Raw genomic sequence first — 144,179 nt, forward strand, 5'->3', positions numbered from 1 at the left:
TTAAAAATTTATTTTTATTTATTATTTTTTTAATACTTATTTATTTTTTGAGAGAGAGACAGAGACAGAGACAGAGAGCAGAGGAGGTGCAGAGAGAGAGGGAGACACAGAATCTGAAGCAGGCTCCAGGCTCTGAGCTGTCAGCACAGAGCCCACCGCGGGACTTGAACTCACCGACCACAAGATCATGATCTGAGCCAAAGTCAGATGCTTAACTGACTGAGCCACCCCTAAAAATTTTTTATTTTAATTACCCAGTGCTCATCATGACAAGTGCACTCCTTAATCCCCATCACCTATTTAACCTATCCCCTACCCACCTTCTTTCTGTTAACTATCAGTTTGTTCTCTCTAGTTAAGAATCTGTTTCTTGGTTTGTCTCTCCGTGCACCTCCCTCCACCCCCCCTCACCCCCCGCCTTGGTTGTTTGTTTTGTTTCTTGAATCCACATCTGAGTGAAATCATATGGCATTTGTCTTTCCCTGACTTACTTCATTTAGCGTTTACTCTCTAGCTCCATCCATGCTATTGCAAATGTCAAGATTTCATTCTTTTTTGTGGCTGAGTAATATTTTATTGAATTTATATACCACCTCTTCTCTCTCCATTCATCAGGCGATGGGCACTTGGACTGCTTCCACAATTTGGCGATTGTAAATAAAGCTGCTATAAACATAGCAGTGCATGTATCCCTTTGAATTAGTGTTTATGTATTCTTTGGGTAAATACTCAGCAATGCAATTGCTGGTTCACAGGGAGGCTCTATTTTTAGCTTTTTGAAGCACCTCTGTACTGTTTTCCAGAGTGGCTGCATCAGTTTTCATTCCCACCAACAGTGCAAGAGGGGTCATTTTTCTCCACATCCTCTCCAGCACCTGTTGTTTCTTGTGTTTTTGATCTTAGCTATCCTGACAGGTGTGAGATAATATCTTATTGTAATTTTGATTTGCATTTCCCTGATGATCAGTGATGTTGAACATCTTTTGCATGTGTCTGTTAACCATTTGTATGTCTTTAGAGAAATGTTTGTTAATTTCTTCCACCCATTTTAAAATTGGATTATTTGTTTTATGGGTGTTGATTTGTATAGGTTCTTTATATATTTTGGATACTAACCCTTTAACAGATGTATTATTTGCAAATACCTTTTCCCATTCAGTAGTTGTCTTTTAGTTTTGTTGATTGTTTCCTTCACTGTGAAGAAGCTTTTGATGTAGTCCCAATAGTTTATTTTTGCTTTTGTTTCCCTTGCCTCAGGGGACCTATCTAGAAAGTTGCTATGGCCCATGTCAGAGAAATTACTGCCTGTGCTCTTTTTAAAAAATTTTCTGGTATCAGGTCTCGTATTTAGGTCTTTAACCCATTTTGAATTTATTTTTGTGTATGGCATTAAAAAGTGATTAAGTTTCATTATTTTGCATGTTCCTGTCCAGTTTTCACAACACTGTTTGTTGAAGAGACTGCCTTTTTTCCCATTGGATATTCTTTCCTATTTTGAAAAAGATTAATTTACCATATAATTATGAGTGTATTTCTGGGTTTTCCATTCTGTTATATTGATATATGTGTCTTTTTTTTTTTTTTTTGGTGCCAGTTCCATACTGTTTTGATTACTACAGCTTTGTAATATAACTTGAAGTCTGGAATTGTGATACCTTCAGCTTTACTTATCTTTTTCAGGATTTCTTTGGCTATTCGGGGTCTTTTTGGTTCCATACAAATTTTAGGATTGTTTGTTCTGGTTCTGTGAAAAGTGCTGTTGGTATTTTGATAGTAATTGCATTAAATGTGTAGATTGCTTTGGGTAGTATAGATATTTTAACAGTATTTGTTCTTCCAATCCATGAGCATGGAACATCTTTCCACTTCTTTTTGTCATCTTCAATATCTTTCATCAGTGTTTTATAGTTTTGAGAACAGAGGTCTTTCACCTCTTCGAGTTCATTCCAAGGTATATTATTATTATTATTATTATTATTTAGTGCAATTGTAAATGAGATTGTTTTCTTAATTTCTCTTTCTACTGCTTCATTATTGGCGTATAGAAATGCAACATATTTCTGTACATTGATTTTATATCCTGTGACTTCACTGATTTGTTTATCAGTTCTAGCAGTTTTTGGTGGAGTCTTTTGGGTTCTCCCTATATAAAATCATGTCATCTTCAAATAATGAAAGTTTTACTTCTTTACCAGTTTGGATGCCTTTTATTTCTTTCTGTTGCCTGATTGCTGTGGCTAGGACTTCCAGTACTATGTTGAATAAAAGTGGTGAGAGTGGACATCCTTGTCTTGTTCTTGACATTGGGGGAAAGACTTTCAGGTTTTTTTTCCAATTGAAGATGATATTAGATATGAGTTTTTCATATATGGGCTTTATTATGTTGAAGTATGTTCCCTCTAAACCTACTTTGTTAAGGTGTTTTTTTTTTTTTAATCATGAATAGATGTTGTACTTTGTGAAATGCTTTTTTTGTGTCTATTGAAATGATCATATGGTTCTTATCCTATTTTTATTGATGTGATATATCACACTGATTGATTTATAAATATTGAACTACCTTTGAAACCCAGGAATAAATACCACTTGATTGTGGTGAATGATTTTTAAAAAATGTATTGTTGTATTTGGTTTGCTAGTATTTTGTTAAAGATTTTTGCATTTAGTCCCCCCCTTTCCTTTGTGGTGTCTTTATCTGTTTTTTTTTTTTTTCAATGTTTATTTATTTTTGGGACAGAGAGAGACAGAGCATGAACGGGGGAGGGGCAGAGAGAGAGGGAGACACAGAATCGGAAACAGGCTCCAGGCTCTGAGCCATCAGCCCAGAGTCTGACGCGGGGCTCGAACTCACGGACCGCGAGATCGTGACCTGGCTGAAGTCGGACGCTTAACCGACTGCGCCACCCAGGCGCCCCTTTATCTGGTTTTGATATCAGGGTAATGCTGGCTTCATAGAATGAATCTGGAAGTTTTCCTTCCTCTTCTATTTTTTTTTGGAATAGTTTGAGAAGAATAGATATTAACTCTTCTTCAAATGTTTGGTAGAATTTGCCTATGAAACCATCTTGTCCTGGACTTTTGTTTGTTGGGAGTTTTTTGATTGCTGATTCAATTTCTTTGCTGGTAATCAGCTGCCCAAGTTTCATATTTCTTTCTATTTTACTTTTGTAGTTTAAATGTTTCTGGGGATTTATCCACTTCTTTCAGGTTGTCCAATTTGTTGTCATATGGTTTTCATAATATTCTCTTACAATTGTTTGTATTTCTGTGGTGTTGGTTGTTAGTTTTACTCTCTAATTTTTTATTTTATTTATTTGGGTCCTTTCTCTTTTCGTTTTGATAAATCTGGCTAGGAGTTTATCAATTTTGTTAACTTTTTCAAATACCCATCTTCTGGTTTCATTGATATGTTCTTTTTGTTGTTGTTGTTGTTTGTTTCTATATCATTTATTTCTGCTCTAATCTTTATTATTCCTTCCTTCTTCTGGTTTTAGGATTTGTTTGTTTTCTTTTTCTAGTGTAAAGTTAAGTTGTTTATTTGAGATTTTTCTTGCTTCTTGAGGCAGGACTGTATTGCTATAAACTTCCCTGTTAGAACTGCTTTTGCTGCATCCCAAAGGTTTTGAATCATTGTGTTTTAATTTGCATTTGTTTCCATGTACTTTTTAATTTCTTCTTTTATTTCTTGGTTGACCCATTTATTGTTTAGTAGCATGTTTTTTAACCTCCATTTATTTGTGGTCTTTCCATATTTTGTTCTTGTAGCTGATTTCTAGTTTCATAGCATTGTGATAAAAAAAGAAGCATGGTATGATTTTGATCTTTTTTTTTTATTTTCTGAGGCTTGTTTTGTGGCCTAAAATGTGATCTATTCTGGAGAATGTTCCATGTGCACTTGAAAAGAATGTGCATTCTGCTGTTTTAGGGTAGAATGTTCTTAATATATCTGTTCTGTCCATCTGGTCCAGTGTGTCATTCACAGCCATTGTTTCCTTGTTGATTTTATGTTTAGAAGATCTGTCCATTGCTATAAGTGGGATGTTAAAGTCCCCTACTATTATTGTATTATTATCGATTTGTTCCTTTATGTTTGTTATTAACTGTTTTATGTATTTGGGTGCTTCATGTTGGATGAATAAATATTTACAACTGTTATATCTTCTTGTTGGATTGATGTCTTTACTATTATATTGTGTCTTTCTTTGTCTTTTGTTATAGTCTTTGTTTTAAAATGTATTTTGTCCAATATAAGTATTGCTACTCCAGCTTTCTTTTGACATTGATTTGTATGATACTTGTTTCTCCATGCCCTCATTTTCAATCTGCAGGTGATTTTAGGTCTAAAATGAGTCTCTTGTAGGCAGCATCTAGATGGGTCTTGTTTTTTTATCCAGCCTGTCACCCTATGTCTTTTGAATGGAGTATTTAGTCCATTTACATTCAAAGTAATTATCAATAGATATGTATTTACTGCCATTTCATGACCTGTTTTGTGGATGTTTCTGAAGGCTTTCTCTGAGCTTTTCTTGTCATCCTCTCTTTCATGGTTTGCTGTTTTTTTAGTGATCTATTTGGAATTATTTCTCTTTTTTCTTTGCATATTTATTAGTGGTTTTTTGATTTGTGGTTATCATTAGGTTTGTATATAACCTCTTGTGCATATAACAGCTATATTAAGTTGATGGTCATTTAAGTTTGAACCCATTCTTAACTCCTCTCCTCTCCACATTTATGTATATGGTGTCATATTTTATTTACATCCCTTTTTGTGTGTGTCAGTTTCTTGACTGTTTTTTTTTACAGAAATATTCATTTTTCCTGATTTTGTGATTTTCCTACTTCATACTGTCATTTTTAGTCTTCTGTTCCACTCAAAGAGTCCCCTTTAATATTTCTTGTAGGGTTGATGAATGGTCATGAAGTCGTTTAGTTTTTGTTTGTCTGGGAAACTCTTTATCTCTTCTTCTATTCTGAATGATAGCCTTGCTGTGTACAATATTCTTGGCTACAGATATTTCCCATTTAGCACTTTGAATATAACATGCCCCTCTTTTCTGGAATGGAAAGTTTCTGCTGAAAAATTCCCTGATAGCCCTATGGTTTTTCCTTTGTATGTTACTGTCTTCTTTTATTGCTTTTAATATTTTTATTTATTACTATATTTTGCCATTTTAATTACAATATACCTTGGTGTTGATCTCCTTTTGTTGATTTTATTGGGGGTTCTCTGTGCCTCCTGGATCTGGGTATCTGTTTCCTTCCCCTGATTAGGAAAATTTTCAGCTATTATTTCCTCAAAAAATTCTCTGCCCTTGTTTCTCTCTCTTCTCTTCTGGGCTCCTATGATCTAAATATTATTACATTTGATGGAGTCACTGAGTTCCCTAAATCTATTCTTATTTTACATAGTTCTTTTTTCTCTCTTTTGTTCAGCTTGATTACTTTCCATTACTCTGTTTTCTAGGTCATTCATTTGTTCCTCTGCTTCTTCCAGTCTGCTGTTCATTACATCAAGTGTCTTTCTCATTTTGTTTACTGAGTCTTTTATCTCTGCTATGTTATTCCTAATCTCTGTGTTAATGGTCTCATTGATGTCTTCCACTCTTTTTTCAAATCCAGTGAGTATCCTTATGATCATTGCTTTAAATTCTTCATCAGACATGTTACTTAGATCTTTTTTGCTTAGGTTTCTGGCCATGGTCTTGCCCTGTTCATCCTTTTGGGACAAATCCTCTGTCTTCTTATTTTGTCTAATTATCTGTGCCTGTTTCTCTGTGTTAGAAAAGTCAGCTACATCTCCTGTTCTCAAGGGTAACGGCTTTATGAAGAAGAGGTCCTGTAGTATCTTACTGTGTAGTGTCCCCTGTTCCCCAGGGCCTGGTGACTCTGGGAGTGTATCCAATATCTGCTGTTGTGTCCTGGATACTTTGTCCTTTAGGCCAGTCTTCTGTAGAGGCTCTCTTTGCCTGTTGTGGGTAGTGTTTGGTCTCTGGCCCGAATGTGGCATGTTTTAACTAGATATGGTCTGATCTGCTTGTGAAATGAGACCTTGTGTCTGATCTGCTTGTGAAATGCTGCACACTGAAACTGAGGCTGGTTTGGGAGACACAGTGTTGGCAGGGGTTTGGGCAGGTCCTCTGGGGGAAGGGGCCCACCACAATGGGACTGAGGCAAACATGACTGAGAAGAGTGGTTCCACTGGAGTGTGGGAGTGCAAGGCTTCATGTTGTCAAGTTAGGTAGTGAGTGTTGGTGTTGTGCTGGTTCCCACAGGTGGCCCAGTACTTATACTGAAGGCTGGGGGAGGGAAATGGCACCTCCCTCTTCTTTTTTTGCCAGAGGGGTCTCTCTGTGACTGCTGCCTTTTTGAGCCATGCTCTGAGATGAACAACTACCTTCTCCACTGTGTGCCCCACGTGCTCTTCACGTTGCTGTTTCCACATTTTATGTCTCAGGGGTGTCTCCCTGCTTTTTCTCCAAGAGCAGCCCCAATGTCCTCCAAGTTCTCCCAGAGCCAAGCATGCTGACCTTTTAAACTCTAGGCTTAAACTCTGCTAGTTGCAAGAACTCATGAAATTTAGGCATTCTCTTTTTCCAAGCCAATTGCCATGGAGATTCATTTTCTCTGTGTGCTCCCAGGTGTTAGTCTGTCTCTGACCCTTCTACACAACTGCATCTCCCTCACTGCTACAGCAGCCATCATCCATTTCTCTCCAAGCCCTCTCTCTGTACTTCCTACCTTCTTCAGGGCATCCTCTTCTCTACCTTTAGTTGTGGAGTTTGTTCTGCCAGTCTTCAGATTGATTTCTGGGGTCTTTAGGATAATTTGATAGTTATCTACTTATGTTCATGGGAAAGGCAAGCCTAGGGTTCTCCTACTCTGCTACCATCTTCCCCTCTCGCTATGCAATAACAAATACCAAATCTGATACCAGTCTTTATCATTATTTCATAGTGGTTTTATTATTAGGATCTTACTCTCTAGAAATTTAAGTTCTGTGTTAGGTAAAGGCTTATCATAGCACACACAATACGTATATATTGTCAAAGGTAGAAATAATTTTTTCTGGTTATTTAAATTTTATTTTGGGGAGGGGGGAGGTTGTATTTTACCTTTAACATAGTTTGTCCTGAGGTCCACAGGTCCATAAATACATTAAGTATGCTGGAAGAGACTTCTCATAATCTATTCTCCCCTTCTTCCTCAACAACAGGAACAGCAGAATCTTATCTGGCTCATGGCCACTCTGTTATTCTGGGTGTTTTGAGAAGCAGATGCCAAGAGGGGATTTATTAAGGGGAATATCTGTTAGAGAAGATGGGAAGGGAGCTAGAGGAAGTCTGGAAGGACCACCGGACTGCAATGCAGGTCTGACCCGAAGTGCAGGAGAGATGGAAAGGAGGAAGGGGAAGGAAGGAAGCAGTCTGGATGGAAGCATATTAGACTACAGTGCAATTCTAAGGAAAGTTAGGCAAAACTGTAGGGGATCCTTGTGATAGGCAGATTCCAGAAATGATTCCAGAACCCCAATGACCTCTGTCTCCTGGTACATATGCCCTTGTGAAATCCTTTCCCTTTGAGGGTGGACTGAACCTAGTGACTAGTTTCTAATGAAGAAAATATGGCAAAGTGATGGGATGTCACTTCCATGATGCTGTTACAAAAGACTTTGATTTCCATCCTACTGGACTCTCTTGCTGATTTTGATGAAGCAAATTGCCATGTTGGAAAGTCCCATGTAACAGGTAACAGCTAGGAAAGAGCTGAGGCCCTCAGTCCAACAACCCATGAGATGCTGAATTCTGACCACAACTGCTAAGTGAGTTTGGGAGCAGATCTTCTTCAGCCAGGCCTTAGATGAGACCACAGCCCTGGCTGACACTTGGACTTCATTCTTGTGAGACTTCTTGAAGCAGAGGGTCTAGCTGAACTACATTTGAATTCCTGGCTCACAGAAGCTGTGAGATAAATATGTGTTGTTTGGATCCACTATGTTTTGGAGTAATTTGTTGTGCAGCAACAGATAATCAATACAGTTCTCAAGCCACTGTTGCCAATAGAGAATCTTAACGACTCCTACATATAAGCCTGCCTTGGTATCTCTGATGCACTCAGTCATTGGCTTGGAGCAACCTGTGGGAAGCACGGCCTCACTGCAAATGTGGTGATGGATTTCAGAGTGCAGGAGCTGGGGCCCTCGGAAAATTATGCTTCCTGCCATTACAGATCCAAGAGGCACATTCTCATTGCTGCTGTGGACACCCAGAGCAAAGATTACACTTCTTGTCCTCTCTTGAAATTTGGATGGTCTTGTGTTGAATTCTGGTTCATATGGTATATGTATAAGATGCATAAACAACTTTCAGAAATGGCTCTTAAATGAAGGGGACTGTGCACTCTTTCTCTGCCCTTTCTCCTTTCTTGCTGGCTGGATTATGATGAGATGACTGGCCCTAAACAGCCATTTTGGACCATGAGTCAGAAGCCCTTTGTGGAGGGTATGAAGCCACACAATAAAACAAACCCAAACACCACTGATTTTAGACAGCCTAGGTTCATGGGAGAGAAAAATAAACTTCCAACTTGTGTAACTCACTGCTTGATTTTCTGTTCCTCAAAACAGAACTTAATCCTGATTGAAAAAGATATACATTTTGTATATAAATCCTGAAGGTTAAAGGAGTAAATAATTCCCATGGAATGAATGATGGCAAAAAGAAAAGCTTAATCACCCAGGACTATTACTGGGAGATTATATTTATTCCATAGGCTGAGAGTACTAGTAGATCTCACGTTCCTGTTTCTAGGACAGCGTCCCTCTTAGTTAGCAAGGACAAGAGAAGGAAACCACTGATGTTCATCATGGAGAGGTCTTTGAAAACAGCATGTGAGAAAGCAGCTTAAACCACCCCACTGTGTACCAGGCTAAAAACATTGGCCCCAGAGGCTAACAGTTTGTTGCATGAGGGGACCAAGAAGAAAACCAGCTTGATTTTAATTGTCTGTCAAATCTGATGAAAATTAACTTTTTCTAAACTAATTCCTTTTGAAGCTTTCAAAGCTTTAGAACATAATAAACACTACCTTTCACTGGACTTGCCATTGATTCAACTATTCTTTGACCAGGCACATGAGCTATTTTCTGGAAGTATAAGACTGTTGTCTCTGATGACTTTCAAAACATGAATTTACCCATCTAAACTTTCTGGCTATGCTATCCATAGAATTTTTAACCCTTATGTGTATTTTCAATGAATGACATCTGAGGGTTAGCAAATTCCATGTTTATTAAGTGCCCCACAGGTTAGAAGGCAGTAGAAGAGGAGTAAGTACATGAGCCTGGAGATACTCCAGTCTGGTTCTAGCTTTGGCTCTGTCACTGAACCACTTGTGTCAAGAACTTAATTTCTGAGATTGTTCCTCATTTGTGACAGTCCCTAGCTTGTGGGATTGCTGTGGGAATTAAATTTGATAATGCATAAAAAAAAATCTTAGAGGCTCAGTATGGAGTGCTGGTCATGTTGTAAGTACACATTCTTGTGGGTAAGTAACATTAGCTATTGCTAACAATTTAATACCCAGTCTCCAGTCACAGGTTGTTCAATATAGCATCCATTGGTCACATGTAGCCTTTGAGCACTTGAAATGAGGCTAGCCCAAATTGAGAAGTGTGTGAATATAAAATACAAACTGGATTTTGAAGTCTTGGTATGAACACAGGAATGTAAAATATTTCTTGGATAATTTTTAAAGTATTGTTTTGTTGAAATGATACATTTTGGATATATTGTGTTAAATAAAATATATTATTAAAGGTAATTTCACCTGTTTCTTTTTCTTGTTTTAAAAATGTGACTACTAGAAAATTTTAAATTATACCTATGGCTTGCACATCGGATTTCTTTTGTACTCTGCAGGTCTAGGCAGGCAGATGGGGAAGGATGGTAAAGTGAACCCCCAAATCATGTTCCATGTGATTACTATCTGGTGGTTACCAGGGGCTTGGACAAAGGTATGGGGGAGGAAATCTTCTTCCTAGGGCATGGTGAATACTTACTTATATTATTCAATTCTACAGATAGTGACTGAGGTCAAGGGGTGGACATCTGAGGGAGCAGCACTCAGTCACCTGAGTCTAAAGATGGGACCAAAAATCTGGGGGTTCTGACAATGGAAGTTTGGAGAGGTGCAGACCAGGATCTGGGGTGGAGTCTAAGATCCAGGGTAGGGCATATTGTTGACACAGAACCAAATGGCAAGGGAGGCAGCAGCTCAAGGGTGGAAAATCAATTTCTCAGGGGCACTGTTGATATGCATACAATTCAATTCCACAGGTATTGATTAGAACATACTATTCTCCAGATCCTTTATTAGAAACTCATGAAAGCACTGTGCCTGCCTTCAAGGTGCTCACACTCTAGCACAGAGTGATGAAGTGCTATGATAAACTACAATGGGAGCTCATTATAGGGAAAACTAATCCATTTTGTAGGTAAGGAACATTTTTTCTAGAGAAAGCAATATCTCAACTAAGATCTCTGAGGAAGTAGCCAAGAAAGAAAGGGTAAGCACATTCTAGGTAAGGGAGCAGCATGGGCAAAAGCTTAGGTGGTCAAGAGAGTACTGTGTACTCCAGGAGCTTCAAGTGCTCAGTGTTGCTTCAGTGTAGATTGAAAGGTGGGAGTCGCTGGAAGCTGGAGAGAGGAGGAAAACCCAGATTATAGAGTGGATGGTATCACAGATGGAGGGCTTTGAGGGAACTTTACAGAACATTCAGCACAGGAGGGACCTGGGTATATTTGTGCTTTAGAAAGATTTCTCTGACTACATTGTGATGGTTCCAGTTCTAGATAAGATGAATTAAACACAGCTCATCCAGTCTCTCCCACTTAAATCAGTATAAAACTTGAACAGCTATTTAAGGACTCTGGAGGTAAATAGTAGCAAGTGAATCAGGGAAGAAGACTAGCATTTGAATTGGCACTAAGCCAGTTGTGAGTTTTTTTCCCTTCCAATGTTTCCTGGACTCAGCACAACCTGCAACCTGGAAAGTGGCACCAGCACAGAGAAAGATCTAGGAGAAGCTCTCTGGGTCTGACTTGAGGAGTGGATAAGGGATCTCCTAATGCTAATAGAAAGTGGGAAATTCCCCATATTTCCCCCCATTTCTCCATTCTCTTGCATCTCAGCCCTTAAGCAATTCTTTGGTGGCAGCAGGAATAGTGGCAGCAATGGGGGCCCCAAAACTCTGAGGGAGGAAGAACTCCATCAGAAGAGCTGTGGTCCAAGAAGGTGCACTGAACACTTGTTAATGTTTTTTAAACTTTTTTTCATTGCTTTGTCCCAAGCATGGACTCAGTTGCACCAAGTGTGTGTCATAGTGAGTAAATAAGCTCCAACATTTTGGCTGGAGACTGAAAAGACCAGGAAGTATTGGGGAGATCACAGAGAAAAAGGAACTCAGAAAAGCAATCTTGTAAAATTGTTTATGAACTGCTGGGCTCACCACTGGGCTGCAAATGCATGGATCTGACCCTAAACAGAACTGACTTTGAGACTTTGAGACACCGACTTTGAGCACTGACCCATTAGATAGACCACAGCCCAGCACCCAGACTGCCCACTGGGTGACACACATGGGAGACACATCTGAATAACTCTGCAAAAGCTTTGAAAATGGTATTGATATTTTTTTTTTATTTTTTTTTCAACTTTTATTTATTTTTGGGACAGAGAGAGACAGAGCATGAACGGGGGAGGGGCAGAGAGAGAGGGAGACACAGAATCGGAAACAGGCTCCAGGCTCTGAGCCATCAGCCCAGAGCCCGACGCGGGGCTCGAACTCACGGACCGCGAGATCGTGACCTGGCTGAAGTCGGACGCTTAACCGACTGCGCCACCCAGGCGCCCCATGGTATTGATATTTAAACCACACAGACAGAAGGCTGTTCACAACTTGCAGCTGAACCCAACAGAGTCTGTTAAACAAAACAGTTTCCCTGACTAAACAAAACCATCAGCATTCCCCATAGGTTTGAAATAAGACCTGGAGTATTACAACATAATATCCAAAATATCCTGGAAATAATCCAAAATTACTTAGCATTCTAAGAACCAGGAAAATTTTAATTTGCATGGAAGAATAACCAACAGATGCCAAAGTCATGATGTCACAGATGTTGGAATTATCTGGCAGACTTTAAAGCAGTAATTATAACAATGCTTCAAGAAGTAATGGCAAACCCTCTTGAAAACAGTGGGAGGACAGAAAGTCTGAGTGAACAAACAAAAGATACTAAATGGTGAAAAGAACCAAACAGGAACTTTAGAAATGAAACATACAGTAACCAACATTTTAAAACCTGAGTGGGCTTCATGGAAATGATAGAGAAAAGAATCAGTGAACTTGATGATTGATAGAAACAATCTAATATGAATAACTGGACGTTCAGCTTCTGACATTCAAAATTGATCCAGCCTGACAATATGTTTTGGTAAAGGAAACCATTTTATAATATTTTTATCTCTTATTTAGTATCTTGGGTGGAGGGGTTCTATTCATTCCATAGCATAGAGAAGATGCTTTAGTTGTGCAGCTTGCTGCTCTGGGTAGGAGAAAGAGGGAAAATCTATCCCTTTCCATCCTAGGCGATGATGAGAGAAAAAAATAGTGAAAAAGAGGTAGGGGAGGTTGGTTGGAAGTGTGTTTCAATTTTCTGTTTTTATGCTGAGAAGGATTGAGAGTGTCTGAGCATCAGAAGTGTGTTGGAGCTGGCTTGTACAAACTCTTAAAATTTGACATGGTGGGGATATTTGCACCATGATAATTGGCAAACATTTCAAACTCTTGGAGAGTCTATTGCTAAATTATCAGCACAGTACTGGTGACAGATGGATCAAAGGGAACATGGGGAACAGAGGGAGGGATATGCTTCCCCTCTTTGCCATTTGACACCCTGAAGGACAATACTATGCAGGGACCACACTAGCATGGTGTGATCCAGCATGGTGGTATGACATAGTTGGACAGAGAGCAAATTTGGTTAACATTCTCAACCTTACCTAGTTTCTCACATAGTGTAAATGTTGGGCTGAAAGCTATGGTCTGCTGTGGTAAGGTGGGGAACCCCACAACAGAGCCTGGTCCTGGAACTCAGACTCAGCTGTCAACCAGTAAGAGCTGAAAGAAGGCTAAGTCAGTGGGAGGATCCACCGGAAAGGAACGGGCCTCAGGGTCATGAGGCACAAATGTCATCAGCAGACTGGCAGATCCAACAGACAAAATCAGGCCACCTTAGTGCCAGATTGACCAGGACAAAATGGGGCTGAGGATAGTTCCTGGATCCCCAGACGCCTTTATTGCACCACCATGAGGTCATAGGAGGCCTCTACTCCCATATACCCAGTACATCTTGGAAGGGATGGACATGGAAGTGAGGGCACTGAGATATAATTTTCCCAAGAATGAGTATCAAAGGGATTGTTTAAGTTACTGCATCTAACTAAGGTCAGAAATCAGTCTATAATTAATTATCTTTCCTCTGCTACCTGATAGGTGGGAGATCAAGAGGAAAACAGAATCAGGTACAGGTCCAAACAAAACAGACCACATTCTTTCTTCCTATCTGGCTGGTAGTGTAAATTTGTCACCCAGCAACACTTGCAAAGTAAATGAAGAGCATAACTTGTGTTTATTTAAATGTACAATTCATAATTTAAGAGTTTTTAAATTTTTTTAATTTTTATTTTTAAATATAGGTTATTTTATTTTATTTTATTATTTATTTATTATTATTTTTTAATATCTTGAGACTTTATTTCAGAATACACTGTATTTCCAAAGTAATTTTCTAGGTAGTCTTTTCTTTGGTTACATTTTATTTATTTATTTATTTATTTATTTATTTATTTATTTATTTTACATCCAAATTAGTTAGCATATAGTGCAACAATGATTTCAGGAGTAGATTCCTTAATGCACCTTACACATTTAGCCCATCCCCCCCTCCCACGAACCCTCCAGTAACCCTCAGTTGGTTCTCCATATTTAAGAATCTCTTATGTTTTGTCCCCCTCTCTGTTTTTATATTATTTTTGTTTCCCTTCCCTTATGTTCATCTGTTTTGTCTCCCAAAGTCCTCATATGAGTGAAGTCACATGATATTTGTCTTTCTCTGACTGACTAATTTTGCTTAGCATAATACCCTCCAGTTCCAGCCATGTAGTTGCAAATGGCAAGATTTCATTCTTTTTGATTGCTGAGTAATACTCCTTTGAATATATATATCACATCTTCTTTATCCATTCATCCATCGATGGATATTTGGGCTCTTTCCATACTTTGGCTATTGTTGATAGTGCTGCTATAAAAATTGGGGTGAATGTGCCCCTTTGAAACAGCACACCTGTATCCCTTGGATAAATACCTAGTAGTGCAATTGCTAGTACAATTCCTAATTAATCGTAGGGTAGTTCTATTTTTAATTTTTTGAGGAACCTCCATACTGTTTTCCAGAGTGGCTGCACCAGCTTGAATTCCCTAGAGTTTTTTTTTTTTTAAAGCTCAATCATACTTTGCAAATCAAGGTTTGACCTCACCTTTATTTTGCAGATGGAAAAGAAGCTGGGGCTATTGCAGTGGAAGACAGAAAGACTACATCTTGGGTGCCTATCCTTGATTAAGGCTTTGCTGTCAGACTGGTAATTCCAGAAACTAAATTTTTATCATTTATCCCTGGAATAACCAGGATCAGAGGAAGTGGTTCATTTTGAACTCAGAAGAGGTGACTTGATAAAGAATCCTGAGTTTATTTAGTTGCTATGAAAAATATAATTGCCAGTGGCCTAGAATGCTCAAAGATGTAGGATGTTAGGGCCAAAAAGATAGCTGAGATAATTTAGCCCATTGACTGAGACCTGAGGAGGCAAAAACACATACTCAAAGTTAGGCAACTCATTGTCCATGGCAGGATTGGAACTCAAACTCTGGCCCCACTCCCATTTTAGTGAGAACTCTAGGATTCTACCCCACTGCTACATTTGCAGAAGAGTCCATGTGAGGAACCATGTCACAGTTGGAAGGCAGCTTAACAATCATGCAGTTAGAACAAGAACTTCATTCCACTTGCCAAACACATGGGAATCTCCCATGGACCCATATTTCAGATACACAGTTGCTGATTCTCTGCTTCTTTTTTCTTTTTTTTTCTAAATTCCATGAAGAAAGACCACTGGGTCTCTCCTGAGGCCATAAATGCTTAGGGCATATTATCTCTGAGTGACATGATAAGCCCAACACAGTTTTTTTATTTTTTATTTTTTATTTAAAAAAATTTTTTTAACGTTTATTTTATTTATTTTTGAGACAGAGAGACAGAGCATAAACGGGGGAGGGGCAGAGAGAGAGGGAGACACAGAATCCGAAGCAGGCTCCAGGCTGTGAGCCATCAGCCCAGAGCCCAACGTGGGGCTCGAACTCACGGACCATGAGATCGTGACCTGAGCCGAAGTCAGACACTTAACCGACTGAGCCACCCAGGCGCCCCTAGCCCAACACGGTTTTGATTGGATCAAAATGTGTCCCAAGTCATGTAGTAATAGCTAGTAGTGATAGGTCCCCATATTGGGCATTTGTTGTATATATGTCAGGTATTAGTGTTGAGCACTTTACATATATTACTTTTTTATTGACAGACTTACAAAATATCCCTAAGGGTCTACTAGTTTCTACCTCAGAACGTGTTTTTTTTCTCCACACCTGTGGGCCTCCATGGCCTGTGTGGAAGAGTGTGGCTTATGGGTCACATCAGCAGCCATGTTTCGTGTAGCTTTCTCAATATGCCAACTCTTCTCTCTCACCCCACAGGGATCCCACATGCCTGTGTCTTGGAGGGCTCTGAGAGCCCTGGGAATTATTGGGGCCAACCCAGGCTCTGTCAGGCACACACTTTCTCTCTTACATGGGTTCGAATCTCCGTGTTGGCTTATGTGCAAAGCTGGTGAGCTTCTTGAGACAAACTTGTGTTATGTTTTCAACAAGAAAGGAAGAATAAAGGTACTGAATGAAAATTGGAAACATTTAAGAGAAACGTAATCTCCCAGAGAAACAAACATAATATAGAGAAGTGCACATAAATAGCTGAGATTTATGGTCTACACCTCAAGATTTGGAGCTCTATGGGTCCCTTTGCAAGGATAAATGGTAGGCAAATCCCCTCGTGTTCCCCTGGACTCTGAGGCAGGCAGGTGGGTGGTGTGGAAAAGCTATTACTTCTCAGGTACTTGTGGAATAGCTGGCTGTCAAAGAGTTCCTGACAAACTAACTGAAATGGGGGATGTGGGGTGGGGGTGTGACAAAATAAAAAAGAAGGACATCCTAGGTTGGACTCCAAGGCAGAGGACAGCATTCTGGGTACAGCCTGGCCCCTTTGCCGTCTCTACCTGGTCTGACCCTTTAGATCAATGTAAACTTTGGGAGTAGAAGGTCTGATAAATACAAAGAATTGAGCAAAAGGCTGTATGTACACTTCATCAAAGCTTCTCTGTCTCATATTTCTTTCTTTCTCTCTCTCTTTTCTTAAGTAGGCTTCACACCCAGTGTGGAGTTGAATGCAGGGCTAGAACTCACCACCCTGAGATCAAGACCTGGGCTGAGATAAAAAGTTGGATGCTTAACTGACTGAGCCACCCAGGTTCCCCTCTGTTTGGTATTTCTATTTCATTTTTTAATGATCAAAACTCTATTAAAAATCCACAAAGACCTTTGTTTTATATTGTGGTAAAATATACATAACATAAAATTTATCATCTTAACCACTTGTTCAATGTACATTTATACTGTTGTGCAACAATCACCACAATCTGTCCCCAAAACTTTTTCATCTTCCCAAACTGAAACTGTCCCCATTAGACACTAACTCCCCATTTCACCCACTGCCAGCCCATGGCAACCCCCACTCCACTTTCTTTCTCTATGAATTTGATGACTCTAAGTACTGGATAGAAGTGGAATCATACAGTATTCATCCCTTTTATGACTGGCTTATTTCAATTAGCACACCTTCAAGGTTCATCAGTGTTGTAACTCGTGTCAGAATTTCCTTCTTTTTAAGGCTGAATAATATTCCATTGTATGTACAGACCACATTTTAAATCCATTCATCCATCAATAAACACTTAAATTTTTTCCACCTTTTGGCTATTGTGAATACTGCTGCTATGAACATGACTATACAAGTATCTGTTCTAGTCCCTTCTTTCAATTTTTTTCCAGTTATTTAGGAAGGAAATTGCTTGATCATGTGGTAGTTCTGTTTTTAATTTTTTGAGAAACTGCTCTACCATGCACAAATAGTTTTACATTGATTCTGGCAGTTCAGACAAACCCATTATCTCTCCATAACTATGAATGATTCAAGATTATCAGGGTTTTGCTGTTACTTGGTAGCACTGGGTTTGAATATTTTAATTTAACAAGGGGTTTATTTCATTTGTTAAAAAAAATGGAAAGGGTCTTTCTGAAATCATCCTCTGCTTTCGGAGCCTAGGTATGTCCCTCAGTCTGGTTTGTTGACAGAATATGAGCCCCCAAAGGTGTCTCTGTCTTTTTTTTTTTTAATATATGAAATTTATTGTCAAATTGGTTTCCATACAACACCCAGTGCTCATCCCAAAAGGTGCCCTCCTCAATACCCATCACCCACCCTCCCCTCCCTCCCACCCCCCATCAACCCTCAGTTTGTTCTCAGTTTTTAACAGTCTCTTATACTTTGGCTCTCTCCCACTCTAACCTCTTTTTTTCTTTTTTTCCTTCCCCTCCCCCATGGGTTTCTGTTAAGTTTCTCAGGATCCACATAAGAGTGAGACCATATGGTATCTGTCTTTCTCTGTATGGCTTATTTCACTTAGCATCACACTCTCCAGTTCCATCCACGTTGCTACAAAAGGCCATATTTCATTTTTTCTCATTGCCACGTAGTATTCCATTGTGTATATAAACCACAATTTCTTTATCCATTCATCAGTTGATGGACATTTAGGCTCTTTCCATAATTTGGCTATTGTTGAGAGTGCTGCTATAAACATTGGGGTACAAGTGCCCCTATGCATCAGTACTCCTGTATCCCTTGGATAAATTCCTAGCAGTGCTATTGCTGGGTCATAGGGTAGGTCTATTTTTAATTTTCTGAGGAACCTCCACACTGCTTTCCAGAGTGGCTGCACCAGTTTGTATTCCCACCAACAGTGCAAGAGGGTTCCCGTTTCTCCACATCCTCTCCAGCATCTATAGTTTCCTGATTTGTTCATTTTGGCCACTCTGACTGGCATGAGGTGATATCTGAGTGTGGTTTTGATTTGTATTTCCCTGATAAGGAGCGACGCTGAACATCTTTTCATGTGCCTGTTGGCCATCCGGATGTCTTCTTTAGAGAAGTGTCTATTCATGTTTTCTGCCCATTTCTTCACTGGGTTATTTGTTTCTCGGGTGTGGAGTTTGGTGAGCTCTTTATAGATTTTGGATACTAGCCCTTTGTCCAATATGTCATTTGCAAGTATCTTTTCCCATTCCGTTGGTTGCCTTTTAGTTTTGTTGGTTGTTTCCTTGTCTTTTTTTTTTAAGTTTATTTATTTATTTTTGAGAGACACAGAGAGAGAGCAGGGGAGGGGCAGAGAGGGAGAGAGAGAGTGAGAGAATCCCAAGCAGGCTTTGGACTGTAAGCACAGAGCCAGATGCAGGGCTCGAGCTCACGAACTGTGAGATCATGACCTGAGCCAAAATCAAGAATCGGATGCTCAACCGACTGAGCCACCCAGGCTCTCCAAGACGTCTCTGTCTCAATCCCTAGAACCTGTTATGTTATATGGAAAAAATAAAAACTTTGCAGGTGTGATTAGGGACCTTGAGATGTAGAAAGCCTCCTGGATTATCCAGGTGGGTCCAATGTAATCACAAGGGTCTCTAAGGTGGTCAGGGGAAGACACTCCAGGAAGGTGTGACTCTGGAAGAAAGACACAGAGGCAACATTTTGAAGACAGGGAAAGAGATCGTGAGTCAGGAAATGTGGGTGGCTGAAAAGCAAGGGAAAAGATTTTTCCCCAGGACCTGAAGAAGGAACACAGTCCTGTCTTCACCTTGGTATTAGACCTAGAGGCCTATTTCAGGCCTCAGACCTCCAGGCTGAAAGATAATACACTTGTGCAAACTGCCAAGTTAGTGGTGATTTAACACAGCAATGGCAGGAGATTCACACAGGTGGGGACCGTAGGGTCCTGTGTTCACAGTTTGTACTTCCCCTGTTGCTATTGCCCATCAAATAAGAAGTGCCCTAAGAGCAAATGCTGTGTCCACCTCGTTCACATGGTGACCTGGCCTCTATCCCAGGGCCTGGTGGGATAGACACGATGAACACTCTGTGAAGAGACATGGGTGACTAGGTTGCAAGTATGTCAGCAAAATGATGAGGAAGGGCAAGCCAGGACCAGGCAGGGCTCCGTGCTGCCCCAAAGCAGGAGGCTCTACCCTCGCATAGCTTCAAGAGTTTGGACAACAGTCTTGGTTGGGGGCTGATACTCTGCACAACTCCATATGCTTGGTTTCCATACTTTATCAAAAATGTAGTTCTGCTAAGAATAGTTCTACTTTAATTACTGACCGTACTAGTTTCAGTCATGATAATTGGATAATTGATTTTAACCTCTTTGAACCTCATTAAAAAATCTTTTAAATGGAGATATTTGTTTACAGGATAGTGGTGACTTTTAAACTACCTCACTTGTGAGAAAGTATCTAGCACAGTGCTCTTCAAAGCAAGCCCATAATAAGGACTGAAAAAAACATTGCAGGTAAATCCAAGGTCAAAGTGCTCAAGGCAACTGATTCTCAATGAAGTTTTCTCCCTTTTTCACTCTTTCTGGGATATTTAAACAGAATTGTTTGCTTTGCATCAGAGACCTTCCTTTCTTTTCTTTCCTTTGGAAAAAGAGGGGGGGAGAGCATGGGGGTGGGGGAGAAGCTTCTTGGGAATATGGAACTCAATAGGGCCAAGATCTTCCCTCTCTGCACTTCCCTGATAAGAGATATTTTCCTGTTCCATTAAAAGAGTTTGAATCTGTTCCCAGCTTCAGTTGAAGGGATTACTACCCTTACAAAGAACAAAGCATTTTAAGAAAAATCTAAACAATGCCTTTGAACACGTTTTTATTATAGCGTTAATGTCTGCCAAAACTTCAGGATCAAAGAAATCTGAAAAGATTTATACAATAGTCAACACTTTGTGAAAAATGTTAGATTAATGGGGAGGCCATGTCAAGTATTAAACACTCATGGTTCCATTTTCTTTTTCTGGCCCAGTAAGGAATAGACTCAGAATGAACTCATTTTAATTTTTGCCAAATTAAAAAAAAAAATTTGGTAAACTATACATAATGTGCACTTTTAGCCATTTTTTAAGTTTGCAGTGGCATTAAGTACATTCACTTGGTTGTTTAACCATCACTGCTATCTTCAAATTTTTTCACCAAACTAACCTTTGTATTTTAAGATACAAGTTGCATCAGTAGATTTAGAGTCTATATTATCTTCCAGTCAGTATTTAGAATTGTTCTGATGTTCTATATAAATATCATGTGTTTGCATATGAGCAATTATAGATGGCTCAAAGGAGGAAGGAAAGAGAAGAGAAAATATGTATTGAGTGCCCACTAAGCCCTACATATTACATATTCCACACAAGGATCTGTGAAGCAGAAACTGTTATCCCATTTTACAGAAACCGAGGCATAGAAAACTTAAGTAGCTTGCCCAAGGTCACATAACCCGGAAGTGATGTAGCTCATGCTCACCCCTGATCTGTTTTCAATGGCACCACGCTCTCAAGTTTAGACCACATTAAGCGCAAAGAAAAGAAGGAAAGGAATTTGGGTGAGATGAAGACTTTAGGACTGTTAAGCTGCTGGTTAATGAAAAAACCTTCTAGAAAAGTATAGGTTTTGCTTTGTTGGAGATTTTTAAGGACTCAGGACTCAGGACTCAGGTCTTCTCCTGCCTCCTGTATCCTTTGACTGAAAGATTCTCTGGAGGATCCCCGTGGTTGCATTAAAGTACCCCATTGTTACAAGTCATTGTGAAACGGTGACAATAGGGACAAAGATAAGCAAGGAGCAGATTAGAAGGCTAGTGGCACAGCAAGCTGTGTCAGAGGGGAGGATGTCTGGGCTGGGCTGCTGTTCCTGGACATTCCTGTTTTGCTCAGAATACCATATCTGAGCTGGAGGAGGAGGTGCTGGAAAGGAAACAGATGGCTTCTCCGTGAATACAGGATGGGTGGACTTTGCTAGAAAAGTCTCACCCTTTACAGATGAACCGGAGACTCATACTTCATTTCTAACTGAAATCTGGTGCTGTCTCTGAGGCTGCTTTTCCGGAAGATGCAGTTAGAGTGACATCATGATACAATATTAGCTAATTTTTTTGTCAATTTCTGTGCTAGACAATATATGGTGATTGTTTTACTTGCCCTGCATCTCCAAATGACGTGAACACTTTGGGTCTATCAGTGCCTCTATTTAACAAGTGAGGACATGGAGGCCACATGGCCCAGAGGTCCAGGGGCAGAATTTCCGCTAAAGACCATCTGTACCCCAAGTCCATGCTCGTCTTCACCATGACATTCTGTCCAGTGTTAAGGCCACATACACATGGGCACAAAACCTGGCTGCACTAATTACTACCCTGTGCTCTCCCATGGAGTCTCAGTTTGCAATATTATGAATAGTGGGAATTATACTACCTACTACATGGGATTGCTATGAGTGTTAAGTAAAATTACCCACATGTTAAAGTTGGCCAAATAATAGGCACATGTTACAGATTGAATTGTATCCTCCCAAACGATATGTTGAAATCCTAACCACAGAAGCTTAGGATAACCTTATTTGGAAATAAGGTGTTTACATGGACAACCAAATTAAAATGAGATCATTAGAGGGGGCCCAAATCCAATATGATTTGTGTCCTTATAAGAAGGGGAATTTGGGGCGCCTGGGTGGCTCAGTCGGTTAGGCGGCCGACTTCGGCTCAGGTCATGATCTCATGGTCCGTGAGTTTGAGCCCCGCGTAGGGCTCTGTGCTGACAGCTCAGAGCCTGGAGCCTGTTTCGGATTCTGTGTCTCCCTCTCTCTGACCCTCCCCCATTCATGCTCTGTCTCTCTCTGTCTCAAAAATAAATAAACGTTAAAAAAAAATTAAAAAAAAAAAGAAGGGGAATTTGGGCATAGAGACAGACATGTATGGAGGGAAGGTGATGGAAAGATACACAGGGAGAGGGCCATGTGAAGATAGGATTGCGGAGGTGTTAATAAGCCAAAGAATGCCTGGGGCTACCAGACTACCAGAAGCTAGGAGAAGCACAGAATGGTTCTTCCTTAGCACCTTCAGAGGGAGTATGGCCCTGCTGATACCTTGATTTGACTTCTGGCCTCCAGAACTGTGAGACAATAAATTTCTGTTGCTCTAAGTCACTCAATTTGTGGTACTTCTGTTACAGCAAGCCTGGCAAACTAATACAGTGTGCAATCCAGATTATTTTTCTTCCTTAGACCATTCATTGATCAGACATTTTAAGCCAAGTGCGAGAGATTTGTTCAAAGGTGAATAAGTCCTTATTTCTACTCTCAGGTTGCTTATGCCTCAGTATGGCAGACAGAAAGTAAACACGTAATTACAGGAGAATGTGGTTAGTGCAACCCCATGGTCAAGGCAAGGGGAGGGCACTACAGGAGCCCCTGTAACCCAGCCTGGGTATCAGAGATGGAAAGCTTCTTGGAGGGAGTGATACTCTAAAAATGGTGAAGTAGCAGTATTTTCGATAAGGACAAGGCTGTCATGGAACAAGGATGTTAACAACATTTTTGTTGTTATAATAGAACATGCTCAGTTCTGAGTTGGAATGAAAAATGACAGGAACAAGCAAGATTAGAGGGAAGCCTATGTATTTGTTTCATTTAGCAGTTTTACCTCCAGAATAACTTTTTAGCTAGGGTGGCTCATTATTAAGGTTGGTTATTGGGGACTAGGGTAGGGTGGGGACTAGGGTAGGGTGGAGTAATTGATGATATCAGGGACCTTTAATCAATAGGCACAAAATGATGTCCCTTTGAGTCAGAATATTCCCTTTATTTGGCTCTTTTTCTTGAACATGAGCTATGTGGTGGGAGACAATTCCAAAGCTAGATTTGGACAACTGTGTTAGGTTGTATAGGTTGTGGACTGCACGAACAGAGACAGAGGACTGAAATCCAGTGTGTGCCTACTTACAAAGCTATGTATCTGGGCATAGGCCCATGTCTGTCTACAAGACAAGTACTCTTCTTCTTGGCACAAAAGTGTCATCTTCTTGCCAAGTCATATGACACTGATTCTGGCTTCACCAGGGGTACCTTTTTATAATCACATATAATGTTTTATAATCACATATAATTGATGTTATCTATCCCAGTGGTAGTCCCAAGCATGGAATTTGATCTTGCTACATGACAAGGCAGCTGCTCCTTTGAAACAAAGCCTATTTTACATGGTGGAAGTCTGCCCAAGGAGTCCTTGTGACACAGAGACTGGATCCACGACAACTAACTGTATTCCCTTCTCATTAGCTAAATTAGCTGAAGTCTGAACCTTTATTATATGGATTCTGGCTCATGTTCCTGACTTTGAGACCATATCTGGTTTTTGTGGAGTCTAGAGGGGAAGGGACATAATAAAGCCCTAAGCCGTTGGCTAATAAATGTTCATTATAAGTATTATCTGTGCAATTAGGACAATGTTCTCCACAAATTCCATTCTTGTCATGCACATATCTGTCTAGTACTTTGCAAATTTCCCTGACTTCGGAGTTTATTCTCCTGCAGACCCTACCACGTATTTTCTTTAGAAGTAAAGTAAATGAGTGCTGTGGGGGTTGAGGGGTGTGCTCCAGGCCAGAATATAAACAGCCTATAGGTTCTGATGCTATTTTCAGGAGGATGCTGAAGAAGGAACTCTACTCACAATAGAAACAATACACCTGTCTTTCTTCCAGCAGAGGGAAAAACAATAGTATGGGGATGGTGCAAAGGTTATAAGTAGGTCCACATGCAGTTCCCGATGTAAGTGGGGAAACAGAAGGAGCTGGGGTGGGATCACACGATAAGGTAATGGGATTCCCTATTCCCATGTGGCTCTGGGGAAGGGAAATCCTGCCCACTAGTAAAATTGGAATTTCTGTGTTAATCTGTGGATTCATATGAAGATGCTCTAACAATCACAACTTAAATAAATATCACTGACTTATCATTCCACATGCATGTTACAGAATCTTTCCAGACTCTCTTCTTATCTGAGGCTGGTTACTTCTGGGCACCTCGTGTCAGCTCAAGAGCAGCTCTTTCCTGTTTCATTCTTCACCACCCTCCCCTGGTGCCGTTGTCCAAGCTCTTAAAGCTACCGTTGTGTGTTTTGGAGAAGCATGGAGCCTGTGCCAGGCCTGATTCTCTCCTCCCCCACTTTGTGCTGGGTTCTTCCAAGTGTGTGGAACAAGCCATGCTGTGTTCTACCCGCTTGCCCAGGTGCCACATGGTTATTGGACCCTACAAAATGCCACGGGATCCCTGACATTATAAAGTCAGCTTCTGGCTCAGCTTCTCTCTTCTTGAGGCTTTGCCACAAATCCAAGGGGCTGGGTGGGGAGATGGGATGCCTTTTGACTCTACCTTTGCGCTCATGAGCTCAGCTACAACATGATGCCAACCCCATGGTTTCCACCCTGAAGATATCCAGCAGAGATGACATGGTGTCCTTTGCTAAGGTGAGAATTTATTTCTTTCCAAAGTTGTGTTGATTTTTAATTACTTTAAAAAATTTTAAATGTTTATTTATTTTTGAGAGACGGGGGGTGAGGGGCAGAGAGAGAGAGAGAGAGACCCAGAATCTGAAGTAGGCTCCAGGCTCTGAGCTGTCAGCACAGAGCCCAATGAAGGGCCCAAGCATACGAACTGCGAGATCATGACCTGAGCCGAAGCTGGACCTTTAAACAAGTGAGCCACCCAGGGGCCCCACTATTATTTTATTTTATTTTATTTTATTTTATTTTATTTTATTTTATTTTATTTTTTTTAGAGTTGCTTCCCCAGCCTTGAAAGTCCTCTGGGAACAACTCCTCGAGGGCAAAAACAGGTGTGATGCAGCTCTCAGTGGATGGCTTTAGTGGCTTGTTTCTGATTCTAAGATTCTGAGTGCACTGAACATGGCTATGAGATTATGATTATGGTGGAAGTTAAGAAGGAAGTCATCGAGAAGTATGAACAAGGTATGTGTGTGGTGGAAATTGCAAGATTTTATAAGAAGTCTACATCTGCATCTCATCTGCAGAGGAGGAGGAGGAAAAAAGCAGAGGAATCCCTCACTTTAAATGAGATGAGGAAGATATGTCAAATATGGGAAACTGCAAAATTTTGTAGAAAAGCACCACCCAAATAAGGCTATAGCAGTGTGAGTGATGAATATGTTTAATGAGAATGCAGTGTTGCATTTCCATGAAATCCTCAGAAGGCAAAAAGCAAGTGTCAATGGATAGGTTCCTTGTTAAAGTTGCTCAAAAAGAAAAAGATTCCATTAAGCCAATAGATAACAGTGATTCTGTTAGTGATGGTGAAAGTTGTCCTACACAATAACCCTTCCTTTCTTGACTGCTTCACACCAGCCATGAAGTTTTTCAAAAGGTAAGTGCAATTTAATTTGTTTTTCTTTATTTTTTGTATTTTCTTTGTGACTTTGTATTATATTACAGTATTATAATTATTTTTATATGTATATTTTTGGGTTGTGGAACAAATCATCTAAGTTTCCATTATTTCTTATGGGAAAATTCGCTTTGATAGACAAGTGCTTTGGATTATAAGCATGTTTCCGGAACGATTTATGCTCGCAAACCAAGGTTTTACTGTACTTCCGTTTTGTTACCAAAAATGAGATGAGGAAAGGAAAGAAGTGCTGTGGTCTGAGTGTCTGTGCCCTGCCCCCCAAATTCATATGTTGAAATCTACCCCCCAAGATGATGGTATTTGGAGGTGGGCACTTGGGAGATAATTAGGTCATGAAGGTGTAAGTCTCAGGAGTGGGATTAGTGCCCTTAAAAAAGAGACCCCAGAGAATGCCCTCACCCGCTCCTGCCACCACGTGAGGATACACTGAGAAGACAGCTACCAACGATCTAGGAAGCAGGTTCTCAGCAGACACTGAATATGCCAGCACCTTGATCTTGGAATTCCCAGCCTCCAGAACTATGAGCGATACATTTCTGTTGTGTATACGCTCCTTATTCTATGGTATTTTTGTTACAGCAGTCCAAAGGGATGGAACCCAGGGCAGAACTTACAAAGACCATGATCTTGGCTCCAGTGAATATTGTGGTACATGAGTATGACTACGTGGGCTCTGGAAAACAAATGTGGGAAGAAGGTTGACGGGCACAGGGCCAGGCGCTATGGGTCTGCCCATCCAGGCCTCCTGGCTTCTATGGGTACCACGTCTGCCCTGAATTTCCTCACACCTGCTGCTTATTACTCTCAAAACAGCTGCTCTCTGCTCCCTGCCCCCTGCATCTCCAGTCTCTGGTCCCCTCTCACTGCATTTGTTCAGGTTACCATGCGGTTTTCCAGGCGCTTCTCAGGCTGGCAACCCCTCTCTCTCCTTCATCCATCCCATCCTCAGGGAACCTACACAGGACCCTCACTTACTGGGTCAGACCCACACCTCTCAACACTCAGGGATGAAGACAACATGAGTTAAACATGACAGGGGTGAGGGTACACTTGGTGAAGAGAATACCTTCTCACCAGGGAGGGATGGAAAGGAGTTCCTCGAGAGGGAGGCAAGGGCACCCTTTGATGGGGAGATGGGCTCAGACTGAGATGTGGGTTCACAATAAGCTTCAAGAAACGCTTGCTGATTCTTTCAGTTCTGGGGATTGTAACTAAGCATTAACAGAAAAGCCTGTGCTTGGGTGAGAGTGTTTTATTATATACTTCATTTCATCTAAAATCAAATTCATTGCCTAATGATAGCAGAAATACAGTTTGCGCCAGTCACTGGGAATGAAACACCAGATTGATAGCCAGGAAGCCAGAGCAGGGACTGCTTCCATCATGGGCACCAGGGTCTCTAATGTCATCCATCCTTCAAGGGCCAGCTCATGGCTCCTTCCACCATGAAGCCAACCCTGTACACCCTCCCCATGAAGCCAGAGTGTTCTGTTCCTCTTTCTTGCTACCTACCATGGACTACCCATCCTATAAGATTTTTGATACTTTGCTTCTTTCCTTTGCCTAAAATATAAGACAGGAATTATATATTATTCGTTTCTACATTCTATGTACTATCTTTAATACAGTGGTCAGCAAGTAGGTGGTGCTGGATAAAAAATTTACTGAAGAAAAGAAGGGAAGAAAGAAAACAAGAAGGAAGGAAGGGAAGGGAGGCAGGAAGGGAGGGATGGAGGGAGGAAGGGAGAAAGTGAAAAAGCAAGGCTCTCCTGGACTATTCATCAAATTCATCCAGGCAGGTTTGACATGAATGACCAAGAGATTTTTGTTTTGTTTTGTGTTTTGGTTGTTGTTGAAGAGTTGTAGCTCTTTCAAATCATGAAACTGAGTAGTTCAGTATATTCCTTAAACATTCATGGTCTTTTTTTTTTCTTTTCTTTTTTTCTTTTCTGCTCTCATCAATGGGTTAATAGAACTCTTTATTAGCCCACCTTTGTTTATAGCCTGGTTGCTTCTTGACTTAAATTCTGCAAGCCCACAGCTAAACCCATAAAGTGCTCCCTACTATATGACCTCCAGCCAAGCAACCAGGGGCAGCATCAGCCAGCAAGAGCCTGGGTTTGCAGTCAGACCGATTTAAATCCCAGCCTGCTGGGCTCATGGGAAGGTGGGGGGGAGGGGGGCAGGTGGTTACCTCCCTTCTATAACACCAGCTTTCTCTTCTACAACTTGAATTACCTTATCACCTGCGCACCGGCTGTTATTGAGATAGGAAAAATATGCGTATATGTATCAATGTCTGGCACATAGCAAATGCTCGAATAATGGTTAGCTTTCAAGCCATGGTATTATTATTTTTATTATTGTTGTTGTTCTGACTTCTCAGATGCTATCTTTCTAAGCCCGCTCATTTAAAATCCTTTTAATTTCTCTTTATGCTGAAGCCTGGTTGTATCCCTTTGATCATTTCTATAATATTCTCTGGCCCCTTCTCAAATTCTCTTCCATTTCTGAATAGAAGGGAAAGCCACAAAATGGTACAGCCTTCTGCCGCATGGATGTTTTCTTTTTTTCTAGACCTTGCTTGGGTTTCAGGGAATCCATAAAAATATCAGCTAAGGGAAGAAATCATTGTTTTCAGCTGAAATAACATCCATGCATAAATTCTTTTCCACAGGAGTGAGGAGACCAAGATACTGGGGGAAAGAATTTGGTTTTGTCACACATTTTAAAGGAAAGCTGGGTGAGAGGAGGCGGGGGTGGGGGTGGGGTGGGGGTGGGGAAGAAAGTTCGGTTTGGTGCATCTGAAGGTAGCTGAAGCCTTCAGTTCCAAATGGAGCCACTGAAGTTATTTACAAACTGGAAGTAAACTAGCTCTTTCCCAATTCTCCTGGAGCCCCTGCCTGCCAGAGAAAATGATCAGGAAATTAGAGGAACTTGTTTTGCTGACTGACAAAAAATGCAGCTGATCCAAATCTGGACTTGAACTGCCGAGACCCGATGAACTGCCTCCCTCACAATTCGGGTTAAAATCAGGATGTGGCCCTTTCCCTTCTCTTGCTAGCTATTTTGGGTTATTTTCGCTGAAGGCAGATGTAATTGTTAAACGTGCAGATGTTACATTTAGTTCCTCCTTTTTGCATGTGTATCTTTTCTTTGCTTTTTTCCTTTTGCAAGAAACAAATTTAATTAAGAATTATGCACATTTTCTTTCCTGGGCCTGTTTGGCCTGGTTAGAATGTTTCTGTTTAGGGAAGGGGCGCCTGGGTGGCCCAGTCCTTTAAACTTCGATTTAGATTCAGGTCACCATCTCACAATTTGTGGGTTCAAGCCCCACATCAGGCTCTGTGCTGACAGCTTGGAGCCTGGAACCTGCTTCAGATTCTGGATTCTGTGTCTCCCTCTCTCTCTGCCCCTCCCCCACTTATGCTCTGTCTCTCTCTGTCTCTCAAAAGTAAATAAATGTAAAAAAAAAAAAAAAAAAAAAAGAATGTTTTTGTTTGGGGGAAATTTGGACCTGGATATTTCTCTTCAATCCTCTTTGGAGTTCATGGTTCCAGGACGAGGCTCAGTGGACATGCCCCATCCCAGGTCTGATAAAACTAGCTGCACTTAGAAGAAAGAAATCTAGATGCCAAGGAATCATCTGAATACTTGAAAAGGAATGTGGGCTTATGGGCAAGGGCAGGGCTGGAAGACTGCCTCAATCACGTAGGAGGGACAGGAGAAGTAAATTAGGGAAAGGGGCTTTAGCTCCTTCTTACCTCTTATTGACAAATGGTTTGTGTCCTTCCTAAGTCACATGTTGAAATCCTAACTCCCAAGGAGATGGTATCTGGAGGTGGGGCCTTTGGGAGGAGATTAGGTGATGAGGGTCTAGCCCTCATGAATAGGCTTAGTGCCCTTAAGAAAAAAGTCCCAGAGAGCTGCCTTGCACTTCCTCCATGTTCAAGAACACAGCTCCTATAAACCGGGAAACAGCATCTCATCACACACTGAATCTTCCAGCACCTTGATCTTGGGCTTCCCAATCTCCAAAATTCTGTAAGAAATAAATGTCTATTGTTTACAAAACATTCGGGTTAAGGGACTCTTGTCCCAGCAGCCTAAAGGGACTAGGCACCACCTTGGCATAATAACTCCCTTTTATTGAGTCACCTGCCAAGCTCTGTTCTAAGTGTCTGCCATGCATTCTTAACTCTCAGTACTTCTATAAGGCAGGTGTCACCGCTGACACTTGCAGGTGAGCAAGCCAAGGTTAGAGAATTAAGTCACTCACTCGGTTAGCAGCTAGGGGAGGGTTAGGACTGCAGTGCTGATCTAATTCCAGACATGCTAGGGCCTCCTGGCATCTTTCCCCCCTTTCTCCTTTTACCCCTCTCCAACTCCCCCAGTTTACACTTAGGGACAAGTGTGGTTCCAGCCGCGTTAAGGCTGATCCCGCGCAGTACCGGGTCACATGACCTAGGTTAAGCCAATCAGTGCAGGGCCAAAGCAAAGGGCCCAGAGAGGTCATGTGACCCAAGCCTTTGCACGTAGAAGGAATGCAGGGCTTTGGGAGAAGGGTGTCTCTCTCCTTTTGTACACTGGACAGGGTGTGAAACTATTTGCTGTTATAGGAAAGACTGAGAGTGAAAGCAGTATTCAGAGGGCCAGAGGTGCAAGAACCATGGAGAAATAGAGGTGAAGCACCATGAGAAGTGTTAGTGTCTGCGGCAAACCAAAGCTTGTGCCAGAAACACGTGGGGGCTCAGCAATCAAGGGGCCAAGGAGGCCCCTGTATGTCTAAGACTGAGTTGAGTCTCTGTTCCTTATGCTGAAACATTCTAAGTGACCTGGTCACACTGCCCAAATGGATCTTCAGCTTTGTGCTTGAGTGCTGGCCTTGGGCCCTTCCCACCAAATATATAGATACACACCCTGGAACAGCATGCATATGTGTAATTGAAAATGGAACATGGGTTTGAACTGCCAGTGCCCATGTCTTTGCTGATTTTTTTTCAATAGAGTGCAGTATTGTAAGTGTATTTTCTTTTCCTTATGTTTTCTTAACATTTTCTTTTCTCTAGCTTACTCTGTTGTATGAATACAACATTTAATACATATAACATACAAAATATGTATTAACTTATTGTGTGATTGGTAAGGCTTCCTATCAACAGTAGGCTTTTCGTAGTTGAGTTTTTGGAGAGTCAAAAGTTATATGTGGGTTTTTACTTGCATGAGGGGTTGGTGCCTCTAATCCCCATGTTGTTCAAGGGTTAACTGTATATGTAAATACAGAGATTTAAAATATAAGGAGAGGCCTGTGGGCACCAAAATGCCTGGAACTGTCTTGTTTCCACAAGAGTTCTTTGGAAACATAGCATCATCTTGAATCAAACTGATTTTTTTTTTTCAGGGAATTTTATTGAGAAGTTTATTTAGGATGTTTTATAGTGATTTTGAAACAGCAGCAAACTCTGTGAGAAGATGAGACACAACTTAAGTTCTTTGTCAGTGTACTCCCCTCCCCACACGTGGGGGGGGTTACCCCAAGAGAGCTTGCCTTGGCATTGCCCAGCTCCCTCCCTGAATAACTCTTGCTTCCTACAGGGGCAGTTCCAAACTTCATCTTAGTTATTAATTTTCTGCCAGAGTGTTCAATAGTGATAATTATTCTGGCATTTCTCTGACCAAGATGGTTTGTGTTTTATTTTACTATTTTTTTAAATGTTCATTTACTTATTTATTTTTGAGAGAGAGAGAGGGCGGGGAGGGGCAGAGAGAGAAGGAAGGACAGAGAATCCCAAGCGGGTTCCACTCTGTCAGCACAGAGCCCAACGTGGCGCTCAAATTCACAAACTGCGAGATCATGACCTGAGCCGAAGTTGGATGCTTAACTGATTTGAGCCACCCAGGCAGCCCCAGTTTGTGTTTTAATAGGAGACGCGGAACCAGTGAAAAACTTTCTCAGCTTGCAGGAATGAAACTCACGGTGAAATTTAAGGCCCGTGACAGGACACAGAAACATTTTGGTTTCCTCTCAAGTCAATCCTTTAGTGCAGCCTCTGTGTATTCATGAGTACTCAGTCATGGCTAGGGCCAGCCCCGTACACGGAAACCCCTGTTTAAGCCAAACCCAGAGATCTGAACCTCTCTCTCTTTCTCTCTCTCTCTGTCTCATGCTCACATGCAGGTGCGCGCGTGTACGTACACACGCATTGTCAATGAATTTTAAGAGGACAAAAGAATAGGAAGGGAAATTGCAGAAAAATAAGAAGTGAGATTATTTCTACTTGTCCCTGCCTCTGGAAGGCTGTGACCACTGTCCTGAGCTGTTGGAACGTGTGAGTGCCCAGAATCTCCACACGACTTTTACTGGGTGTTATGGGAAAGGAAACAGGGGCATGTCTCTCTTGAGGGAATGCCATCTGTGTACATAACAGGATCACCCCCGTGTGTGGATTCAGAGGTTTGCTCCCCAGCGGGGCATAACCACAGTATGTCTTTTCTCCCGAGCATTTATGGGTGTAGGTGAGGACACTGCTATAATTTTGTTTCTCCATAGCCAAAAAAACCTCAGATCCTGGTTTTAAAGTTTTAATTCCCCAGGCATTTACAGCCTGCTATTCTGGGTAGTTTAATTATGTGCGGATGGTAATTAATAGCAATGAACATTTTTAAACTCTGTAGTTTTCCTGTCTTAATCTCTAACATAGTGGCATTTGTGTGGATATCAAAGACCTACAAAGTCAACCCAGTCACCCTATGCCAGTTCCCCAGTAGGAGCAAGAGGGCCAGATGCTGGGCTGAGGGACACTGGAAGGATTGGGGTAGGGGAGGAGGGCACAGGATGGTGTCAGGGATGTGGAGCCCACCGTGCAATTCTGCACATCCTGGGACAGAAAAAGACAGGGCTGCCAAAATGGCTCTAACAGCAGACAGCAACCGGCTCCTTTGCAGGGGGCATTGAAGGAGATGTTTCTGTGCGTGAATGGATGTGTCCACACCGATCAACATGACTTTTTAATATTTCAAAGGACCGCACACTTGACGAGGCAGGGACAGTGTTTTGCTCCCTGGAGAATCCTAAGTGCTGAGCACAGGGCCTGGTACTTAAGTGTTCAGTAGTTACACATGGAGAATGAATGAATGCATTACTGAGAGCCATGGTGTGCTGAGGCCAGGGGTAGCCAAGGCTTTTGGGGTGAAGATGTAATGAGGTTTGGTAGGTGGGACTTTGATGTCACTCTGTAGGGTTTCATCGGCTCCTCGGCCCTCGCAGCCAAAGGGCCTGGGACTTGCCTGGGAGAAGGAGGAGGAGAAGGGGCATATTTTCCCAATATCCTCAGGACGTCAGCTTCCTGAATCTCAGAACTACTTACGCTGCGCCAGCACCTGGCACCCTGTCTGGAGGAAATTACATTGTAACTCAAGTATGGCACTAAGATCCTTTGAACAGACCATCAGGAGCGACTGTGGGCCAGATTTCTTTATTCTGGGTAACTGAAGAAGTGCTCCCGAGGAGCTGAGAAGCAGGAGAGCCTGGCCGTTTGGAGGAGGGTGGACCCACGGGCTGGCGACCATCAGGAGGCTCCTTTAGAAGCACGTACACCTGTGGAGTCTGGGGACGTCTGGCCCCCGGGGCTAAAATCTGCACCTGCGCCTCTGATGAGCCTCTCTGTTGTTGACTGGTGTTTCTTCCAGAGCAGGTTCAGTGTGGGCAGCCTGCAGTTCCCACGAGACAGAGCGTGCTCTGTGTCTTAGCTTCTCAGGAGCAAATGACCGTAGCATTGGCGCAGGCCACGGTGGAGCGCTTCTCATTATACAGTTCCAGCAAGACCTGGTATTCTCCCTGGAAGGGACACAGGGAAAGCATGACGTGTGTGACTCCCAGAGCAGTCAATCATTCGACAGGTAGTCACTGAGCACCTTCTATGTGCAGGCAGTGTGTTAGACGCTGGGGATGAAGGAGAACCAAGGAAACCGAACTCACGTTGTGGAGCTTATGGGCCTCACCAGGGAGGCAGACAATGCATGAGATACTTCACTGTGCGTGCATTGTGTGTGCTGATGCCACAGAGAGAATGCAGGCGGGGAAGGGGATGGACAGCAGGGCCGGGCCGGGCCAGGTGGGGCTGGGCTTGTGCCGTTGGCACAACTGCCGTTGGCAGTTTTAAGTAGGGTGGTCAAGGCAGGCCTTGCTGCAAAGGTGACCTTTGGGCAAAGACCTGAAGTAGATGGGGAGCTGCTTTGAGGGCTGGGCCCCACATTCGAGAAACTGCAAGGAAGCCCAAGGGGCTGTAGGGAGACAGAACCACAGGAAGTGGGGGAAGGACATGAATCGGGGATGGCCTCACAGGCCATGGTGGGGAGACACTGGCTTCCACTTGGAAAGGGTCGCAGGTCATGAGAGCCTCCTCCCCAGAGGAGTGGCCTGATCATGTATACATGTTAAGAAGATCCTTCCGGCCGCCCTCTGAAAAAAGACTGTAGGGACAGAGAGTATAAGCAGTTAAGACCAGGTAGGAGACCACTCGGGCCTGTAGTGGATGGGGGAGGTGAGAAGAGAGATTGGATTCTGCATAGATTTTGAAAGAAGAGCTCATATGATTTACTGAGGAAACCCATGTGGGTGGCAGAGAAAGAGAGGAGCTATGGGTGATTCTGAAGACTCTGGCCCGAGCAATTGGAAGATCCAGGGAAGACAGAGAAGACCTCCAGGCACAAGATTCACCCGCACGAAACCACAGTGCTCTATCAGAAAAAGTACTACCACCTTTTAGGGTTCCTTTCTGGCAACCACACTCCACAGAGGACTCCCTTCGTCTGTGGTTAGCAGCTGGGCTATATATGGAATCGCAGAAAAACCCATGTGTTTGCTCAGCGGCTAAGCCCCGCCCCAAGCCCCCAGAGGCCACATGGTGGTGGCAGGTCTGCAGACTCACCCATCTGGAGAAGAGACACTCTGGGTGGCACGACTTAGTGGGAAGCAGGGCAAAGGGCCCAAGAGGGAAGGATCTCAAGAGATTCCTGGCACATCTTTGAAGTGCCTGTCATCCAGAGAAGGAAAGGGGTTTAATCTGTAGAAGCCAGAGGGAAGGAAGAAATCAGAACACTGGATGGAGTTTGCATGAGAGGTAGTTTTTGTTAGAAAAGAACAACTTTTGGGGCGCCTGGGTAGCTCATTCAGTTAAACGTCTGACTTCGGCTCAGTTCATGATATCAGGGTTCGTGAGTTCCAGCTCCAGGTTAGGCTGTCAGAGCACAGCCTGCTTCAGATGTTCTTGTCTCCTTCTGTCTCTGCCCCTCCCCCACTCGTTCTCTCTCTCTCTCTCTCTCTCTCTCTGTCTCTGTCTCTCTCAAAAATAAATAAACATTAAAAAAATAAAAAGAAAAGAAAAGAAAAGAAAAGAACAACTCTCTAGCAAGGAGCAAAGGTCCAGGAGCGAGCGGGTTCCCCAACAATGAAAAGTGCGTTGGGCAGAGCCAGGCTGTGCACTGGATGGTGGCTGAGGGGGGACGGCTGCTTACAGCCGTCCCCCAGGGCACCATTCAGCTGGAGGATCCTGCGACAGCGACAGCGGGGCTCCCTGAGGCTGATCACCCAAACAGGAGCAGCTGTGATTTCAGAAGCAGTTTAGGAATTTCACCAAAGCAGTGTAAAAGTTAGAGAACTAATTCTGAGTAAAGAGCAATGGGAACCTCATCTGTTTGTGCCACCATCATTGCCATCATTCCTGTCCACTTTTCTTTTAGAGTCCCTGTGCCTTCAGGTACACACCCTACATAATTATTGAAAACCAAATGAATTTTTCATTATTGCTTTATAAGCCTAAGAAAAGATGTAGTATTTGCAGGAAGGTTCTAGACGATGAATTACTGCTTACATTACATACGTGCATACATACCTCCAGGATATGCATACTCTGGTTTAGGAGTAAGGGTATTTAGGCAACTGTGCTCATCCTCAGGCAGGTGGAGGGACATGCTAGGAGGACAGGAGGGGCAGAGTAGGGAGGGACAAGGGACAGAGAGCAGCAGCCTCTGTGCTGTTGAGGAGAGCACTAAATTTGCGAGTCAGGAATTTATAGTTATATCCTTAGCACTTACGCAAATTAGACCATCCCTGTAAGCTGTCCACGTACTTTGGAACTCCAAAAGGCCTCTAAATTCTAATTCAGAAAACAGCAGTCCTGGAGATGCAGGGTTCCAGGCAGGACCTCAGTCTGGGCCAAGGGACTGGCTGTGTTGAAAAGCAAATAATACCAAGACACTGCAGATTGACTGCTGAGTGGAAAAGTTTTCAGCCGAACAGGGATAGAATTAGCACAGAGGCCCATCTCTGGGGGATTTGGTGGGAGGAGGGGATCCGGGGCAGGTCTTTTAAAACCAGAAGGCTTCACACTGTCTCTGTCCCATATTAGGAAGCAAAGTCTCTGAGCCTTGCTGGCTGGCTGGCTGCCAAGGAAGCCTGGGCTGGCTGCAGCTGGTCCCCCGCCAGCGTGGGAGCTCATGTTGAGATTAAGGCCTCCAGCTGCCTCTGCTGCATACGTGACAGGTTGCATGTGTCCCACTTGGGTGATGTCCCCTGTTGATTCTGGCCAGGTGTCAGCAGGCTGGGGCACAGTCAGGGCTGGCCAGGCTTCTGCTTCCTAGGCCCCAAAGACGAGGAAGAGGTGGGAGGACCAGCCAAAGAGGACCAGTAGATGCTTAAGCAGCCATGCCCATGGCCAGGACACCTGAGCCTGGCTTTGTCCTCACACCGGGTGACATGCCTGAGCACCGCTTATTGGTTGAGGAATGCAGATCCTGAGCTCACCCAAGTGTCCTAGGGGAATGCAGTAAAGCTTTTTTACATCTCTGCCAGATTTTTCTTTCAAAAGGATTCTGTGTCTCTAGGAAGTTCTTTTCCCCTCCTCCAGGTCATAGCAACTCCCGAGGGGAGCTGCTTTTTTTTTTTTTTTCTTTAAAGTCAATAATGCAGGGCACCTGGATGGCTCAGTCGATTACGTGTCCCAGTCTTGATTTCGGCTCAGGTTTCGTGAATTCAAGCCCCGCATCGGGTTTTGTGCTGACAATGCAGAGCCTGCTTGGGATTCTGTCTCGCCCTCTCTCTCTGCCCCTCCCCTGCTCACGCTCTTTCTCTCAAAATAAATAAATAAATTGAAATAATATAAAATTAAAAAGCCAGTAATGCCAGATGAAAATCTATTGTTTGCAAATTTTAAGCCAATTGCCAGGGGAAGGGGGAAGGGAGGGGTTGAGGAGGAAATCGGGGAAGAAAAAAGAATTCAAGTAGCAAAGACTTAAAGAAAAAACTAACTGGGAGAATTTTGGTTCCACATCCTAGAAGTGAAGAGAGTTTGCAAGACTCTAATATTTCAATGAAAGGCCAGCAGAGAAGACTCTGGAGAACCCCAGAGGGGAAGGTGAAGCCGCAAACTTCCCATCTGTGGGAGCAACAGCTAGAGAATGTTCTAGAGACAGTACGGCTTGCACCTTAGGAACCCAGAGCCTGGGACAGAAAAGAAACACACACAAGATAAATGAAAAGTTAAACAGATTCTTTATGCAGAAGGAAACCCTTTCCCAGAGCCATAGATGGGTTTTGGGATCTAGAAAGCAGAGAGGTTAAAGTTGAAACAAACAAACAAACAAAGTTATTACAACCTTGTGATTCCTTTTATGATGTCCCGTAAGATTCTCTCAGGAGTAGCATATTGAAAATGTATTGCTCATGTCAGAGCTGCTTGAGTTCAGCCATTTAAGAAGGTCACATTATTTTGCGGAAAGGAATTTGTGGAAAACTGGACCCTTAGCTGTGAGCCCTGCCGGTGAATGCTCAGGGTGGGGGCATTTTATTCACCTGGTGACAGCCCACTAATAATAGTGTAAGGCTGGTACCTGAGGGCCTTTACCCTTCACGCTTGTGTGTGTGTGTGTGTGTGTCTTCCTCTCTCTGAACAGCCAGCCTCACAGACAGCTCACGCCCCAGCAGCTCTAGCCCATGCAGTACCCTCAGATACCAACCATCCTGAAGGACAGGATGAGGGCCTCCCTCTCCGTGGGAGCTGTCTGCCCAGGGGATCCCAGAGGGTCCAACAGACATAAAATGTTATAATGAAAAAGGTAAAACCAGTGTGTTAAGCGTTTGTGAGTACCCATCATGAGGTATCAGCTTTACTGAAGAACGGTTTTCTTGGTAGGGGTCAGTGGAAAATGTTTAAACTGTTGAAGTTTAAACTCAAGAAACTGCTCGATACAATAATTAAGTAACAGAACAGAGCAGAAAACCAAAACCTTACCTCGAGAATTTCAAATCCAGGATTATTGATGGGGCCAGCATAATAAATCTGCTCTGAAACATATACAAAACAGACAAATGTTACTCAGTCCTATTAAACAAAAATGATTTGCTCCTATTATCTGTGCTCGCTATTCAATAGGGATCTAAGATTGGGAAAGAAGGTCTCTGTTCACACAGTTGCTCATATTCTAGGGAGAACATCGACAACATGTAAATAACTAAACAAGGCAGTGTCTGGATTGTTGAAAGTGCTAGAAGGAGACATGTAGGTGGTGTAAGAGAGGCAGATGGTGAGATGGTTAGGAGGCCAGGCTGGAGCTGGGCTGCCTGGGGTTAAATCCTGAGACCACCTGTGATAACTGTTTCATCTTGGACAGTCATTATCTCTTTGGGCTCAGTTTCCTTGTTTTCAGAATGGGTATAATAATGATAATAACAGCGTCCACTTCCCTGAGCTCTGAGGAATCAAAAGATTAATCAATGTAAAGCTCTAATACCGGTGTCTGGAAAGCACTCAATAAGTAATTTGCTAAAATAACAAACTAGGAGACGCCAAGTTTGGTTGGATGGCTGGTTATCTCTAAGGAGATGATATTTGAGCTAAGCCCTGGGGGAAGGGAATGAGACAACATTCAGTAGCTCTGATGCAATAATGGAGAGGGTAGATGGTTGGGTAGTTTTACTGAGCAAGAATGGTAAGGAGAGAAAGTCAACACTGTTGGGAATAGATTGGGGAAAGCTTATAATAACAAACCATGGAATCTAAGGAAGGTAAGGAAGAAAATGGAGGTGGGGGTGGGGGTTGATAGTAGAAACAGTGGTAGAGTTGGTTGAATGGAGTTTCCATCATGGCTGTCAAGGTCCTAGAATGGGTGAGCTGGAAGGACATGGTGAAGGCAGATGGCAGAAGGCTTCACAATGAGATTTCGGAAGTGGTGCATTTTCTGATGATGACAACACACAGCATTGACGTGGGAGTCAGGGGTTGAGGTGGAATGATGGAAACGGTAGTTGGAAAATGGTAGTGGAGGTGAATCAGCTGAGACATTATGGTGGTGATGGGCTGTGACTGCCTCCTCTGTGACTCCCCAGCCCCATGCACTTAACACATTGTAAGCGGTGCCTAAGAGCACAGGCTCTGGGGTCAGATTGTCTGTGCTGGGTTTGAATTTTGTCTTTTCTTATTACTAATTGGCCAAGTCACCTAATCTTTCTGGGCCTCAGTGTCCTCAGCAGGAAACATGGGCAGGTTATAATAATATTCACCTCAGAGTTGTTGTGAGAATCAAATGAGTTAATACAAGTAAAACTCTTTTAATAGCATCTGGCACATGGGGAGCAGTCAGTAGGTATTTGCCATTAATATACTCACTCACCAATCCACTCTACAGGGCATCCGCCCAATACAGGCCAGGCACTGTGCCAGGTGCTAGATACAACAGGAGACAAGAATATTATGTGAAACATTTGAATCATTGGCCACCCAGAATTGTAATCATTTGTTTACAGGCTGTTTCCTGCAGTAGCCCGTGCCTTCTTGTTTGCATAGCTCCCAGTGCATTGCAGAATCTAACACACAGCAGGGTGCAATATAGGGTTGTTGTAGAGGTTGTTGAATGAGCAGATACAGAGCCAGGACATGGGTTTGTCAAGCAACTTCATTTTTGCTCCTGCTGTTGTAATCCTCTCCCTGCTGGAAGGCTCTGGACCTGGGCTGTTTACACGAGAGACCGGATTAGGGAATGAGCCAGCAGAGCAGCCAATATGGTGGTGAGGGTGGAGGGATGGTAGAGGAGAATGGAGGAGAAAAAAAATGCTTATTAGTTTATTGATGGCATTATGTGTTTTTTAAATATATTCTTTAAAAGTTTACTTATTGATTTTGAGAGAGAGAGAGAGAATGTGTGGGGGACGGGAGAGAGAAAGGGGGACAGAGGATCTGAAACTGGCTCAGTGCTGACAGCAGAGAGCCCCATGCAGGGTTTGAACTCATGAACCATGAGATCATGATAGAAGTCAAAGTCAGACGCTTAACTGACTGAGCCACCCAGGTGACCCTTATTGATGGCATTAGGTATTCAGCTCTTTTAATGGCACAGTGACTTCTGTCTCACATATCCCCTGGTGCCTAACCACTGCTCAGTAAATATTTGGAGACAGAACAAAATCTCCATGAAATGAGGTTTTGGGTCAAGGGCAGCATGGTTGGTGTGTGAACAGCTGCCCACACAGAATACTATCAAGGGCATGAGGGTAATCCTTTTTGAAAAAGGCCTCTCCAGGCAATCTGAACCTCAACTTCTACCAGGAGACCCATTCTTTGCATAGACTTTGGCTTCTGTTAAATGCTCGTGCCCCCAACACATCCATTCTTCCTTCCCTTGGTCAATTTCTTGTACCTCACAAGGAGAACGCACAAACATGGTGGTTGCCAGATGGACAGCCTTCCTATTTCATTGCACTAAATGAAGTGATCCATTTATTTTTGAAAGGAAATTGATATTTGGTTGTGGATATAAGCAAAACTTTAATTGGAAACTACTTTTCCGTACAAGATGATTTTGGAAATAGAGATATTGAACTTCTGGATCTTATCCTTGAGAATCTTCCGGTGCAACTGAGAAAGATACAATGACTAGCTACACTGAATGTTAACTGTGTGAGGAGTGAGTGATATATGTGGGTGGTGTATCTCACAAGTGCAGAGAGCTCAGAGGGGGCTGCCTAGGATTGGATTGTAGTGCTGGCATACTGTACAACCTGAGGGCATACCATTCACATTATAATTTATGTGAGTGGTGCCCCCTGGAGTTGTGCAATGCAGTGGCCCAACTACCAGTACACTGTTCCTTTTTAGGAAATTCTCTCTTCCCCAGGGGGTGTTATTTTACCCAAGCCAGAATAATCTGAGCAAGAAGACAATGAGACCCAGGACCAATCTATTCTGTCAAGAGATGGTTGATTTCGACTCACTGGTATCTAGAGCTGTTCACTGTCTGCCTGGGGTTGCAGCCTTCTTACTGCGTCTGTGACTCCTAGATAGCCTTTCAGAAAATCCCTTTGCTTTTGTTGTCTGCTTTTGTTTCTGCTACCCACAATTCAAGGACTGTGAATGCTGTGGGCATGAACCAGTCAAAATCATTCATGCTGGCCATCAAGGTATGGGAATGCAGTGCAGCCCAGGAGCAGAGCCCAAGAATGGAGAGAGGGAGTGTGCCTGTTTGTGTCTGGTCTGGTTGGGTTCCCCTGGAAACATTTTACCCCTGCTTTGTGCTTCTACTGATTGTTCTAAGGTGGCATAGTGCAAATTACTTGACCTTGGAAGCAGACAGACCTGGGTTTAGGACCCAGCTCTCCCATTCCTCAGCTGAACATCCATTCTGGAACTCAATTTCTGCACTTGCAAGATAGAAATGGGACTGACTCTCCCGCAGGGCATTGAGAGGACCAGAGAACTTGTGTATAAACTTGATGAGAAGAGTAGGGTTCCCAGTAAGGGCAGAATCACTATTTATTATTATTGTTACTGTTATTAGTTGTATTATTATTCACTGGATGTGAAGAAGGGTGACGTAATGAAAACTCACTTGGATGCTGAGGAACACACCAGGCCTAGGTTTTGGAACCTTTGGCAGAGCTAACAACCAGTAAATTCTGTGGGTGCCTTTGTTTTAAAGAAATGCATGAGGACAACTCTTTGAAGACTAACATTAGAATGACATCTAACATTCTATTATGCTCATTTAATGCTCCAAGATTTGCGAATTTATGTTTCAAATAAAGGGGTTCTTTACTGGACCAAGGGGGTTTTCATTAAATCTGTCTCTTACACTTTACGGTTTCAGTTGGAGCTTTTTGGGGTGTCCATGAAGTTCTGGAGCATGGCTGCAGGTAGCTCATGAAACTGTCTTCTTTTTTTAACCTAATGAAACAACACCTAAAATTAAATTCTCGCCCCTTCCATTCTCAGATCCTCCCTGATTCTGAGATTCCTTTAATTAACATTCTCACACTCCCGTTCTATAAAAAGAGCCCCAGTATATCTGTACCCACTCCTTCCTTTCCTCCATTTGAAATCTTTATCAGTTTTTAGTGTGCTGTGGATTAAAGAAATCCACCTCCCCGGTTCTGAGCCCATGAAGTCATTTCTGCGAATTGGCTTTGTTTTTGACCCAAATCTTTGTGTGGTTGGCACAGAGTGTCTTTTTCAGAAAGGAAATTGATTTTTAAATTGTGGAAATAAAAGGTCCCAAAGGGTTTTGGATCAGATGGACGAGGGGCTCAGGGCTGCCTCCCACTCTATAGCCTTTTGTCCTCAGCCACCAGTGCGGGTGCTGGCCTGGAAGTGTTCCCTGCAGGCGTGGGTTCTGTGGGAGGAGTCCTCCCCGTTTCCTGGCCCTTGCTAGTGCCTTCTTGCAATTGCCTCCAGTCTTCCAAATTTATTACAAAAATGTCATCAATATTTCAGCATTATTAGGGTGCTCGACAGTGTAAAACTGCTTAGAGTTATAATTTATGATAAGTCGGTCCATTAGTATATTCTGACAAAGACTTAAAAAATGATCATTTATTTATTTGCTCAGCTTTGAGCCTTTTCTCACCTGCCTGGCCCAGTCGGGGGAATCTTTGGGGGGTTGTGTTGAACTAGGAGGGCACAACCCTCACCCTGTCCTCCAGGAGTGGGAGCACCTCAGGACCTGGGAAGGCCCCATACAAGGGCTCCTGTGGGCAGTGGTCCCACAGTGAAGAGAACATTCCAACCAGACCAAAAGCCTCGTCTCAGGAGCGAGAGGGAGCGAGTGTATTACTTCATTTTGGTGAGCTCTAAATATATTGTTCTTTCCTCTCTCTGCCTCTGGGCATTTCTTTAAAGAGGCCCAAGTCTGTAGGTGGCACAGGCCCAGGCACCAGTCCTCATCTCTTCCCTGGTTTTAGCTCTGCTTTTTTCAGTCTCTGACCTTGCAGGGTGTGGAACGTGTTTCTTGGTCCCACAGGGCACTAGCTGCTGGTTAGGGCACTCATTTAAATCGATAATGAGCCTGCCTGCGTGGGGACCTGGAACAGGGTCCCCTGCCTCCAGGTTGAGTGTGGCTGCAGATAGACTCCCTGAGGGCCTGAAAGCCTGGAGGTTTCATCCAGGTTTCAAGGGATGGATTCCAGACAGTTTGGGCAGATAGCCCCAGGCTAGGCCCAGGCCCAGGCCCAATTTTTATTTACTGTCATCATCATCATCATTATTATTATTAATTTATTTATTTAGTGTGTGTGTGTGTGTGTGTGTGTGTGTGTGTGTGTGTGTTGTGTGTGGTACTTTGTCAGCTTCTCCATCTCCTGGGCCATTTCACCTATTAGTCTCTAGAGCCTCTGCAGTTCTTATGTCCCTCCTGAGGGCTTGCCACCAGGTAAGCATGCCTGTATCACCTCACAAGTGATCTCAGTCTCTGAGTACAGTTGCACAGGCAGCCCTGGCCGAGGGGGTAGGTGATTGGAAGCAGAAACACAGCTCCTGCCCCACGGGGCCAGACTGTGCAGGCTGGGGCTGGGCTGAGCCCCACCTGCAGATACTTCTGGTGTCCCGGCCACATCCCCTAACCAGTTTTGAAATCATGGCAGCCTTGGTGGCATCAGCCATGCCTCTGACATTATCCCAGGTCAAGAGCTCACACCTCTCTACACTTTCCCACTGCACAGCAGCCCGTGTAGGACAACCAGGAAGTGCAGGGACATTATCCTCTGCAGGCCTTCAACCCACAAGGACTGGAATCTGGGGATGTATTCCACAGCCTCCTGACTTTCAGAGGGGCAATTCTGAGATGCACACCGCGGTTCCCGAAGGATCCCAGTGGGAGTGAGCCCCAGTTCTCACACTGGAAATCAGCTTCCCATTTATCCCTTCCTGGCTTTTCCTCCTCTCTGGCATAACTACTCACCCCCAAGTCCTTGTCTCTGACTTTGCGGGGGGACCCCAAACTAGGAACGCTTCCTGGCAGAAGGTGAACCTTTTATTGAGGCCCCATAAAAGCTAGTCCTAGAAAGCTGGCTGCTGATATATTTGGGTCTGAGTCTAATGTTGGAGCCACCCAGCCTAGGAACAATGTGAACACCCTGAAAGCTGCTTTCTGACTGGCTTCTACGCCAAAGAGCAGGAAGAAGAATGAATGCCTTGGTTGTCCCTGAGACGGCTCGGAGCCTCGTGCTTTGGAGAGGACGGGAGTTGGGAGAAAGGGACAAGGAGGTGAAGACCTCCCTGGGTGTGTGGAGGTGAGGGAGCCGACAAGCTCAGGGAAGAGGGAGCAGAGAAGGAGAGGGAGAGGTGCACAGCTAGCCTCTCGGCTTCTGGTTTCTTCATTCAGTCACATGGACACTTCTTGTCGCTGAGCAATGGAGCATTGTAATAAACAAAGTGTCTTCCATTCACTGGTTCAAACTTTTGGGATTCCCTGGCATATCACATGACCCTTTTATTGGGAGAATTTTTTCTGTTGCTACTAGGAGCTCAGTAGTTAGAACATGTTCAATTTTATTTCCAAACATATCTTGAGATGTCCAGCATGTCATTTGGCCCCTTTGGCCCATTATTGTCACTCTGTCTGAGACCCCATAAAGCTCTGGGCATCATAACTGTGTGTGTGTGTTTTTTTTTTTCAGAATTAACAGCTGTACGTTGGAGCTCATAAGTATCTGATTAGAGTTTGGATTACTACATCTTAGCTTTGCTTATGCTACTTTGATATCTTTACCTGTTCCTTCAAATGGGCTTATGAGAACTTCCTTTTGGCCTTTTCCACTAGAGAAACTTAATATTATTTACAACTTAAAAACATTCACTGTGTACTTGCAATGGATCACTTATAAAACTATGAAGTGAGAAGCCTTCCAAGGTTTACTTGTTCATGGTCCTGTGATTTACACTTCTCTGGTGATTCAGAGATGTGCCTGTTGTTATCCCTATTCTTTTTTTTTTTTCCTAATAGCACACTGGCTTCCTCTTAATAATACATTTTTATAAATGTCTCATTGCCATCTTATCTTCTTCCTCTGCCAGAATGATTCCAGCAAATGGGTCATGGAATTGACTTCTAGCCAAATAGCTTCTGTTGTGAGTAGGGTCCAATGACAGGTGGGGGCTTTATGGGGTCTTGGATAGGGTGACAATAATGGCCCAACAAGGCAAACCTTTTCTTAGCAATGATATGGTCCCCTAACAGAAAAACTCGTTATCTCTCCTCAGGTAAATCAGTGTCTGTATCATCTGTGAAGTTCCAAACTGTTTGACTTCTGTGAGGGTATTTTCATTGAAAACATATAGAGTTTGAGTTTTCCTTGGATTATACACAATTATTTGGCTTTTTTTAAAAAATAAAAAGTAAAGTTTTCTTTTAAATGTTTACTTATTTTTGAGAGAGAGAGAGAGAGAGAGAGAGAGAGAGAGAGAGAGAGAGAATGAGCAGGGGAGGGGCAGAGAGAGAGAGGGAGGCAGAGGATCCAAAGTAGGCTCTGTGGTGACAGCAGTGAGTCCAGGGCAGGGCTCCAACTCACAAACCGTGAGATCAAAACCTGAGCCAAGCCGGACACTCAACCACCTGAGCCTCCCAGGAACCCCAATTATTTGACCTTTTCACATGGTATGCAGAGGTCAGACAGGATGGATTGGTTTTCCACTTGGGAGTTGTGCAGGCTAGGAGTGCCTACTCTCAAGATGTCCCTATCCTAATCCCCAGAATATGTATGTTACCTTCCAGGGCAAAAGGGACTTTCTAGATGCAATTACATTAAGGATTTTGAAATGGGGAGATTAACCTGGATTACCTGGATGAGTTCAGTGAGATCACAAGGATGGATAAATGCCAAGGAATGCCAGCATCCTCTAGAAACTGAAAAAGTCAAGGAAATGAATTCTCCCCTAAAGCCTCCAGAAGAAACATGGCCCTACTGACACTTTGAGTTTAGGCTTCTGACATCCAGTAGTGTAAGAGAATAAATTTGTGTTGTAAGTTACTAAATTTGTGGTCATTTGTTACAGTAGTAGGAAACTTACACAGTGGTCTTGGATAAAGAAAAGAGGCTCCAGGTGATCAACTTGAGAAGGGGTCAAGAGTGATGGCTTGTTTGGATTTGGGTCCCTGACAAAGGGCCCTTCAGAACCATGACACCAGCATAACCCAAGATTTCAGCAAAAGAGAAGGTACTTGGTTGGGCTTACGTCTTGGGCTAGAGAGTGAAATTTCCAACACAAATTCACACACTTGAATTCAGGATAGACTGTTAAAAAAAATTAAAGCAATGTAGAAACTACTAGATCAGTGATGTCTAATGATGTTCTGCAAAGATAGGAATGTTCTACATATGCATCATCAAATATGGTGGCCTCTAGCTAAATGTGGCTAGTGTGACTGATGACCTGAATTTTTAATTTAATTTAAATGTAAATGATTTAAATACAGACATGTGACAATGGTGATCATATTGGATAGCTTTAGGTCAGCACCGTCTAATAGAAATATAACGTGAGCCACATACATAATTCAAAATTTTCTAGTAGCCACATTTGACAAAAAGGAAAAAGAAGCAAATGAAACTAATTTAGTAATGTATATATATTTTAACCCACATCTTAAACATGTAATTTCAATATGTAACCAATATAAAAAGTATTAATGAGATATTTAGAATTCCGTTTTTCATACTTTTTTTTTTTTTTTTTTTTACAAAGTCTTCAAATTTAGTGTGTATTCCACACATAAAACAGATCTCATTCCAGGGGTGCTTTGGTGGCTCAGTTGATTAAGTGTCCGACTTTGGCTCAGGTCATGACCTCATGGTTCGTGGGTTCAAGCCCCACATTGGGCTCTGTGCTGACAGCTCAGAGCCTGAAGCCTCCTTCAGATTCTGTGTCTCCCTCTCTGTCTGCCACTCCCCTGCTCATTCTCTGTCTCTTTGTCTCTCAAAAATAAACAAAAGTTAAAAACAAAGCCCACATCTCACTCTGGACTGGCCACATTTCTGGTGTTCAATAGCCACATGTGGCTAGTGGCTACTGCAGCAAACAATGCCAATATTAAGTCACTGATGAAGAATTGGGGCCTAAAAGGTGAAATGATTTGCTTCCAAGTTTATTTCTCCTGTAAGACCTTTTGGTCTTGGCTGCTCAGCTTCCCTCCAAGAGATACATAACTTCTGACAATCAGAAAGGAAAGAAAGTTTAAGTTTTTGTCCCTACCAACTTATTTCTGAATTCCTGCAGATAAATACTTAATGTAACTCTCAAAATATAGCCTGTGAATTGGCGGGCTGATTGGATTTCCAGAAATGGAAATGAAGAAGACGGTGCTGGGGAGAAAGAGAAGAAATTGAATTGATCTCCAGGAACCTGGGGCAGACTCAGGAAACAGCAGTGTGATGGGAAATAATGAAATAGACATTACAGAGGGTGGCCTCTCTCAGACTGGGGGTCTCCGGGGTCCACACAGATTGGAGCTCTCAGGATGTTTGCTAATATGCAAATACCAGCCACCCGTGGGATCAGAGTTTTGGAGCAGTCCGGGGAGCTGGGAGAAGGCCTTCTTAATTGGGTTCTTAAATGATTATTACATGAAAGTGTGGGAGTCATTGAGCCAGGTTTATGCAAAATCTGCAACAGGCTGAGAATTTGTAAAGGAGCTTGTATTGCCTTAGAAAATTAAAAATGCTTTGGTCCTGGGTCATCATTAGTCTAAATATGCTGGGCTCAACTAAAGGGAAAATGTGATGTCATAGGAGAGTTTCAAAACATTCTTGGCTCTTACAAATGGGCTTGAATTTGTGGATAGAGGGAAATCTCCCAGGCCTATGGGATTCCTTAATAGGCCGTAGGTTTCCTTTCTTTTCTTTTTTTTTTTTCTTTTTTTTCTTTTTTTCTTTTCTTTTCTTTCTTTTTTCTTTTCTTTTCTTTCTTTTCTTTTCTTTTCTTTCCTTTCCTTTCTTTTCTTTTCTTTTCTTCTTTTCTTTTCTTTTCTTTTTTTTCTCTCTTCTTCTTCTTCTTTTTCTTCTTCTTCTTCTTCTTCTTCTTCTTCTTCTTCTTCTTTCTTCTTCTTCTTCTTCTCCTCCTTCATGAAAAAGTCCTCTTTTGCTTGGTTTTTGCTGGTGCCCTCTCCAGGGTGATCATTGTTTCCACTTTGGTTTTTGCGGTGTTAAGAGGGGGGTTTTTTGCTATCACAGTAGCACACCCCAGCTTCTGCAGACTCCCCACCAGTCTGCAGCAGTGGTGGCTGCCCAGCAAATCCACAGCTGCTTGAAGGTTGCAGACGAGGAATACAACATGAAGAGAAGAAAGGCCAAAGGCTGAGGAGATGATGCTCCAAATGTCCAGTTCCATGAGAAATGCAAATGGGTCTGTCTCCCCAGGGGCACACAGGGGCCATGGAGACTCGGCTCTGTCAGCCACCAGAGAATACACAGCTCAGTCATGTTCTTGCCACCTCAGAGAGAAAGGGTCTTAAACTTCAAACCCTTGAAAGCTCTACTGCCTCTGCCTGCCTTGCTAAAACGCAGACTTCCATTCTGAGATGGATGACCTCAGGGGCCCAGAGCCCTGGCTTGAGAAACCCCTAATCAGCTGCATGAAGTAACTTCCATTTATCACTCCAAACTCCGTTCTAAGGGCTTTGTGTGGATCACCCCATCTTATCCTTGTAAGAATCCCATGAGGTGTCTCGTATTTTCCTTATTGTACACATGAGCAGAGTGAGGCTCTGAGAGGCTGTGTAATTTGCCTGAAGTTGTATACAGGCAAGTGGCAGTGGTGGTCCAACTCCGTGCAGGTTTAGCTTCAAACTCTGGGCTTATCGCTATCTAGGCTAGTGGTTCTCAAAGTGTAGTGCCTGGACCAGCATCAGCAGCCTCCCCTGGGGACTTGTAAGAAATGCAAATGTTAAACCTCCTCTCTAGATGTACTGAATCGAAAATGGGGGTGGGCATGTCCAATAATCTGTGGTTGAAAAGTCCTCCAGGTGATGTGATGTATATGTTAGCTTGAGGACCACTCTCCTGGGCTATGCCCCCCTGCACCCCTCCAAGCTGGCTCTGCAGTGAGATAAGGTAGGCAGCAGTAAATTCCTGGAGGATAATATCAGGTTTGGTAGTGTGCTCCTGCAGCGAAAGAATGACAGTAGGGACGGCAATGACAGGCTCCCCACCTGGTACTGTTCCTGGTGGCCAAGAAGTATCACCCCTCCATGGGTCTATTGATTTATCCAAGTGAAGTGGAACCAAGACACATGAGTTCCCATCTAAGCCACTTTGTCATCGACGGAAAGAGGAAAAAAATCTGGGATCATGAGAGTTTGAGAAGGAGGTACAGGGACAGCAAAGCAGAAAGCCTGAAGCAGGTGGCCTAAAATGACCCACATATCAGGGGTAAGCAAATAGGTGGGACAGATGACCTAGAGAAGACATATCTTAAAAGTGAGTCCTCAGATAAAATTGCTTGTTCCCCTTCTCTTATAGCAGAAATCAATGACCGTGCTCCTGGGGCTCACATTCATTAATCCATGTGCAGTGAACCCCAAATGCTTGAGAAGTGAGGCTCACGGTAGGGGTGCCTGGTTGGGAGCATGCTTTATAGAGATTGTCGGGACCATTGGTGTAGATTAACCATGGAAGCACTTGCCTGGAAGGTGTTTTTGCGTCTTCTGCTACAGCAATGCAAGGCATAGGGCATTTTGCAGAAAGCATTTGTGGGACTTTTTCCAAATCTAGGCAATTTCTGAATTTCCTCCATTTCATAGACCTGTGAAAAGGCACACATAGAGGGATAGGGCAATAGAAATCTGATGGATGGAATCAGAATTGCTGATCTAGATAGAACTGTTCAGACGGAGTTTTGCATTGTTACAGACAGTGAGATTGAGAAGATTCTGTAATTAATATTAATGATGCTCGGAGGATGGCCAAGTGCACTCATTTGGCATAAACCAGGACAGATGAAAGACACCCCAACTAACCAAAAGGAAGGAGGGCAGGTAGCCAACTTAAGCATCCCCTATGCTTCTGGCTTTGTCTTATTCGTACAAGTAAAATCAGGGACTATTATAACAGAATCCCTTAGCTGCTGTCAGAGATAATATCTACCTTGTGGGAAATGTCATGTCAGACTTTATATACAGTACTCAGGGGACCTACTCTGTGTTTATTGAAATTCATCTAATTACAATGCATTCCTCACTTTGGACAAACACTTAAAGCAGTAACCTTCAGATTTACACAAAAGATAAACCAGGGAGCAATTATTTCCTTGACTAAAGGGTTCTTCAGCTTATAAAAGGTGTCCCTGTAATATTTATTTTAATTACAAGCTTTCCAAATGCATTTGAAATTAATCCCACAACTACTTTTTTTTTTATCTGTCTCTCACATATTGCATGAAGTATATCAATATCTGTTGTATTTCTTTTTTTTTAAATATAACTTATTGTCAAATTGGTTAACATACAGTGTGTAAAGTGTGCTCTTGGTTTTTGGGGTAGATTCTTTGTTGTATGTATTTATTTAATAGATTTGCTCTTCCTGGAAGGTGCTAGCCTCCACATAGAGAGACGAGTGCACTGTGCAGGTCTTCTGAAGACTGTTGAGTTCTGCCCCTCTCTGGGATTCTGACATGCATGTGACATCAAGTCCTCTCAGCTTTTCATTGTGTTTCAGCCATGCCAATCACAGCTGCCAAGGTCTACTTCCCCTTGACCTAAGGTGTCCTACTTTATAATCATATATACCCGGTATACACACATGAGTGTGTGCACACACATGTTGTTATTTAACTTCTTCAAGCTTTTATTTTATTTATTTATTTATTTATTTATTTATTTATCTATCTACCTATCTATCTATCTTGAGAGAGAGGGAGAGAGTGAGCAAGGGAGGGGCAGAGTGAGAGAGGTAGAGAGAGAATCCTAAGCAGGCTCCTCGCTGTCAGAGCAGAGCCTGACATGGGGCCCAATCTCACGAACCGTGAGATCATGACCTGAGCCAAAACTGACTGGGCCACCCAGGTGCCCCAAACCTCTATCTTAATTTCAGTTGGTTTTGGCAAGAGCTTGGGTGCAACTGATATTCACAAGTTAATCCATGAAACAATAAACAAATTAGTTTTGAAGGCCAATTAGTACTTAGCGCTGTGAAACCAATACCCTTTACCTGGGTTGACCCACCCTGACCAGAACTCATAGAAGTTTGGCCAGAGTCAAGTCTGACAATTGATGTGTCTTTGTCATCAAGAATGAAAATCCTGTGTTCATTCTATTTACTTTATGGTCTTAATATAAGTTTTTGCCAAAGCTCCATGTTCATTATCAGTTGAGAATCTTGTTTCTACATAGCCCTGTACACTATATTCTGGACAGCCAAAACACAAGCCACTCTGTTCCTTTGAGTATCCCCATCTCACATTCTGTTTGGGTGGAGTGTGTCCTGCAGCGGATCCTTCCTACTTCCCAGATTGGTATCTCAGTTTCATGTTCAACAGTAAGTCCTACAATAAGTTTTATTCTCTTCTTTTCATTTTATGCTCATCTTCCTGAGACAGGATATTCCAGGAAAGTTGCTAAACAAAGTGAACCCCAGTTTGTTGAGAATGGATATCAAAGTATGTTGACCTCATGGTAAATCAGAAGGGGATAAAAGGGACTGAGATGAGCTCAACTCATTTTTAAGCTAGACAAAGCTGTGGGGTCTCGTTCACGGTGGAGATCAGTGCTGACAAATCCAAATTTTGTAAAAATTTTATATATGAGACCATTGTGGGATAGTCTTGTTGGGGCCTTGGGGACAAACCATACCTCTGTGGGTAGACGTCATGTTTCCAGGAAGGAAGTGGACATTTCCACCACCACTCATTCTGGAAAGAAGTCAAGTCAGGGGCATAAAATGAGAACTTTAGAGACTGACTTTAGACCAACACAGGAAAAAACAAAACAAAACAAAACAAAACAAAACAAAACAAAACAAAGACACAAGAGACTTCTTCATTTACTCCACAGGAAGTCCTGGGATCCTGAGCAGGTGGCAGAGTGTTAGGTCAATTGCCCCCAGCTTCTGGTGAGCTGATTTGAGTCGGGATCCTTACTAGGTTCATTCCTGTGGGAAACCCTAGCCTGGGTAAACCAACCATGGGTCCCTCAAGCTGCTCCACCCCTGCCTCGAGGTCCCTCAGGTAGAGGAGGAGGCAGAGAGACATGTCATTGCCATGTTTATTGCTTTCCAATGTGCCAGACATGTTCTTTTTTTTAATATGAACTATTACCTGGAAAAGAATTATGGTTACTCCCATTGCATAGATGAAGTAACTGAGAACCAGAGAGATCAAATGATTCTCCAGAAAGAAGTGGCTTCTATCCCCAGCCTATAAATGGCAGCTGTGGAGAGAGGAGGAGACTATCAGTCCTACTCTATGACTTTTCTTTCCTCCTTTCCTTCCTTCCATTCTTCTTTCCTTCTTTCCTCTCTTTTTTTGTTTTAAAGATTTTATTTTTAAGTAATCTTTATACCCAATGTGGGGCTTGAGGTCACAACCCCAAGATAAAGAGTTACATGCTCCATTGACTGAGCCAGCCAGGTGCTCCTCTGGCTTTTTAAACAGTTCTCTTTCTTCCCTGCCATTGGCCTCTCTCATTTGTCTTTCTGTTATGCCCCTTTCTTTGCCCCAAATCTAATTTGTTGGCACTGGAAAAGCATAGTTTAAAGCAAGTTGTTACATTTTCCAAAGTAACCTAATCTTAATTTATCCTGAACCTTAGGTGAGTGTTCACCACAGTGAAAGCCAGAGAATACCTGTGCTTGGCAATTCTGGCTAAGAGCCTTGAATCCTTATTTTCCTTACAGCTGTCATTCTCAAGACTTAGCATGCAACAGAACCATCTAGAGCAGGACTGGCAAGCTATAGTCTGTGGGCCAAATACCCCTAATGGCCTGTTTTTCAGCAGACATGAGCTAGGATTGTTTTTATATTTTTAAATGATAGAAAAAAAAATCAAAAGAAGAATAATATTTAACAACACAGGAAAGTTACATGAAATTTACATTTCAGTGTCCATAAATAAAGTTTTATTGGTACACAGCCATGTCCATTCATTTCCATATTGTCTATACTTTTATCCTGCAGAGAGGCCAGACGAACATATAGCCTGCAAAACCTAACCTTTACAGAAAGGGTAATTGCTACCTCACCCTTGACAGAAAAACTTTGCTGACCTGTGACCCAAAGGGATTTTTAAAATACAGAGTGCTAAGCACCAACCCTGGAGTTTCTAATTCAATAAGTCTGGGTGGGGCCAAAAATGTGTGTTTCTGATAATTTCTTACATGATGCTGATGTTTCTGGTCTAGGGACCACACTTTGGGAACCACCACCGTATATAATGACTGGTTATGCCCAAAATGATTATTTGGTTCCTATAATTTTGTTGTGCCTTTTAAATCTTGTTTCCAATTCTAGTGGAGGGCTGAAATGAGTCATACTTCTCTAGCAGAGTTTTCTTGATGTTCAAAGAGACTATGTAGCAGACAGGTTTAGAGCGAGTCCCTGGAGCCCAGCTTCTTGGAGAGAAGCCCAGCTCTACCACTTTCTGGCTTTGTGACCTTGGGTAAGTTTCTTAACCTCTCTGGGACTCAGTTTCCTTTTCTCTTAACATGAAGATAATAACAATAATAGCTTCTATACCTCACAAGGTTGATACAAACAGTAAATTGGTTAATATACATAACACATCTGCAAAGGTCCCTGGCATGTATTAAATGCTGTGATAATGCCAGATGTTATGGAGTCATCCCTGTCTGGGGCTAAGGTAGTACTCCTCAACCTTGGCAGAGTGTTGAAACCACCTGCTTTGGGTTGTACCTCTAGAGATTCTGATTTAACTAGTCTGTGGTGTGGGGTGTTGGGATCTTCAGCATTGTAAAGGTAAATTAAAATGGAGCACTGCCCAATAAAAATATAATGGCAGTTGCATGTGTCATTTTACATTTTTTAGTGGTCATGTTTAAGAAGGTGAAACTAATTTTAATAATGTCAATAACAATGTTTTATTTTTGATAAATAATAAATAAAATAGTAATTATATATTTTACTTAACATAGTATGTCTCAAATATTATTATTTCAACACATAACCAATATCACAATGATTGAGGTATTTCACTTTCTTTGTTTTCGTATTATGTCTTTGAAATTAAGTGTGTACTTTACATTTATAGCACATCTCAATTAGCCTGGCTACATTTCCGTGGCTGGGTAGCCACGGCTTGTGGCTTGTGGCCACTGCATAGAACAGCGTGGGTGTAGCTAATGTACAACCAAGATTGAGATCCACTGGGGTAAGGGCCCTTGCGGACCAGCCCAAAGCCATGGAGCTTCTTCTGACATTACTGTTCTTAACTTGAGTATAAAGGAAGTTTACTGCAGCTTCTCTCTCTATGGTTAGTAATCAGGTGTGGCCATTAGGACATTCGATTTAATCCAAGTTTAGTCTTAAAAACTGATGTCAATTTGAAGGCAGCAAGATCAAGTAAAGCAAATGAATCTACATGACCTGATGCCACCAGAGGCGAGAAAGACACTATGGGAACATTAACAGAGGACTAAGTAAAACAGTGATCTGTTTTGGTTCCTTCTCAATGAACCCATAGCTGGGTAAAGGGGGAAGGGGTGTTGAGTATCCCAGAAAAAAAATATGAAGCAGATATTAAGCAATCCCTTGACATTCTATGCTACATTTTGACTCAGAACTTTCTGACTCTAAATATCACTGAATATTAAGTAGGTCAAGATGCTTTTCGAAAAGAGGAAGAGGAAGAAGAAGAGAATTCACCCTCTCCATTCTTTCCTACAGTGCTCAACTAACCTTCAAAAAGAATAACCTTGTAAATTTATTGTAAAAGCAAAAGAGATTTCCAAAAAGATAAGAACAAAGATCTGTAGTTCTACCACTTAGAGATAACCACTATTAGCACCCAAGTGTGTACTATTTCAGAGCTTTTTGGTGCATCCACTTACACATATTTTAATAAAAACAGTGTCCAAGAGTTAGAACTCTTTTATAGCAAGATTCTTTGTCACTTAACAACATTTTTATATTTTCAAGTAATTTAATAATCTCCTGCAACAGCATATTGAACCTGTGTTTGGCTGGACAATGATCTACTTAATCAATCCCCTATAACTGTATATATAGACTGTTTCCCTCAAACTGCTAATCACAGCACAAATGCTAATGCCAAAAGAAGAACGTCCCTTGGTATTTATTTATTTATTTATTTATTTATTGTAAATGTTTATTTATTTATATTTGAGAGAAAAAGCATGCACAAGCAGGGGAGGGACAGAGAAAGAGAGAGAATCAGAAGCACACTCCAGGATCCGAGCTGTTTCCAGGTGCATAGCCTGTTGTGGGGCTCGAACCCATGAACCGTGAGATCATGACCTGAGCTGAAGTCTGATACCACCCGAAGACTGAGCCACCCAGGCACCCGTCCCTTGGTCTTTAAATCTGACAACCTCGGGGCGCCTGGGTGGCGCAGTCGGTTAAGCGTCCGACTTCAGCCAGGTCACGATCTCCCGGTCCGTGAGCTCGAGCCCCGCGTCGGGCTCTGGACTGATGGCTCAGAGCCTGGAGCTTGTTTCCGATTCTGTGTCTTCCTCTCTCTCTGCCCCTCCCCTGTTCACGCTCTCTCTGTCCCAAAAATAAATAAATGTTGAAAAAAAAAATCTGACAACCTCTTGCCTTAGAGCTAGCTGGGCAAGATGCAGAAGAAAAGGACACACTGTTTTATCCACATGGTCTCACTAAGCCTAACACATTAAGAAACATTTTTTTTTTCAGTTTATTTATTTTTTGCAAGAAATGAAGGGTGTGGGGAGGGCAGAGAGAGAGGGAGAGAGAGAATCCTAAGCAGGCTCTAGCATTGTCAGTGCAGAGCCAGATGTGAGTCTCAAACTCACCAACTGAGCCAACATCAAGAGTTGTACACTTAACCCACTGAGCCACCCAAGTGCCCCAAAATCCCAAGCAGGCTCTGCACTATTAGCATGGAGCCTGATGCCGGGCTCGAACTCAGGAACTGCAAGATCATGACCTGAGCTAAAGTCAGACACTTAACCAACTGAGCCACCCAGGCGCCCCTCCCCCATTTTGTAGTTTTTCTGGCTCAGAGAACAGCCAGCAGGGTGCAGAGTAATGCATAGTAATGCCGTGGAAATAATGACATCAAACAAATGATACTGAACACCATTGTGCCACCTTCAGCAGACACCAAGTTTTCTCACTGCTCTGCTCAGAAGGACCTGCAAACCCCAGAGGGACCCTGCTGCCTCTTAATATGTCAACAGCAGCTTGTGCTTGGATTTGAATTGGCTTCTCTCTGGTCTTAGAATTAATCACTTCTTTCAATAGAATCATTCCTGCAATAGGTTTGTGGGTGGGTTGGAAAAAAAAAGTAATAACCCAAGAAGCCTCAAAATTTAAGGTGTTAGTTTTTCTGGCTTATATAATTTGCATAATTATTTGTTCATGCCGCATTTGTATATCACTTCTCTGATTGCTTTATACGATGTGAAATTTCCTGGCAATTCCCCAAATGCCAGCTTCTCAGACTGAGTATGCAGGTTTCAGCCCATGGCAATAAAGCAAATAAATGACTGCAGGACTGCCCGGCATTCAGATAAGGTAAACACCAGCCTTTTGAGCTCTTACACTGAATTGGACACCTCAGTTTGGGAGAACAATATCTTTTCTATTTTATTAATTCTATTAAAACTATTCATAGGAGGAAAAACAAGGTTTTATTAAACTTGGAGGATCAAGATAACTCACCCTTTGCTAGGATATGGTGCACCTGTATCTTTGTGGCGCATATAAGCATTATTAGAGAGTCACTTTTAAGGGGACCTGGTAAACTTACATTCAATCTGTCATATAAAAATTCGATAAAACAAGTATTTATCGCATCTTTATTCTGTGCCAGGCTCTCTTTGCCAAATCTCCAGAGAGAGGAGCAAGAAATATTCCTGCCTTCAAGGAGTTCATGGTTTAAGGAGGAAGATACACACACACATGCTATGGGATACGATTCTAGCTGAGGTAAGTAGAGTGTGATGCTCCAGGAACATCCAGAGGGAGTAATTCATCCGGCTGGGTCTAGCCTGCCTCTCCAGCCCCATCAGACCTTCTATTTGAGAAAAGACTACCCTGGCTGCAGTAGGGAGGAGGGAAACCAGGTAGGACACCATTTCCATCATTCAGGAGGGAGTGAGGGAGACTTGGTTCAGGGAATAGAAGGAAGTACGAGTGAAGGTTGGCACAGTATGTGCTCTTTCTTACTAAGCTCATAGTGCTTCCGAGTGGACTTGTTTCCACATGTGGGTTCAAGAACACTTATTTTGGGGAAAAATTGGGAAGATAAGCAAAAGACAGGCAATAAAATTGTAGATGCTGCCTATGGAAAAGGTTAAATAGGTATCAGCTAGTGAAGAAGAAGTACACGAATGCATCCGATCAATCAGAAATATTTCCAGCAAGTTCAGAGAGGAAAGCTGACTGGCCAGTCTATGGTAAGTTAGCCAGGAGGGGGAAAAAAATGTCCCCATTTAAAATAAAGTCAGATCACTGGCCAGAATGAGTTCTTAAATGATGATTTTAAATAAACTCCTGGCCAAAAGGCACAATTCCTTGTTTCTTCTTTTGTTTATTCACTAAGATTATGGGTCTCAGAGCCAGCTCACCTGGATTTGAGCCATGGCTCTCACACTGTCTCTGTGACTTGGCACAAGTTGCTGAAACTCTCTGTGCATTGGCATATTAATAGTACTAAAGTTGTCCTCAAAAGGATGGGGTAGTAAGTACATGTCTTACTGGATGTGAAGCTCCTAGAACAGTGCCCAGCACAGAATGCTTAACTGATGTGGGCTCCTTCTATCTGCACGCACGCTGTACTGAGCACTCCCATTGTAGCAGGTGCATTTGAAGTCCTGGCCTTAGAGACTAAGAAGCTCCTACTCCAACCTCAAGAAGCCCATAGTCTATTGGGGATGATAAGTGGGAATAAATGAGGCCAATAAAGTGGCCATAAATAGGCCAATATGGCAAGTGCTACAATAGGAGTAAGCACCCCATACTTTGGAGAACAGAGAGGAGGATGATGAGGGAAGGCTGAGCTGAGGCCTGTCACCTACTCGTCATAGCAAAGCCCACTGGGCTTTAGTGGGCCTCCACTCCCTTTAATCCCCTGTTTCCTTTTCCTGCACAAACTTCCTCTGTCAGCACCCTTTACTGTGGGAAGGGGACCCCAGTTTCTCCTAGATCCTTTATTTAGAAAGCATAATTGGGTGATCTCACCCTGCCCTATCTGAATGAGGAAATAAATAAATAAGCGGATGCTTCTGGCATAAGGGGTTAGGTGTGCGCTCCTCCTTGGGACTGGGAAGGAGGAGGAGAGTGGTTCTGGAGAGGACACTCACAGATCAGACTTAAGTTTTAGTTAAATAAACAGAGGCATCTCAAGGCCTTGGTGCAGATGCTGGGTGAGGACAAGGCGCAGAGCGAGGTGAGGACAGGCTGGAGTAGAGTTTTTGTGTTCCTTAGGTACATATGGCACGGGGGTAGGTGGCTAGTGAATTGAAAAAGGAAGGAGGGGATGATGTAATGGTTTTATGCTTTGTACTTTAAGCCTAGCTACCGAATAGCCCTATCAGTCAATGACTCGAGTGGGCAAGACCACAATAAAATAGTGACATTTAGAAAGCTTCATTTTTTTTTCTTTTTCTCTGAGTCCATTGACCTATTGAGTAGACCCTGTTTACTGGGAGATCACTGAGCAGAAACCTGGAGATACTTTGAATCTCAGTGGATTTGGCAGAGCTATTGGCTCTTTCTGTTGCCAGCCCTTTTTTGATAAGGTGCCACCACTAACAGCAACGCTTTTCTGTTTGTAAAGTGCCTCAGAAGCATGTTGCATTTGATTTTCACATACACTGTATATGGTAGGTCCTGTGAAATGGGCTTTAGGGCTGTTTTCATATAACACATGCTGTTAAGCAAGGTTAAGCTGGTCCAAAGGTGAGGGGTGGAACCAGGGCTCCAGCCTCAACTGGAAGCCATTGTTCATCCCTCTCTAGACCCCAAGCAAGCAGTCGGCAAGTCACACGGCTTACCCCCTTTCCTTCTCCCGCAGAAGGAAAACTTCGGTAGGTCCTCTTCACAGATGGGATAGGAGAAATTCAAAATGGACGATCCTTTAGTGAAGAGAGCTATGTCAAGAAACAGCTCTTTGATGTCCTCTCCTTAAAGGTAAGAGAAGACCAGCTTTATTGTTAGTGTGGGTTTCGCTGTGTATCAAAGCATTCAGCGTTTATAGAAGCATGAGCAGAAGGGCCTTTATTTCCAGAAGTCTGCTCTGTATGGGGAAAGTTTTCTTCCCTCCTTCCATTTTTCCTTCCTTCCTTCCTAACTTCCTTTTTCTTGCTTTCTTTGCCTTTCTTTCTTTCTTTCTTTCTTTCTTTCTTTCTTTCTTTCTTTCTTTCCTTCCTTCCTTCCTTCCTTCCTTCCTTCCTTCCTTCCTTCCTTCTTTCCTTCCTTCTCTCCTTCCATTTATTTATTTATTTATTCATTTATTTGTAAAACAACACTTAGGCAAAACTACAGGGGATAATGGCAGAAGCCCTCGGTATGAACTGTGACCCTTTTATGAACGTTCTCTTTTTGGAGCAAGGTAGTCACTCTCTATGCTCCCCAGCCCTGATGCTCTGGCTTCTACAACTTCTCAGCTGCATAGTATTGTGTGCCTCCCCTGAAGGTGGTGGGGTTTGGTCACCCCCCACAGTTGTTAGGTAAATACTATATCACAGTTATACAGGAAGCTTTAGGGTGCTTGTCAGTGCTGGCTTCTAATTCTCTGTGTCTTTTCCTCCATTTCTCCCTACTATGTTGCACCTACTTCTCATTCCATTTCTCTTTTACTCAGCTGCTGCTATAGAATCCAGATATTGTGCAAGTTTCCAGAAATGCGAAGATGCATGAGAGTTCTTGGTCCCTAGCAATGTTCCCTCCATTTCTCTGGAATGGTTCCACACATGAAGTTTATTGAATCCTTCTGTTCTGGCTTTGATAAAACCACTTTAGAAAGGAGATACTCTAGTAGCTATAGCAATATAAAGATTAACTGTTAAAGGCATAGCTAAATAAAAACAATCAGACAGCTACCTAGCCCATTGATTGGGGTGGAGGGAGAAGGTATTTGCTTTTGTCACAAGTTTCAGGAATCACATTAACTCTTTGGGAAATGAAATAAAGCAAATTATAAGCTATGCTGCTGGAGGTTGACTTGTTTGCTGCAGGGATAACAAAGCAAAAGCTCTTTCCTGCATAGACATCAATATTTAGGCTTGACGTTATCTTTTGTTGCTGTTGGATATACTGATTCCAGGTGCTTATATCATCCAAATGAATGCTTAGAGTCTTTTCAGTACAAAAGCACAGCATTCAGTGAGAGTCTACTGTGTCTGGATATCACTCAGGAAGAGAAGTGAAAATAGAGATGGAAATAGAGTTAATCCCACAGAATGGTGAGCAACAGTGGCTTAGCTGGCCGCTAGAGTTAATGCAAGAAATGGGGGTGTGTGGAGCAGGAAGAGATGGTGCAATGTTTCATTTCATGTCAATAATCTTCACTTACTCAGAACGATTCCAAGCCTAATGTTGAGATTTGACTTCATGTGTTTAGAACACTGGTCAACAGAAAAGCCAAAATCTTGTAGTGGATCTGCCAAGAAGAACACAACAGATTAGGTGTGAGTACATTGTATACTCTGCAAACTCACATTAAGAATTCACACGAATGAGGGGCGCCTGGGTGGCGCAGTCGGTTAAGCGTCCGACTTCAGCCAGGTCACGATCTCGTGGTCCGTGAGTTCGAGCCCCACGTCAGGCTCTGGGCTGATGGCTCAGAGCCTGGAGCCTGTTTCCGATTCTGTGTCTCCCTCTCTCTCTGCCCCTCCCCCGTTCATGCTCTGTCTCTCTCAGTCCCAAAAATAAATAAAAACGTTGAAAAAAAAAAAAGAATTCACACGAATGATATTTTCTTTTCTCCTACATGAATCACTAAAATGGATTCAACACCATGTTGCCCAGCACTTTTTTTTTTTTGCATAAATTCATAGTGTCTTCAATAATCCCTCCAAGTCTCTCCAAAGCCAATATTGGTCAACGTGATGTTCACCAATGGAAGGCTGTCAATCTGAAATGAGCACGGTGTCTTGATGGGTGGGTGACAATCCGACTTGACATTTTTATTGTTACTTGAATTCTTTTAGTTCCTGAACCTTTGGCCTTAAAATTGCTTATTGGTTATTCTAAACATTTCACAAAGCATTATTATAATTAAAACAGAGGGAAATCTATACAAATTTTCAAAGTTAAGACCTGCCTTTGTAATTTCATGCCATCTCATCTCATTCAATGTAATATTTTTTTCCCAAATATTCCATTATATGTGAGGTATTGTGCCAGATATGATAGGGACTGCAAAGATAATATCTTTTGCACTTCTCATCAGAAATCTCCACAAGTTCATTTATGCCTCAGAATAAAGTCAGAAAATGTCCTACTGGCCCCACCTTCCATACTCCACATTGTTAGTTCATCCTCCATGTTTTGAGATCAGGTAATCACCCAGCAAATTCCTGCCAAGTTACCTGCTAATGTGCTTTCTCTAACATGTAATGGTCTCACCCTTTTTGCTGTTGTCTAAATACTGAGGACTTGCTCATTCCCATCTTTTTTGTGAGCGTTTCCCTGACCATCCCCCAAATATTTTTTGGCTTCTCCAAATTCTTAAAACAGTTGTCTGAAATATTATTTCAAAATGTACCAACACATATTACTTTGTAATCTGCTCTTGGATTCATCCTACAACACTCAATCTAAACTTGGAAGCTCCTGAAAGAAAGGAGCTGGGTTTTTGTTTTGTTTTGGTTTCTATGTCCTTTCTTTTTGTTTCCCACTGGGCCCGAGAGAGAGAACTGATTTTAACTGAGAGTCTAAGTTGTAATGGTCAATGAGTTGTGCACTTTACAAGAATTTTCTGTTTCATCCTCCCGACTCCCTAGTGTGTAGAGCAGAGCCCTGCAGTCGGCTGCATGGAAAACACCCTGTACCTATAGGGAACAAATGGATTGAATGGGCCATGAGTTAAGCTGTTCTTCCTCAGCTCCAGATCCAGTCTTCCAAACTGTGCTGCGTAAACCAGGGCTCTCTGTAATTATGCTTTTCCTTTGCCACCCACCAGCAGAAGTGCCAGAGGGAGACTGAGGCTGAGTGAGGGAAGGAATCTGCTCTTTCTTGCATACTTGTTAGTTCCTAAGAGTGTCACCTGGAAATGGCCTGTCACCCTGGCAGTGGCAATAGGTTCCAGTGTCCAGCTGTCTTCTACACCTTCCCAGAATGAGCTGAGGCTCATCTCTGTGGGTTCCTAAGCTTCTGCTACAATAGTTTCTGCTGCAGAAACTGTCTCCCTTTCCCCAGCAATCTGTGTCTCAGATTCACAGCGTCCTTCTTTGAAGCTTCCAGGTTCTGGTAACTCCAACTTCTGCCCCCTGCTCTCCCAACCCTCCTGGTGGTTGCTGCTTCCTCGCTGTCCCAGTGAAAATTACTGACATGATCTGTATTTTCCTGATAGGACTTAGACCAATTGAATAAACAACAATCTTGAGAGAGAACTATGATTTTCCTCATTTCACAGATGGGAAAATATAGACTCAGAGAGGTTCTATGAACTTATCCAGGTCCCACTCTATCATGTGGGTAGAGTCAAGATTCAAGCCCAGACTTAACAACAAACAAAAAATTACAGCCCAGTATTGTGCAGAAGTATTCATGAAGTAGAGCCTCAAAGATGTATGTTAATGATTTAATTTGTAAGATGGCCTGGAATATTTTGTGCGCAGGCATATGGCATGTGATAATTCTGTTTCATAACTGGTTTTAATTTCAGCTTAGCTATGAGCTCACATTTGTCAATGATGGTGTTCCAGACAGTTTTATCATCCACACTGCTGACCTGGAAGACATGTGATTGTCTGTGGTATCTGCTGTGGAAATGATCACTAGGCTATTTTGCCTTGCAAATCTAATCTAAGGTGCACTTCTGTTTGATCAAACCCTCTTTGATCTGGCCACCCATTTCCCTGAGGAAAGACCATTCTGTCATAAGCACCTTTGTGTGGTCCTGGGATTCTTTCAGCTTGGGGAAAGGGGGAAAGAGGTATGGAGACAATCGTCCCTGCTCAGTATTTGGCACTCAGTATTGAAAAAAAGAGGCCAATGAACAGACAGTTAGGAAAGTGCACCTGAATGTTTACTGATGTTTTAAAAGTTTAGATAGAAAAAATAAAGGGCAGGAGAAGGAAATAAAACATCTTGATACTGGAAAAATATTGTTAGAAAAATAATCTTAAAAAAATTGTATTTCTTTGGGGGGTGAGGGGCAGAGAGAGAGAGAGAGAGAGAGAGAGAGAGGCCCAAGCAGGTTCAGCACTGTAACCACAGAACCTGATGCCAGGCTCAAACCCACGAACTATGAGATCATGACGGAGTCAAAACCAAGATCATGACGCTTAACCAACTAAGGCACCCAGGCACCCTCGCTTTAAGCTTTACACTTCCTTCTGGTGCCAGTTTCTCAGATGCCCTAGGGGCCAGAGCCATGGGGATCCATCCCACGAACTGTGAGATCATGATCTAAGCTGAAATCAAGAGTTGAATAACTTCACTGACTTAGCTATCTAGACGTGCCCAGGAGAATAATCTTAATAGGGAACAAAGTCACAAAGAAAACAGTAGATTGTTTCTCTCTGAGGCTGGATACATAAAAACATTAAAATAGATTGCTTCAGGGGCACCTGGATGGCTCAGTTGGTTAAGCTTTTGACTCTTTCAGCTCAGGTCATGCTTTCCTGGTTTATGAGTTCAAGCCCTACATCGGGCTATGTGCTGATGGTGCAGAGCCTGCTTGGAATTCTCTCTCCTTCACTCTCTGCCCCTTCAGCTCTCTCTCTCTGTCTTTCAAAATAAATAAACAAAAAAAAAAGACAGATTGCTTCAAAATCTCTTAGGGGTTTGGTGATCTTTCCTAGCGGTTATTTTTATTCTATATTTGTGATCGAATTTTATATTTGAGAGTGAACATGCAGTTTGTAGTTGTCTTGGCAAAAGTGACATCAATTCCTTCTGTCCCCCAGTCTCATCCTCAGAGGCTAGCCTTCCCTCTGCAGATTTGTGTTTTCACTTAGGCTCTATATTGCCTTGTATTTTCTTTATACCTCTGCCATCCCTCTACTAGATGCTGTAAGGCAGGCTCCCAGCCTCAGGGTCTAGCACAATGCTTTAAGATTATGCTAAGTTCCAAGTGATTGTTTGATGAATTGAATGATAAATGTTGTATGTAGTAAACTTGTAGAGAACTCTAAGACAGGTTTTCTCAACCTTGGCACTACTGACTTTTTGGGTCAGATAATCCTTTTTTGTGGGAGTTGTCCCGTGCATTGCAGGATGTTAGCCACATCTTTGGCCTTGACCCCCCCAGATACCAGCAGCACCCCCTATCCCTAAATCCAATTGTGGCATCCAAAGATGTCTCCAGACATTGCCAAAATGTGTCCTGGAGGACAAATCCGCCTGTGGTGGAGAACCTCTATTTTCAAGAACTTCTTTGTCACTTACCAGGCAAGTGGCTCGGAATAGCCTACCAAAATAAAAGATGGCGGATTGCATTTTTAAAGTAGTTCTTCTTACGTAATTTGAAAACTGCTGGGGGCGGGGTGGTGGTGGTGAGAGGAGAGAGTCCCTTGGACACTTGCCTCAAGTAATTTTTAATACATATAAATTGGATTATCTGAACTTGGATCTTCTGAAAGAATGAAATTGGAAAGTTAATGAGAGTTGGTGTTCCCGGGCTATGAGGGCAGAGATAAATGTTTCCTCTAGACACTTCATTGTAGAATGGCAAATGAGCTGAGGAAAAAGCCAAAGCTTCATCGTGAAATATACAATCTTTTCATTTTGAATATTTTTTTTCCTTAGCCTCTGTGTTATAACCCCCTTCTGTCTGTTCTGTTGACATCTATGGGTTCTGCCCAAGGTGGAGGATGGTAGTTGCAGGGAGTGAGCCTGGGATGCCCCAAACTGCCTCTGCTGTCCCTGGCCTCTGGGACACGTGTGCATATGGAAGGCAGGCTCCTCTAAACAGCTGAAAGCAAATGGTGCTGGGGGTGAGAAGAGGCTTCGGGAAAGCAGCTGGCTGCATCTGCCTTGCATATTAAGGGCAGTGGTCCTGGAGCTGTTTTCTTGCTCATCCATAGAGTAGAATAGAATTAGATAAACAGGTGGGACTAAGTGTGAGTAGGGTCTTAACAAATCTCAGCTCCAGAACAATTTTTGTGCCTTAATCTCTGTTGGTGGCCTGCGTTCGCCTGGTCTGGGCCAGAATTGGATGGTCCAGGAGAGGACAAGCTCGCCTTGGTAGTTTCTCATCAGTGCCAAGCCTCAGCTAGAATCAGGATAGAACACTAAACCCAACAGCACAGGCTCTGGAAATGTAGTTCCTTACTGGAGGGTGGTGGGGATGCAAGCTTGATGGGTCTGGGGGCGGGTAGTGCCCTCTGCTGGGTTCCTTGCTGCTTTGTTCTCAGGCATCGGTTGCTGAGTCCTGGAGTTCATGGGTGTCACCTGGCAGGCAGCAGCCCGTATTGCTGGGTGCTTTGAGGGTTACCAGAGGGGCCAAATCTCATGCTACTATTTTTTAAATATCTCATAGCTCTGCTTGAGGGTTACTTTTTACTTTATATTTTGAATAATTATATTCTCACAAAATGTTGCAAAAAGATACTGAGAAGTTTCACTCACCCTTCATTCTGCTTTCCCCCATCACAACATCTTACATATAATAGAGTACAGCATCAGAACCAGGACTCTGACACTGGTACCATGAAGAGAGTTTATTCAGACTGTACCAGTTTTATACACATTTATGTGCATGTGTTTGTGTGTGTGTGTGTGTGTGTGTGTGCATGTGTGTGTGTATGCACACGTGCACACACATGCCTTTACATTTTGATTGCTTGGGTTTTACAAACTGTTGCAAAATGGGTGAAGCACTGGGGCGTCTGGGTGGCTCAGTCTGCTGAGCATCAAACTTGGGCTCAGGTCATGATCTTGTGGTTTGTGAGTTCAAACCCCATGTCAGGCTCTGGGCTGACAGCTCAGAGAGGCCGGAGCCTACTTCAGATTCTGTGTCTGTCTCTCTGTCCCTTCCCCACTACTGCTCTCTCTCTCTCAAAAAGAATGAATAAAAATTTTTAAAAAACTGGGTGAAGCACTGGCTCTTCTGCTCTTATGGAGTGCCAGCTCAAGCCTCACCTCCACTGGCCTTCCCATGTCTCTGCCAAGTCAATCTCTAGGCTTATCCATGTTCTTCCTGCTGCACGAAGGTAATCTCTCTCTCTCTCTCTCTCTCTCTCTCTCTCTCTCTCTGTCTCTCTCTGTCTCTCTCTTCCTTGTGTGACTATGAGTGGATGTGGGCTAACAAGTCTGAAATCTGCAGGGCAGGACAGCAGGCTAGAAACTCAGGTTGCATTTCTATGGTGCAGCCTTGCAACTGAATTGCTGCTTCTTCTGGAAACTTCAGAATTTTCTCTTAAGGCCATCAAAGGATTGGATGAGTCTCACCCACATTAGCGAGGATAACCAGCGTTACTCAAAGTTTATTGATTATAAATGTTAATCACATCCACAAATACCTTCAAGGGAACATCTTTTATTTTTTAAGTTTATTTTTTTATTTAGAGAGAGAGCACTTGCACACACACATGAACAAACAGGGGAGGGGCAGAGGGAGAGGGAGAGAGAATCCCAAGCAGGCTCCATGCTCAGTGCAGAGCCTGATGTGGGGCTCGATCTCACAACCATGAGATCATGGCCTGAGCCGATATCAAGAGTTGGATGCTTAACCGACTGAGCCATCCAGGTGCCCCGATCTTCACTGCAACACCTTGACCAAACAAATGGGCACCAGAGCCTAGCCAAGTGGATGCATAGAATTCATCATCATGGGGGGCCTTTTGTGTTGTATTGCTAGAACCCTCAATAGCCCTTCAAATTGTGCCTTCACAATCCTTCTTGTTCTTATATGGTCCAAAGTAACTTGGGATTCAAATATCTCTGACTGGCTCCATATGTTTCTGGGGTGGATATATTGAACCCCCTACCAGTGGCAGGCACTGTGCTTAATGCTTGGGATATAGAGATTCAAAGAAGCCATCTTAGTTTTCAGGAGTATATGAGTAGGGATGTCCTGGCCCATGGAAGCCCAAAGAGTGAGCCAGTAACTATGTTTGGGGAGCCATTGATGATTGTAGAAGGAGAGGGTGACATGATATGATCCGTGCTTTCCTTACCTGCAATGGTTTCTCTCCCTTCTATCCAAACCCTGACCTCTTTGGGAAATATATTACCTCATTCCACCAGCTTCTTTCTTTTTATTCCTATGAATTTATGATCTATGCTGATTATTTAGCATGTAACATGGGCTACATTGCATAGTTACTCAATGCTTTATATGATAATGTCTTGCTTCCTCAACCAATGTCAGATCTTCGAGGGCAGGACCTTTCTATCGTATATTATTGTATCATATTCGCCTCCCTTGTATTTTGATTACTCCTCCCCTTCCCATCATATCTGATATGCACCTCCAATGGCAGGTGCTAACTCAGTTTTTGCTGATAAATCACTCTTACTTTTATTCTCTGTTTTCCGAAAGCATGTTTCCCTCTATCTGCAGTGTAAAAATCAATTCGGTCAATTTCCAGTAAATGTCTTGTGAGAAGTTTAGACCCCACATAGGAAAACTTTGATTGCCTCCCCTACTTTTTGTTTTGTTTTGTTTTCTACACCTTCACAGTCTGGCTCAACTACCCACTACCCAGGATTCCAACTAGGGTTTTCTCACCTGTCCTTCCCCTGGTCTCCCATGTGTATATTTTTATCATTGTGAGTGTGGGAATTATTACTAGTTTGCACTCTAGTAGATTGCACTAGGGTATAAGCTGTGAGTGGTCAGGAGCTAGGCTTTGTTTACTCATCACCACATAACCAGAATCTAGTCTAGTAGGTATGTCTCAGAATATCAGATGGTTGGATAAATAGATGGGAAGGACAGAAAGTCAGTTAGTTTGATGATAACAGAAGGGAAGTTGAGCATTTATTTCCAGGCTTGGTGGGTGCCAGCAATTACCGGGGAAGACTGAGTTGTAAGGCCAGTGATATCAAACCTCTCCCCATATCTGGAAGTTTCTCTTGGCAGGTGTTAGTACATTAACTTTATCACCATCATAATAAGAATTTTGCTTTGGCACTTAGGATGGAGTTTCAGAGTGTGGTCAAAAATCTAATCCCAGGCTAAATAGTAGAAGATATTCATTCCTCTGCCATCTTTCAGAATTATTTTCCCCCAAAAAACTCCGAACAACAAATAGGCCTTGCTTTTGACTTCTTCCTTTAAGTTACATGATTACCAATTCTGCAAATTTGTATTCTGTATCTTATACAGGCCTACTTGTGCATGGATCTGGAAGTCTGCCTTTTTTGATTGGGGTATTTTAATTTGTTTGTGTGATTCACAGGACAACTGTCAAGGGTCACTGTGGATCCCTAAAAAGAGGATGGTGTGTAAGGCTTCATGTGTAAGTGAGATGTCTTTGCTGGAAATTCATTACCATGGCAACATAAAATTAACTTTCCTCTTTTCGTCCTTGATGCCACTGTGGTACGTTCCTTCTACCCCTTCCCTCAGACTCCCTCTCTGCCTTTGAAGATAGAGAAGTGACTTATAATGTGGCAAATGTATTTTAGCTATGTTGTTCTGTTATTTCCTGATACCTTTTTATTTCTGCCTTTCAAATCTTGTTACTCTAGGACAGCACAGAGATGCCCCCCAATGGGCCATTAATTCAAATAATAGCAGTCCCACCATGTTCCAGTCTCTTTAGAGGTATTTCCTTGGGAATTGACTCACACAGCCAAAGTCAGATGTATGACCTGACTTCTCATTTTATCTTGGATAGGCAGATGGTGTATTCAAACTGTGTTTGACTAGGCCAGTTTACCCAGAGCCCTACTGTTGATGTTGATTGAGTAGGCTCCCCCAAGTCTAGAAGCATCCAAGGAACTTGCTTATTCTGTTTAGTATTTAAAATTATTTAACTTTCTGTTGCTAATCTGTAGTCAATCCATACGGGATAGAAAAATGGAGAAAAGCTAAAATGTCTTTTTTTCCTTTTAATGGAAAATTAGACTTCAGAGCATGAGTCTCCACTACACTTCGAGGGTGAGGATTTACATTTCACCAGCAGGTAAACTTCTTTCCCAGGAAGGAGCACACATGTGGTTTCATACTCTTTGGCTTAGGTATGTCAGAAACCATGGCAGTGTTTGGTGACACTGAGACACAATCAGGATATACCTGTCATATTTCACCTCTGCATTTCCTGCAAATCTCTCTGTTTTCTGACAGGGCACAAGGACTGGGTTATGATGTACAGGTGGTTTACGTGATGGTGTGTGTGGCTTTGAAGATAAACTCTGGGACTATTCTTCAAATGCTGGGCACGCTGAAAAGGAATTCCCTCCTGCTTCTGGAAATCATGAACTGGGAAAAAGCTAAGGACTTTGTCCTTGGCGTCTGGTGCTGTGGAATATGAAGCATAAGTGAGTAGGGGCCAGTAAACTGGGTGAGAGGGAACATCTGACATCATCTCTGTCTGCTTATTTATAGAACTGGACTTGCACCCAAAGTACCAGGAGGTTCCAAGATATATATGAATCATTGACTCTGGCCCCTGTCTTGTGGGTGGCCAGGACATCAGGTATTAATATCTCCATTTTGTGATGAAGAGGCTGAGATCTAGGGCAGCAAAGTGATGGACTCCAGTCTCCAGACTCAGCCTGCTGTGGCTCTGCTCTCACACAGCTGTGTGTGATAGACAAACAGCAAGAGAGGTCAACTGACTCAGAGAAGGAAACAGAGCTCTGGACAGAAGTGGAATGAACCCAGATACATGCACCAAGACTGCTCCTCTTGTGTCTCAGGTTGATCATGAGGAGGGACAAGGCAAGGCAGACCCAAGTCCTCAGTTTTGCAAGGCTTGCTGGCTAGACTTCCTTGCAAGGATTGTTTGCTAGGATTGCCTAGCTCACTGTTACTCTGCAAAGCTGGGTGGCTGTTTCCCAACCCAAAGGACTCTGGGAAAGCACAGATGAAAAAACAGAGGTGTTAAAGGTTTTTGTAGGAATTAAGCAATCCAAGGGGTGCCTGGATGGCTCAGTTCGTTGAAGGTCCAACTTCACCTCAGGTCATAATCTCGTGGTTCATGGGTTCAAGCCCCAAGTCAGGCTCTGTTGACAGCATAGAGTCTTCTTGGGATTCTGTCTCCCTCTCTCTCTGCCCTTCTCCTGATCTCTCTCTCTCTCTCTCTCTCTCTCAAAATAAATAAATAAACATTTAAAAAACTAAAAATAATTCATGTAAAGCATCTAGGCCAGTGGTAACTACATAGTAGATTTTCAATCATTGGGCAAAAAAGGATGGATTCTGTTAGGGCAACATTGACTATACTTCTTGTGACAATTCAAAATGAAACTAACTTCTTTTTAAAATTTTCTTTGTCATGTTAAGAGCACTCTAGGGTTTAAAATAATTTAGTAAAGTTCAATAGATATTTCTGAAACAAAACCTAGATGTCAGCTAGAGCCTCTCAGCCGTTGAGATATAAATAGGATCACACTGAACACGGTTAGAGGTTGGAGATGTTCTTTGTCCCTTGTTCTTAAACTTGGCTGCACATTGGAGTCACCTGGGGAGCTCTGTAAAATTACTGATGCCTGGGTCCTGCCTCAGATGTTCTGGATACTGTCTGGGCCTCAAGATTCGTATATACTCCGCAGGTGATTCTATTGTTCAGCGACTTGTGAAAACCATGGTCATAAGCCACACTAAGTTGTGTGCTCATTCCCTGAGCTTGGGATGGCATGGGTGGGCTTCTAGATCTATTGTGCTATTATTCCAGGCTGAAAATTTAATCACTTCACAGATTTCCTAAGAAATCTCCTCACAAAACTTTTCACAAATTTATAGATTGTATGAAGAAGCGGGGGGGGGGGGGGGCAGGCGGAGGGTGTTTCACCATATTCCTGGCTCCCCCCTACCTGTCTTCCTCTCTCTAACTTCTTCTCTAGACAAAATATTTCCCATTGTCTCCATGCTGAGGGTCTGGAAGCACACCAGGCGCTCCAGGGCTTCAGTAGCCACCCCAGTGGCTTGTAAAGGAATTCGTTCAAGAAAGGCTTAGTTAGAATTCTTGGAACATCCCCTTAAGAGAATTTTTTTCTGTTTCATTTCAGGAACATGGACTCAATGCCAAACACTAACCCAGGCATGGAAAGGTTTGAGATGGGGTCCAGGGACCAAGAGGATAGAGGTAAAAAGGTGGACATTGAGGGCTGTTGGGAGAGAGTGGGCATAGGGTGGGGGGCATGTAAGGGGAAGAGAAAGTGTGGGCTCAGAGAAGCTGGCCATCCAGGACCAGTGGGCTGCCTACAGGGCTCACTCAGACCTCTGTGCTGAGGGGGGAACAATCACTTGTTCATAGGGATCCAAGCAATCCCTGAAATTAAAAAATACTAAAAACTTGGGGTGTCTGGATGGCTCAGTCGTTTAAGAGTCCAACTCTTCATTTCTGCTCAGGTCATGATCTCATGGTTTGTGGGTTTGAGCCCTACATCAAGCTCTGCACTGACAGCTCAGAGCCTGCTTGGGATCCTCTCTTTGTCTCTCTCTCTGATCTTCCCATAAGCACCCCCCCGACCCTCTCAAAATAAATAAATAAATAAACTTAAAAAAATACTAAAACGTTGTGATTGAAAATAAAAGACATTCTGGCCTTAATTAAGTATATAATTAAACGATTAGTTGTGTCTTTTGTGGCCTAATTGGCTTTACTTTCCTATACCCTTTGTGTCCACAAAGGTGACCAAGGTCCACCATGGTGGGGCTCAGAAGCTTTGGGTGTCATTGTCGGCAGAATGTGTCGTGTTGTATGTGTTTGGTATCTCTCCATAAACCTCCATGACCTTTGGGGATGGAATGTCAACATGTCCATCTACTTTTTTTTTTTTTAAGTTTATCTATTTTGAGAGAGAAAGAGGGAGAGGGAGAGAGAGAGAGAGAGAGAGAGAGAGAGAGAGAGAGAGCAGGGTGAGTATGAGTGGGGGAGGGGCAGAGTGAGAGAGAGAGAATCCCAAGCAGGCTCTGCTCTGCCAGTGCAGAGCCCAATGCAGGGTTCGAACCTGCTAACCATGAGATCCATGACCTGAGCTGAAGTCAAGAGTCAGACACTTAACTGATTGAGCCACCAAAGTTACTGGGTCCATCTACTTTTTATTGAATTTTTTTTCTTCTTAAGAGGCTGCCTCTGTTCCTGAACACAGGCACAAGTACAGGCTACCAAGAAATAAAAACTTTTTCATTTTCAGAAGAGAGGTAAGGTTTAAGCTATAAACTCTCCAGAAAATATTTCCATAAGAATTTGAGAATGAAAACCAACAACAACAACAACAACAACATACAGTCCCTTTACTATTTCTGAATTCCACACTCCGACAATATCTTGTCTGATTTGCACTATGTAATAGGTATTGGATAATTGTTTGTTGAGTGAATAAAGGAACGTTGAAAAACAATCAGACAGGGGTAAGTAAGGGATTGAAGTGATTTTGGAAATGGTCTGCCTGCTCCTTTATCTCCTCAGATGTTTTGCTAAAACATTTCTGTTTTAAGAAGTCTCAATCTTAATTTGTCTTCTCCTAATACAAGTGGACATAAAGATCACTTTCCCCTATAGTTCTCAGTACTCAGACTGGGGAGGGAGGGGGGGCGGTCAATATTCTTCTGGTGAGATTGTGTTTGGGACACACACTTGAAGTCAGACCAACCAATCAGAGCCTGCCAGCATTTGGACTCTTCCTATTTTTTGTGGGTGACCAGAAAATAGAGTAGGAGATGCTACATCAACAGGGGAGACAAGAAACCTAATACCAGTCTATTGATCCAATCCCGAACATGTTTGAAGCTCCTACCATGGGCTGAGCACTGTGCAAGATACAAAGATGAGTTAGTTTTAGGCGTAACCCCTGACTTTCTGGAACACAGAGTGTAGAAGGAGAAAGGAAAGGTGAATAGACAATCTCCACACAGCATAGCTACAAGGTGCAACAAAGAACAAGGGGGGTGTGCGTGATCCAGTGTGAGTGGTCAGAGATGGCCACCAAATGGAGATGATGCCAGCGCTCAGACTTGCCAGCTGCAGGGGACCCAGGAGAATGAAATCAGTGGTCTCTTTTGTAGCTCTGACCACAGACAGGTGCTATTTGAAGCACTATGTGTGTATTAGCTTGAATACTTTCAAAAGCCTTAAGAGAGAAATAGTATTATTATCTCCATTTTAGAGTCTAGGAAACTGAGGCAAGGAGGGCTTAAGGAAAGTGTCTAGGGTCACGCACCTGAAAGGGGCTGCAGTATGAACCCAGAGAGACTGTCTATACACAGGTACTCTTTTCCAAGAAACATGGGCAGAGAGAACAACACATACAAAAACTCTGAGGGCCTCAAGAGCATGTAATTTCTGGGAGCTTCACATTTGCCAACAAAGCCCTTTGTGAAATCAGGGAAGTTCTTCATTTGTGGCGTTCACCTTGAATGTTATATATGCAGTCAGTTCAGATTCTTCGAAGACTTGAGGTCAGAGGTGGGTGGTGTTTGTAGGAACATACACAGATCTTAAAGTTCCTAGAGTCACCTCTGGAAGGATCCTGAAAAGGCCAGAATACTTAACTTTCTTTCTTCTCTTGTTTAGAAAGGCACTGGAAAGGTGGATTTCTGCTTTCTTCCTATGTATTTCCCAAGAAGGTGCCAACCTTAGTGAAGCACACGTTTCTGGTTTTTTTTTTTTTTTTAATTTTGGGAGAGAGAGAGCATGAGCCAGGGAGGGGCAGAGAGAGAAGGAGAGAGAGAATCCCAAGCAGGCTCTACACTGTCAGCGCAAGACCATGAGATTATGACCTGCGACAAAATCAAGAGTTAGATACTTAACTGAGCCATTCAAGCGCCCCAGTGAAGCACATGCTTCTGTGGTTGTTGGGGTTAAGAAGACTGCACCGTCATCACTGGCCTGCATCTTGCAGGTAAGCTCTGAGTTCTCACCCTTTCTCAGACTTTGCCAAACATCTTCCCATCATGTGGAATTGAATAACTGTACTGCTGAGGTCCAGTTTGACCCAAAACCAGTTTGTTCTTTGCAGTCCTTACTCTCCTCCCACCATCCCACACTCCACAAGAACAAAAACCGCAACTGTGTGTCACTGTGGTCTTCTAGGCTAACCATTTCAGGGGACTCTTTCTAGAAGTAATAGGAATAGCTACTTCTACTTAACTCAGAATTTAAGTCAAGGCAACAGCCAGCCATCACCCTACCTTACTGAGCCTCTCTTTCCTCATCTGTAGAAGGAAAAACTTGGCACCACTTAAAGCTTTCTTTTTAAAAAAAATTAAGTTTATTTATTTTGAGAGGGAGAGAGAGGGAGAGAATGCCAGTGGGGGAGGAGCAGAGAGAGAGGGAGAGACAGAGAGACAGAGAATCCCAAGCAGTGCTGGGATTTCCCATCTCAGCGCTGACAACACTGAGCCTGATGTGGGGCTCAAACCCATGAGCTATGAGATCATGACCTGAGCTGAAACCAAGAATCAGACACTTAACGGACTGAGCCACCCAGGTGCCCATGCTTTAAGCTTTACACTTCCTTCTGGTGCCAGTTTCTCAGATGCCCTAGGGGCCAAGAGCGTGGAGCCTGCATGTGGGGCTCAGAGCCTGTGCTGTCGACAGAACTGCTGAAAGTGAGATGCAGGGACTTAGGCTCAAACCTAGAGCTGGGCCTTGTTTTTTTTTTTTTTTTTTTTTTGACTTTTTATTTTGCAATAATGATAGATTTACAGGAAGTTGCAAGAAGAGTACAGGGAGGTCCTGTGTATCCTTCACCTGCCTCCCTCCGTGCTAACATTTTACATAATTGAATTTAACCAGTTTTTACATGCACTCATGTATACACATGTGAACACACGTGCATGTGCAGTTTTATGTAATTTTATCGCATGTAACCACCACCCCAATCAAGACACAGATACAAAGGATATTCCTCAGGCTCCCTTTGATTAATTATCCCCTTCCTTACCCTTAGCAACCACCAATCTGCTCTCCATCAATATAATTTTGTCATCTTGAGAATGTCATACAAATGGATGCATATGGTGCGTAACCTTTTGAGATTGGTTGTTTTCACTTGGCATAGCATCCTTGAGATCCATCTAGGTTGTGGTGTGTACCAACAGCTAATTCGTGTTTATTGCTGAGCTCTATTCTACAGTATGGATGCACTATGGTTTGTTAACCATTTACCTACTGAAGGACATTTGGCCAATTTGAGGCTATGACAGATAAAGCTCTTATGATCTGTCACATACAGGTTCATATGGACATAGTTTTCATTTCTCTGGGATATGTACCAGGAACTGAGATGGCTGAGTAATACGGTAAATGTATATTTAGTTTCCTAAGAAACAACTTTGCTGTTTTCCGTAGTGGCTGTACATTTTACATTCTCTCCAGCAATGTAAGCAGGTCTTGTTAAAGGAAAATTCTTGCTAGAGAAGCTTGTTCCCCAGGGAGAAATCAGAGAAGGAGCTTGTAGTCCAATATGGGGTCGATAGCTTCTATACCTGCTCAGCCTTGGAGATTGTGACAAGACTCCCTCTGTGACATGAGAAGAATTTCTCAGAAATGATTCAAATACAGTAAAACCTTGGTTTGCAAGCATAATTCGTTCCAGAAACATGCTTGTAATCCAAAGCACCTGTATATTGATATTTCCCCATAAGAAATAATGGAAACTCAGATGGTTCATCCTACAACACCAAAATATTCATATAAAAATGATTACAATACTGTAATATAATGCAAAAAATACAAAATATAAAGAAAAATAAATTAACCTGCACTTAGCTTTGAAAACCTTCATGGCTGGTGTGAGGGAGAAAAGAGAGAGGAGGGTTATTGTGTAGGACAACTTTCACTATCACTAACAGAATCACTGCTATCTATTGGCTCAATGGAATCTTTTTCTGCATGGGGCCATTGTATACACTTGCACAGATGTTGACTACAGTACAGTATGAATAAACTCTTGTCATCTACTGTATTTAATGTAACTGGCAATAAGGCAGCAGAGGAAAGCATCTCTATCTGCAGGCAGCCTGACCTAGAATGAAGCAAAGCATTCCTAAGCTTCCTCTTGTATGAAAAAGCAAAGGACTATCCATAGGTGCTTTGAAGTGACAAAAAATACACTAGTGCCAGTTGTGGGCACCTACCAACGTTCTGAAAAATCACTGATTTCTGCCAAACACCGCAGCCTGAGACTGAGCATCAGAGCATGGGAGACAATCACCCACAATCCCATAGCAAGAGGGGGGGTGGGAAGAAGAGCCATTTTCTCTGTTGTGATCATGTGATTTTTGGCGTCTCGTACTACTCGTATTGCAAGACATCACACGCACTTGTTTATCAAGTTAAAATTTGTTAGAAAAATGTGCTTATGTTGCAGAACACTCACAGAACAAGTTACTCGCAATCCACGGTTTTACTGTACTAGGAGCCATGAAGTGCAGGGGTAGCCGTGGTAATTGTTGGTAATAACGTGTAGGTTGGGAGGCTTAGATACTTGTGGCAGGGAGCTTCCTTACTTTGCCACCTGCCTTCCTTCCTGATGCTGCCCTTGGGGCCCCTGAGGCAATTTTGGCCACACTCTGTCCTACAGAGGCCTGCAGGGCAAGTGTTCATTCTTGAGATCTGTTTCCCTAATGCTGTCTGGTATGAGATCAACTTGATATATTTTTTGTCCCCCTTGGGTACTGCTCTCCCCACATGTGGTAATGAATTGTCCATGCTGCCTCCAATCAGTCCCACAAGAGGAAAAAATCAATTTACACTTTTTCAAGGAAGCAATCCTATTGACAGAGCTGACGTGTTGTCTTAGTTTGCTGGGATACCATAACAAAATCCCACAGCTCAGGTGGCTTAAACAGCAGACATATGTTTCTCACAGCTCTGGAGGCTGGAAGTCCAAGATCTAGGTGCTGGCTGATGTGGTTTGTGGTGAGGGCCCTCTTCCTGGATTACAGATGGCCACCTTCTCAATGTATGCTTGCATGGCAGAGAGGTAGACAGCAAGCTCTCTTTGGTCTCTTCCTCTTATAAGGACACTAGTCCTATCATGGAGCCCCCTTCACATAACCTCATCCAGCCTTCCCATAGGCTCCACCTCCTACTACCTTCACATTGTGGTTTAGGGCTTCAACATAAGAATTTTGTGGTGGACACAAACATTCAGTCTATAATATGTGAAAAGACCCTCCTCTTCACTGTTAGTGGGTTGGTAAAAGGGTCACTCAGTGACACTGTCTCCAAATGTGACCACCTTGATTGAGAATGAAGAGAAGGACTCACTCACAGAAAGGTATTTGAAGGAAGAAGACATGTTCAAGGAGGATCACTGGCTCCTTCTTCAGAGAATAAGAGGCACAGTATCTCTAGGGCATGGAATCAACCTTTCCTCAAGATGCCATGGAGATTTCCTGAGAAGATGAAGTGGGTACCCAACCAGAGTTTCTTCCAGAGGGTCTTATAGTGAAATCAAGGAAGTAGGATTCCTCATTCCCCAAACCAGTTCACCATTCCTTCCTGTGTCCCCCACATTGGGAGACAGAGCCAGAATAGGTCTGCTGGATGTCCCAGCTCTGCAATCAAGCTCTCCCTTATGGGAAGGATGGAGATGTTTCTGTGGGAAAACCCACACTTCTCCAGCACTTTGTCACTTGTGTTACACAGACCACCCTAGGAATAAGATCCCATGGCATGAATGATATAGGACTACGATCACTCACAGGTCGATGCTGGAGAAGAAAAGAACCAGCTGCCTTTGGCTTGACCCTTCTGCCAACAAAATTAACTCCTAAGCAAACAAAGGGCTTATCTCTCTGCTTCCCAAATCAACACAATCCTACGACTTCCCTCCTGGTTAAAGGATTAAAAATACATTTGCTAAAAATAAAATAAAAGAATTATATTGGAAGATAGCAAACTAACAGGAAAAATAAGATGGGAAACCTCACTTCAGATTAATCAATGAGGATAGAGTACCTGCTGTATACCCACAGCCTTCCTGCCCCCCACCCACCCCACACTCAAGTTAAATGCAGCACGTTGATCACAGCGAAGTTTTTGTTGTTGTTGTTTTTAATGTTTGTTTATTTTTGAAAGAGAGAGAGAGAAAAAGAGAGAGAGAGAGAAAGAGAGCAGGGGAAAGGCAGAGACAGAGGGAGTCACAGAATCCAAAGCAGGCTCCAGGCTCCAAGCTGTCAGCACAGAGCCCAACTCAGGGCTTGAACTCACAAACTGGTGAGATCATGATCTGAGCCAAAGTCAGGGGCTTAACTCACTGTGTCACCCAGGTGCCCCTGATGGTAGCAAAGTTTTAAGTAGACCCCTGACTCAACACTTCACCTTTCTCTTTCACATCATTGCTATAACCACTTAGATATTATTCAGCCTTTTCTTGCATCTGTTCATATGTTTTCAGAACATAACATTTGAAAGATGTTATTGTGGGGAAACATTCCTAGATAAGAACCCTAGAGCAATTCTAAATACCTTTGCCTGGCCTTAAACCTGAGAGGTAGGAAAAAAAAAAAGTCCTGGGCTAGGAAACCTTTTCTGATAAAAGGAGACATAAATCATAGATGCTGACAACAGTTTATAATTATAAAAAATTGGAAGCCACCAAAAGATTAATCAAAAGGAGAGTGGATACAATTGCAGTCTACACAAATAATTATATACTCTACAGCTGTGAAAATGAATTAACCAAAGCTATGCATGCTAGCTATCTCCTGGAATAAATGTCATGCATAGGTCCCCAAAGAAATTGTTCAAGCAATGCTCTTATTAATTCCAATGATTTTTAGATTAGGTTTTTCTGCTTGGGCAGTCCTATTGTATGCATATAATAACATCTTTGTTTCTTCTTTTCAAATCCTTAAATGTTTTATTTTTCTTGTCTCACTGCCTTCAGTGCAATGTGGAACAGAAATAATGATTGTAGGCATGCTTGCCTCATTTTTAGATTTAAAAGAAATTCTTCCAATGTTTCACCATTAAATGTGATGTTCACTGTAGGTCTGTGTTTTAGGTGTGCTTTAGGATTGTAGTGTAGGTGTAAAACTCAGAGAGCTGATTCTTAAGTTCAAGCTAGTGTTCTTTTTTGTAAAACAAATCCGCTTACCTTAGTCAATTTATATATATTAGGACCTCTGATATATTTGTGATTATTTCTCATTTACATGTGGATTTTCTTAATGCCCTGATCCTTCCATGCTACTTTGTCTCCTTCATTCTGACATTCTTTTGGATTGATTGGAGTGTTTTTTTTTTTCTTTTACAAGTTTGAAAGTAATATACTATATGGCTAGTTTTTAAATAGTTGCCCTTGAATTTCTAACATGAATATTTCACTTAATAAAGCTTAAAATTAAATATTAGCTTTTTTTCCTTTTTCCTTTTACTCTTGGCATTATTTATTTACTTATTTATTTATTTTATTGTGGTGAGAACCACATGATATTAGATTTATCATTTATCATTTAGATTTATTACATTTAATCATTTTCAAGCACACAGTTCAGTAGTGTTAAGTATATTCACATTGTTGTACTACCATAGGACAACAGAACTTTTTCATTTTGGAAAAGTAAACGTGGTCTTTACTCTCTCCCTGATAAATACAAGGATAAGGACATCAGAATGCTTTATGCCATCACCAGCCCCCTCCTCCATGTGCTATTATTTGTGCTGAATTATGGCTTTGTTGTAGGCAGCCTCTAATACCACCCCCGGTGGACCCTGCTCCTAATTCAAGCCCTTGTGTGAAGCTCTCCCCTGAGAGACCCAGTGACTTGCTTCTAAGCAGTAGAGCATCACGAATGTGTTGAGAAGTTGCTTCTGAAATTAGGCTGCAAAAAAATCTGCCTCTCTTGCCCTCTCTTACTCTCTTGCTTGGAGCCCTTGCTCCGTGGGAGCACAGCGCCATGTTGTGATATGCCCACGTGGCAAGCCACTGATGCCTCTGGCCAACAGCCACTGAGGACCTGAATCCAGCTAACAGCCACGTGAGTGAGCTTGGAGTGACCTTCTGGGGCCTGACTCTAGCCACACTCATATGAGTTTGGGAACAGATCTTCTCTCAGTCAAGCCTTGAGACAGCTGCAGTCCAGACCAACACCTTGATCAGCCTTTTAAGACACCCTGTGTCAGAGACACCCAATGAAACCATGCCTAAACTCCTGCAGAGAAAACCTGAGACAGTAATGTCTGTTGTTCAAAGCTGCTAAGTTTTAGACTAATTTGTGATGCAACAATGGAAAACAAATATATTCCCTTTTCAAACTAGACATTATTACCATCCTTATATTCATCACTTATTTGAATTTGCCAACTCTTTTCTTGCTAGTCCATCTTGCATATCTGAACTTACTTCTTTTTTTTAAAGTATTTTTAGTGTTTCTTTTTTTAAAGTTTATTTATTTATTTTGAGAAAGACAGAGACAGTGTGAGCGGCGGAGGGGCAGAGAGAGAGAGGGAGAGAAAGAATCCCAAGCAGGCTCTGTGCCACCAGCAGAGATCCCAATGTGGGGCTCATACCCACGAACTGAGATGACCTGAGCTGAAACCAAATGTTAGACACTTAACTGACTGAGCCACCTAGGTGCCCCTCCAGACTTACTTGAGAGATCATTGTGTTTCTTTCTGAAGTATCCCTTGGAAAGTTCCTTTACTGAGTCTTTTGGGGGAAATTCTAGATTTTGTTTGTTCAAAAAACATCTGTAATTTAAATTCTAGACTTGGGGTTTCCTGGATCATGAAGGTAATATACATTTGGACCCAGGCCTATAGGCTCTCTGGTCTGTAGCTACTAATTCTAAGGGAACACTTATTATTCCAGAGGCCAGGTAAGTTAGATAAGTTTCCTTGTCTTCCATATTTGCCAAATCATTTTTTTTTCTTATCCACTTTTAAAATTGTGGATGTAATTTTTTGAAGGACTGAGCTTCATGGAGGGGTCAATTTCCCATCTTGTACAGCATAGGACTGTGTTGCCAGACTCCCACACAGCTACTGAAGCCTGAGTTCTAGTTCCTGGAGACAAATTTTCTGAGGGCGGATATGGCTTCAGTGTTGGCTTTCCTCTGCTTTTAGGCTTTCTCTTTGTTTTAGTTCCTAAAGACCTCCTCTATTTTCTTGTAAGATCAGTTATGCATTAAAAATCAGGACACTTGATACTTGCTTATAATCCTGTGCTTTGTTCAACCACTGGCTCAAATAAACCAAGAGCCACTGGCGATTTTTCTTCAGGTCTTTTTTTGTTTGTTTGTTTTTTAATGAATATATTCACATGAGAATTGCTCTTCAATTTAGCAAAAACCAAAGCCAAATGTGAGGCAGAAGGTTATTGTTCACTGTGGAAAAATGATATTCCTGCCCACTCTCCACACTACTTGTATCCCAAACAACTCAGTGTAGGTCAGGCTAGAAATTAGAGTGTCTGGGGAAACTGAGGCTCCTTGTACTTCCCTTTTGGAATAACCTCCACCTCAGATTCGGACCCAAGCCAGTCAACCCCAGTGGAGTGGGGGCAGAAGGATTTAGGCATTTGGGAATTTGCCTAATGGCTGAAGTTGGCTGTACTGAGGAAGCTTTTCTACATGTGGAGAAAAGAACAGAAGAAGCAGGCAGCTTGGCATGAAGCGTTAGGGCTTTAGGGTCCCAAGTGACCTGTCATATTTTCATCAGGTGTCCCCTGTCCTGGTTATTTGTTTACTAACTGTGATTAGATTACTTAACAAGGTTCACATCACAGTGCAAGGCATCTCTATTCTAAACACGTTCTTGCTTTTACTGCTTTATGAAACCATGTCATTTCTAGGTAAGGTCTGCAATCAGAGTACATTTGTGGAGACGTTGATCTTCTCGATATTATAAATGAGCCCCATAGGTTTTCTGTACATACAAAGGCTCTTCTTTTATGGGACCTTGGACAAGAAAAGATATGGACAAATTGCATTAAGAGAAGGGCTGCATAGGAAGAGGATGTTTTGCACTTTGAGGTTGTTGGTATAAAAGAGAGGTTCTGATCTTGCTGCGTGTGGTATCTTTTTTTTTAAGTTTATTTATTTATTTTGAGAGAGAGAGACAGAGGGTTTGAGCAGGGGAGGGGCAGAGACAGAGGGAGAGAGACAGAATCCCAAGCTGTCTCTGCACTGGCAGCCTAGAGCCCAGTGCAGGGCTCAAACCCACGAACTGTGAGATCATGACCTGAGCTGAAATCCAGGGTGGGACGCTTAACTGACTGAGCCACCCAGGCACCCCTGTATGTGGTATCTTTGACCTGAAGTTGGATGAGCTCGCCCATCACGGTTTTTAGGCTGAAAGAGGAAGCAGAGCTGACCTGGGAGGTCCCGTTGGGTTCAACTGCCATGCAGTTTTGTGGCTGTGGTTAGGACACATTGCCTCTCTGGCTCAAGTTGCTCTGAACAAGGAGGCACTTGGTATTGAAGCCCTGAGGTTCTTTCTGGCCAGAATATTTACAATTCTGTGTGAGGTTCCAGTCTACCCTGAGCCTGTGGAAAGGGGTGGTAGAATTCTGACTCCTCTCTATGTGTCATTCTCTCCATTCTTGTGGAGAAATAGATGGTCATGTGACATCCATGACCATAACAGTGCCATGAGGCAATATGTCAGAAACTGATGCTTGGCCCCACAGAGCAGTAGAGCTGCACCAGGAACCTTACCCTATGCATCTTTCTCCTCAATTTGTTGCTATCCTACCACTGTGAACTACAATGGCTACATTGGCCACAGAACTATAAACAGATGGCAAGGAAGTGCTAGTGTGGCCTGTCATTCTCATCCCTGACTGAGAGGCATTAGGGTGGGAGGACACCACTGGGAACTTCCTCCCTGCTGGTTGGGGAACCACAATCAGCAATTCCAGACAGTAGCTGGAAAGAGGCAGCAAAGACAGTGACTATCGTTTTGAGCTCTTGAAGACCTCATCTCTCATGACTCTATCTTTGAGAATGACTTAACAAGCATGTCTGGGAGCTGCAGCCCTAACAATAGCAGGAAGGAAGTCGGGTCACATCCCAAGCACTAGATGCGCACGTAGCCTCATTCTTAGTTATTTGGAGGTTCAGAGTGTTTCTACCCCTATGGACAGACCACAGAGAACAAAACACTTTTCTCTCCCTTTGGAAGTAGGTAAGAGTAAGGACCAAGAGTTATGACTGAGCCAGAAAAAAAAATGGGACAGTAGGATTGATGAACTTGAGGGGGTCTCATATAAAATTTGGATAGAGAGCCAGACAACAGCAATCAAATTGGCACCAGCATTCACACAGAAGATAGAAGTAGAAAGACAATTCAGTGTATGTTCTGAAATGATGTGTCAGCTAACTGCTGTGCAGATTAGTCTCACCTGTACAGACAGAATCCATCATTTCTTCTATACAACCCTTCTAATTGTACATTTGACATTACCACGAAGTTTCCTGCAATGCTGACAGCCCAGGTTAATGTATAATAATGCTAGGACAGTAACAGCACAATGACCCTGCGAAACATGTACCATTTGAGGAAAAAGCACTAGGATACAGGGAACTTTGTGCAAAGAAAGGCTTTAGGGTCTTCAGGACACAATAGGTCAAGTTCAAGTAAAGAGAGCTTGCTGACCAGCCATCAAACCCAGAATCAATTGACTGGTAACTCAGAACCTGTGTCCTTGGCTATTCTGAGGTCATAGTCTTTATCTTTGGTCTGGGACATCCCAGACACCTAGGGAGATACTGAACTAAGTATGGCTATAATCCCAGGAAGGTGTAAGAATACAGGTACGAATAAATATCAGTGTAACCATATTAGAGACATAAATGTAAACCCATGTTACCAATATTTGAAAAATACTGTAGTTTAAGAAAAAAGGGTAGTAAGTGGAAACATCATTGTGATAATTTGTATCTGCTTTGCCTGTTTTTAATGATTTTAAAGCATTTAAGGAAATCTGTTGTATTAGGTTAAATGTTCAAGATAATTCTATTAATAAATGGGTGACCAATGTATGTATGTCTGCAATAAAATTAGTGTTTAACTTACAAAATTCTGACTTAATTGTCCAAGTAGTATTTAATTGCTTAAGGGATTTTATTATATGGTGTAGGAAGATTGAATTGAGCATGAAAACATACGGAGGACCCTTGAATAGGAAAGATCCCAGCTATGGGAAAAGATTCTAATAGCTAACAGGCAGAGGGAACCCTGATCGTTCTGTTGTGGATTTCTCCAGAGCAGGAGCTGGCACAGTTCCCACCTGGCCATAAGGGGATACACCAGGCTTCAAATAGCAGTGCCCATTGGCAGCTCTTCTTCGACTGTTAATTGTGCTTGGAAGCAGCATTTTCTAGGCTGAGGATATTTTCTTCCTCCTCCTAGCCATTGGGTTGGTCACCACTCACTTCTGTCCTGAAGGCGGAGAGGCATGGAGGGAACTGGTACAGAATTTCAAGAAGGGACACACAATGATGCCTTCTTGGATCCCACAAGGAGGCTGGCAGATGTGACTTGCACACTGCCTGCTGTGCATGAATCATCCCTTGACTGCACCCAGATGGATGGTCAAATAATTGTTTCTGGTGGACCCCAGAGAACCCCTTCCAATGCTTGGTTGGCTCCTCTAGGGTCCCAGAACAGAGCTACTGTACAGTGGCCTGGTATATCACTTTACAAGGTATCCCAGAAGGATACCAAACACCAACTCACATGACACAGAGTTCCTGGGTGGATCATCTTTCCCTTTTCATTAAAATACCAGCCCTGTTGTTTGGGTTTTAGAAGGGAGCATCTGCTCCCGCATATGTGTGACCAACATTGCTCCTGCATTGCGCCTTCCAGCTTGTTCTTATCAGCATTACAGAAGCCTCTGCTGGGCTCGGTACTCCTTCATCATTGGGAGCCTGGTGCCTGTCAGCCTCTGTCAGGTTCTCCAGCTGTATAATTTGGGGCTGGAAAGGGGCTCTTTCACCTTCACCTTCTTTGGTCTGGAGCAAGCAAGCTGCTTTGGCCCCCTATGCTCCCTCTTCCCGTAGTCCTGAGTTTGAAACCTTGCCCGGAACCTCGCACTGGGGGCGGCTTGGGGGAATATATGGTTTATGTTGTTGCTTGCACAAAAATAGCCACAGAGCTCAACAACATCCTTCCCCCCATCTCTGCCCCTTCAAAGATTCTCCTCCAAAACATGAACAAGGCTCCTTATCACGATTTTGCTTGAGAATGGGAAGAGCAGTGAACAGCACCCTAGAAGACATTTCCTGCCTGTGCAGAAGAGCCTCTTAGACTCACAGGCTCTAGGCCTTTTCCCCTCTTTAAGTCCTCATTTACTAATGGACTCAGGATCTCTTTTGAAAAGTGCTTTGGAGAATTAACGCTGCCTGGGAAGTCTGGCTCTAACAACCTCACAGAAACGGGGAGGAGCTCAGTGGCTTGGTAGCCGGCACCCACCTACACAGTTTGCTCTGGTCCAGCTCCTGTTCACAGTCAACTTTTTCTTGTTCCCATTTTTAATAATATATATTAATATATATAACATAACATATAACATATATATTTTATTTTAACTTAATATGCATATTCTAGTACATATATTTATTTACATAATATATATATATATTTATAAATTTATATATTCATTTTAATTTATGATATATTATATATTATTTATATATTAGTTTAATATATATAATATATTACAAATATATACATTTTAAAAATAATTGCATATTTAAAAAATTTTTTTAAGCTTATTTATTTTTGACAGAGAGTGTCAGCATGAGCTGGGGAGGGGTAGAGAGAGAGAGGGAGACACAGAATTTGAAGCAGACTCCAGGCTCCGAGCACAGAGCCTGACGCGTGGCTCAAACTCACAAACTGCAAGATCATGACCTGGGCTGAAGTCAGATGCTTAACCGACTGAGCCACCCAGGCACCCCGAATAATTGTATATTTTAAAATCAGCTTTCTGCCTTTAAGTTTGAGCAGTAAGGCCTCGCTATGCTCCCAGAAGCTAGCTGTTTAATCTTGCATGCCCACTTATCCCTTTAAAATGGCATCATTGTCTCCCTGGCTGTTTGTCTACTTTTCTCTAATTGTACAATATTTATATCCTATTAATCTAGGAACATAAACTAAGGGAGAAATGGCTTTCTGTGTGCAATATTTTAAAGTACTGTTAAGTGACTATAAGCCTGTGATATTTTCCATTATTATTATTCTTTTAATTGTGTTCCTTCTTTTGTGTTGTTTTATGCTTCATTTATTTCAGAATTATTAGGCTTTGAGGAAAGCAGATTTTTCCCCCCACTCCTTTTCCTTCCAGGGCAGTTTTAAAATAATTTTTCTACAAACACTTTATCAACATGCGCTTCTCTGCAGCCAGGTCATTTGGAGTTTACCCTTTATCTTGGAGAAGATGTTGCCAGCATTGCTTCGCATTTTTAAAATCTGATTAATTGTCCTCTTTGACTATCTTGATGGATTATTCAGATGCACGTGACCTGATTTTGACTTTGAAATTAAAGATTTTTTTGGAGGTCAGATAAAGTGCCTGCCCTACTGTAAACTCCAGCAGCATGCAAAACCTATTTAGGCAGAAATGGACAAAGCTGATTGCCTTCAAGGAGAGAAGAGTATGTGTTGATTAAGTGTGAAGCATGGTGACCAGTCACCCTAGAACCTTCCAGGTGACTGGCCCAGATCCCCTAGGGGCCACCCACACCCTCAACTTACTGCTGGAGATGGGGCTCCCCCTGCCCTGCTCTCCCCACTCACCAACTTCTCCACACTGAAAACTGCTGTCAGGTGCAGAGGAAATAGGGTTTCCCTATAAAATAAGCAAGCCAACTGCAAAGGAGGGCTATGATCAAAAAATTTGCTATTCTTACTGACAAGAGAATGGCCTTCCATTTGCTTGTCTTAAAAATTTGGTAGATGTCCTTTCCAAACACCTTGCAACAAAAGAGAACTTGATACACGTGGCTGAAAAATGTAGATGTGAGTGTTCCTTCTCTTCTACGACTCTTACGGGTCTCTGATGGATACTTGGGAAGAGCCAAACTAGTCCAGCTCTGAATGCATGCAGAGAGGGGGAGGCTGGTGTAGGTAGAGATGGAACAATCCTTGAATCAGAAGACAAGTCTTTCTCCTCTTCCTCCTTCCTTTCTAGTTCACTTCCTTCTCCCTTCCTCCTCATACTCTTCCTCCTTCTTTTGCTAGTGTAAGGTTTTAACCTCCTCACCCAAAGACTTGGTCTTTGAGCTGTCTCTTCTCCCTGTCCCTATCCTACATCTTTGGGATCAGATGGCATAGGTTGTGCCATATTGGAATTCCATGATAAGGCTTTGAATCACTGGGCATGGAGTCAGACACTTAGGGTTGTATCATGACTCAGTATGTTACTAGATAAGATAGTTAATATGTAGTTGCTTCAATTTCTCTACTTGGAAAATGGAGACAAACATCTTATATACCTCATAGGACTCTTCATAAGGATTGAATGAGACCTTATAAATGGAGGGACTTTATAGATTATAAAACACTACGGAAAATCAGATTATTATGGAAATGATGATTCTCTCAAAGGTATCATGACTTCCTGCATTCATGGTGGTTTTGTGTCAAGATTACTTGGCCACATAGCCTCTCTATGGCTAAAATTATCCAGAAGATGCAGAACTTGAGGCTCTGAACTGGTGAAGAGTTTGAAAGATTCTTTCCTAACCTTGACCAGGGGACAGGAACGTTTTTCTATAAAGAGCCAAACAGTTAATATTTCAGGATCTGTGCCCATACAGTCACTATCACACTACTTATGGGAGAAGCCATAGACAAGGTGTAAACACATGAGCATGACTGTGTTCTAATAAAACTTTATGGAGACAGAAATTTGAATTTCATATAATTTTCACATGTCACAAATATTATTATTCTTTTGAATCTTCTAGCTATCTGAAAATGTAGAAACAATTCTTCGTTCACAAGCCATATAAAACCAGGCAGCATGTAGGGGTGCCTGGGTGGCTTCAGTGAGTTGAGCATCCCGCTTCAGCTCAGGTCATGATCTTACAGTTTGTGAGTGTGAGCCCCACGTCAGGCTCTGTGCTAACAGCTCAGAGCCTGGAGCCTGCTTCGCATTCTGTGTGCGTCTTTCTCTCTCTGCTCCTTCCCTGCTCACACGCTGTCTCTCTCTCTAAAAAATAAACAAAGATTAAAAAAATTAAAAAAACAAAAACAAAAAACCAGGCAGCATGTAGGATTTAGTGTGTAGACTTCACTTGCCAACTGCTGCTCTAGACTCATCCCAGGAGCCACTTGCATGGCCAGGTTGACTGTGAGTATCAAACATATCAAAAGGGAGACATGAAGTCATTTAGGCAATGTATCATAGGTCTCTTACTTTTTATGACCCTCTTCTCTGCCTGTTTGATGTCAAAGCATCTTACAGCATGTTAAAGTCTGTTAAAGGACAACCCCGAGGTTCACACTCAAGGCCCTTGCCAAAAGATACAACCTAGACCTCTGCTTGTCAACCCTTATCAAAAAACCCAAAATAGCAGCAACAACAATGGCAACACTATTTATGGGTGGCTGCCTGGAGCACATGTGGCTCATCCATTCCTCTAGGCAGTCTAACTTTCCCTTGAGCAATTCAGACCTGCAAGTGCTTACATTCATGGAAGTTTCTACTGCAGCCCTTTGCAAAATTAACCCTGATTTGCATTTTTGTGATGAGCCCTTGTTTCCCACTGAGGGGCACCATGAGAAACAGCGGATGGGAGTCACATCTGTCCAGGGAGAGATTCCTCTCAGAGCTCATCCCAGTATCAGGAAAACGTAGACAGCACCTTAAAAACTGGTTTTATTTTGTGAACAATGTAATCTCCTCATTTGATTTGGCTTCAAGGAAGCTCATAGTCAAATATACCTCTACTGACTGTAAAATATCTTACAAGCCATCAGCAGCAAAGATTTATTGAAGCACATAGTATGTACTAAGCACTTTGTATGCGGTGCTTTTTACTTAATCCTCACATAGCCTTTGAGAGGTAGGTAAAATTATTATTCCTATTGTCATGGGCTGAATGATGGCTCCCAAAGATACCCATGTCCTAATCCCCAGAACATGCAAATGCTGCCTAATGTGGCAAAAGGGAATTTACAGGTGTGATTAAATCTCCTTGAGACAGGAAGATAATGCTAATCCCAGTGTCCTAAAAAGGAGGCAGAGGGAAATCTTGCATAGATGAAAGCAATGTAACAACAAGATGTTGCAGCAAGATGTGACACTGTTGGCTTTGAAGATGGAGGAAGGGGCTGTGATCCAAGGAATGCAGCTGTAGAAGCTGGAAAAGACAAAGAAAGAGATCTCCCCTGGAGTTTCCAAAGGAGCATGGCCCTTGACTAAGTGAAGTTGGCTTTGGACTTCTAACCTCTGGAACACTAAAAGAGTATATGTATGTCATTTTGGGCCAGAAAGTGGTAACCATTAGTGCATCCATAGGAAACTCATACACCACTTTGCAATCAAGGACAGGAGGCAGAGAGTATTGCCCAAGGGGTGGAATGAGGTTTCCTGACCCCAGACCCCCATATTTTATCTTGGACATTGCCTCGTCTGTTGTATGTGTCCTGACCTCTCCTGGATTTATTATTCCCCTCCTGCCCTCCTCCTGATTCTCCCACTACCTCCATCCTCCAATCCTGTGGACTTTTGTAATCCACCTGATGCCATAGTGTGATAGAAGCAGCATATAAATAAATACATCAGTGGACATTTGTGGCATGTGAATGGAGTGAAGTTCCTGGGCTTTTGCTAGCTGTGGAGATTATCTTATGATTTAAGAAAAGAAAGGTCCCCAGCTGTTTCTCTTCCTCCTTCTGCTTTTGTAAAGACTGACACTCTTTTCTTTACTATAGCATGATCAGTTGGACAGAGCAGGACTTCTGCTTTTTCAGAAAATCGTGCTCACTTCCTAATCAGTATTCAGAGCCCAGTAACTGCTTGTGAGCTTCTTTCTTTCTCCCAAAGGATTTTTGTCTTATTTAGAACAGTGTCCAGCCTAAAAGCTCTCCCTCCCACTAAAATTATAAAACAAAACAAGAAGGAAAATAATGAAGCACTACACTCAGAAAACAGTAGATCCTTTATTTTTGTAGGATGACATTCCCACATCTGTGTGAATGTAGGGATTCTAGAAGCCCTGATATGCACTGAGGATGTCTGGATACCGGGGTTGGATACAGGGTCACAACACGTGGTTAACAATGTGAACGTCTTGGGGGTGAGGGAGCTGCCCTGTTATGAATCCAGCAGCTAAAGGGAGGAATATTTCCATCCGGGAGGGGTATGTGACCATTCAGTGCCTGATAGCTCAATGGCTCTCAAGAGAGGAGGCAGGGCTCACCTTTGGAGAAGCCCCCAGGGCATTGCTTTCTTTTCTGCTGATCCTAAAGTATACCAAGAATCTTTCCGAAGTTGAGGCTGTTGATATGATGCTAGTTTAGACTTTTATCATTTCTTTCCTGGGTTATTGATTCTATAGCCTACACATCCTGGCTGTGGCCTCAAACAGCTTTCAATCTAATATCCATGCTCCAACCCATTCCCCGAGGAAATCTTTCCAAAATGCAATCTCCTCATTGCCGAAGGGATGCAGCTCCACCACGTCTCTTGTATTAGGGTTCTCCTGTTTCTCTGGAGAAATATCTATATCTATCTATATCATCTATATCATCTATATCTATATCTATATCATCTATATCTATATCTATAAAATAGAAAAAGAATTATCATAAGGTGTTGACTCACATGATTATGGAGGCTGAGAAGCCCCATGATCTGCCATTTGCAAACAAGAGACCCAGGAAGGCTGGTGGTGTCTGAAGGCCTGAGAGAGAGGCAGAAAGCCAGAAGAGCTACATGCAGGAGGTCCAAGTCCCAGCTTACAGTCAGGCTGAGAGAGTGAGTCCTTCCTTCCTCCACCTTTTGTTTCTGTTCAGGCCTTCAACAGACTGGACAGTGCCCACTCACGCTGGGGAGGGTGATCTGCTTTTCTTAGGCCACTGATTCTGGTGCTAATCTCCCCTGGACACACTCTCACAGTCATACCCTGAAAGTGTTTAATCAGTTCCCTGGGTGTCCTATGGCCCAGGCAAGGTGACACATGAAATTCACCATCACTCTTGGGCTCTGCCCACATTCCCTACCTCATTTCTCATCCTCTCTTGTGTTCCAGTCCTTCTGCAGTCCCCTGAACTCTGCCTGCTGGCATCTCCCTGCTGTCACACACGTGCCAGAGTTATCCTTCCTACCCCTTACTTCTACCGCACCTGCCTTCACATAGCAGGAGATTAAAGCATACCAGAGTCAGCCAGGCCTGGGATCAACTCATTTTAATTCCACAGATATTGACTTCATGCCTTCTCTGTGCCCCAAGATGTAATTCTGCCACTATTACCTGTGTGTCCTTGGAAGAGTCACCTGGCATTTCTAACTCTTGCTTACACATCTGTAAAATATTAATGCGTAGGAAGAACTTAGCATGGTGCCTGGCACATGTAAACCTTCCAAGGACATAAGGTGTTATAATTGCCATTTTTATCATTCTTTGAGGCTGAGGTCAAGCTTGATGACCCTTTCCCTGGTAGGTTAAAATCCCCAACCTCACCCTCTCCAACTACCATGACCTCCAGTGCATGACGCACGCCTCTATTCTGGCGCTTCCCATAGAGCATTTCCCCTATTGTTTAGTTGTCTGATCTTCCCACTACCCTTTGATGAGAACTGTGTCTCTTTCATTCTTTTTCCCTGAGTGACCTGAGCAAGACTTGTGCCGACATTTGTTGACTCCATTGAGTAGCTACCCAGAGGGAGGAATTATCCCCAGAGGCGGGTGATATGCTTTTTTTTCTTTTCCTGGTGCATCCACTTCTCTTGCTTTTCTTGGCAATGACTTGAAAGGCTGTGCCAGGCTTGGCTGCAGACTGCAGGCTGGTCTGGGGGAGGTATCAGCCATGGCAACCTTTTATGGGAGGATGAATTAGAAAAACAAATTCCGAGCAGCCCATTCATCTCAAGGCTCTCTTCTTATCCTGCACCTACAATGCATACATGTCAGCAGAAAGCATCTCATTCCCATGGGAAGAGCAAGAGTAATGAGATCAAGTCCTATAGCATTGAGCTATTCATTGTCTTTTACATTAGAAAAAAAAATGTTTTTGTGTGTTTCAATGTTCAATGTTCCTTCTTTTTAAAAGAGTGAAGTCAAGTTGGACAAATGGTTCTGGAGGCCAGCCTGACCATCCCAGCCTCTCCAAAGAAACTCCTGAGGTGGCAATTGTAGGATCAGCTATCTGCTCAAATGCAACATCTCCACTACTCCCCAGCTTATCATGGGGCCAATTTAAATACTTAAAGGACATTTTTTTTCTAACTCCTCCAATCAGAACTGCCTTTTGCTTCCTGTCTACCTCCAAAGTGTCATATTTCATACTGGCATACTTTTTCATGAACCTATCCCTCTAATGTTCATTCAAGGTGTGATCCTGAGGTTGAGTTCATTTTTCCCACTCAGGTCCCCTTTGTGGACTGAATTGTTCCCTGCTCCCCACCTGCCAATTCATATGTTGAAATCCTAACCCTTGGTACCTTAGAATGTGATTTTATTTGAAGATGGGGTCTTTAAAGAGGTGATTAAGGTTAAATGAAGTCCTGTGGGTGGGCCCCAATCCAATAGGATTGGTGTCTTTATAAGACAAAAGGCACAGAGGAAAGACCACGTGAGGACATTGGGAGAAGATGACCATCTGCCAGCCAAGGAGAGAAGCCTCAGGAGAAACTGACCATGTTGACACCTTGACCTGGGACTTCCAGCGAAAGAGCTGTGAGAAAATAAATATCTGTTGTTTAAGACCCAGTCTGTGGTACTCTGCTCCAAAGTGTTGGTTCTGACTCTGACTGCAGCAACTCCCTGCATTCTATTGATTAGATTGTGTTTTTTGTTAGCAAAGACATATGTCCCATTGGGGTAATAACCATGGCTCATTCTCATTGGTTATGTCTGGCTCTGGACAAAACCCTGGCATTGAGAGATCAGGTAAGTGTTGAATTCATGAGCAACACTGCTCTGGAATGTCATACAAAGGGCAGGAATCTACTCTTTGGGCATATGTGATCTTTTCACTCAATTTGCAAACTAAATAAACTGGAAAGATAGCCCAGGTATACAGTTTGGGGTGGTGGTGACTATTGGAAGCATTTTTTATTTTTTTTATATTAAAAAAATCTTTAATGTGTATTTATTTTTGAGAGAGGGAGGGAGAGAGAGAGAGAGAGAGAAAGGGAGCACAAGTTGGGGAGGGGCAGAGAGAGAGACACACACACAGAATCCAAAGCAGGCTCCAGGCTCTGAGCTAACAGCACAAAGCCCAATGTAGGTCTTGAACCCACCAACTGTGAGATTATGACCTGAACCAAATGGCACACTTAACCAACTGAGCCACCCAGGTGCCCTGAAAACATCTTTTCTTAATTTTGAGCTGATGGGGGTGTCAGGATTTGGTAGACTCCTTAGTCATTTTCGTTGTTTTCTGTCTCTGAAGTATTAATGCACTGCTCCATTTAGACTCAAGGCCTTTTTCATGTCCTTTTCGTGGCTCTCATTGGGCTGTTTCCTACTCACACCTCCCACCCCTCCTTCCCCCAAGGGCTCTCGAATCACCTTGCAGACCCACTACAAGTGGAGAAAGTGTTTAGCCCCTGGGCCCCTCATCCTTTCCCCACCCCAACTAAGCACTTCAGTGGCCCCTTCTATGGGCCTTCATTTTCCCATAAACACAAACAATGATGTTTTGAAAGACCTTACCACAACTCTGGTAGAACACTTCCAGGTTTCCATCCCGGCAGACCGTGTGTGGGGGCCAGGCTTTGCCGTTGCTGCTGGGAGATATCAGAGTCCAGATAAGGAGGAGGACCATCGTGACACCCTCCATGAGAGACCTTGCGTGTGACCCACAGAAAACTAGCAGTCCCAATGCAAAGGGCCTTCCGGGTCCTCTCTGTCCTCTCACTACAGGGGTGAATGTTCAGTTTCACTTCTCATATTTTATTCTCCCAAGGAACCGCTGTGAGATGCATTTGAATACTGTTCCCCCAGGACCTTTGACACTTGAATGAGCACGGTGAGGATAGCTTGTGTCTAAGGTAGGCTGGATGTTGATGTTCCACTTTCATGGGGAGGAGCCAGCAAGTGATGCATGACCTTATGCCATGATCCCCCTCCAAACAGCCCCCTTAGAGTCCTGCACCCCCAGGTGGAGTGGTGAACTCAGGAAAGCAACACCACAGTACCCCCATGTCTCCATAGGCTCCTATGTGGGCTGTGGACCAGGGACCTGGCAGGGTGCCAGCAGGCAGCATTTGGCATTTGGAGGGCTACAGAATAACATTTGGAATCTGGAATGAGGTTTTTGCCCTGTTGGCATTTTCTCCCGTTTGGCTCCAGCCCACTCTCAGGGTTAGGGTTTCAGCAGTGAATTGTGCAGCTGTGAGAACAGAGTTTGTTCCGGGAGCAGCAGATGTGGCCTCTGGAGGTGTGGTGGAGGGAATGGCCCTGAGAGCTGAGCTGTGTTCTATTTCTAGGTTTGGCTTCGTGAAAGGGGTGGCGAAGGAGGGGGAAGTGAGGGCCTCCTTTTTAAGATGGTGTGGAGGAAGGTTAATTTCTTTGGTCATTGGAGGGATGATTGTTACATCCCACTTTCTCTTCAAAGCCAAGAGTCTTTCCCCCTCTTCCACTACCTCTGTTGTTCTACATCACAACGGCAAAATTTATCAACCCTGGTTCCCCGCCTCCCACCTCAACTTAGTTTAAGAGAACCAGAGTCAGGGCCAAGGCAAGCAGATTGGAGAAGTAAACAGAGTACACTATTTCCCCTGGGAGGAAAAGCATTTCTCTGAGCTCACTAGACAAATTGACTGTTTCTGCTGATAGGTAACTTTAGTTACCTCAAAACTTCTTTTGAAGTAAGTGGAACTTAATTACCAGTGAAAACAAATACACTGACTTAATTGATGGGTATTTAGGATTTCATGGGAGACATCACAAAGTAGCCATTTGGGGAAGGGGGAGGTCTGGGTTGATTTTTTTGTTTTGTTTTGTTAGGTACTCATCTGTAAATAAGTTTAGAGATGTTGGCTTTCAACAGTGATTACCAAAATGTGGTCCCCAGACAACAGCATCAACTTCAACTGGGAACTTGTTAGAAATGAAAATTCTTTGGGCTATATGCAAGACCAGGTGAATCAGAAACTCTGCAATGGGGGTGGGCACTGTGTTCTAATAAGCCTGCTGATAGTTCTAGGATGGGAACATGGAGGCTGTCCCTAGGGACCTTTGAGTGCTCTAGAAGGTGTTGAGAGAACTCTGACCAGTGAATGAGGAGAACAATTGAGGCTAAGCCCTTCCACTCATGCATAGCACTGCATAGCCAACACACCAGTAGAAGGTTCCAGGATGGCAGAGCAGGGAGCAGGTATCCCGACAGAGAGCTGTAAGTGGCTGCCAACATGCCATCTGAGGATCCAGCTATAGATTGTGAAGCAAAGGACCTAGTGATGAAAAGAAGCATAAATCAGGAATTGTTCTGACATTTGGAAATGGCAGTGGGGGTTGGACTTGAGTGGGCATCAGCTTCAGGTGTAGGGTTTAATACATAGATTGCCAGGCCCTAAACCCAGAGTTTCTAGGTTGTAGATTCAGGAAACCTGGGGTGGGCCCTGAGAGCCTACATTTCTAACAAGTTCCCAGGTGATTCCATTGCTGCTGGTCTGGGGCCACAGTCCAAGAACCTCTGCTACTCTATAAGATTTGGTCTGTGGCATTCAGTTTTGTTTTGTTTTTAAATCATCTTAGTTTTTCCCAAACATTCTTGTGCTAAATGATAGACATTTTGTATAACACATAGTAGACCCACATAGGAATACAGAGTGAGCCACTTGTTCTACAGAGTTCTGCTTACTGAGAATGAGGATTTGCTTGAAATCATCAGCTATGGCTCATCAAGTTCAAGCAATCCGAAATGTCTTGAGGAGTTCTTTAACTAGAAGCTTTATAAAGACAACAAAAGAATTTATTAACAATGTCCTATTTCTGAACTATAAAATAGAATTAGAATCCATTTATGATAGTTATGTAAAATATGCTTTTATAGATGTAAATGGTAACTAAGTATACAGTCAGGCTCTCATATTGACTTCCAACACCTTACCAATCTTAGCCAAAGAAGCTGTACTTTTTATTTTGCTTTTTTTTTTTGTAATCCCCTTCCTCTGCATTTCAAGCTGCTTTCTTTTCATAGGGGTTTGCATATGGATGGTGCCTTTATTTTCTTGCAGGGTAAGATGTAATTATCAGGATGGCCATCACTGAAAGTGTTCTTTTTTTAATGTTTATTTTTGAAACAGAGAGAGGAAGAGAGAGAGTCCCAAGCAGGCTCCACTCTTTCAGCGCAGAACCTGATGCAAACCATGAGATCATGACCTGAAACAAAATCAACAGATGGATGCTTTCCTGACTGAACCACCCAAGTGGCCCTGGAAGTGTTCTTAAGAAGAAAACTCTTGATGTTTAAGCAGAGATTTTCAGAATAAAAGGTGAGACTCTGAGGACATGGGAATACAATTACCTTGGGAAAGTGATTCAATCTTGGTGTGGGCACTGCACTTCTGCGTACATGGAAGGGGCTTCAGGCCAATTTTATCTACATCTCATGTGCCAGCAGGTGGCAGATAGCCCTAACTCTCCTTTATCACTGAGGGCTGATGGTGTGGCACTGTCTCCAATGGCAAATGTATCTTCATCAACCCTTGACTTCAATGACCCTCAGATATTTATTCTATTAGCAACAATTTCCTGTTGTATTGCACTGCCACTTTGGTCTGTGTCTGTGTTTCTGCCACACTACAGCTGGATGAGTGAGGTTTGATCTCTTCATGCTTTTGGCTTCCAGATTGAGTGAAAACTAAAAATGACTCCCCAGTGTGTAGAAGTCAGGAAGTCATGCCACTTCCTGTGTTACATCATTTAGCAGCCCCCTGAGCTGCCTGCTGAGGTTTCACTATTTAACTATTTTCATGCCACTGTTATGTGGGCTACATGTGCCAACTACTGAGTTTTTCCATAGTATCTCCCAGACTTTTGGAAGATTCATCCCAGGGAAAATGTGAGATCCAAGAAACCCCTTATATTTTTATTACCATTACATTATGTGTATGTACCTGATAGAAAAGTATAGAAACAGCCTGCTTTCTACAGAAAACAAGGAAAAATCCAACTATTTGTCTACTTGCTTCAGATTCATTCACTTATTTATTCAGCAAGTATTTATTAAGCACTCTAGCACACCAGATATGGTCTCAAGCACTGGGAATGCAGCAAAGTCCCTATTATCAGTGAGCTTGCTTTCTAGTGGAAGGAGATGACGATCAACAAATTTGTTTAGTAGTATCGTTTAATAAAAGAGATTTTGCTTCTTGAAAAATTGCTTGGGTTTCACGTAGAAAATGGGATTGAGTTTTCTGAAATATTTTCAACTGACTATTACATATGTATACTAAACTTTGTTTTACTCGCCCAGGTAAATGAGGCAGCTCATCAGGTCTTTCCAATAACTGTTTGTTTCAACAGATAAACTGTAGCAGGACTATCTGAAAAAAACCCTAACACTCTTACCCCCCATTTCCTTATTATTGCCTCATGTAGTATCATATTAATATTCATTATCATTATTCTGGGGGGCTTAATATGCAAAGTACTTGGTTTCTAAATGGGTCTGTAAGTTCTATGACAAGGTACAAACAGAAATGATTTTTATTTGTCTGAGGAATCTGTACCTTGGCTTGGGAAGAGGTGGGTTCTCCAGGTCAATCTGATCAATTTCCAATAATGAAAGGGCAACAAATGGCATTTTCTGATTAAGGCAGAATATCATGGTCCAAGATGCAGGTCTAGTCTGAAATCACTGATGCACATCGCCCCAAAATTCTCTATAGCATGGTATCAATGACCAACTTGTAGCTATAACTCTCCTCAAATTGAGAATGCTCTCAACACTTCATTTGACTAAGATTGAAGTGATTTTTAAGAATTTTTTAAATGTTTATTTATTTTTGAGACAATGCGAGAGACAGAGTGCAGGCAGTGGAGGGGCAGACAGAGGGAGACAAAGAATCTGAAGTAGGCTCCAGGCTCTGAGCTGTCAGCCCAGAGCCCAATGCGGGGCTCGAGCTCACAAACCATGACATCATGACCTGAGCCGAAGTCAAACGCTTAACCAACTGAGCCACTCAGGCTCCCCTAAGATCGAAGTGATTTTAATAGACTGAAGGAAAAGCATTAGAGAGGAAACCAGAAGTGGGGTGAAGAATGAAGAGAGTTCTTTTACCTGATTTGCTCCTATCATGAGCAAAGCCCTAGGCTCAGGCTTCAATAGGTACATCCAACTGTGGTTGCTTCCTGAACTTTCTGCGGGCCATTATGGGATTTGTACTCATCACATTCAAGCCAAATTCTTTGAGAGCCCATTTTGATGGACTGGCAGGTGGCAGTTGGAATAAAATAATGTGTCTGTCTTTGCATCAGATCCCTGGAGATTTTCTTGACTTCTTTCTCCTGGCAGTGGTTGTTGAATACACCTAGAATTCTTCTGGAGAGGTTATCATGGAGAGCTTTCTAGTCCCTGATGTAGTAAGCTTCTTCAGCAGTAACCTCAACATATAAATAAATAATAACAAATAATGATCTCTGAGATCTTTTTTCTCCTCTGCAATAAAAAAAAATAGCCAAGTGGACACCTACTATGTGCCAGATACTCTTCTAAGCACCTCGATATATATTCCCTCACTTATTTCATCCTTACAACAGCTTTATGGGGTAGCTGTATCTCCATGATCCCCCATCTACAATGTGGAAATCCCAAAGTCTTGAAAAAGGAAGACTTTTTTTGAAGCTCTTTTAGTAAAAAAAAGTCTGATCTAAACTGAGAGTTCATAGTCTACTCAGTTTAATAGTCTGTTTAGTCTATTATATAGTCTTAATTTAACCCACCTAGGTTTCATTGCAGAAATATTAATGCGAGTGATTAGTGGGTAATGGGTCTTGCACCAGACCCCACTGAAAGTGGTTATAAAATATAAAACTTATTATTTTTCTAAAGTCAAGAAATTTGAACAATTTATTTATTTTATTATTAATTTTTGTTGTTGTTGTTTGAGAGACAGAGAGAGAACCAGTGGGGGAGAGGGGCAGAGGGAGAGGGAGAATCTTCAACAGGTTCCATGCTCAGTGCAGAGCCTGACACAGGGCTTGATCCCATGACCCTGGGATCATGACCTGCCCTGAAATCAAGAGTTGGACACTCAACCAACTGAGCCATCCAGGCACCCCAAGAAATTCTGAATTTTAAAATACATCTGTACTGGGGCGCCTGGGTGGCTCAGTTGTTTGAGCATTTAACTCTTGGTTTTGGCTCAGGTCATGATCTCATGATTCATGAGTTCGAGCCCTACATCAGGCTCTGCGGTGACAGTATGGAGACTGCTTGGGATTCTCTCTCTCCCTCTCTTTCTGCCCTTCCCCTGCTCACTCTGTCTCTTTCTCTCTCTCTCAAAATAAATAAACTTAAAAATTTTTAAATACATCTGTACTCAAAGATTTTAGTTTAGAGATTCTGGGCTTGTTCTATCATGGTCCTCGTTCTCTAAAGAAGAAACTGAGGCATAGTTAGTAACAAGTTCAAAATCACAGGTGGTAGGGCCAAGTTGAAAAGCAGACAGTTAGGCTTCAGATCCAAGTTCTTGACTCCTGAGAAAAAGGTGTCTTTATTACAGTGCCTTTATGCTTCCTTATCTTCCCCTCCAGTGATGTCAAAGCAAATGACCCCACTACTTGGAAATTGCTTGTAGACTTTGCTCTTCAGCCAAAGCCAGGCCTATACCACATGGCCAGTGACAAAATGGATGGACCTATGTGGGACATAAATATCTTATTAGAAGAATATCTTCCCATTAGAAATGTGAAGTGACAATAGAAGAACAGGACCTTCAAAGTCCAGAAGAGAGAGGCCATGGAAGGCAGCCAGTAAAATGGCGAGCCCCTAAAGGAGTCTAATGAATGGCACGTCTCCTATCTCCACTGGACACTGTTGAAACAAAGGGTCAGACGATTTCATGGCAAGCTGCTTAATATTCAGAAATTGAGGTCTTTTCTATTTCTTTGAAGCCTGGATATGTCAGCTCCAATTGTAAGGTTATTGATGAATAAAGCAAGGGAAAGGCACTTTGTACTTTTCAGGCAAAACAGTGCTTTCCATGGCTGTGGCCTCTGCTCACCTGGAATTTAATTGTGTTAAAAAGTCATGGCCCTGAGTTGTCACTTTTTGTTCAAAAAACTGGTCTTTCCTTTGCTCAAGCTTTTGAACTATAAGATTGGAGACTCCCCATCAGGGAGTCAAAGATGAAGTCACTTAAAAATAGTCTGTCACCAAGGGCTTTCCATTTGATTGCATGAGAGCCTTTCATCCCATCTGTGTCTGTCTGTCCCTACTGCTGCCACCCTAGACAGGTTCCTCATGGTCTCCCAGGATCCACCCCAGGCCTCTCTGAAATCCACGCTCCAATTGGCACCCAGTATTCCTGCTGAGATGCAAATCTGTGAAGGACCCCTCCCCACCCTGACCAAGGCCTTTCAGTGGTGCCCCTGGCGTGTGTCCACAAGACCTTGTCTGATTTGGTTTTCCCTACTCCAATCCCTGCCAGCCCTCAGTTCCTATAGCAACCCGGCTCTTTCCTGCCCAGCATCTCCAGCACACGCTATTACTTTGCCCTGGAATTCTGTTATCCCCTTCCTCGTCTTGATGCTTATGTTTCCTTCAGAGCTTAGCTTAATGCTGGCTTCCTGGAGAAAGCTGCTCTGACCCTGGCAAGTCCCCTAAGTAGGCTTATGCAGCCGGTGGACCTCACCTCTTCACAGCACTGCTCATAAGCCATCATTCGATTGAGGTCAGATTCCCTCATAATGTATCAGGAAAGCTTTCTTCCTTCCTCCCTCTTTCACATCCTTCCTTCTATTTTTTTTTTCTCTGTTTCCCCCCGACTCTAATATGACCAGTGCCTAGCACATAATTGGTACTCAGTAAAATATTTTAGACTTAATGGATGACACAGAGAATGAAGATGACCCAGAAAGCTTGTCTTTTTGGCCTTGGTGACTGGGCTTCTGTATTTCATGGGCCCTTACAAGTAAAGCAAAGGAGCTTTGTCCCTCCTCTGAGAGTCTATGATGCTCAAAGAAGTTAGCAAAGCGTGATGTCATCTTTTTCCAAAAGTATATCACAATTTCCTTTTCTCTCTTTTTGCTTCTCATTCTTAAAGGAATATATTCTAATTGAAGGATTTGGAGATATTTAGAATAACCCTCTGTTGTAGGGAGGGAGGGCAGGGAAGCTAGGGAGAAAGGAAAAATAATCATCCATAATCTCAATACCCAGAGATAACCCCTACTGAAATTTTGTGAAATCTTCTTTGAGTCCACATGCACACACACACACACGCACACACACACACGGTCATATTGTACAAACCATACATATTGTAACATACTACAGTATTTACACTGGTCATTTAGAATTCTTCTAAGACATAATCCTTAATAACTGTATCATATTCTAATCCATGGTCATATGGATTGACCATGATTTATTTAATCAATTCAAGCTTTAGACATTTAGACTATTAATCACTAAATAATAGGAGATAATGCTATAGTGAATTTCCTTATTGTTATATTTTTGTGCATCCATAATTATTTCCCTAACATAAATTCCTAAAAGTGAAATGCTTGGTGAAAAGAATTACCAAATTTTTAAGGCTTTTGGTACATGCTACCATATTGTTTTCCAGATACTTTGAACAATATAACAGCAGCTAGGAATTATTATTTCAAAATTGTTTCCGTCAACTGAGTAGATAAATATTGGTTTCTCCTTGTCTTTATTTATATTTCTTTCTTATAGTTCATACAGTTGAGCTATTTTTTTGGTCATTTATATTTCACATTATTATTATTGGTCATTTGTATTTTATTATTTATTTTATTTTATTATGTATTTGTATTTCATTATGTATTATTTTATTATGTATTTTATTATTATTGGTAATTTGTATTTCTTCTGTGAATGCCTGCAAATGACTATTGCCTATTTTTCTATCATGATTTCAAATTTAAATAGAAGAAATTGAAAGTGAGAGATGGCCAAATTTAGACCTTCATGAAAATCCAATCAACAAACATTTATCGTCACCTTTTTGCATGGTGCTCTTTATTCTTGGATAAACTGTGTCAGGAGATGGTACCAGTAAAGAAGATCCTGCTATGAGATTTGTTTGAGACTTAAATTTATTCAGAGGATGAGGCAGATTATTAATAAAATATACAGTGCTTATAATACAGAAATACAAATAAAAAGGAGTTTTGATATAAGACATTATATTAGCTCAGATAATTTCTTTATATTTGTACATGATTAACTTAGAAGTCATGTGGGAAAACGGGAATTCTCAGCTACCTCGCTTGGCTGCCACTCTTAACAGTGAACATGTGACTCCAGGTCGGCACTCCTGCTTGAAGTATATGGTCTCTCTGGAGAGCCTCTGAATGTTGTGTAAAAATGGAAGAGGTGTGACCAATTCCTTACACTTTGAACAGGTTGGAAATACCGTTGCTTAGCAATTGCTCTCTCCTAAGTACCCACCGGAAGAGGAAACTATATAAGGGAGGGTTTGCATGATGTGGGTGGAGTCAGATTGACCTTCTGCATTCTGGCCCCAGCACTGACCACTATATGACCCTGGCAGATCACAGACTCTCATCTGTCAAAAGAAGCTTTCTGATGCCATGTTTCAGGCTTGGACACAAAACTAGATTAAATATGTATGGAAAGTGCTTGTTATACATTTGGCATTAAAAAACCTGGTAGTCCTCGTTAGAGAATAACTCTCTGTGAATTAGGGGTTGGGTTGGGTTATATATGCCAACAAACACAATACTTTTGCAAAAAGAAGCTAATGGAGAAGACTATCAATAAAATACTAATTGGTTCCTAACAGTACTAAGATTAAAAAGATTCAAACTTTTTGGTGAACAAATAGAAATTCTTCTTTTAACTTAAACGTGAATAATTTATTTTCCATTCACTAGTAGAATAAATCTTGCTAATTTTTGGAAAGAATGATTGGAACAGAGCTATACTCATGATACTCATGGTTTTTCCAGGCTCCTTGGTTACTGAGTTTTGTCAAGGAAAACAGATTACACATCCTCCTGTGAACACTGACATAGCAACGTTTATATATTTACTGCTTCTCTCTACCTCTTACTTCCACCTCATGATGGCCATGTAAGTAGACAGATATTATGTGTCACACTTCTGTATCAAATAAAAGAATTTTGCCATTCACCCTTGAGTCTTTGCTGCTTTGAATGGTGTCTAGCCCATCGTTCATGGTCCTTAGAGTTAGATGGCTGGATAATGATAATAAAAAACAAGTAATATTTTTGAGGGTTTCCAAGATGGCAGGCACTTTTGACACAGATTTAAGGTAGTTATAATATCAGTTATGCAGATAAAGAAACTGAAGCTTGGAGCAATGAGGGAATTTGTCCAAGGTTCACGTAATGGCAGAGCCAAAACTCAAATCTAGGGCTAATATCCAAATCCATCTTCTTAACTACAGCACTCTACTGCTTCAGCAAACAGATAAACAAGCTCTATAATAAAGGAATACATTCACAAAGCTTTTTATGGGTGGGTTTGGGACTAAATATGTTTGGACTACTTGAGCTTTCTTGCCTACCTTTCCTGTGCTCTATTCTGTCTGGTGCTGATGACAGACTGAACTGCCATACCTAGAAATCATTTTTGTTCTACCTATTCTTTGACTTTTTTTAATTTTATGCCTTTTTCTGGCTTAAAACAGTATTTCTTTGGTATTCCATTTTATCTCCTCTGTTGGCTTTTCAGCTATCCCTTCTTTTTTATGCTGTTAGTGGTTGCTCTAGCGGTGTGTCATCCAACAGGCTAGCCATTAGCTCCATTAGCACCTGAAATGTGGCTACAATAACTGAGATGTGCTCATTGTTTAAAATACACACTATGGGGTGCCTGCATGGTTCAGTCAGTTGAGTGTCCAATTCTTGATTTTGGCTCAGGTCATGATCTTGTGGTATGTGGGCTCGAGTTCCACATAAGGCTCTGAGCTGACAGCCATGGAGCCTGCTTGTGATTCTCTTTCCTTTTCTCTCTGCCCCTTCCTCTCTGTCTCTCTGTCTCTCTCAAAAATAAACATTAAAAATAAAATACACACTAACTTCTCAAAAATTAGTATAAGCAAAGGATGTAAAATATCTCACTAATAATTTTTATGTGACTACATGTTGAAATGATAGTATTTTGAAGATATTGACTTAAATAAAATATCAAAATAAACATTCTATTTATCATATGGTTTTAATGTGGCTTCTTGAAAATTTAAAATGACATAGGTGTCTTGTGCTTGTTTGTATTCTGTTTCTATTAGACAGTATGCTGCTCTAAGGATTATAGCATGCATCTGTAAGAAGCTTGCACTAGTACATGTCCATTTAATCCCTTCCATTCTTTATTCTACAATACACATTTAAAATCTACATATGTTATAAACCTCATAATTCACTGTCATAATTTTTTGCTTAAACATATATTAAGACCTGTGAAGTTTCAGAGATATCACCCTCCTTGCAAGCTAATAAGTTAACCTGTTATTATTTCATGAAAGCTGGCAGAAGACATGAAACTTCTGGGTCAGAGATACAGGGCTTTATTACTCACAGTATAATGAGCAGTGTGAAAATCAGCATATTTACATTGATTCCTCCCACTCCCAAGTCTCACATGGGCAGTGTGGTGGGCCGAATTGGATGCAATATATATAAAGGGTTTGTGATGCAGCCAGGGAACCCATGGTCAAGGGCCTGGAACTTTTGGGACAAGAGGTAAACATTATAAAAAACGTAAAAAACAGAAAGCAAAAGCCAGTCTTCCTACTGCTGGTAAATGAGCAGTTCTCCAGTATCCATGGCTATAGTCATGACCTACTTACTGGCTGTTTTGCTTAGCAACATTAGTTATTCCTTATTAGATATTAGATATTAGGTATTATTAGATATTATTAGACAGATAAGCCTTGAAATCTGGTATATGCAGCAGGAACTTTCACAGACTCTCACAGCCTACCACAGATTGCCTCTTCCAATAACAGTCAATTGTCTTTGAAAGAAATGAAGAAATGAGAAAAAAAATCTTTCCTATTTATCCACATATTTGACATTTTAGTTGTTCTTTCTTTTGTGAAAATCCTACATTCCATCTATTATTATTTCCTTTCAAACTGAAGAACTTTTAGTATTTCCTGAAATGCAGATCTTTTCCGGTAATGAATTCTCTCAGCTTTTATTTATCTGTAAATGTCTTTATTTCATCCTTTTTCTTTTAAGATTTTATTTTTAAGTAATCTCTGCATACAACATGGGGCTCAAACCCACAACCCCGAGACCAAGAGTTGTATTCTCTACCAACTGAGCCATCCAGATGCCCCTGTAATGTTTCTTTTACTCTGAATGCACTTAAGGTTTCCTATCTTTGATTCTCAATAATTTGACTTGTTATGGTTTTATCTATGTTTATCCTGGTTGGAGTTCTTTGAGCCTCTTGGAGCTTCAAGTTAGATTACTTAAAATTTGGAAAAAGTTAGGGCATTAGTTCTTTAAATTTGTTTTTTTCTCTCCTGTTTTTTTTGGGACTTTGATCACTTACATGTTAGACCGTTTGGTATTATCACACAGATCAGTGAGGCTCTATTCATTTTTTCCATCTTATTTATCTCTGTTTCAGTTAAGAAAGTTTCTACTTGAAGTTCAAAATCTACTATTTTTTATTTTCAATAATATATTTTTCAGTTCTAAAATTTCCATGTGGCTTCTCAGTTCCATTTCTCAGCTGAGACTACCTTGTTGTTCTCATTATGTTAATCTTCTCCTTAAAGTCCTTAATTATATTTATAATAGCTGTTTTTAAGTCCTTCTGAGCTACTTTTAGTATAGGAGTCATTTCTAAGTGTTTCTGTTAACTGATAATGAGTTGCATTTTCCTGCTCCTTTACAGTGTTTAGTTACTTTCCAATCTATGCTGGGCATTGTAGATACTATATGTTGAGAGTTTGAATTATATTGCCTTCCTTAAAATAATATTGAAGCTGCTAACAAAAAATTATTGAGCAAGTAACCCACTGAAGCTCAACTTGATCATGTCAAAATCTGATTTTAGGCTTTTTTAGGGTGGGCTTGGGTGGCTAGAGAGGTTCTATCTCTGGTACGTGTCTTCGTTTAGGATTTCAGTTGGAGTCCGATAGTATCTCCATGCTGGCAGGTGAAACTCTATTATTTCCCAACACACTGAGACCTCCAGAATCTCTATCAGTTCTCAAACTCTTCTTAGTTTTTCTTTGTCAGGCTTTGTAAAATTTTGCCCTGTATGTGTACAATAGCATTTGGGCAAAAAGTTAAGAGGACCCCATGAAAATCTAGTTACCTCAGCATCCCCTGATTTCTGCTGTTCTGAGTATTGCTGTCTTGTGCCACAGTTTAGAAAGTACTCCACTTCCTCCCCAACAGAAAACTAAGGCAATGGGATCATATCTGTGTTTCCCTTGTTTCAAATACCATAGCCTCATGGTGCCTACTGTCCTATTCCTGAAGATAATTGTTTCATATATTTTATCTAGCTTTACAGTTGTTTAGGGAAGTGGGTAAATTTTATGCTTATTATTCCCTCCATGCAAAAAGTCCCTAGAAACTTTGGAAGGTTGGTTTATTTATATCTGAGTCTACCTGACATCCAAGCTGTTGCACTTTCCCCTACATAGTAGTTCCAGGATGGTAGGTTCCATATCTTAGTAAATTTTTAAAAACCAGGGCCAATATTTGAAAATTCCACAGGTAACATCATACTCAGAGGTGGAAGACAGCTTTTTACTGAAGATGAGGAACAAGACATGGATTCCCACTTTTAAACACTTCTATTCAACCAAGTACCAGAAATTCTAGCTATAGTAATTAGGCTAAATGATAAAAGTCATTTAAATTCAAAAGGTTGGAGTAAAATTATGTCTGTTCCCAGGTGATATTCTTATATCTATAAAACTCTAAAAATTCCATACAAAAATATCCCCTTCAAATTGATACAGCTAATAAATGAATTCAGCAAAGTTACAGGATACAAATCAACACACAAATATCAGTTGCATTTCTAGACACTAACAGTAAATGATCTGAAAAGTAAATTAAAAATTAATTGCATTTACAGCAGTATAAAAAGAATGAAATACTTAGGAATAAATTTGACCAAGGAAATGAAAGACTTGTATGCTGAAAACTTCATAACATTTTCAAAAGAAATTAAAGAAAATGGAAAGAAATTAAATAAATGGAAAGACATCTTATGTTCATGTATTAAAAGACTTAATATTTCTAAAATGCCAATACAACCCAAAGGGAGTTACAGATTTCATGCAATCCCTATAAAAATCCCAATGACACATTTGGCAGAAATAGAAGGCCCATCCTAAAATTCATATGGAATCTCAAGATCTAAATAGCCCAATCTTGAAAAGGAAGAACAAAGCTAAAGGAGTCATATTTTCTGGTTTTAAAATTTCCTTTGAAGCTACAGTAATCAAAACAATGTGATATTAACATAAAGACAGACATATAGACCAATGGAATAGGATAGAGAGCACAGAAATAACAAACACCTCATACATAGTGAATTTTGACAGGAGTGCCCAGATTGGTCATAGGGAAATGGCAAGGTTTTCAACCTGTGGTGCTGGAAAAAAAACAGATATCTACATGCAAAAGAATGAAGGTGGACCCTTACCTTACAACCTATAGAAAAAAATCAAGTCAAAGTGGGTCAAAGACTTAAATGTAAGAACAGAAACTATAAAGCTCTTAGAAGAAAACATGAGGAGAATCTTCATGACATAGGATTTGGCAATGGTTTATTGGATATGCCACCAAAAACATGGGTAAGAAAATTAACATTAGAAAAATAGAATTCATCAAAATTAAAAACATTGTGTATCAAAGTACAATAACAATAGAATGAAAAGACAACACAGAATGGGAGAAAATATTTGCAAATCATATATCTGGTAAGGGATTAATATCTAAAATATATAAAGAACTCCTAAAACTCAACACAAAACAAACACACCAATTTAAACAAGGACAAAGGACTTGAATTGGTGTTTCTCCAAAGAAGATCTATGCTACATGAGAAGATGCTCGTCATCGTTAGTCATTAGGAAAATTTAGGTCAAAACTACAGTGAGATACCACTTCACACATGTTAGGATGACTATTATATATACAAGAAAAAAGTGATACAATGGAAAATAACAAGTGTTGGTGAAGATATTCAGAAATTTGGACCCTTATGCATGCTGGTGGGAATGTAACACAATGCAGCTGCTGTGGAAAACAGTTTGGTAATTCTTCAAAAAGTTAAACATAGAGTTACCATACGATCCAGTGAAGCCACTCATAGGTATACAGCCAAGTGAATTGAAGGCAGGGATTGAAACAAATACTTGTACATCAATGTTTATAGCAGCATTATTCACAATAGCGGAAAGGTGGAAGCAACCCACATGTCTATTAACAAAAGAATAGCTAGACAAACAGGCATATACATGGAATAGAATGTGATTCAGCCTTAAAAATGAAGGAAATTCTGACACAGGCTACAACATGGATGAACCTTGAAAACATGCTGAGTGAAATAAGCCAGACACAAAAGGACAAATATATGATTTAACTTATATGGATCTCCTGGATAGGTAAATTCATAGAGACTGAACATAGAACAGAGGTTCCCAGTGGTCTGGGAGAAATCGGAACCTACTGTTTAATGGGTACAGAATGTTTGTTTGGAGGGCTGAAAAAATCTGGAATAGTGGTTATGGTTGCATAACATTGTAAATGTACTTAATGCCACTTAATTGTACACTTAAAGATGTAAATGGTTTTAAAAAACTAGTGTTGATAGCTTTTTATTTTGTGATAAATGACATTAGAAGAAAACCCCAGGCACCTGGGTGGCTCAGTCTGTTAAGCATCCGACTTTGGCTCAGGTCATGACCTCACAGTTTGTGGGTTCAAGCCCTGTGTTGGGCTCTGTACTGACAGCTCAGAGCCTAGAGCCTGCTTCAGATTCTGTGTCTCCCTCTCTCTCTGCCCCTCCCCCATTTGTGCTCTCTCTCTCTCTCAAAAATAAACATTAAAAAAAATTTTTTTTAATGTTTATTTTTGAGAGAGAGAGAGACAGAGCATGAACAGGGGAGGGGCAGAGAGAGTGGGAGACACAGAATCTGAAACAGGCTCCAGGCTCTGAGCTGTCAGCACAGAGCCCGACGCGGGGCTCTAACTCACGGACCGTGAGATCATGACCTGAGCCGAAGTCGGACGCTTAACCAACCGAGCCACCCAGGCGCCCCTAAAAATTTTTTTAAAAAAAGAAAAAAACCTCAAATTATCTATTCTTGCTATAAATTATTTTTACAGAAAGGACATTTTAATACCAAAAAAGAAAGAAGAAAGAAAGAAAGAAAGAAAGAAAGAAAGAAAGAAAGAAAGCACATTCTCAGATTAAAACAAGAGTTCTTTACAATCAAGACAGTTGGTGACCTCACACTGACTTGATATTATTCTTATTCTGCTTGGGCCTAGAAAAAAAATGTTTCTTGTACCTCCTCATGCCTGTGGGTAGGTATATCAACATCATTGCCCATCACCTTCAAAAGGGTTTTTGAGCTGAGTTGACAACACCAGGGTGATTTTATAGTGGCATAGAGCCAGAGTGATCCTGTACAACACTTGAATTCTTTACATTATTCCTGGAATATGTACTATACACATTTTATGCTTAAATGTTTATATGTGATTTTCACAATACTGTAATCAGCTTTGATAGGCAGTGAAGGAAGGATATTCAAGAGGTATATTTCTATACCATTTGTGTGTTTTACAGTGAGCCCCATAGCACTGGTGCAATTTAAAAAGAACATTTGAAAACAGTGTTCAACTAGTCAGTGCAAGTTGAGATTGTTAACTTTCACTTTTAATATCATTTCCTCAACTTGTAAGAATATCTACAGGGGCTTCAAAGTCTGCTTCCTGTTGTAGGATCACCACCAGTTTTGGGTTTCTCTGATTTTGACACTTTCAGTAGCGAGAGGAACTTCTAAAGTGATCATCTCTTTTGATTTTTGTTAAGAGGGGGATGTTTTGCCTCTATAGTGAGTTGTCTTTGGAAGATGAACATAAGATGTTAAAACTGACCTGTCAGGAAATGAATAAGTCAACATGTCTTTGTTAAAATGTAAACTGTGGAAATACATAAATATCTACTCCTCTGTTGAACAGAAGAAATACAACTCTCATGAGCATACCTTAGCATTTGAATTTTCCTCAAGGACAGAGCTTCAGACAGAGAAAAGGAAGAACTCATACATGGAAGCAACATTCATACTTCATTAGCTTAACCTCACGTGTGACCATGGCATGGCCCTTTAGGAAGAAAGGCACGATTAGATACGGAACTACTGAACTTTGGTTGGCTCTGGATCTTACCTCCTAGACTTTCTCTCCCTGGAGACAGAGAGGCCTGTTTGTATTGTGTATTTTTATTTAGAGGGTCAGTTGGAACAAGGAAGAGAAGCTTAAACAAACTGCTCTCCACTGCCTTTTTTTGCACTAGTTTTTATATCTGAGACTAAAGACTCCATTTAATTCAAAGTGGGAACAGATTTTCAAATGTCAGGGACAGCTGTGGAGTGATTCTCTCAAAGTCCCAGGGCTCAAAATACTTGTCAGGCCTGGAGAACAAGGAGAAAGAAACTGTCCTCCAGCTGTTCAAATAGAAATCATAAAAATTGTTGCCTACAAAAGATTCCCTTTAAAGCCAGCCATTCCTCTCCTCCCCACCAACCCTACCAACTCTCCAGTGTAGAGCTTCTTTATGCCTCTTTATTTCCACCCATCCCGGTTTTCATGCTGCACTCTTAGAACCTGTGCTTGGCTCTTATCTCTTTCTTTCCTCCTTTGGCTGTGTGGTATGGGGAAAGAGCATGAACTTGGAAAGGACATGTCGCGGCATACACAGGCTGATCTGCCTGCCTTGTGGTGAGTATCTTCACCTCACTGAGCCTCAGTGTCCTCACATGTGTCATGGGGATGATGGCTTTTATTTCCTGTAGTGTTGGTGATTAAATGAAGTAGTCCATGAAAAAGCTTCTGCTGTAAATTGGACATTGAGTAAGTGTGAACAAAAAAAACCCCAAATCAGAAACCCAAGCCTCCCCTCACCCTTTTCGCATCATTTCTCAGCCTCATCCCTCCTTTACTATGCTCACTCCTTAGCCAGGGGCCTGTGTCCCCTCCCACCTGAGATAATGGGATAGCTTCCCACCTGGTGTCCCTGCCTGCAGTCTCTTTTCCCAAGCCCTCCTCTGTGTCATGGAGACAAGGAGTTCTGAACCCCACTAGACATTTGTCTTCTTATGCACAGAACCTTTTGTGTGTCCTTTTCTACCCTCAGGATGGTACCAAGTTTATTGGTCTAATATTATTGGCTCTTATAGTTAATTTTCCCAAAGTAGCTCCAACTTTTCCTTTCTCCACTTTCCTGTCTAACTTCCCCATTCATGCCAACCATTTGTCTTCTGTCCCCTTCCATGTAGACCACGTAGGTTCCCACCACCACCCCTTGTCCTTCCCAGTCTTTGACTTCATCTCCTTTTCTCTATTTCAAAGATACTGCTCCATGAACTTGTCTCAACTACCTGGGCTTTGGGTGATGTCTCTCCTCTGATGTCCGTTGCACTATCTCACCATCCCCATGACATTTACTGAAGAGTGTGCTCTATTTTACATAGTGCCTGTCTCCTCATCTGGACTTAGAGCTCCTTGAGGAACTGTCAAATATAACATTAGACCTTTGAAATCTAGAAGAGTGCTCTTCACAAGACCAATAAATCTGAATTTCTGAAGAACATCAAAATAGGATGTACAGAAAGAAGGTTCCCCTGATCCCCCTGCCCTTAGCCCCCTTTCCATTCATGTATTTCTGTGTTGAATAATTGCTCACATTATTTGAACATGAGCTTTAATATTCATTTATTCTTTAAAATTTTTATTTTATTTATTTTAAAAAAAAATTTTTTTTTCAACGTTTATTTATTTTTGGGACAGAGAGAGACAGAGCATGAATGGGGGAGGGGCAGAGAGAGAGGGAGACACAGAATCAGAAACAGGCTCCAGGCTTGAGCCATCAGCCCAGAGCCTGACGCGGGGCTCGAACTCACGGACTGCGAGATTGTGACCTGGCTGAAGTCGGACGCTTAACCAACCAAGCCACCCAGGCGCCCCTAAAAATTTTTATTTTATTAAGCATCTACTAAGTGTTAGGCACCATGGTAAGCACTGGAGGTACAATTGTGAAGAAAGCTTTTCCTAAGTCCGTTTGCTTATAGAAGCTTGATTTCAACTCACTTCTTAAGCATTTGGGGAAGGGCAGGGGTAAATTCAAGTTTTGTAGAGCCGAAAACCTTTACCATCTTTGGATCCTCTTGAAGAAGTAATAAAAAATTGCAAATACAAATGCATGTTTAAATTAAAGATTTAAAATGATAAAAGAAATAATATATTATTAAATTTAAAATCATTAAATTAAAATGTTGACAAGTATCACAAACATGGCAAAAATAAAAATAACATTTTAATTAATTAGCTCTCTGACTCTCCTTTAAGTACTTGTTTCTCCTAGAGTTTTTTGGTTTCAGTCTCCTCAGATGGCACTTTTGTAATATTTTCCTATAAAGAGATGAGGAGGATGATTCAGTCTTTCCTTTAGCGTTGTTGGTTGTTTTTTGTTTTTGTTTTTGTTTTTTAATTATTGATACTTTACCAAAGAAAAGATTAGTTTCCAAGTTTGTTTTTTGGCTGATTTTTAGAATTAGTGTCATATTTGGAAAAGCATCCACTGAGTTTTTTCATATAATACTGTAAGATTCAAGGACTTTTCAATGTTTTTAATATACTGATGAATCTCTAAAAATATCTGTGACTTAGCAACACTCAAACTATTTTGTCACCACAGTTCTCATTCAGTGGCTTCTTACAAGTTTTAGGTTATAGTTGGTCATATCCATGATTTGTGCCAAATCAGTAAGAGTTCATTCTTTTTCCATTTTGCTATGGGACTTATTCCTCTTCCTTAACTGGAATATCAAACAACCCAAAGAGCCCATTCCTTACTTTCACTCACAGTGTATTTCTTTCTCTTAATGAATTACTACTTTGGGTTTAATATAACGAATTTTTTTTTTTTTTTGCTACAGCTTGCTTCTCAATATTATAAGAATCCTTACTAAATACATTGCTCATTTTTATAACTTTTATATTTCATTCATTTTTGGTTGGATTTTTCTCTTAACATTTTAATATATAAATTTAATAATGACCAAAATAAATACCCCTTTTCTATATCCAAATTTAGACTTTGGTTTTTCACTTGTTTCATTGATATATTCTAAAACCTCTTGCCACTTTGCAAGTAAAACAGTGTCTTCAAGCTTTATCAAAACATTGTTTTCTTTTCAAAAAGAAAACAAAAGAAACTGATTTGTTTATAATTGTATTTGTCTAATCCTCCAGTATATATCTGTCCAAGAGAGCTTCCATTTTGACTAGGTTCCTGTAAGAATTGAACCCTTCACTCACAGTTTTAAATGTCTGATGATTGGAAACATTTTCCACAGATTCCATTTCAAACCTTGTTTCTCTCCCATGACTCACATACTTCTATTTGGTGCTGGGGAGACTGCATAAGGCACCATCCTGTAGGCCTGAACCTTCTACTCAGTGCCAGCAGGTCAATAGAGTGGGTGGTGAGAGCATTCTTGATGCAGTTCCTACTCCAGGGCCATCCATAGTAACTCCATACATGCACATGACTGGAAACCACAAAAATATCCTCCTCGTGGCCAAAAAAAAAAAAAAAAAAAAAAAAAATAGATGCTCAATTTAATCTCCTCGTAGCACCATTCCCCAAATGCCTTTGACCCCTTCACATGACCCATCAGGAAAGTAAGTGTAATGGAGAGTTGGTCAGAGTGGTTTTAACCAATCCCAGGCTGATAAATTTTACAAATTATTACCTGCAACACACACTGTGGAAGCCCCTCTTACGTGTTGGAAGGGACCATGAAAGTGAGGGTCCTGCCCATTTCATTGACTTCATGATAAGTCTATTTGGCAAAGGATAGGTGTTGCCCTCTGCTGACTTCCAGGAACTTGAGTCCTTTACAACAGTGCTTCTCAGATTGAGATCCATGGACCAGAAATATCAGAGTCACCTGGGCCTCTAGGCATGCAAATTCTTGCACTCCACCCTAGGCCTACTGAATTAGAACTGACGTCTTTGGGTGGTTCTGCTGCAGGCTAAAAGCTTGAGAACCATTGCTTTAGAATTATGCTATCTAATATGGTAGCCATATTACCATGGTAGATATGGTAGCCATATCTAATATGGTAGGTATGTGGCTATTAAAATCGGTAAAAATTAAATAGAACTAAAGATTTATAGCACTATTGGACAGTGCTGAAATCAAACATTTCCATCATCACAGAAGCTTCTATTGAACAGTGCTGCTTTAAATTTTATGTCATGTAGGTTTGCTCATATCCTGACTCCCACCCACATAGGGCACAATTGTATATCTCAACTGTAGCATTTACACACTGTATCAACATTATTTATTTATGTGTGTACTTCTCCATCTGTAAAGTGAGTGAGTTCCAGGCCTCTGCATTATTCATCTTTATGTCCACAGAGCCTGGCCTGGAGTCTAGTACATAATGATTGTGAAACAAATGTTTGTATAATAAACAAATAAGTGAAATATACCAAGATAAACTATTCTTCTCGAAGGATGGAGACATTTTTCCATGTTTCTTCTGTAATTCTAATTTATGTGTCTATCTTATTTTACATGAGAAAGCTCTAAATTTATTATGAATGCTTTGATTTGGAGAGGACTAAATCTACTTTCATTTGAGAAAGGGCACTGGCCTTAAGTTTACACTTTTAGTCGAAGGGTAAATGGGAATGTCCTTTATTTGCTGAGTCTGACTAATTTGGAGACACACTCTTCAGTGAAATAATCTTCTTTTTTTTTCCCCCAGAAATCCCAGGCTGTTCTTGAAATAAATAACACAGGATGGGAAAAACATTGATAATACTGCCATTCAGTCAATAACACTAAGATAAGAGCCAAATTATTCCACCTACTTAAATCATTTTTATCTAGCTCACGAAAGGAAGATAATTTAATTTCAGGAGATTGGAAACATTGATTGAGCTGTGAGTCCCTAAGGCATTTATTAGACAAATGAGACCAGTGAAAAAGAAATGTGTTTTTCATCTTTAATTTCCATAAGAGATTTATAGTCAAACTCGGGAGAGTTGATTTTTAAAACATAACATTTCCCCCCACAATTGACATCCACAGGACATTGTAGATGAAGATGTAGCAGAGGAGCTGATGGAAGGTGGCTCTTGGGTTTTATGCTGTATCATCTCCTCTCAAACCTGCAGTCTTTGTTCTGAAGCCAAAGGCTACAAAACCAAGGAGCAGCTATCACTCCCATCTATTGCTTTTTGAATTGCACAGACCTTCAACAGATTAATTATAACTATTATTACAGGGCACACCAGCTACACATGATTATTTCTATCTAGGATGAAACAGATGCAAAATTTTTAAAAATTCAGTTCTAATACCCATCTCAATTTGGGCTTAGTGGAGATGAGAACAGAGAAGAATTTGTCTCAGTGCAGTCAGCCTTTTTCAGATCCTAACTGTAATAAATAAAACAAATGATCCTATAGAATCAGTCACCTCCTTCCTCCCCACGAGGTTGTATTCATGCCAATCTAGCCATTTCTTCACGGAAACCCCAGCCCATCCAGCGTTTTTCCAATTCTAGCTGTGGTTATTTGTCTATATTTGCTTGCACCAAAGGTGAGGCATCCTCATAAGGGTAAGGAAGATTGGCAGTGGGGGAGGGAAGAGAATCCCATGCAATTCCAGACTGGACGCAGCATGTGCTCTAAAGAGAGGAGGATGCATTGGCTGAGGGGGGGGGGGACCCCTGGCCATTACTGCTCAGGTGGGTCACTTCAGCCCTGCTCTTTAAAAGAAAGTTTAGGATTTTCTTCTTTTTTTATATGAATATTTTTCTTATTTTAATACATTTTTACTTACAGTATCATATAAGAAAATTAAGAAAATTGGAAAATATCTAAGGTATTCAGAATTGGTTTTCTTGTGCTTGGAGTCCTTGGTCAACACCTTCCCTGGTTTTCACTCAGATGTTTCACTGCTGCCAAGTGTGAACAGGGACAGAATAATGAAGTAAGAACCAAGTGTCATGTAGCTCTTTTTCTAGGAAGTGAATTCTGACCCCAAAGACAGAGGTCTAGACCCATTCATAGGAGGTGGGAAGGTGTATTGGAAGAATACACATTTTAGGGACAGGTGGACCTGGCTTCAAAGGTCAGCTCTGCCTCTTTAGAAGGTATTAACTGACCTCTCTGAGGCTTAGTTTCACTAGTTATAAATGTTGAAGTAGTGTAATAATAGCTTTTAAAATTTCTAACTCAAAATATCATGCCCCTACTATCTCATTAAACTAAGTTTCCCCCACTGTTCTCTTTATGCACAAATATATCCCAGTAACCCATAGGTCGTGCTATGTTATTTGGCTATTGGTTCACATCTAATTTGTCTTTCTACCCAATCAGATTTTTTCCAAGTGTGGACATGATTTTGTACACAAACACAATTATAGTGACTCTTCTGACCAACAGGCCCTCAATCTGGTCTCTGGGCATTCCTGCTCAGCCCTTCTTAGGTTTCTAAGGGGGGTGTCAAAGATGGTTGAATCCCTTTTATCTGCTCCTCCTCATTGAAGCACAATTACAAGCTCTGGAAATAATGCAAGAGATATCCAAAGAAAAACTTTGAATGAGAGAAAAAGATGAATTTGTTAGGGATCCCAGGACTGGAGGAACAACATAAAGGCAGGGCATCTTAAGTTCCCCAGCCAACAAAAGAAAGCCATCCAGACTTGGCATTTTCCATCTCCCACCCTACCAATGGAAAGAAGCCCCAGGAAGCTGATTCCTCCCCCACATTAAAGAGGAGTCCCTCTGACTACACATTCAGTGTGCTCAATACCACTAGCCATTGGGTATCCCACAAACAATAAGCAGACAGGCAAAATATTCTTCCTTGACAGAGAATAGAATCTATGAACTTGAGGACAGAACAATAGAATTCACTCAATATGAACAACAGAGAGAAAAATAGCCTGGCATAAATGAACGGAGCACCAGGGAGTATGAGACTCTAAAAAAGATTCAACACTTGTACCATCAGAATCTGAGAAGTCTGAGACAGTGGGCTGGAAGAGGATTTGAAGAAAAAATGGCTGAAAACTTCCCAAACTTGGCAAAGGACACAAAGGAACAGATCCATGAAGATGAGAAAACCCCAAACAGGATAAGCCAAAAGAAATCCATGTCAACATGCCATAATTAAACCTTTGAAAACTAAAGACAAAGAAAATATCTTGAAAGCACATCAAGCAACACATTATCTGTATGTGAACACCAATTCAAATGAGAGTGGACTTCTCTTCAGAGACCTTGGAGGCCAGAAGGAAGTGGCATAATATTTTTAAAGTGCTGAAATGAAAAGATGTCAATCACAAATTCTTTATCTGGTAAAAGTATCCTTCAGGAATAAAGAAGAAATAAAGACATTCTGAGACAAAAGAGGACTAAAGGAATGTGTTGTTACTGGACCCACCCTTAAAGACTGGTTGAAGGAAATTCTTCATGTAGAAATGATATAAAAAAAATTATGGATCACCAGGAAGGAAGAGGAAACAAAGGAAAAAGTAGAAATACAGGTACATGAAATAGATTATTCTTTTCTTCAGGAGTTTTGCAAATTGTGTAGTAAAGATTTTACCTTACCTAAAGAGAAGTCTGGCCTTTGTACTTGGCCCCTGGAGGTAATCTCTAAGTCTTTGGAATGTCCTACCTGACAAGAGTGCTTTTGTTTACCTGGGACCTTGGGTCACATCAGACAGTCTATGCTAAAGGTGATTTATGGCAGGGGGCCTTGGGAACTTGGTATCAGCTCAACTTCTGCAGGAGCTGGAGACTAAGGTCAGCCATCCAGCTTACATAACCAAGTCTCAATAAAATCTCTGGGCCCTAAAACTCAGATGAGCCTTCCTGATTGACAATACTCTGTGAATATTGACATACATCATTACTAGGAGAAGTTAGAGTTCTCCATGACTTCACTGGGAGATAACAACTGGATCCCACACTCACCTGGACACACCTGGACTCCACCCCAAGTACCTCTTTTCTTGGTTGAATTTAATTTGTATCATTTTGCTTCAATAAACACTAACTGTGAGTATAATAGTCTTTAGTATGTTCTGTGAGTCTTTCTAGCAAAATATCAGGTCTCCCACAGTCTTGGAAGTGCCCAAACTAGCAGTTAGTGTAATAAGGAAATGTGGTCTCAGGAACCAGCAAATCTGGAGTCAGTGTCAGAAGTTGGGGACTCCTGGCTGCACAAATCATAGTAGAGGATTGACACAAAAATTATAACACCATCTTATACTCAAGATAATAATATTTAAAAATGAGGAAGGCAGAGAGGCATAAATAGTGCTCAGGTTTCTACATCTCACTCAAAGTGTTTATACTGCTAGCAATCAACTGCTATAAGCCACATATGTATGACACTCAGAGAAACCACTATAAAAACAAGATAAAGAGATATACTCAAAGACATCAGAAATAAAGATGTAACCCTAACAAGTGTCCATGTAGTCCACAGGAAGAAGGTAAAAGAGAAATAGGAAAACAAGCAAAACAAAAAAGAGAAACAAAGAAAATAAGCAAATAATTAAATGACAAACTTAAACACTAACATATAAGCATTTACTTTAAGTATATTTTTTTGATAGAGACAGAGCATGAGCAGGGGAGGGGCAGAGAGAGAGGGAGACACAGCATCCAAAGCAGGCTCCAGGCTCTGAGCCATCAGCACAGAGCTCGACACAGGGCTCAAACTCACAAACCATAAGATCATGACCTGAGCTGAAGTCAGACGCCCAACCGACTGAGCCACCCAGGTGTCCCTGCATTTACTTTAAGTACAAACGGTCTAAATATATCAGTTAAAAGACAGAGATTGGCAGAGTAGATTAAAGAAAAAAAAATAATGACCAATTTATATGTTGATTCCAAGAAACTCACTTCAAATTCAATGACATAAGTTGAAAATAAAAGGATTGGAAAAATATATTTCATTAAAACATTAATATAGAAATCAGTAGTGGCTACATTACTGTTTGATAAAGTGGACTTCAGAGGAAAAAAAATTACCAGAGAAGAAGACATTACAAAATAATCTACCAAGAAGACATAATGATAGTAAATATATATGCACCAAAATCAAAGTCTCAAAATACATGAATCAAAACTGATAAAGCTGACAAGAGACATAGAAAATTCATAGTTGCAGACCTCAACATCACCTTCTCAGCAACTGACAGAACTAGTGGACAGAAAATCAGTATGGATATAAAATATCTGGACCACACTATCTAATCTACAGAATCTAGTTGCCATATATAGAACATTCCATCCAACAAATAGAAAATACACATTTTTTTAACTCTCATAGAATATTTACAAAGATATATCATAAAACTGGGCCGTGAAATAAAACTCAGCAAATTTAAAAGAAACTATACAGTTCTCTGACCATAATGGAATCAAACTAGAAATCAATAACATAACGACAGCAGGAAAATCCTTAAAATTGGAAAATGGAAATTAAACAAAATGCTTTTAAATATCCATAGACCAAAGAAGATGTCTCAAAGGAAAAATTTAAAAACACAGAACTGAATGGAAATGAAAATACAAAATACAAAATACAAAAAAAAATGTGAAATGCAGTTAAAGCAGTATTGTGAGGGAAATTATAGCACTAAATATTTTCATTAGAAATGAGGAGAGGGGTGCCTGGGTGGCTCAGTCAGTTAAGCGACTGGCTTTGGCTCAGGTCATGATCTCATGGTTTGTGAGTTAGATCCCCATGTTCAGCTCTGTGCTGACAGCTCAGAGTCTGGAGCCTGCTTCAGATTCTGTGTCTTCCTCTATCTCTGTCCCTTCCCCACTCATGCTCTGTCTCTCTCTGTCTCTCAAAAAATAACTAAATATTAAAAAAAGTTAAAAACAAAGAAAAAAGAGAAAGAAATGAGAAGAGGTCTTGAAACACTAATCTACATCCCTACTATAAAAAAAAAAAAAACTAGAAGAAGAATAGCAAGATAAAGCCAAAACAAACAAAGTGTAGGAAATAATAAAAAACAGGTATCAATGAAATGAAAAATAGGAAAATAATAGAGAAAATCTATGAAATAAAAAACTGACTCTTTGGAAAAAATCAATAATATTTAAAAAAATCTCTAGCAAGATTGATGAAAATAAAAAGTGTGAAGATATCAATTACCAATATCAAGAATGAAATGGGAGACATCACTACAAATCCTGCAGCCATGGTAAAGATAACAAGGGAATGCTATGAGCACTTTGTGCTCATAAATTGAAAACCTTCCATAAATGTCCTTCCCTTGAAAATAACAAACTACCAAAATTCAACTAAGGTAAAACAGCTAATTTGAATATATCTCTCACTTTTAAAGAAATAGAATTTGCTATTAAAAGCATCCTGAAAAAGAAATCCTTAGGCTCAGATGTCTTTAGGGTCCTCAAGACCACACCGAGGATAACGAGTGGGACTCATGGGACCCAGCATATTGTACTCATGGTTAAGATTTATTACAGCAAAAGGATACAGAGTAAAATCAACAAAGGGACAAGTACTTGGGGTGAATTCTAAGGAAACCAAGTATAGGCTTCCAAGAGTCACTTCCCAATGGAGTCAAACAGTTCTTAATTCCTCCAGCAAAGAGTTATGATACCACATGTGAAGTTCACCTGAGCCTAGATGGCCAGGATTTTTTTTTATCAGGGTTGCTCATCTAGGTACATAGTGCCTGTGTGACTGACCATAGTCACTAAAATTCCAGATGCCCGGAAGGAAAGTAATAGTTTAACACAAACCACACCACACTGTTTAGGGAGTGCTCTTAGCAGTTAGGGAAAGGGGTACATAACTTTGGGAAACTATTTACCACCCAGATTTCCAGACACCAGCCAAGGGTCAACCTTGCAAGCAGGTCTTACAAGGATCACAGCCTTAGGTCTGCAATGTTAACTATTTTCTGCACACTGGAGAATTCCAAAAAACAACTAAAGGAAAACTAAAACTAACTTTACACCATCTCTTCCAGAAAATACAAGAGAAGGGAACACTTCCTGGTTCATTTTTTGAGGCCAGTATTATCTTGATACCAAAACCAGGGAGATAGTACAAAAGAAAGAAAACTATATAGAACAGTATTTCTCATGAACTTAGATACAAAATCCTCAACAAAATATTAGCAAACTGAATCCAGTAATGTATAAAAGTAATTGTATATCAGGACCAAGTGGGATTTATTACAGCTATGCAAAGGCTGGTTCAACATTTGAAAATCAATGAAGTAGTCTATCATACCATAATCAAAAATCATATGATCATATCAATTGATGTAGGAAAAAAATAACCCCCTTTTATGATAAAATCTTTTAGCAAGATAAAAAATGAAGGTGAATTATAGCGACTTAATAAAGAGCATCTACAAAAAACGTATGGCCTGAAACATACTTAATGGTAAAACACTGGATGCTCTCCCTCCAAGATCAGAAATAAGGCAAAGATGTCTGCTCTTACTATGCTTATTCAGCACAGTACTGGGAGTTCTAGCCTCTGGAATTAGGCAAGAAAAAAAGGGAGAGGAGTAAAGATTGAAAAAAAGAAGCTATTTGCAGATGACCTAATTGTCTCTGTAAGAAATCCCAGAGAGTCATGTATAAACTGAACTTAGAAACACAGTATCATTTACAATCGTTTGGAAGAAGATGAAATGTTTAACGATAAGTGTAAAAATTACATATACAGTCTGTAGGCTGAAAAAAATTTTTAAATGTTTTATTTATTTTTGAGAGAGAGAGAGAGACTGCAAGTGGAGGAGGGGTAGAGAGAGAGGGAGACACAGAATCCGAAGAGGCTCCAGGCTCTGAGCTGTCAGCACAGAGCCTGACACGGGGCTTGAACTCACAAACCATGAGATCATGACCTGAGCTGAAGTCTGACACTTAACTGCTGAGCCACCCAGGTGCCCCTGTAGACTGAAAAATTTTTAAATGCTGATAAAAGGAAGTGAAGAAGTTCATAAACTGGAAGACTCAACATAGCAAAGATGTTAATTCTACCTAAACTGACCTATGGTTTTAAGAGAATATCTATCAAAATCAGCAAGGCAACTCTAAAAAAAATTATTTATTTTGAGAGAGAGAGAGAGAGAGAGAGAGAGAGAGAGAGAGAGAGAGAGGTGGAGGGAATGCGTGCATACAGGGAGGGGCAGAGAGAGTGAGGGAGAAAGGAGAATCACAAGCAGGCTCTGCACCGACAGCCAAAATCGAGTTAGATGCTTAACCAACTGAGACACCCAGAGGTCCTGATAATGTAATTTTTTATAGAAATAAAGAAGTTTACTCTAAAATTTATATGGAAAGGCACAGACCTTAGAAAACTAGGTAAAACAATCCTGACAAAGAATAGAGGGGGGGGGGCGGGAATCAATCTTTCTGATAGTAAGTTCTACTCTCTAGCTATGCTAATCAAGACTTGTGAGGAATGGGTGGGAGTTAAACATATAGATCAAAGGAAAAGAGTACAGAGCCTGGAAACAGATCCACAGAAATACTCCCAAGTGGTCTTAGAAAAGGTACAATGGCCATTCGATGGAGGAAGGATAGCTTTCCAACAAGTGGTATTGAACAAACGGACATCAATAGTCAGGAATACACACACAGACTGACCTAAATCTGGTATCATAAAAACTAACCAAAATGGATCATGGATTTAAAGGTAAAAATAACCACGGGGCACCAGGTGGCTCAGTTAGTTAAGTGTCAGACTTTGGCTCGGACCAAAGTTCAAGCCCTGAGTCAGGCTCTCCACTGTAAGTGCAGAGCCTGCTTCCAGTCCTCTGCCTTCCTCTCCCTCTGCCCCTCCCATGTGCGTTTGTTCACTCTCTCTCAAAAATAAATAAACATTAAAAAAATAAAGGTAAAAAAGATAAAACCTGTAGAGAAAATTGGATAAAATGTTCAGGATCTAGGGCTAGGCAAATAATTTTTAGGCTTGAGGTCAAAAGCCCAAATGATGAACATATTGATAAATCATGGACATATTGATAAATTGGGCCTTATGGAGCTTAATAGCCTTTTGTTATGGAAAATTTTTCTATTAAGAGGATGAAAAGACAAACTACAGATGGACAGAAAATATTTGCAAACAACATATCTGACAAATGATTAGTATCTAGAATATACAAAGAACTCTCAAAACCTGACAGTTATAAAAAGAACAATCCAATTAGAAAACAGTCCTAGGACATGAAGAGATATTTCACTGAAAAGGATATGCAGAAGATATGCAGTTAAAAAGTAAGAATGTTCAACACCATTAGCTAGCATGCTCTGCTAAAAACACTAATGTTCATAGCAGTTTTACTTAACAGCCAAATCTTGGATCAGCCCAGATGTACTTCAACAGGTGAATGGTTAAGCTTCCTGGAGTACTTACAAACTCTGGCTTGGATGAATCTCCAAGGGAATTATTCTGGGTAAAAAAGAAAATCCATCCTGAAAAATCACAAACTGTATTATTCCACTCATATAATATTTTTGAAATGACAAATTTTTAGAAATAGAGGCAGATTAGTGGTTGTCAGGGGCTTGGAGAGATGTGGGTGTGGTCATAAAAGGGCAACAATAGGGGACCTTGAGGTGGTGGAAATGCTCAGTGTCTTGACTGGGGTGGAGGATGGATGAACCTACAGGTGATAAATTGCATGGAATTAAACACATGCTATCCCACTGACATGCACATTCACACACACTCACAGGAGTGCAAGTAAAATTGGAGAAATCTAAATAAGATCAGCGGGTTCTATCAATGTCACTATACTGGTTGTTGTATTATACTACAGTTTTGAAAAATGTTGTCATGGGGGGGAAACTGAGTAAAACATGCATTAAGTCTCTTAACACACATGAAGTCACAACTGCATGTGAATCTACAATCATCTCAATAAAAATTTCAATTAAAAAAAAAGAATACATAGCCTTCCCTACTAAAATATTGTGTTTGGGTAGCTCTAACAAGATCCCTGTGTCTTCAAAGACAGAGAATTTCCTGTACCCTACACTTCTACAATTAGAGGGCCATTCTGGTGGCTTTCTTGCTTGATACTGCTGGCCAACGTTAAATTCAGGGTTTTTTTTCCAAAAGCAAATGAAAGTTAAACAATTGAAGTTCCTCTCCACTTGGCATCTGCACATTATTATTGCTTTCTAAATCTTAATGGAAGAAGAGAATAGCAGTTTGATAAATCATGCCTAATATACCAGAAAACTCCAGGGACCGAGCCCTCTGGCTCTGGCAGATGCTAGTCGGGAACCCCCTAGTGGCTATCTGGCTGGTCTGCAGTTTCTCACAAGGCTCCTGGAAGTGCAGCAACTCCAATATCTGGAGGGCCACATAATGAATAATTTAGAGACTTTTTTTAATGCAGGCCCTACTTGAGTCCAAATTTAATGTAGTAGTGTGGGGAAACCAGGGTGAACCAAGAGGCATGTTTGGCTGGCTTGGCTTGGCTGATGTTGTGAGGCAGGAGTTTGCTCTGTTCTGCATCTGGGTCAGTGGGAGCTGCTGTGGCATGTCAGGGCTGGCACTTTCAGACCCTGGGCTCTAGTATAACTTTCCTCAATCAGGCAACATGTGGAAATTAGAATTGATGAAATTGTATTGTAGCCTAGGCAAGCGGACGTATCTAATACCTTCACCAAGCTGCACTGTGGCAATCCATTCAACCTCAGAGAAGAACATCTGAAGAGACAAATTGAAGTTCTTAACCAATACATTTAGTGGACATTGGATAGAGTTTACTGTTACTGGAAAATAATGAAGTGGAAAGGACATGGCGGGGGCAGTAGGGAAACTTTAGGACACGGTGTCAAACAAAAGATTCTGTTCCAGGAAATCCCCCAAGTGCCTCTGAAGAGCCTTCACCATTCTGTCTATCCATCCATTTTGGTGCATTCATCCCAGGATGCTATTTTGACCATAGGAAGCCAGATGGATCTGGCACAGGATGGAGAGGTGGAGGTGTTGGAAGGCAGCGGATGAGTCACTTAACACTTCCTCAGAAATAGTTAGAAGTGCTCAAATAAAGGAACCCCCCCCCCCCCCGAGATGGTGTTTTGAGCAGCTTTGGTAGTAGTGCTGTCTAGTGCTGCGTGTGTGGGCCAGTGTCTGGCATTATTATGCTGAATGAATCATAATTAGTGTACTATAAATTTAAAGTTGAGACCAAATAGCCCATGAACTATAATGCAAAAGTCCTCTGGAATTACATTTTTACAAGATTTTAAACACGCTTCCCACTCCTGCCCTCACCCTCCACACTGCTGAAACAAGGATAAAGTTGCCTTTCTAACCCAGAATTTCATAAAAAGGGAAACACTCAGTAGGAACCAAGTTCTACTAAGTGCAAAGTTCAAAAAAAAGTCTAAAAAAAATCCAAAAAGTGGAAGTCCAAAAATATCCCGAAGAAACGATGGGTAAGACATAATCTCTGTCATCAAAATGTTATAATGTAGGTGGGAAGATGCATCACATACACAAGAAAAGTTAACTAGAAATACAGGGAAGTGGAAATGCTCCACATATGCCATAACCAGCAAACAGGTACACAGGGAGATGAGGTAGGGATCATTCCTTCACAGAAGGCCAGGGAGGGAGGTGGGTTTGTGGAGGGATATAAAGGAGTCATCAGTTAAGAAGAAGAAATAGAGCAGTACAGAGAGTAACCGCTTGAGCAAAGAGGCAAAGGCAGTGATCAGTTAGGAACTGTGGTGTTGGCTGTGTGTGGCAGAAACCCAGCACGTGGCTTAATCTTATTGGAGTATTTTCTTATATAATTAGTCTCAAGGTGGGCAACTCCAGCTCAGCTTGGGTATGTACATTCAGTGCAAGAAAGGGTGCAGTGCAGAGGCGCGTCCCAGTGGAGTCTGCCCCCTTTCATGAAGCTGCTAAGGAAACATCACCCAGAGACCTCTGTATCCTCCCAGAAATGTGTTAATGTGGCCTTACCCACCCACACAAGCTGGAAGCACTAGCTGTGCACACTATCACCCGGAAGCTCTATTGGTAAAGAAGATGCAGAGACTGGATGGTGGGCAGACACAGGTAGAAAAGGGCAAGGCATGTTGCGATGTTAACACTGGAGTGGAGTAAAAGTCTGTACAATGGTTTCTGTGTGGTGCAGTCCATTGTTTTCCAATTCTTCATACATTTCCTTTCATTATGGCAAGAGATTGGTGTGTAACATACGGGGTACATTTTATCGATCAGAAGCTTTGCGTGGTTATTGATTGTCCCTTCTCCTTTTCCAGGTCAGAAGGGGCCCCTCTTGGCTGGAATGTACCTTCAAGTGTTTCCAGTGCACACCTTTACAGTCTCAAGAACTTTGGCCAAAGGCTCTGATTATGTCCTGACTTTGTCAATATGGCCTCAGTTTACTGATGCTTGCACCTCTGTTCCCTGCAATATCTCCCACTTCTTCAAGTACTTCTGGGAGGTGTCAGGAGAATTTTAAGATGAACTTATGAATCCTCCCACGGTTTCCATGTTGCTCTCCCAAGTGACCAGCATGTTTTCACTCATCACTGCCCTTCTAGGTACTGTAGTTTCTCATGCTTTCATGATAGCCAACCCAGGACTCACAGCTGTACTTATGCTCCATTGTGGTGGGGGGGAAGCAGCCCTTTCATTCTTACAGCCCCTTCCAGTCTATATGTCTGGTGATGGATTTACGATGGTAGATTAATAAGTGATTTTTTTAATGTTTATTTATATTGGAAGAGAGAGAGTGTGCATGCCCTCATGAGTAGGGGAGGAGCAGAGAGAGAAAGAGAGAGAAAGTCTCAAGCAGGCTTTGCACTGTCATTGCAGGGCCTGATGCAGGGCTCGATCTCACAAACTATCAGATCATAACTTGAACAAAAATCAGGAGTCAGATACTTAACCAACTGAGGCACCCAGGCCCCTAGTGATTTTTTATAAATAGCACATATCAAAATTATATAGTAAGTGAAACAATTCAAGAGAACATCGTGTCAGGATGAGTTGGGTTATGTTTCAATAACACATTTGCCAAAAATCTCATGGGTTTGAAACAGTAAGAGTTTATTTATCAACTACTCAAACTACTCAACTCAAAGTTGAGGAGGATTCAGAGTTGTGCCCAGTTAATTGTACAGAAACAATTTAACCATCTACCCTGAATCATAACTTCCCTTTAATGACTCAGGTTTTGTTATGAGCTCAATCTTGGTAAACCTGGCTTATTTCCCACTGAGAGTTAGTTTCTCATAAGAAATCCTTTGGTAACTCCTGAATAGAGACCTCAACACTGCAGTGTGTAGTGAAAGGTTAGAGATCATGCTGACACGTCTGGTATACAGATAAGCTAAATCATTTTAAACCAATCTATTCTTTCACTCAATAATTAGTCTTTATTTGGTTCCAGGTGCTGGCCTTTGTAATAAATACACGAAGAAGATCCTAAGATAAGAAAACACGATCATTGACCCCAAAAAGCTAACAGATTGGGGTCCGTTTCCTCCCCACCTGCTCTTCTCCATCTATCCCTTGGGTCTAATTTTTCTCCCTGAGATTATAGGAAAATACTAGTGTAGAATTTGGAGGCTCCTTATTTTCCCCAAAGCAGACACCCTTCCATTTCCCCAAACCTGAAACCTTGTATTAGTCATATTGCCCCTGTTTCTCTAACTTTCACATCTAATCTTCAAATCCTTCTGAGTGTTTTTTTGTTTTTTTTTGGATTTTTTCTATTCTTTCCAAACCCCAAACCATTAATTCAAAATTTCATAGTTGACTCATTGCATTAAATTCTAACAGGTCTTCTCTCCTCAGTCTATAGTGTTTCTCTTTTCCAGATCATTTAATATAAAGCCCCAAACAATTCTTTTTAATGCTTTACACCACTGGCTTTCAAAGTCCCTCACTAATGTCTACTTACCCTGTATCATTTTCTTATCCCCTTAGGGGAACGCTCCCTCTGTCCACACTGATCTTCTTGTCTTCTGCACATTCCTTGCTCTTTCTTACACTTCCTCATGTGCCAATATTTTCATCTAGTGTATATTCTTTTCACTTTTCTACTAATCCTTGTCTTTGTTTCCTATGAAGCCCAGCTGGAAACACCATCCTCCATTGATTGATTTCTCCCATCTCCTTTATTCCTTGGCCACAGCACGAGCATGCAATTTGAAGTATATCATTGTGCATTTGTTGAGATGCAATTTTATATAAATGTTTAACATTGCTTTCCCATGGTGTTTTTTCTTTCCTGTGTTGGGGAAATAAATATGTCGCCCATTAATTTTTAGTCTCATGTTATACTTGGTTCAACACACTTAACTCAGCAGGCTTTGAATTAATGTTATTGACTGATTGAAACATTTGACTCAGTCTACAGTCTAACCCTTTTTGTTCTGTTTTCTTAGTGAGTCCTCAGTTAGCTAGAACATGATGGCCCTTCAGTTGTGACTTCACTTCCCTCAAAGGTGAGTTAACTTCACACAGAGAAAAGGTCTGTTATGTGCCCACCTGGTGTGCTTCCCTTTTCCAACAATCGCTATAAAGAAAGTCATCTTAGGAACCTTGTGTAAGGGAGTGTATGAGAGTCAGCATAAGTCCATTGCTCCTATTAGATGTATGGTTTAAATACATCTTGTGATGGATTTATGATGATGGATTAGTAAGTGATGTCTATAAATAGCACATTTTAAAATTATATAGTAAGACAATACAAGAGAACATGGTGTCAGGATAGGTTGAGTTATGCCTCATTAACACATATGCCAAAAATCTCAGAGGTTTAAAACAGTAAGGGTTTTCTTTTCAGCCACACAACTTCCACTGAATGATGGGTGACTCTTAGAGCAACCATCCTCTACGTCGTGACTCAGTAACTCAAGATGCTGCCACCATCTTGTAATGCTTTTCCCAACAATCGTCAAAGCTAAGGAAGAGAGGGCTAGAATGTTAAGCACTGGCTTCTAAGTGCTTTGACTCAGAAGGGACACAAATCAATTCCATTCATAGCCTATTGGCTAACATGTCACATGGCTCTACTTAATAATAAGAATGTGGATATTTGGTGCAAGTAAATATCTCTATCCAGATACAATTTTGCTTCAAAAAACTGACACAGATTTCAAAGTTATCTAATAATCTTGGCTTGGCTGAAGACTAGAACAATATGCTCCATATATCCTTCCAAAATAGTACAGCTGGCCCTTGAGCAATGTGGGGGTAAGGCATGCTGACCCCTTGCATAGTTGAAAACCTGTGTATAACATTTTACTTTTCCCAAATTTAACTACTAATACACTGGTGTTGACCAGAAGCCTTGCCAATAACATAAACAGTCAATAAACACATATGCTGTATGTAATATGTATTCCATACCGTAGTCTTTCAATGAAGTAAGCTAAAGAAACTGTTATTAAGAAAATCATGAGGAGAAAATACATGTACAGTATTGTATTTATTGAAAAATATGCATGTTTATAAGTGGATCAACACAATTAAAACCCATGTTGCTCAAGGATCTACTGTACTTGTAACCACAATTGCTCCTCCAAAGAATAACAAAACTTATGTGGAGTTATGGTAAAGAATACCGGCTAAAGATAATAATTAATTCTTGCTTGATCAACTTTTTGTTCCCTAAATAAATCATGACACTCAGTACTGTCAAGCATGGCCTTACTCTGACAGTAACGACATTTTCTTTTCATCACTCTTTGTGTCCACAATAAATGCTCTATGAGAAGTGGGAGTGTTTTTTTTTTTTTTATGGTGCAGAGGGTTTTCTTATTTATGAAATTAAAAACTTCTTATTGAATTTTATCTCTTTCAAAGGAATATATATACATATATATCTCTATCTATCTCTATCTCTATCTATCTATCTATCTATCTATCTATCATCTATCTAGCTATCTAGCTATCTATATATCTGGAAGGTTTATCGCCCCATATCCCGCATTCAGATTCCTACTCCCTATTTTAACTGTTCAGTTGTGGCTTTTTTCGAGGATATATTTTCAAACATATAAACAGCCAACTTATACTTCTATTTCTTGATTGTCTCCCCTAGGTTTGAATGTATGCATTAAATTACTATCATTGGAGATGGAGACTGGGAGCTCAAAGTCACCTACTTTTTTCACATGTACTGTCTTGCTTGCCCCTACATCCCAATAAAATCATAAATAGTGCTTAGTAAATTATCAGAATTTGTATTATTATGACCACAGAAACACTGTTTATAACTGAACCAAGTAGTACGGTCTAATATTTCTTTTAATGTCCAACTTTATTTTTTCCTGGAGTTTGTAATTGACTTACTTTTAATTATTTTTGCCCCTCTGGTTTTCTGTTTCACTATCAATAATTCATTCCCATTCAACCAAAGATTTCCCTTTCATCCCTTCAACAACCTTTACCGGATTCATTTTCTAGAAGAGAACCTACAGAAGATCTCTGTGCCTCATCCTACTATCCTCTCTTTCTTACCTCCAGGGCTGGGAGCTTACAAACTACATTTTTCCAACTCCTTTGCTAGCTGAATTCTACTGAAGTCCGCCAACTGGAGCCATTCACAGAAATTAGAAGGTGTGAAAAGCTAGAAGTCATTATGTTTATGGCAGGCCCTCTCTCAGCAACAGTGTCAGAGATTCCAACTCAGTGACAGCAGAGGATGACTGTTGGCTCCTCCGATACTGCCAACAGTTCCAATACTACTACCAGCAGCTATAGATGAGTAGGTTCCTGTTGGGAGTAGCCAGCAGCTTGTGGAGCTGCCCACAACAGCATAGGGTGAGGGGTGTGGGCTACATGCACACTGGCTCTACAGAGTGTGGTAGCAACCTTCTGCAGTCCTGGATTTCTGGAAAAACCACTTTCCTCTTTTGCCCTTCCAGTCTTTATAACAATTTGGTAACCTAATTCCCCATATTAAATCTCCTTCATTTTCAAATACCTACAGTTGTTTCTGTTTTCTTCTTTAAATTTTAAAAAAAATTTTTTTTAACGTTTTATTTATTTTTGAGACAGAGAGAGACAGAGCATGAATGGAGGGTCAGAGAGAGAGGGAGACACAGAAACTGAAACAGGCTCCAGGCTCTGAGCTGTCAGCACAGAGCCTGACGCAGGGCTTGAACTCACGGACCGCGAGATCATGACCTGAGCCGAAGTCGGACACTTAACCGACTGAGCCACCCAGGTGCCCCTAAATTTTTTTTTAATATTTACTTATTTTTGAGCAAGAGAGAGAGCACAAGTGGGGGAGAGGCACAGTAAGCCAGAGAAACAGAATCTGAAGGAGACTCCAGGCTCTGAACTGTCAGCAGAGAGCCTGATGTGGGGCTTGAACCCATGAGCTGTGAGATCATGATCTGAGCTGAAGTCGTTCACTTAACCAACTGAGCCACCCAAGTACCCCTCTGTTTTCTTTAGAAGCTGATGGATATAGCCATGACTGTAAGAGCATAAGAGAGCAGGAAATAAAACACACTAGTAACTAGGTTTGTGAGTGTGCTTTGGTAATAAGCCTCTTTAGACCAGTACTATCCAACAGAAATACAGCATAAGACATATTAAAATTTTTTTCTAGCAGACACATTTTTTAAAAATAAAAAGAATCAAATGAAATTAATGATATATTTTATTTAACCCAACATACCCAAAACATTACCACTTCCACATGTAATATTAACGAGATATTTGACATTCCTTTTTTTCTTTCCTATAAATCTTTGAAATCCAGTGGGGTTTTTTTGCACTTAGAGCACATCTCCAGCAGACTAGCCACACCTGAATCTCAATATCTATGTGTGGGTAAGCCTCCTGTACTAGACTGTGCAATTTCACATCCATAGAGCTGATATGGCACCCTCACCTCCCATCAACCCCAAAACAGTCTGGAATGCAATGATCTTGTGCCTCAAAACTCTGACCAGGAGGATTCCTCACACGGTGGGTTGCTGAGATCCCTGAACTGTGAGGAATGAGCAAGGACCAGACAGCAGTGCCCAGTGCCCCAGCCCTTTGCTTGGGTTGACGCTTTAACTATCACCATCTTGAAATTCTTAACGATTTGTAAACAAGAGACCTCATGTTATCCTTTAGCACCAAGCCCCTCAAATTACATTGCTGCTCTGTCTTTTGGACTGATCTTGCGGTTTTCTTTCTATTTTAAAACAATTTTAATCTTTTGGTCTTTGTGTTTGACTTTCTGGGGGCTTCCCTATTCTAAACTTTCTATTCTAACTCTGCCTTTGAACCTTTCATCATTGTTATCATATACATATTTTTTAATCTCCAAGAAGTCCTTTCAAACCTCTGAATATTCCTTTCTTCGTGGTATCTTCTCTTCAGGTATGTAGTATACACTTATTTCTCATTCTCCTGAGAGTATTATTGGTATTTTCTTGAAGTTTCCTTTTGTTTATTATATTTTCTCTAAGCTCCTCCTTCTTTCTGTTTTGTTTGGGCTCAATATTTTATAGTAGCAGTAAAAGTAGATGCATTTGGTTTGGAAAAGACTAAGGACTTTTATCCCCTGAGGTAAGTGAGAATGACAAGGTAGGAGATGATGCAAACATTTTAAGTGAGAAAGAGGCAACATTGGGGACACTCACGTGAGGCAAACTTCATCTCCGGAAAGAAGAATTTGTCTTGCAAACTGTGAGGTATTGTAAGGGCAAGAGCTGAAGACAGGAAGGAAACATCTGGAATATCTGCAATGCAGGAGTCAACAAACGTTGAAAGCACTGAGTGGTAGTGAGGGCTCCTCTAAAGTCCAATAGGCGCAATTTGCTGCTGGCCCGGTCCCCAGCGTGGTGACCTCCCGTTAGTCTTGGCTCGATGAGGTGCTGGAAAAGAACACGCAGCTTGGGATGTCAGCCAAGATTAGGGTGAGGGGTAAAGAGGGGAGGAACGGGGGAGGGGTCAGAGTGTGAGACAGAAAGGGAGCCGAGGAGGATGAGGCACTGTGGGAGACCCTAGATGGAATCGTGTACCCCAGTTTTTTCAGGGAGTGAGGGATCTGTTCTTCAAGCCCGAGGGATGATGAGCTGGTTGTGGTCAAGAGCATAGGAAAGTGAAACATTTCCCCGGTATGGAATCAGGAGGCATGGCTTCATATCTTGGCTTGGCTGGACATGGGAGAGGTCACGAGCACCCCGCTTCATGGCTGTGAATCCTGGAAGTTGGATTTTAATCTCCATGTCCCCGTCAGTTTCAAACCTTATAGTTCTAGAAGAGATTACAGCCAAGGAGGGAAATTTCAGTTACAACATATAACACTGGCCCTGTGGAGAGACCCCTTGGCTCATTTACAAGAAAAACTGAAGTATAAAACGCCTGGTGGCGCAGGGCCTGCTGCAGAGGCCTCTCCAACTGACAAATGTGGACCATTACATCACTCTCCCCTTCTCCCCACACAAGGCCCGCACCTGTTGACCACAACCACCAGATGGCGCTGTTGCTCTAAAATCTAGCGCATTCCCGGGCCTGGAGGCCCAGGGAAAACCTGACCTGAATCTAAAACTTCCTAATCACCACATTTGATTCAAAAGCAAAACAGCAGAAAAATGCTGTGCATCACAGCGAGGTCGGAGTATAGCCCCTCTTGGTATTCCGTGGCCCGTAGGCAAGTCATCGTGGTTATTTAAAGTTTGATTTTAGGAAAATGACTTCAAAATGCAAAGACTTTGGGGAGCAGGCGAGCCTGGGCCGGCGTTCCTCCCCGCAGTCCCCGACGTGGAGCTTTCCTGAAGCTGCAGCGGCGTGGCTGGCAGCACTACGCGGAGGTGGCGAGCTCCGGGGACCCACGCAGCGTCTGTCTGCGCAGTGCCCAGATGGCAGGAGCTGCAGAGGCCTCCAGAAACCTGCGGCACTGTTGCATTTCTCCAACTCTGGACCGCCACCCTCCGTCACCGCCCCAGCTCCTGGTCTGAAGCACATCTGGGGTCCGACCACCCTGCACCCCGAGGGGCAATGCGCGGTGGCCTCGGGAGCTTGTGGCAAGGGAGGAGGTCCCTGTTGGGAGGCTCAGTCACCCGGGCGGGCCAAATCATACACTCGAGGGGTCCGGGGAGCCGAGGGCGTGCTTCCCGTTGGTATTTTGGAGAATTACCAAGGCTCTTGGCCCGGAGGGCCAAGTCGCCTGCTCGTCCCAGGAGGCATGTGCGCTTCTGGGCAGGTGGGCGCGGCGGCCCTGGAGGCTGCGGCCTGAGCTGGGCCCTCCGGCTCTCAGGAGGCCTGAGCCGGCTCCCGCGGCCCTTGAGCGTCCATCTGCGGGCTCAGGGTTCCCTCCCGGAGTGCGCCCCTCTCTACCTGCGAGGGCAGTGCTCGGCCTCCCCTCTGCGGCGGCGACTGTTTTAATGGCCCTTGCTCCAGCCGGGATCGTGTGCTCCGCCCGGATCTGGGCCGCGGACCTGCAAAGGCTGATGAATTTTTCATGGCGATTCACTCCGCTGTCGATCTGAAGGCAGTCTCCGGGGCAGGAGCCATTAAGGACCGACTGTGCGCGGGCAGCCCCTCCCCCGACCTCACTAATTACTGACCTGGGGGAGGACCAGTGTTGGTCACACCCGTGCGCTTCTCTGTCCCTTTTGGCCTTGTTTGATTTTCCAAAGAAAGCTGGGGCTGGGGATTCCATGGAATGGGGCGTGGTGCAAGCGGTAAAAAGCTGAGTAGAGGCACCTGTTCAATTTAATCGCTTCAGTGGTGAGCCCCACCTGAGCTCGGCCCAGAAAAGGCACCTGTGGCTGCCCTCCGGGGAGAGATTCCCGAACGGGGGAAATAGGACTTACAAAATAAGGGTGAAACCGTTGAATGAAACGTTGGAGGATATGTACCAAGGGCCTGTTAAGTAGGACTGACCATGAGCAGCACAGGGTCCAGAGGAGGGAGGAGGAGGGAGTAGGAGAGGTTGTGAAGGGAAGGGAAAAGAGCCCAGCACGCGGCCAAGAGACAGGACTAGGACTGACTGGGTCCAACTTTGGGTGTGGGGTGGGAGAGAACACCAGTCAGACTACCCGAGGCACAGATGGGCCTTTCATGCCTCTGAAACTGGTATTTTCTTAAAGCCCCGCCTCCCCTGATTATATAACAGTTTGAAAATATAGATAGAGGAAAGTCACTACCCAGAGAAAAGCACTGCTTTTTGTTTTGTTTTGTGATGGTGGTGGTGGGGAGGTTTATTCAAGTTTTTTGCCTAGTTGTATGTTTAACAATACATATGTATATAACATACATAGTGTATATTAAAATTTTTACACTTAAGTACTAATAAACCACTTTCTGATTATATAAAGCAGTACATATCTTTGTAAATTTTTGGAAAATAAGGGACCATATAAAGACAAAATTAAAAATCACCCAGATCCCAAGTACATTATAATTCTTTTGTTGTGATTCCTTAAAGTATTTTTTCTGTGCATGTTTAGTTTGGTTGAGACCATATGATATTTATTAATTTTTAGACATGGTGAATATATGAGCATTACTAGAAGGCTCTGTGAAAAGGGTCTCCTTGAGGTTAGGAGCATCTCAAGGTTTCTGAGTGGTCCACTAAGCACCGCTCCCCCCCCCCCCCCCCCCCCCCCACTCCCAGCAAACACTTGAGGTGAGACAACCAATGAGAGTTTGAGACTCACAACATTCCAAAGTGTCAGGGAAGGTCTTCCTTCGTCACAAATCATCCCAACTTCCCATCCCCCTGTGCTCTGGTTGTGGAGAGGGTTCAAATTGTGAAATCCCTTTTCAACCACCTACTCAGAAAAACTATGTAGACATTGCTTTGTAGCTATCATTCTTTTTGGTGTCTTGCCCAAAATATTAATTTAATTAATTTTAACACCTGTTACAACGAAACAAAAATCCATCTCACATAAGAGTTTTCCTCTGAAACATTAAATGCAAAAGGAGGATGGACCAGCATCCACAGAATTTTGAGGAAAAGGTGTTTGTGAACCAAGAATTTTGCTCTGTGTCAAATTTCTTCCACATTTAAAGCCAACTGAAAGACATTTTTATTAAATAAGAAAATACACCCCCAGGTCCATTTCCTGGGGAAAAAATCTTGAAGGGGATTTCCATTTCTATCTATGAAGGAGTAGTTTGTATCAGAATAACCCTCATGCTGAAGACTGTGAAAGCAGAATAAGATAAATGTAAAATAGTCTGAAAGCATCGAAGAGCAATCAAGGTTGCCAGGATTCAAAGGATCAAGATGCTAGACAAGAGACAAATGCATTGAAGTGAGTGAATCCTTTCTTTACAGTTGTTTTGTCCCCTTGGAGCATTTGCTGATTCAGGCCCTGTCGTGGGTACAGAACCCAGACAGAAAGTGGCAGCTCATAGCTTGCCACAGACAAAAAAAAAAAAAAAAATGGAGTTTAGAGTATAAGGTTGCCAGGACTTGATGGGCCATGAACACAGAGTAAAGGGAACCAAAGAGAGTTGAGTCTGCAGGCAATTTCTCTTCAAGGCATTTCCTGATTTCCAAGCTGTGCATGTGAAAAAATGAAAGGCCAAGAAACCAAACAAAAGCAGCTGCTAAGAGGCTTAAAAACTGAGCAAAGATGCTGGTATGCTCCTGGGGTTGGGTGGACGTAACTTTCAGTTCAGACCACCAAAGAGGAGGAGTCTTGTAAACACTTTGGACTGTCAGTTGAGACCCCAAAGATTAAGCCATGGGAGTAAGGGCAAACAGCCAGCGGGCAGCCTTCACAGAACATCCAACATGGGTTCAAAAGGGCCCAGTTCTTGCCAGGATGCAGGCAGATTGCTTTCATGTATTTTATCTTCTGCCACACGCCAAGCAAAGCCTTTCTGGAGAAAGATAGCCTATTGCAGTGCAACAGTGTTTTGGTTCAACCCATATTTACAGCAAGAACCGGGAGACACAGAGACACTGGCCGGAAGAGTGGAGCAAAGGGGAGCTGCTGCATGGGGAAAGTCACCCTGATTCCCTGGAGGGTCATAAGATGCTCCTTCATGGCTGAGATGCGGTCTGTGTGGGAGGAAGAGCTGGCTGGCAGCCATTTTAAGGTCTGCTTCAGAGGGCTGGGTGGAAGAAATAAAGGACTCCAACTGTGAGAGTCTGTGCAAGGCAAACTTGCCAGAGGACCCAGGGCTGAGGGGAAGCAGCCAGTTGAGTTGGGAAGAAAGATCCATGTGCTGGGAGTTGTTATTGGAAAAATCCAATGGGAGAATCTTTCAGGCGCCCACGAAAGTGCCTATCAGAGAAAGAAGCAGCCAGCCACACATCCAGCACAAAAATGGCTCTGATGCTGCATGATTCCTTTTCTCTAATCCCTCCCCCTTGGTCCTAATCCAGGGAGATCAAAGACTGAAGTTGGCAAACTGCGCCAGAGGAGGATGCCTTGGGTGGGGGTGGAGGAGAAGAGGGACAATACTCAGATCCAGCTTTCCTTCTCAGGTAGCTAGAGGAGACCAGATCTGACATTAAATGAAAGGGTTTTGATAATTGTCAGCGATGGAGTATTTTAGTTCCTGAATTGCAACTATGTTTTCAACTTAAAGTGACAATGGGATCTAAGAGTGAGTGGAGATGTCATGGACACTGGCATGTGTTCATCTGAGGGCCTCCCAGCACCTTGGAAAAGTACCCATAAGTCATTCCTGGAGAACAACTTTCCCCTGCAAGCCCCTCTGAATTCCCATGGTGTAAATATAAGCTCAAAATTAAAATTACAAGCACTCCAGACAGCAAGCCATAGCTAATAAGAATTAGTGGAAGTAAACAACAGATTTAGACCCCAATTACTTTAGCTATTAGATTGCTCAAAGACAGAAAATAAAATATGAAATTTTTGAGGAAATAAAAAAATGGAATCCCAAAAATGAATTAAGAAAAAAAAGGCAATCAACAACGACTAGAAAGATTTGAAAAGTAGCAAAGAGAACCTAGAAATAAAGAAGAGAATAATTGAAATTAGAGCTCAGTGTGTATTTCTAACATGTTATATACAAACTAAAGGAATTCATTAACTGGAGGAGTGTTTCTGATATACTACCCACACAGAGCAAAGAAAGGAAAAAATATAGAAAAGAGGTATGTAATCATGGAGGATAAAATGAAAAGTTCTAACATATGTCTAATCAAAGTTCAAATGATAATAGAGAGGATGGGAGGTAATACTTGAAAATATAGTGTCTAAAAGTTTTCCAGAATGATAAAAGCTATTCTTCCATGAATATAGGAGTAACAAACAGGGTAAATAAAATATGTTTTATTATAGTACTTCATTGATAGATTATAATATAAAACACAAAAGGAAGATCTTAGAAGATCATAAAGGATTTCAGAAAGAAAAGATAAGTCATCTACAAAATACAGAAAATTGTTGACATTAGAATTCTCATCAGCAGCAATGGAAGTCAGAGGAGAGTAAACTTCCAGTCAAAATCTCCAAAATGACAGGAATAAATAACTACCTAAATTTTTTTTTTTAATGTTTATTTATTTTTGGGACAGAGAGAGACAGAGCATGAACGGGGGAGGGGCAGAGAGAGAGGGAGACACAGAATCGGAAACAGGCTCCAGGCTCTGAGCCATCAGCCCAGAGCCTGACGCGGGGCTCGAACTCACGGACCGCGAGATCGTGACCTGGCTGAAGTCGGACGCTTAACCGACTGCGCCACCCAGGCACCCCTAACTACCTAAAATTCTAATCCCAATAAAACTATGTCTGGTGGTGGCTCAGTCAGTTAAGCATCCTACTCTTGGTCTCAACTCAGGTCGTGATCTCATGGTTCGTGAGTTTGAGTCCTGAGTTGGGTTACACACTGACAATGCAGAACCTGCTTGGGATTCTCTCTCTGTCCATCTCTCTCTGTCTCTCCCCTGCTTGCACTCTCTCTCTCAAAATAAATAAATAAACTTAAAAAAAAACTACATCTGGGGGCGCCTGGGTGGCTCAGTCGGTTAAGTGTCCGACTTCGGTTCAGGCCATGATCTCACGGTCCATGAGTTCGAGCCCCGCGTCAGGCTCTGTGCTGACAGCTCAGAGCCTGGAGCCTGCTTCCGATTCTGTGTCTCCCTCTCTCTCTGGCCCTCCCCCATTCATTCTCTGTCTCTCTCTGTCTCAAAAATAAATAAACATTAAAAAAAATTAAAAAAAAACTACATCTGAAAATGGGCAAAATAATGTCATTTTATTATACAAACAAGAATAGAGAAAGTTTAGCTTTAAGAAACTCACACTAAATGTCTGAAGGATGCTTTAGAAAGAAGGAAAATGATACCAGAAGAATACCAATAATTAACTGTTTAAAGTAATAATGTTAGTAATGTCTTATTTGTGAGGCTTTAAAAACTGGATAAATTAAAATAATGGAAAACAATAGCATACAACTGGTGAGGGAGGAGATTGAAGTTAAGGTTTTTATATTTCCCAGGAGGAGGTAGAGTTTTTTTCCTCCAACTTTACTGAGATATAAAGACATACAACATTGTGTAAGTTTAAAGTATAAGTGTGATTATTTGATATATGTATATTTTTCAAAATGATAATCACAGTGAAGTTGGTTAACACTTCCATTGCCTCACGTAATTATAATTTTTGTGTGTGGGTTGTGAATATTTACAATGTACTCTCTTAGCAACTTTCAAGTTTATAATACAGTATTATTAGCTATAATCCATACTGTGTATTAGATCCCCAGAACTTATGGATCTTATATAACTGGAAGTTTGTACCCTTCACCAACACTTCCTTTTTTTTTTTTTTTTTTTTTTTTTTTTTTTTGCTAGCTCCAGGTGACTACTATTTACTCTGTTTTTATGAGTTTGGATCTTTTTATTTTATTTATTTATTTATTTATTTATTTATTTATTTATTTATTTATTTTTAATGTTTATTTATTTTTGAGACATAGGGAGACAGAACATGGCCAGGGGAGGGGCAGAGAGAGAGGGAGACCCAGAATCTGAAGCAGGCGCCAGGCTCTGAGCTGTCAGCACAGAGCCTGACATGGGGCATGAAGGATCAGGACCTGAGCTGAAGTCGGAGGCTTAACCAAATGAGCCACCCAGGCACCCTGAGTTTGGCTCCTTTTAGAGTCCAAATATAAGTGAAATGATACAGTTTATTTCTTTTTTCTGACTTATTTCACTTAGCATAATGCTTTTAAGGTCCATCCCATTCAAATGGCAGAATTCTTTTTTTTTTTTTTGTGGATAAAAATAGTCCAATGAATTTATATGTATACATACCAATATCACATTTTCTTTAATCATTTACTCATCCACAACTTAGGTTGTTTCTGTGTCTTGGATGTTATCAATAATCCTGCAATGAAGATGGGTATACAGGTATTTCTTTTTGATAGTCATTTCAATTCTTTTGAATATATACCTAGAAGTGGGATTACTGGATCATATAGTAGTTCTATTTTTAATTTTTAAAGGAATCTCCATACTCTTTTCCATAGTGGCTGTACCAATTTACTTCCTACCAACACTGTGCAAAATTGGTTCCCTTCTTTCCACATCTTTACCAATACTTGTCTCTTATATTTTTGATGGGAGCCATGTGAATAGTTGTGAAGTGATATCTCATTGTACTTTTAATGTGCATTTCCTGTATGATTAGTGATATTGAGTGCCTTTCCATGTACCTGTTGTTCCTTTATATGTCTTTGGAAAATTGTCCATTCAGGTAGGAGGTAGAGATTTGATTAACTTTTGACACTGTAAAGTTTACACGATAAAGTTTAAGGAGTGAGCACTGAAAAATTGAAGATAAAGTTTATAATTTTAAAATTAGCAGAGGGAGAAGATTGACTAAGGAAAAAAACAAAGCTCAATCAATCTAAATGTATAAAAGGAGAGAAAAAAAAGCATGAGGAATTCAGAATAACCAAAAAGCACAAGGCAGTATGCTTGAAATGGTTGGAATAAGTCCAAATATTTCCATAATTACAATGAATATAAAGGACTAAACTTATCAATTAAAAGGCAGAGCTTAATCAGATTGGGTAGAATCAAAATCCACTTATATGGCTTTTGGAAATAATACATCTACAAATTAAGGACAATTTAAAGGTTAAGAAGAAAAGGATAAAGCAGACCAAAAAACAAAACAAACAGAAGTCCAAAACTTCATTAATAAGAACAAAACAAAACATCTCAGCGTCCTTTTGTTTATGTCAAACAAAAGACAAATTATTAAGGCTATAGAGGTTAATTACAAAATGTTAAAAGAGTCAATTTCCTAGTAATACATAACAATTCTAAGTATATGGACTAATAAAGTGGATATAAAATACACAAAGCAAAAATCCACACAAGTTCAAGAAGAAATACAAAAATCTTCCGCCAGAGTGAGAGATTTCAAACTACCTCTCTTGTATTTGATTGGTTAAGAATACATGAAAAAGGATAGAGAAGATTAGAAAACACAGTTAAGAACTTGATTTAATGAATACATATTGAGTCCTGTATCCAATAACTGGAGAATACATCTTCTCAAGTGTACATGTAACATTTGCAAAAACTGACATTTAATAGTCCTTAAAGCAAGTCTAGAAAAACTTCAAAGAAGAACTATCAGAGAGACATAAAACAGATTTATAATAAAAATATTAAATACCAAAACATGAGGATGAAGCTAAAAGAATAATTTGAGGACATTCCAAGTGATTATACAAGAATTATTGATAAGTGTTTGCTTATTGTCATTTTGTTCATTGTTTTCTGTCTTTTTTGAGTGTGTGTGTGTGTGTGTGTGTGTGTGTGTGTGTGTGTAGTTTCTCTCCATTCTTCTCTTTCTCTCTTCTCTGTGGTTTGATGACTTTCACTAGTTTATGTTTTGATTCCTTTCTCATTTTCTTTTGTGTATTTACTATAATTCTTTGCTTTGTGGTTCCTGTGAGGTTTACATGTATCATCCTATGTTTATAACAGACTATTTTAAGCTTATAGCAACTTATATTTGAATGAATTCTAAAACTTAACATTTTAACACCCTGCCAAATTTTATGTTTTTATGTCACTTTTTATATCATTTTATTTTATGTATCCCTTAACTAATTATTATAGTTATAGTTAATTTTAGTACTTTTTTATTTTAACCTTCTTAGTAGCCTCATAAGTGATTAATCACTATCTTTACTATATATTTACCTTTTCCAGTAAGACTTTTACCTTCATGTTTTCGTGTTATTAATTAGTGCCATTTCTTCTCAGCTTAAACAAGTCTTTAATATTCCCTTTAATATTTCCTGTGTGGCTGGCTTATTTTCTTGATCTCTCCTGCAAATCTGAATGATGGTCTTTCTGGGTATTCTTGGTTGGAAATTTTTTTTCCTTGCAGCACTTTGAATATGTCATGGCACTCCCTTCTGGCCTGTAAAATTTCTGTTGAGAAATATGCTGATATCCTATAGGATTTCCCTTGTATAGAACCAATTTTTTTTCCTGTGGGTGATTTTAGGATTATCTCTTAATCTTTAATTTTTGACATTTTAATTATAATGTGTCTTGGTGTGGCTCTCTTTTGGTTCATCTTCTTTTAGGAATTCATTCTTGGCGAAGATGTCTGTTTCCTTCTCTAGGTTAGAGAAGTTTTCAGCCATTACTTTTTTTTCAAATAAGTTTTCTTTCCCTTTCTCTCTCTCTCTTCTTCTGGGACACCTTTAACACAGATGTTATTCCACTTGATATTATCCTGGAGGTCTCTTAAGTTATTGTCATTTTTTAAAAATTCTTTTTTCTTTTTGTTGTTCTGCCTTGGGGTGAGTTCTATTGCTTTATCTGTCAGCTCACTGCTCCATTCTTCTGCTTCACCCACTCTGCTGCTGAACCCCTCTAGTGTATTTTTCAGTTAAGGTATTGTACTCCTTAGCTCTGTGTCTTCTGGTTGGTATTTTATTATAATTTCTCTCATTGTTGAAGTTCCCACTGTGTTCATGCATTCTTCCTCTGAGTTTGGGGAGCACCTTTATGACTGTTACTTAGAGTTATTTATTAGGTAGATTACTTATCTTCATATTATTAAGGCCATTTTCTGAGTTTTG

The 144,179-nt window shown here is 41.5% G+C and overlaps 1 protein-coding gene and 2 long non-coding RNA genes across 8 annotated transcripts; 2 read left to right on the forward strand and 1 right to left on the reverse strand.

The window, feature by feature from the left end:
* Positions 1–29,226: 29,226 nt before the first annotated feature.
* Positions 29,227–94,561, reverse strand: LY86 (lymphocyte antigen 86). 5 transcript variants are annotated; one of them, XR_002742197.2, is made up of 6 exons: positions 94,345–94,560; positions 60,781–60,867; positions 59,261–59,389; positions 38,085–38,137; positions 34,725–34,859; positions 33,254–33,631 (listed from the first exon to the last, which is right to left on the reverse strand). XR_002742197.2 is itself a non-coding variant. In XM_045057166.1 (5 exons), exons 1-5 carry the CDS (start codon positions 94,469–94,471, stop codon positions 29,783–29,785), a joined length of 450 nt encoding a protein of 149 aa, XP_044913101.1. In that variant the 5' UTR covers positions 94,472–94,560; the 3' UTR covers positions 29,227–29,782. The 5 variants fall into 5 exon arrangements, 3 of the variants coding, with proteins under 3 accessions (XP_044913101.1, XP_003985881.1, XP_044913102.1); XR_002156917.2 differs by lacking the exon at positions 34,725–34,859 and adding an exon at positions 39,463–39,515 and having other exon boundaries at positions 33,591–33,631; positions 94,345–94,559; XM_045057166.1 differs by lacking the exons at positions 33,254–33,631; positions 34,725–34,859 and adding an exon at positions 29,227–29,836.
* On the forward strand, positions 38,750–57,191 carry LOC109499585. 2 transcript variants are annotated; one of them, XR_002156918.2, is made up of 3 exons: positions 38,750–38,857; positions 46,110–46,271; positions 57,076–57,191. It is a non-coding gene; the product is annotated as an uncharacterized LOC109499585 (long non-coding RNA). The 2 variants fall into 2 exon arrangements; XR_006597581.1 differs by having other exon boundaries at positions 38,760–38,857; positions 45,829–46,271.
* LOC123385311 lies at positions 59,279–71,938 on the forward strand. Its single transcript, XR_006597582.1, has 3 exons — positions 59,279–59,396; positions 69,673–69,866; positions 71,559–71,938. It is a non-coding gene; the product is annotated as an uncharacterized LOC123385311 (long non-coding RNA).
* Positions 94,562–144,179: the final 49,618 nt, after the last annotated feature.

This window comes from Felis catus, chromosome B2 (genome assembly GCF_018350175.1).
Source record: "Felis catus isolate Fca126 chromosome B2, F.catus_Fca126_mat1.0, whole genome shotgun sequence".
Lineage (NCBI taxonomy): Eukaryota > Metazoa > Chordata > Mammalia > Carnivora > Felidae > Felis > Felis catus.

Bases quoted from the DNA above. Each gene is read 5' to 3' on its own strand.
- LY86 (XM_003985832.5), bottom strand. From the start codon at position 94,471: ATGGAGGGTGTCACGATGGTCCTCCTCCTTATCTGGACTCTGATATCT. The intron at 60,868-94,344 runs GTAAGGTCTTTC...TCTTCTTGGCAG, and splicing joins AGTGTTCTACCAGAGTTGTG to ATCCACTACAAGATTTTGGC. The intron at 33,632-38,084 runs GTAAGGTTTTGG...TGTCCCTTCCAG, and splicing joins CTGGATTTGAAATTCTCGAG to GGAGAATACCAGGTCTTGCT.